At 38.2% G+C, this 117,528-nt stretch overlaps 2 protein-coding genes and 2 non-coding genes across 4 annotated transcripts; all 4 read left to right on the plus strand.

Annotated features, from left to right (window-relative positions):
* The first annotated feature begins 36,319 nt into the window (after nucleotides 1-36,319).
* Nucleotides 36,320-44,376, plus strand: LOC139728262 (cystine/glutamate transporter-like). Its single transcript, XM_071639221.1, has 11 exons — nucleotides 36,320-36,451; nucleotides 37,018-37,339; nucleotides 37,884-38,009; nucleotides 38,718-38,817; nucleotides 39,233-39,277; nucleotides 39,703-39,826; nucleotides 40,141-40,244; nucleotides 40,797-40,893; nucleotides 41,967-42,116; nucleotides 43,467-43,644; nucleotides 44,312-44,376. Exons 1-11 carry the CDS (start codon nucleotides 36,320-36,322, stop codon nucleotides 44,374-44,376), a joined length of 1,443 nt encoding a protein of 480 aa, XP_071495322.1.
* A 5,981-nt stretch (nucleotides 44,377-50,357) lies between these two features.
* Nucleotides 50,358-95,571, plus strand: LOC139728222 (probable phospholipid-transporting ATPase IIB). The gene is made up of 23 exons (XM_071639186.1): nucleotides 50,358-50,449; nucleotides 51,246-51,398; nucleotides 62,060-62,210; nucleotides 67,314-67,427; nucleotides 69,491-69,658; nucleotides 74,509-74,560; nucleotides 75,856-75,950; nucleotides 77,736-77,892; nucleotides 79,222-79,388; nucleotides 80,446-80,516; nucleotides 81,993-82,158; nucleotides 82,961-83,254; nucleotides 83,783-83,944; nucleotides 85,021-85,113; nucleotides 86,553-86,636; nucleotides 87,354-87,524; nucleotides 88,215-88,403; nucleotides 88,969-89,113; nucleotides 89,770-89,834; nucleotides 91,246-91,466; nucleotides 93,308-93,416; nucleotides 94,388-94,649; nucleotides 95,221-95,571. The coding sequence occupies exons 1-23, from the start codon at nucleotides 50,358-50,360 to the stop codon at nucleotides 95,355-95,357; spliced, it is 3,318 nt and encodes a 1,105-aa protein (XP_071495287.1). The 3' UTR covers nucleotides 95,358-95,571.
* A 12,272-nt stretch (nucleotides 95,572-107,843) lies between these two features.
* Nucleotides 107,844-107,915, plus strand: Trnaa-ugc (transfer RNA alanine (anticodon UGC)). The gene has a single exon. It is a non-coding gene; the product is annotated as a tRNA-Ala (tRNA).
* A 2,819-nt stretch (nucleotides 107,916-110,734) lies between these two features.
* On the plus strand, nucleotides 110,735-110,806 carry Trnaa-ugc (transfer RNA alanine (anticodon UGC)). The gene has a single exon. It is a non-coding gene; the product is annotated as a tRNA-Ala (tRNA).
* The last annotated feature ends 6,722 nt before the right edge of the window (nucleotides 110,807-117,528 follow it).

The following is a 117,528-nucleotide window of genomic DNA, read 5'->3' on the forward strand; positions in this document are numbered from 1 at the left end:
CTTTGTCTTTCACTTTTATTCCACCCAGCATTGTTGATGTTGCTGCTGCTGCTAATTTTGTTGTGCTTGTTCTTGTTCTTATGCTTGTTCTCATTGTTCTTCTTCTTGTTGATGGTGTTATTGTTTAAGTTCCATAATGATTACCCTTGTATTCTGATACGCGATTTGGCAAAGACTAAAATTAATGGTTTCTTCAATATCAATCGAATCCAGTGGACTGAAATAAAATCTAAAGGTGCTCTTGATTTGCTGCAAATATTGACAATTCTTCAATACGTTTGAATAGAGAGAGAAAAAAAAGCAAACCTGACATTCATGTCGAATTTGTTTGACACGAGGACTAAAACAAAATCAATAAATCCAGACATTGTACGATAACTTTCATCGTAGCAGTTTACGTCAAAGCACACCTGTTCTCCGAACTTTTTCCCTATTTTAGCGAATCTTTTTTTTTTTCTTCTTCTTTTAAATCAGTCATGCGTCACCATCGAATCTCAAATCGTATGACCTCTCTACTGGCAGCCTTTCCAGTTGGCCCCCTGTCGGCGACAATCCATGCAGTAGCGAGCCAATTTATTCACCCAAAACTCTGCGTTTATATAGTTCTATCACTCCACTGAAGCAGATACATCGCATCGCCGTGCCGGAGCAAAAGTTAATAATCGGCACCGCATGGGGTCGCTCTTCGTGCTCGAACACATTATTTTTCTTGTATCGCACATTACGAGCAAACAAAACCACTCTGAGCATTTACTAGTAGTTTCACCCACACGCTCCAAAACGTGGGAATGAAAGCAACCGTTTCTATTCCTTCCTGCATTCAATGCGGCAATATATTGCTATATACAGTACATTGTTGTTCACAGAATTGATATCATCATGATTATTTTCATCTGTCATGAAAAAACAAAGTGGACAAAACGTATGTTTTAGATATCATACACAATGTATTACTACTATACCGACATTCTGGTCAACTAAAGACAACACTCTATTATAGTTAGGTATGTAAAAGCTTCCTGCGAATTATGCCTTTCGTTATCCTGCCTCCTGATAATGTTTCACATAAATATGCCTGATAGATATACATCGCCTCCGAACAATATTATGAATTTATAGTGAAGGTTTTGATGTTTGTGTCATGTTTGTGTGTGTAATTTTGATGTATAGGCATTTTAAATTTGTATTCATTCACACATTATTGATTTAACTGGCTTTAAGCAGGGAGGTGTCTCACCTCCCTGCTTTAGAGGTATTAGCCCACATTTGTAAACCTGCAGCAATTGGTCTCATAGTTAGCATGGAGTTTGGGTATGATTGCAGTAACACCTGTGCAAAATTTCGTTCCAATTAGTCCATTACTTTCATAAAAATAAATGAAAATGCACCGTATGCATGCGTATAACGCTCGCTAGCTCCGATTCACGTATATACGTACTACATGCATGCGATACATGTGTAAGTTACATGTACGTAGCTAGCCCGCGCTCGTAATTCGATTTTGGGTCGGGTTGACCCGGTTTGAAAATTGATTTTAAAACGACGATTTTCTCTCTTTTATCGAATGGTATAGACAAAGAGCAACAGGTGAGGTATGTTACTGTTATAACTTGTACTTGAAGTCATATTGGACCTGTTTTATGCAGTTTTGATTTTCGTGGGTTTGCAAATGTGGGCTAATACCTTTAAGTGCTTGTAAGTAAATGATACAACAAAAGGCTTTGACCAATGGAAGAACCACTTAGAAAATAGATGAAATGAACGAACGATTGAATGACATAATTTGTTAAAACTTTCATGAAAGCATGTCGCAGAGGAAAAGAAAAGAAAAGAAAAGACTCATCTAAACTCTCGATATCAAAGTATATCATACAGAAGATTCTCAATAGCCATTCTACATTTAAATTAGGGTGGTGCTGTGGCATAGTGGATAAGACTCCCGACTCCCGGTCGGAGAACCCGAATTCGAATCCCGCCCATGCAGTGCTTACGTCCTTGGACAAGATGTTTTACCCACCATGTCCCTCTCGACCCAGGTGTACAAATGGGTACCTTTAGGGTAATAATAATGGCAGGGCCCTCTGGTAGAGCGGTGGCACTAGGCTTCCCTTGGTGAAGAAGACCTTATTATTATTATTGTTATTATTATCATCATTATTATTGTTATTATTATTATCATTAGTATTATCATTATTATTATTATTATTATTATTATTATTATTATTATTATTATCATTATTATTATCATTGTTATTGTTGTTATTATTTTCATCATTGTTATCATCACCATTATTATTATTATTATATAAAATTACACTGATAACAGAAAATCAATCAATGAACCGCTAAAGAGTACAACACAGCGTCAGAACGTCGTTTCTATTCTAGTCAAACGGCAGTCTTGTGGACGCCTGTACTATGTTATGTTAGAGCATTTTGCCAGGCATGGCCAGGGAACGTAAGCTTTCTCAAAAGCTTTCAATCACAATGTCAGCTGTACTTTATTTCGGCATCTGCTCACTCATTAAATAGAATTTCCACTCCATTTTCAAGCTGACCGTAATAGACTAAGAGGGAAAGACGCCAGCAGAAGATTGAACGTTCTAAAGCCAGGTTTATAGGTAGAGGAACTACTAAGTAACTAAATTTGGAAACCTAATAGGTTTTCATAGAACAGTGTTTTCCGTCAAAATCACAATAGCAAGACTTGAAGCGTTGACGATGTCACTGCCTCACGTAAGACTCAACTGAATTAATTTAGAAAGAGAGGGGGACATTTATAATTAACATCAAACCACTGTGTATGGAGTTATGAAGACTAAGCAATAGTGACCTCTTCTTGTTAAATGGGAGCTGTATTTACTAAGTTATTGCACAACATATTATCTTTAAACAAAGTTAAACATGGGCAGAGTTGTGGAGCGATTTTTTCATGATCGCCTCATCTTATTTGCATAATCATGTGGTTGACATCACTCTCAAGCTAACATGAAAACTCGTGACTTTTGCGAAACTCGCAGTAAATTGTTTGTTTGATTTATACTCGTTTTGAACAAAGTCAAGGTGACCGCGGAGTGCAATTCCACTTTAAAGGATGACATCAAAAGTATAGGAAACGGCTACTTGTACCTATCTAGGTAAGACTTAGATAGCTACTCGGACAGACAGATAGACAGACGGACGGACAGACGGATAAATATATATTTAGAGAGAGAGAGAGAGAGAGAGAGAGAGAGAAAGAAGGAGAGATGAATAGATAGATACATGTAGATGAATAGATAGATAGATGAATAGATAGATAGATAGATAGACAGATAGATAGATAGATAGATAATTCAATTCAAGGTTTATTTCATTTTTTCGACAAAAACATATACATTTCACTTTCTTTGGTAACAGAGGATTAGGAAAACAAAATATTGTGCTGAAGTAGTCGAAATGAAGTATAACAATACGCAAAATGCAAAAAAAAAATGGAGGAATCTACTAAAAAGGCAGAGCTTGTAATGTGGGTCCTATCTATCTGTCTATCTATCTGTTTATCTATCTATCTATCTATCTATCTATATATCTATCTATAAATAAATTGAATTGAACTGACCTAGATAGATAGATAGATAGATAGATAGATAGATATATAGATATATAGATAGATAGATAGATACGATTTGAGATAAGATACATAGACAAAATGATAGGTATATAAATAGATAGAGAGATAGATAGAATAGAAAGACATAGAAGGCAGAGCGATGGACATATATATAAATTGAAAGAGATAGATAGATAAACTGAATGAGAGAGATAGAGGGAGAGGGAGGGAGACCCTGAATTGAGCACTCGGATGTAAGCATGACGTACGTCATTGAATTGCTCGTTGATCGAGAATATGAGAATGGTGGAATCCATGAGTAACGGATGTTCCCAGGACCTAGTATACACAACTACATCAGTAATCACATCGGTGATCATGTATGGCTATGGTGATAAGTAGAGGGCACTCTTTCATAAAGCTGTTCGTAAAATTACGCATGACTTTACGAACGACTGGAATATGAAGTGCAATATGTTTGCCTATATTTTTTTTCTTACGTTTTAACAAAGTACGACTGTGTATGTCAATCACACACATTTGAGGCAAAAATACTCTTTCAACTAAAAACGTGTGTTAACATGTTAGAATAACCACTATTATCTGTAAATTTTAACTTTAGCTACCTATTGGAAATTAACAATGATTAGGAAACCCACTTGGCTTGCCATATCTAAGTCGTTCTAATGTCGTGCGTAACTTTACGAACAGCTTTATGAAACAGGGCCCCTGTAAACATGCATTTTGTAGAAATCGTATACCGTGTTTGATTGAGAGTACTGACAAACCTGGTCATCTATTTCAGTAATTTATGACGATATCTCCTGATTCAGACATGAGTCAGATTTTTATTATAGTATTATCAATGTTTAGGATCGAATTTGAATGTGTATTAGTGGAACTTTGTATAGGGTGCATGCAAATGTAATGGGCCGTCATAACATCACATTCATGGTTCCCATCATAGTGGGCCCGTGATTTTTCCGCCATCTCTTCTGTTTTTTAATGTTGTTGGTTGTTGTTTTATTTTGTTTTGTTTTGTTTTGTTTTTTTTTTCGTTTGCACTTTCCCTTTTTGTATCATGAGTACGTCACATTCCTTATGATGGTGTCAATAGTCCGTCTCTGTATCTGGGAAATAAATGACACATGATAATATTTAAATAATGACACTAATGAAAGCATAATAAGTTTTAAAAAATGAATGACAATTTTGATGAAATGTGGTAACAGGAATGATGATGCTGATAATTCTTCTTTAAAGAAAAGGAAGCGACAACCTCGAACAACCTTGAATTGCTAGGAATATAAGTTATGATATAATACTTTGGAAATTAGAGTTTGAACGACTTCAGAATCTGTGAGAGACTTGCGTCTACTCCGATAGGATCCTGCATATTGCGAGCGCATGTGCCTATCGGACGGACGATAGCAGCCGCAAGTGGTGCAGTGCGCGTGCCGCGCAATGAACGATACTTATCAGATATCGATGGAGTAATAGTATCGATCATGCCAGTCGAGCTTACCAAAAAACAGTTCGTGTAGCCTGTCGCTGCTGGACACTGCTTTCAGCGATAAAGCCTTAACGCTGATTTCAGTTCAAGCAGTGCTTAATTGGAGTCCTTCCAATGTAGTGTCTTGACCCGAGAGAAAGAAACTAAACTCTTTCAAGCACGACTCATGCTGAGAAAGACGACAACAGACTACGCGCTTCCGGATGCATGCTGTACGAATAAGTGTCAAAATACTGTATGAACAGGACCTGTGAACCACAAATACTTGCTCATATTGGTTATCATGTTCTCTTCCCCATGGCACTAATTTCGATACACATGTTTTAACTCGGATGGCAAGGAATTGTTGAGCATGATCGCACTGACATGATTGTGTCGTTTGTTTGGTTCATGGTATACTTCCTCGCATCTCGCTCCACCGAGGCGTTTGAAGGCATAAAGTTCTACGAACATAATTCCGGTAAGTCAGCGCTCTATATGTAATAATTATACTTATGATATTGTTGCCGTTATCGATCTTTACCTCAGAAGTCAGAATGCTACTATATATTTTTCTTTTTCTACAATTTCCCATCTTTCTTCTTTGTACTCATTATTTTGTATTTCTGGATTTTATCAATCATAACAAAATATTCTCTTTTCATAAGTCGCACGGCATATTTCGACATCACAAAAACAGACAGTCTTGACAATAGTCAGTGACAGGCGTGATAGGAGAATACAAGACGTCTGATCCAATTTTTGGACTACTCAGCATACAATAACGTGCATTTAAATCGATAAAATTTAGAATCCTATACCACGAAAAACGAGGGGGCAAAGAAAAATATCCTTTAGTGCAAAACCTAAAAGCCCCGAACCCAAAACAGAACATACCAAAACACACGCAAAACACACGCAACAATTTGATTTTAAAAAGAATGAGCAAAGGTATTATCAAACTAGCTCATTGATGCACTCTCCGCTACTTTCTCAGATGTACATAAGTATGCTCCGAGCTCTGTGCTGAAGGTGCCTAGTCTCCTGTCTCTCTATCGGGCCGGGGAGTGGGGGGGGGGGGGGGGGGGGGGGGGTTGGGGTGCGTGCTCAGCGCTGCAGTCTGATTTTTAAAGCAGAACAGTCAGTCCATCAGTATAGAGGGTTATAATAAACGCCATGACAAGAGGGATAATTTCAAAGGGATGTAAGACAACGATGAGGAAGAAAAGACCGACGAAGTATAACATTTGCACAAAATGTTGCCTTTGGCGTCATAAATTTTTGTACTTACAGCTTAAAATGAAATGTTTACCTAATAATATTATGATATATATATATATATATATATATATATATATATATATATATATGTCTTGGAATTTTCCACGTGTTGGACTTCGAATGTTATAATTATAAAAAGAATGAGTCTCAAATACGCCATCTGTAGATCCAACAAGAAGGTTTTTATTATAAAAACCTTCTCGTTGGATCTACAGATGGCGTATTTGAGACTCATTCTTCTTATATACATCACAAAATCTCCTTATCCTTATCTCCTTATCACAGAGGGATAATGTCACATATAGACGGTATTATCAAATATGACCCTAACTATAATGTATATCAAAGACGTTCATTCACTTCCAAAAATCTAACAATATTGATTTTTCACGTATTCTCTCTCTCTCTCTCTCTCTCAAAAAAGCATTTGATCCAGGACAGGAAAAAAGCTACATTTGTACATACATCATACTCATAAATTTTAATTCTGTACCTATCACATCAAAACACTTCAAAACAACAATAATTTTTATATTATCCTACCCTGTCTTAACGGGGTGATTTTTCATCCTCAGCTGCTTTTATACATATACAGAAATTGCTTTCAATATGCCCTCCCCTCCCTCCCCCCCCCCCCATGTATGATGTGGCACATGCCATGTACGTTTCCACATTCAAGACACTTTGCAACCCATATCAATCCATTACAGAGTTTACCCAGGTCATTGCATTTTATACACTTCAAAAGAGTAATTTGTTTATGTGTACACTTCCAGCTGGAAAAACGCATGGCATTTGAAATGTTTCCACATTCATCATGATTACTACTTCATACCGCGCCATCCCGTCACAGGAGACAATAATATGCAGTGTCAACCCATTACAAAATTTGCCCAGCTCACTGCATTCATAACACTCCAAAAGAGCAATGTGTTTCTGTGCGTGCTCACGTCCATCTGGTAAACGCAGAGCAAGTGTTTCCACATTCATAATACTGTTTCATACTATACTCATTCCCATCATAGAAGACACTCGGATTCATCACTTTTGATTAACAGCAATTAAACAAAACAAAACAAAATGACGGAAAGGAACAATTTATTATACACTTGTCATGCACTTGTTGCATTCTTCCCTCAGATATTATGATTAGATGCCTAAAGGCATATCGCAGAGATGAAGACGATGGAAGGTGTAAATGGGGTGGGGGGGGGGGGTGGGGGGGGGATTCATATACAAAATGTTGCATCTGAGGAGTTTGCAACGTTATTTCGGGAAGTTTTTCGACGTGGTCTAAAGACTCAGTTATAAAACCTACCTCAAAAACGTGCCACCCCCGGAGGTCAAAACGCTCTCCGTAAAATTATCTGGTATGTGTTTGTTGTTTGCTATTTTCTTCTCTGTTGTCATGTTTGTACATGTGTATAAAATTATGGATCTGTGCCCTAAACAATTTACCACTATTATCGTTATTATTATTATTATCATTATTATCATTATTATTATCATTATTATTTTTATTATTATTATTATTATTATCATTATTATCATAATTATTATCATTATATCATTCTCATTATCGTCATTATTATATTCCTTACGACAAAAGTCGTTATCATGAATAAAACATCGGGTAAGCTATAAGGTACATGACAAGAGCGCGTTTCTTTTTCAAGAGATCATGCTCTCCCAAGACTGGTCACCGCGTTGGTCATAAATAGTACAACACATAATCATGGGAACACACTTTTCCACTTCTGCCGTGCGGCCTTCGTGCCTGTGCCGTTTGAAGTTTACGAATATTTTGAAATTTTGATTATCTCTCTAAAGGCTCGGTCACAAATGCCTTTACGAACTGCTACGAACGCCGTACGAACGATTTTTAGACAATTTCGTAAGATCTTCTCAAGAAGGCCGTACGAAACCAGCGTTCGTAGACCGTTCGTAGACCGTTCGTAAGTACGTAGCTTGGTCGATGGTCTTGTCCAAGATTTTTTTTTTTAAACTTCGTACGAAACCCTGTCTTCGCAAGGCGGATGTACGAACGTCGTGCGAACATCGTAAGAACTACGCAAGATTTTGCAGGGTCGAGAGACAATTCTAGAAGCCTTAAATTCTTACGATGATTGTATAGAACGCCTTAAGTCGTTCATAGAGGGCTTTTACGTCTTTCGTAAGAATGCCTTACGAGCGGAAATTCGTACGGCGTTCTTACGAACAACTCTTCGAGTTTGTAAGGCGTTCGTAAGGGACTCGTAAGGCGTAGGTACACAATATTGTGCAACTGTTGAGTTTTAGGGGTATAAAGCCAAACATGCGAAGTTCAAATCCTCACTTTGTTCTAGGTGTTCGACCAGAAAGCATTTCTGTGAAATATGGGACCAAAAGGGAAGGCAATCAAAGGGAGAAGGGGGAAGGGGAAGGAGAGAAAGGAGGGAGATGAGGAGGAAGGAGCGAGAGGAGGAGAGTTGGAGCAACAACTTCCTCCTCCTCTACTTGGCACTACTGCCATCTTGAAGTATAAAACTTTCAACTGTTACAGAATTTTCGACAGGACACGGCAGGTTTTTTATAACAATCCGACAAAATATACCCCCCCCCAAAAAAAAAAAAAAATCGTAAATCTCCCTACGAATGACTTGAGAGTGCCGTGAGTTGCACGTACGACCATCTTACCACAAAAAGAAATCGTAAGATAGACGTAAATCTGACGAAAGAATAACTCAAGGCATTCTTACGAAAATCGTACGAATTCTAGGGCCATAAATCATTTCGCTTCTCTAGAAGGTCCTTATTTGTTCTTCCGAATTAAACAGCGTTGGTACGAAATTCGTAAGAAGGCCGTATAAGAATCTGTGCCCCATCTACGAATCTCTCGAGTGGTAGAATAAGCGATTACATTGGATAGGGATCACGTTATTGTCTGCCCAGGGCCTCTTCCACCTCCCTGGTCTGCCCACCTAAACGATCAGAAATATTGGGCATGCACATGCATGGCACTTCTTTTCAATGCGATTAGAGCAGCATGAACTATACAATGTAGCTCCAAGGGCACAGGTGTATTTTATGTGACCAGCAATTGGTGTGATTTCAGACATTTTGGCTACGAGGATTTGTCACTGGAAGCGAGCGAAGAATCGGGTAAGTCCTATTTTCCACTACGGAAATTTAGGCACATTTTGGTGAAACTGATGTATTTTTTTCCGTGTTTAACGAAACCATACCATTTAAATTAATGATATTCTTGATTCTTGATTAATTCGGCGCTTATACATGCATCGATATAGGGCGATATAGTTCAACCAATTGCAATAAAAACTGAACCGTTTTCAGAAATTAAAAAAAGAAAACGAATTACCGACAGAAGCATGTATGGTTTCAGTGATTGTGCAAATGGGCATTTGTTACCATTGTGACACATGACGCATTATCGTTCTCAGGACTTCAGGCCACTATATATGCAATGCCATTTGCATGTCATGCGTATAACGTACCAGTAGAAGTGGTGGAGTTAGATTTGGAACCATTCAATTTAATGATATCATGTAACAAAATACACTTTTCGCGAGTTGATATTATGGTTGTGTATCAACATTTGCGCAAGATCCCTGCGCCTTATCATATAGCTAATGATTAATGATGCAATACCACGAGCATGCTGTTGGGAAGGGGGGGGAGGTTGGTGGCTGGACTCACCCCTCCCTTCTCCTGCTCTCACCCGTATGACGTCATTATCGACGCAGTATTACTAGAAGCGATACGTATCGTCATGGAGCTACACGCTTGTAGCTCCATGGTATAGTCAATAGGGACGGTAAGAGCGTACTGTAACTTTCATTTGCTTTATACTGATAGCGTTGTTTAACAGTATCAAAATCACAGCATAAAACCATGAGACTGTATTATTTCGACAGGTGAAACCAAGGAAAGCCCGTTCCGGCCGAAACATTTTGCTGCTGATGGAGAAGGCATTTTATACTTAGCATTCAGTTGTTTTATACACTTAGCATTAATGCGGAAAATAGCAGACGGAGCATCCATAGAGCTTTGCAAGTTTTGTCTCATTCTCATCGATAGTTATTCATACTGATGTTTGTAAGTAATTGGAGGTGATATTCAGTTAGGATCAACAGCAGCAGTAGTAGCAACTACAACAACAACAACAGGAGGCAGATATTATACTTGTACCCATCATACACTTGTCCTTTAATCAGGTCGATTATATCCGTATGAGCTGACAAGCTTAACATCCAGACTATAGGAGCCCACTATTAAAGGGGCATTCCAAACGATTTTCATAATTTCACGACATAAATCAACAGTACATAAATCAAAAGCTCCATGTATAGATCAATGTGGTATTAATATGGTCCTTGAGCAGAGAAATCAATACTCTGGATATGAAAAACCCAAACAAATTACATCGAACAAAGATGATGACCTAGAGCCTCACATATTTCACAAAATGTATAGAAGTGTGCTTAACAAGTTCACCTGTGTAGAATTTATGCATGCATTCTGTTTTTGTTCTGCTTCTTTGAGCCCCTACTCATGCATGCATTCTTAAAGTGAGGTTGCCATGTCACAAACCTTGTTCATTGTAATTTGTGACAAATTTTGAAAACACTCCTATATATTTCCTCATCCCAATCACTATGAATTTTGAAACTCTGCACCCATTTACCAATTTATTGTTGTTTATAATATGTAAAAGTCTCAAAATCATTCGGAGGTCTCCTTTGATAGTATCGAGGTAAAAGCCCTTGATGGCGATTCGTTGCTATTCGTCTTCTTTTTTTTTCAAAGTAATCTGCCTCCTTCAGATTCTGAAGATTACTGCAGATCAGCCGGATTTCTTTTGAGTGTTTGACCACTTCACGGGGATCTCGGATCATCCTATTGACACTCTTTGAGACGGAAGTAAAGTGGGTCTCTATCATACGTGCATAGGAATTAATAGGTCTCCTGCACATGGGACCGACGACTTAACCCTATAAAGCCCAAGGGGGGGGGGGGCACAATGTGCCCCCCCTCCCAGATTTTCATTTGCCACTCCTTCGCCCTTTATCCGATTTCAACCAAATTTGGTGACTTTTCCTAAAATCTTATTGCGAACATTTTGATATATAATTTAGCTATATTTGATGTTGCTGGTTGCCATGGCAACCATAAATTGACAACCATGTCACTCAGATTTTGCATCTTTTTTCTGTTCCCATTTTATTTAACAGCATTACAATGGATGAAATGGGTGTTTCTTGGCTGAAATTTGTTGAAGGAGCAAAATTTGAAGTAATTATGGTCCTGGAAAGTTTTTCTTATTATTTCTTTTGTTTTTATGTGACAAAAGTATAAAACAATAGATATAATAGAGATAATTGAAAACGACAATATTTTCTGAAGATTGCCCTTCTACTTTGTGTAATTTTGATTCCCTAACCCAAATTATGCCTCTAATATCATTAATGTATCATATTATCAATTTGCAATCTTGAAATTCCACTACTATGCAAATATAAAATAAAAATACTGTACATGTACCCATCCCAAACATTTCATCTCAGGTCTCATAATGTATTATCATGTTGACATGAATAGTGCCCCCTTGAGAAATTTCAACCATAACAAAAAATAAGATTCCACTTGCTTATCATTTGTGACAAATATGAAAATGATTGGTCTATAATAAGACATAATGGGGATAAAGAAATTATACAGAAAAATCATGTTTTAGCATATTTCCTATGTATTTCTTTATATTTTGGAAAATAGCGCCCTCCATGGGTGACCTTGAGAAAATTCAAATCTAGGGTTGTGTAGAGTATGAGTTACTCTACCCATGTGCCAAATATGACGATGATACATCAAATAATAAAAAAGTTATTTAGGGGGGGGGGCACAATGTGCCCCCCCAACCCCCCTTGGGCCTTCGAGGGGTCAAAATAGCTTGGGCTTAATAGGGTTAAAGTCTCCTTCGGAAGACACAGCAACAGGATATCGAAAAGAGCCTTATACCAAAGAATGTATTACAATTACCGGGCTGGGTCTCTCCTATGTGCATGGAAGCCCACGATCTTATCCGCCCACATGGTCAGCTGCGATTGCTCCTCCTCCATAATAATGACATTTTACAGGTGTAAACGACCTTTGTTGTACATGCTCTGTCTCCCTCTGACGAGCCTAGATAATCAAGTTCGCGACAAAATTAAGATGCTCGGCGTCCATGGTTTCATTGTGTGCCACCTCAAGCATGACAAAAATGCTCAGTCCACAGTCACTCTCTATAGTCACACCATGGAGGTAGTACCTCCATGGTCACACAAGGCCATGACTGGAAAATGTGTCCTCTCCCTGCATGGCATTAAATGGCTATTGAACCATGGTATAGTCAGGGAGGCGAAAAGAAAACCTCCCTGGGGTTGTTTCATAAAGCTGTTCTTAAAGTTATGAATGACTTCAGAACGACTGGTGATTAGTTCTTGGGCGGAATTATTGAAATTCTGATGAATATCATATAGCACATCAGAACGTGTTCCAGTCGTTCCTACTTAAGTCGTTCGTAACTTTAAACAGCTTTATGAAACAACCCCTGGTGTAGTATAGGACTATGTATTAGAATCAGTGCACGGAACTGATCGATTGACAGCCGTTATTTTCCTTGAACCTCGAACCTTGAAGTAGTAATCCCTTTCAGCAGTTCCTTGAAACTATCCCGGGATGGTAGAAGTGTCGTGCGTCAGTGAGAGGTGACATGGTGAACAGGATGATTTTAAATGTCACTAATGTACAATAAAAGTGACGGTGCATAGTGCTAGTAAAAAAAAATGCATCTTTTCTTAGAGCATGTGTGACCCAACAGGAGGCTGCATCACTCGGATGACTGGAAGAGCAGCCTCTCTGAATGTTAATGGGTTGGTAATTGTGACCACAGGTCCTGGCAGATGGTTCCAGGTTCTAACAGCTCGGGGAAAAAAGGAAAATTTAAACACATCTATGGTCGCGGTTGGGATTATGTACTTGAGCTTATGGTCATGCCTTCCTATGTAGGTAGCTGGGAAAATCACATGTGGTAAACGTAGAAGTTGACAGTAGTGTATCTTATGAAAGAGGGTGCACTGTGCAAGGAGGCGTCGTGTGTGGAGACTATCCCAACCAAGAGCCGAGACCAGCGTTGAGGAAGATGTTGAATACCTGTAGTCTCCATGTACAAACCGAGCAGCAGTTTTCTGCACCTGCTCAAGAGAGTTTACCATTGTAGCTGTGTGTGGGTTCCAGGCCTCTGATGCATATTCTAGTTGGGGCCGTGTGTCTTGCATTTTGGAAAATTACACTTGTCAGCAGCTGGCAAGGAATCCCAGACAGTGAAGGCAGAGCCTTCCAAGCGGGATCGGAGGATTTTGGCCAGATCAATCTGACTACTGCCTGGCCATGCTTCTGCTGCTACTTCTAATCTCCTACACCACAGGGAGAAATCTTCTCTCCCATCGCCGCTGAAAGGAGGAGGGAGATCAATGCGGATGAGGGGTTGGGAGGTGGAAGGAGACGTAGATGTGGTAGGAGTGGGTTGTTCAGTAGCCATTGTTAGAAGTTAAAAGGTTTAACCAAGTCAAGAATGAGAAAGAAATATCGAGTACTATGTAAACCTACTTAACTTATTACACAGGAGAGAGAGAGAGAGAGAGAGAGAAGAGAGAAGAAAAAGAAAGATATAGAGAACAAAAATGTGAAGATGTTAATAAATCACCCTATGCAAACATAAAAAGAAAAAAAAATCAGCAAACAAACTTATGCTCGAAGAATATCCATTGTTAATTACACAACTGGATATGTCCGAGTACATCACTCTAATCCATGTAATGAAGTCGTCTTTAAAACCAAAGGTTTTTAAGCAAGCTATTAAAAAATTCCACTCAATATTGTCAAATGCTTTTTCAAAGTCTATTGACACAGCTAAACCTTTGAATGGTTTCATTTGACAATACTGAATCACATCTTTCAATAGTCGAATATTTTCTCCAATATAACGATTTTTTAAAAAGCCTGTCTGATCAAAATCTATTAAAAAAGGCAGGACTTTCTTAAGTCTATTTGCAAGAACTTTTGCTAGAATTTTATAGTCATTGTTCAGAAGTGTGATAGGTCTCCAGTTTTTCAAATGGAGCTTATCTTTACCCTTTTTTGGCAGTAAAGTGATGACACCCCGCTTCATCAGTGTAGACAGCTCTCCATCTATAAAACAAGTGTTAAAAACTTGACATAGTATATCTTTTATGTCTTGCCAAAATACCTTGTAGAAATCTATAGGAAGGCCATCACAACCCGGAGTTTTTTCACTTGGAATTGATTTAACAGCCTCGAAACACTCTTTTTCAAATACCATGCCTTCACAGAGGTTTGCCTGTTCTTCTTTTAACATAGGCATTGAAATATTATCAAAAACTTCTTTAATGTCCCTTTCTTCAACTTTACATGATGTATATAAATTTTCATAAAAATCCTTTTCCATAGTCAAAATTTCGGATGGGTCACAAACGATCTCGTCATTCTTTTGAAGTTTTTGAATATGTTTTTTGTTGTAATTTCTCTTCTCCAAATTAAAAAAATATTTTGTATTTTTTTCACCATCACTGACCCAAGAAGCCCGGGTTCTAATCATTGATCCCCTAACAAATTCTTCTTGAATTTTAGTTAATTCTGCTTTCTTGTTCAATAACAACTTTTCTAGATCATGATCATCAGGATTTTGATCAAAATCGTTTTGAAGTTTTTCTATTGATTTTGCTAATAGTTGGAAGTTATGTTTTAAATCTCGTCTAATCTTTGAAGATAATTCAATACACTTTTGTTTTACTTTAAATTTAACAAACTCCCATAAGTTACAAACACTCATATGAGAGTGCAACTTAATTGTAGATATTATAACTTTTCTTATTTGTTCCCGATTGTATTCTTGTGACAAAAGAGATGTATTCATCTTCCAGAACCCTGGTCCTCTTTTAGGGACCTTCTTAATAACTATTAAGGAAATAGCTGAATGGTCACTCCTGTGCCCATAATGTATATTACAATCCTCAACATAGTTACAGATATTTTTAGAAACCAAGAAATAGTCTAACCTGCTACGTGAGAGTTTGGAGCGCCAAGTAAATTGTAGCTTACTGGGGTTTCTTTCACGCCAAACATCCACAAGATCAAAATCATCTTTTAAGGTTTCTAATGCATCATAACAACGAGGGTGATATCGAACATGAACTGGATACCGATCTAAAACAGGGTTTTGAACAGTGTTCAAATCACCACCTATGAACAAAGGTTCTTCACAATACTCAGTTAATACATCATGTAAATTTTGAAAAACATCCACCTTATCTTTGTTTGGGCCATATAAATTTACAACTGTAAACTTTGTAGTTTCACCATAAGACAAATTAAGCAAAAGTAACCTTCCTTCTTTATCTCTGTGTACTTCCAAAACATCTAAACCACAGTTGGCTCTTAATAAAATACAGACACCTGCACTGTCCGACTGACCGTGACAAAAATATATTTTATTACCCCATTCACTTGACCACACTGCTTCACAGTTCTCTGTACTGTGTGTCTCTTGTAGTAAGAATAAATCATATTTTTGCCTTCTAAGCCAACTAAATAAACATCTTCGTTTCACATCATTAGCTAAACCTCTGACATTGAGAGAGTATAACCTAACCTCTATATTTTCACTCATTGTTCAAATTTGTCATCAATTTAGTTTTCATAGACCTGTACATGCAATCAATTTGCCATTTTATCTGAAGAAGCAAAACTACATACATACAAACTACAAAACTCTGTAGTAAATCCAATAGAGGGTGCTTATAATTAAAACAAAGCAAAGTCTTACTTTGAAACCTTTCATCTAGGCACTTATGACAATCCATTGTTTCTTCTCAAAATTCTCAAAAAAAATTCTGAAACTCAGGAAGACAAAATAATGCTCGCAAAATTAACTTTCCTCTGCCATTCAAAAAGGCCCTAATCAATGTCCAGTGTTGAAACACGTTCATTTGTACGAATATCATGCTTTTCCCGCATCAACTATACTCTGTCTATAGATCGCGAATAGTCTTGAGTGGTCCTACTGCTCCCTTCCCTCCTTCCTTATACTTGATGACACGGGGGACAGACCAAGGAATAAATGCAAAATGGCCATCATCGCGCAATTGCTTCACTTTTTTCATCAGCTGTTGGTGTTTCTCGCGCGTCGATTTGTGTACGTCGTCCGATACGAAAATACGGTTCCCACCGAATTCTGCACCACGTTTGATAATAGCAGTCTTCAGCACCAATTCACGGTCTCCATAACGCAAAAAGCGAACGTGGATGGGGCGCGGTCTTTTGTTTCCCCTGGGTTCATCTGGTCGTACCGTCATCCTCATCGGAGTGCGATGGGCACGATCCATCTCCATAGAGTGCGGGATACCAAGAGCGTCGCGCACAAAGGCATGTACCACTGCCTTACAATCTGAGGCATCCTCCTCCGCACCTTCAGGCACATTGTGTAGGACTACATTGTTCCTTTTGTTTCTATTGACTAAATCTACGATCTGTGTCTCAAGCTTGACAATGGTGGACTTGTCTGCTTTAGATTCAATTTTACATTTCAGTTCCTCCAAATCAAGTTCAAAATGACTCAAACCATGATCCATCTCTGACACATGGTGTTCAATTTCAGCCACCTTAGATTCCACTTGTTCTATTCTATCACACAGTTTGTCAAGTTTTGAAGAAACTGATTCAAGAAGTGGCATTTTTGACCAAATGTCCGCAAGCATCGAACTTTCACTGGGCATGTGTAGCATGCGGCCGGAGGGCGCAGGTGCGGTGCCCACCGGCAGCACCGCAGCTTCAGTGGAGGGCGCGGGCGTAGAGCCCACTGGCTTTGCTGTGCGAGGATGCTGTGCAGCCATTTCACAGTCAGTCACACGTGCTTTGACTAGAACAGCGATGTACATGTACGATAGAAAAAGTACTTACTTATTTGCTTTTGAGTCCAATGTCACTTGTTCCATCGAAGTCAATATGACGAGGGATTTACACAGTCCATTCAGTCATCTCCAAAATAATCTCCGGGAAAAGCAAAAGTGTCAAAATAGGCCATTAAATCGGGAGAAAATTATCCAGACAACATGCCTTGGTGAAAGTATATAGCGCCCTCTTCAAGCAATTTTAATTTGCAAAAAGGTGTCAGACAAGGTTGCCCTTTATCACCCTATTTGTTTTTAGTTGGAGTTGAAATCCTAGGTATCATGTTAAGGCAAAGTAAGAACATTACTGGCATTAAAATTGATGGAGTCGAACTCAGAGTTAGTCAATACGCTGATGATACGATTGTATATTTATCTGCTAATGAAGTGAACTTAAGAAACACATTTCAATTACTGTCTGCTTTTCAAAAAATATCTGGGATGAAAGTTAATATTGAAAAAAGCAACATCGCTTGTCTTGGTCCGTGGAGTGGCACTTTGTGTTCAGATATCCAGATGAACTGGGTAACAGAGTATTTATTTTACTTGGGAATATATATACCTTTAAGAGGAAGTGTAGACTGTTCTAACCAGAATTTCCAAATAAAGTTGAAAGAAACGGAAAGCACACTGAACATTTGGAGACACCGTAACTTGACACTGTTAGGAAAAATTACTATAATTAAGTCACTGGTGATGCCTAAGTTTGTGTATTTATTCAGTAACATACAAGATCCTCCAAAACGTTTTTTTGATGAGTTACAGAGACTCCTGTTCAACTTTGTTTGGAACCAAAAAACTGACCGTATTAAACGTATTATTATGTATGATGATTACAAAAATGGAGGCTTGAAAATGCCACATGCAGAAAGTTTTTGTCAGGCATTAAAAGTATCTTGGGTAAAGAGATTTCTCGAGGAAGAAACTCAAACAGGAACCAAAAAATGGAAATTGTTCTCTAAATTCTTTCTGGAGAAATGTGGAGGAAAGAGTGTTTTTAGAGGAAACTTTAGTGCACACGATTGTAACCATTTATCTATAAATCTCTTTTGGATTGATGTATTAAAGGCTTGGGCCCATTACAGATACTACAACCCTGCTAGATATAAAGATATACTTTGGCAATCGATTTGGAATAACTCATTTATTAAGGTAGCAGGCAAAACTGTATTTTACAAAAGGTGGTCCAATGCAAGTATATTTTACGTTAGAGATTTGATACGAGAAAATGGTTTTTTTAAGTCTTTTGAAGAATTGCAGGCTGAATTTAATCTTCCTATTTCAAACTATTTAGATTATTTTGCAATTTTATCAGCTATACCTGCTGAGTGGAAAAGAGTTTTGAAACAAGAACATGTAAATGTTGATGAGCAGCCTGAAGTTTTTGATGACAGGTTGGAAGCATTTGTATGCCATAAATCACCTGTTAAATTTTGTTACTCACAGTTGTTAAAAAAGATCTGTCCAACCGAGTATTCCCGTGTTTTGTTAAAATGGGAAACAGATTTGCAACAACCTCTTGAGAGTTTGATTATATGGAGAAAGCGTTTCAATATTTCATTCTTTGCCACATTAGATACAAAAATTAGAACCTTTCAATTTAAGTTTTTGCACCGTATAATTGCAACAAACAAATTTTTATTTAAAATTGGTATAAAATCATCCCCAAATTGTAATTTATGCAACACTGAAGAGCAAACATTGCTCCATCTGTTTTTTTACTGTGACTATGTACGAACCTTTTGGCAAAACGTTACGAAGTGGCTAGAAAGAACTGCAATACTTTCTTCACCTCTAACCTGTATTGATATCTGTTTTGGTATTGACACCCAGAAGACTCTGGTAAACACCATTATTTTATATGCAAAACATTTTATTTTCCGAAACAAATGTCAAGACAAGACCTTAAGTTTTGATCAGTTTAAGAATGAGATAATTTATCTAGAAAAGGTTGAAAGAGCTATAGCTTATAGAAAAGGAAAATTAACATTTCATAGAACCAAATGGTGTTTGTTACTTGCAGTCTAAGCAATTGGGCTCAGTTACATTCCTAAATTCTAATTACAGTCAATTACACTTTTAACTCAGATTTTCAAACCTCTGCACTTGTCATGATCAATATGATTATAGACTCTGTTTGGACTGGCTTGTTCGGCCTGTAGACAAGTGGGGATGGAAAGTTTTGCAGGGATGATTAAATCATCCCTGAAACATGACTGAGAATATGTTGGGGTTGTGGCTGAGCCCAACAAGCTGAGTGGACTCGGTTCTTTGTTTTTGGTATAAATGAGGGAGTTTTTAGCCTCCCCCTTGCATTGTATTACAATTTGTTTTTTACCATTGCAAAAAAGAAAACATTATACGGTACTTATATATGCAGCAATGTCAAAATTCTGTATCTGTTAATCTGTGAAGAAGCAAAATAAAGACGGAAAAAGAAAAAAAAAACAAACTTATGCTCAATCAAGCATAAACTGACAAAGAAAACTAGCAATACATCATGAACCGTAATCAATGTAAGAAAAACAAGTAATGTCATCAACAAACAAACGCACGTCACACAATTACAATTGAATACGTATATAAACATGCGCATAAAATGAAAGCAAAAAAAAAAAATGTTAAAACAACGGAGTATAATCAAGCTACGTACCAACACTCAGAACATCAAAAACAAATCTCATAAAAAGAAGACAGGATTAAGACAAAAGAAAAAAACTATTTGCAAGAGAGTCTGTCTGAATTAAGTAATTAATGTTCAGTGAAAAAGAAAAAATGATATGAATAACAAGAACTCATCCAGATCCCTCGTAGATGACCGATAGCTCTGTACAGTCCATGTATGACGTCACTGGTTGATGACGACTGAACAGCCAGGTACAGCACAGGTAGACTCCCGGTAACATTAAACAGCATTCACAGCACAAGTCAGCGATGAAAATAGATCCAGAATGAAGAACAGCTCAGCACTGTAAAACAGCAAAGGTTGGTTCTCCAGCAGTGGTGAACAGCTTTATCAACACACGAAACAATCCAGCAGGCGATGATGCCGCAATGACGACAGGATACAATCCGCTAAGGAGCGCAATATCACGTTGCTTGAAGTATCAATCCACTGCTCCAAAATCCAGGAAAGTGATGAGGAATAGGTAATTCTGCAGAAGTCTGTTCACCGTGTGAAAATGCAATCTCACAGTGCAAAAATATATTGTGTCAGCAGGAGCCCTATACTACACAAAGGCTCGAATTCAGTTCCGCAGAAGAGATAGGTCGCTGTCGCAAGATGATCCACTCGAAGGAAACAAATGATATAAAATAGTCCAGAAACAGCAAAATCCAGAGCGGTATAATGTGAAGATGGGCTCGTCATATCCACACACCGCTGCCACCAGAATGTAACACCTTTTGTTATGTAGCGTTGATGTTATTCTTCGATGGCGTATTGGCGGTGTTACATTGGTAACGTTTCTCGACAGTACACAGAAGAGACCACGATGACAGTTTATATACCTCTACAATCCGGGTTCTTTATTTAGTCAAAGGAATAATATTCCAGGCGAGGATACAAGATTCAATATTTGGTATAATAGGTGCTCCCTATCCGACGGCCATATATCGCCCCTGAAGAGGGATGGCAAGGGAGACCAACGCTTTATGTGTCTCTACCCGAAGAGGGTGAAAGAGAGAACTCCTGACCAAAAAGCACGTGGTCACTTTTATATTACATGTATACAAGAAGGAGGGGCTTAATCTATGATATTCAAATATTCAAAACAGAGGGATTCAGATTATAATAAAACAAAGGAGTAGGTTAATAATGACCACTGTCAATCCATGGGTCACTGACACCAGTGACTCACATTTTACATGATGGGGATGATGGAAGAGAGACTTAGCACTGGTAGACAGTGGGGAGACAGGTTATCCAGAAATGTTTATGGGAGAGGTTAGGCTCCTAGGGAGGAAGGGTGTGTGGACTGACCACAGGATGTGATGACCAGTCGGGTTGGACAAAATTCTGAGAATACAATGAAGGAGTTTTCCCTCATGTCTGTAGTGGTTGAAGCTTGGGTTTGCAGCAACAACAAGGTGTGGTAGGAGATAATGTCCGTCCGGAGAAACACTCCGGGGGACCTTATTTCCGGGTTCGAATTTAGGAAATAGTATCCTAGGACCAAATATCCGTTTCACAAGGACCTAATCGCCGCTGAGGGGGGATCGAATCGCCGGGTTTATACGAAGAAGCCTATTCGGGGGACCAAATCGTCGCTGAGGGGGTCGAATGGGCGGGTTTATACGCAAATTCGGGGGGACCAAATCGCCGCCGAAAATAGACTGGATCGGTGGGTTTAGAAGAACAAGCCTACTACATAGTATTCGGTAACATCAAAGTGCAAGGGAAAAAAATCAGCAGGTCAGAAGGATGATTGCCGCTGAGGGGTTGTTGTTTGATTTGTTTAGTAGATTCAAGTTGATCGAAGAAATACTTACTGCTCCATAGTAGTCCCGTCATAGCGGGGTTATTGACAAATGTGATTCATAGCAGTTCTTTGGACTTAATGTTGGGAATTGGGCTCTTTTGTCATAGAGTTAGGTACGCTGAATCATAACAAACAAACCCATAAACAAGTATAATTCTCAGTGCAAGACCAATAATTGGCATTAAAAAATGGCTATCAAATCATCACCTTTTCTCCATTCTTGCAATCTATCAGCTTTTCATAAAGTTTCGACAGACATGACAAGATAATAACATCCACTAACAAGAAGGTGACCAGGGGCCGCAGAAAAGAAGTTGATATACTATTCAGTCCTTTGTCGTATTATCTCACAATATAGGCCTGTTATATATTGTCTTATATTCTACAATGTTACATTTACCTCATTCTCTGTTGCCTGAGAAATTGAAATGTACATCACTATGTTTCTGTCGAAAGACGAAATAAACTTTGAAATGAATTGAATCCATAATATTTAGTAACATGCAAATTATGGGCAAAATATGCAAAGTAGGAACTGCCATGTAGGGACCTACATATAAGGACAGTATGTACATGTATATCATAATTGCCCGTGTATGTTTTCACTATTTTTATTCATTTATTTTTTGCACTTCATCGTCTAGGGAACAAACTGCTTATATGGTGTCTTCATGCATAGTCATAAGAAGATCGGGTATATAGTAGAGTGGTTAAACCCTCAAAATCATGAGAATTGTGCAAAATTTGACTAAAGTATGAAACTTTCACCAGTGTTAGTACATACCAAAAGATTCATTTTAAGATCAGGAGGTTAGTCTGATTTGACCTCTGATGACCTCCAGAGGTCAATGAACTTTGAATATCAGAATATTGATGTTTGGAGGCATTTGTGAATGATAGGCTTAGATCTTGGTTACGCTGCACTAAATATGCATTTGTACTACAAATCTTCTGATTCCACAGGGTATTGACAGGTTTCTACCTTTGACCTCTGATGACCTTTAGAGATCAATGACCTCAAAATACCATATTATTGATCTGTGATGTTATTAGTTAATGATAAACATGGTTAAGATGTGCAAAACAAGCATATCTGTTTTGCAATGAAACTGTCTTCATATTCCAAAGAGCAAAGACAGGTTTCTAACTCTGACCTCTGGTGACCTTTTAGAGGTCAATGACCTCAAAATATCATAATATTGATCTGTAGTGTCATTAGTTAATGATAAACATGGTTAAGATGTGCAAAACAAGCATATCTGTTTTGCAATGAAACTGTCTTCATATTCCAAAGAGCAAAGACAGGTTTCTAACTCTGACCTCTGGTGACCTTTTAGAGGTCAATGACCTCAAAATATCATAATATTGATCTGTAGTGTCATTAGTTAATGATAAACATGGTTAAGATGTACAAAACAAGCATACCTGTTTAACAAGAAATTGTCTTCACATTCCAAAGAGCACAGATAGGGCTCTACCTTTGACCTCTGGTGACCTTTAGAGGATGTACAATTAAACAAACACAATTGTAGCCCAGATGGCTACTAGCACATGTTTATAATAAAGAATAAAATAGAATAGAATAGAATAGGATAGAGAGTAAAAGAAAACAAAACACTGCGGTCGTTTTCCTAGACACCCTGTGAGGTCAATATATGCTCAGTCTTTTCCCCTTCTTGGAGTTTACGAAACCGTTTATCTTCCTTCCAGCTATTTCCTTTCTTTTTTTTTTTCTTTTCTTTTTTTGGTCAAAACCACCTCTTCCAAGAAAAGTCTATGGTCATAGGAATTTATGAGTTTGATGTTGGCTACTTTCCGCGCTAGTGGTCAGCACTCTCCATCCCAAAGCCCCGCGCCAAATTACGGGGAATGACGTGATGACATGTTTTTGCCCTCTGATCCCCAAACATAAATGACCCTCTGAGCTGGAAGGTGGCCCTCCTGCCAGAATTTATCCCTCTATTTTAGCATTTATTGTTTAGTGGAGTGGGTCAAACAGGAACTCCATAGACAAATTCAGGGGTAATGACCCAGAACAACGATGACGTTGGTTGCCATAGCCTAAGGACACTAATATTAATTTGGTTATCATTTTGATATCCAAGAAACAATAAAGTCTTTACCAGTGGTTACAGAGAACAAGTGAATGAAGAAACTAAAAGAGAGTGGGCGAGTTAATCAGAAATTGAGATGAATCACAGAAAATTGAGTTTTCACAGAAACGAATAGGAGGAGCAAATTGAACATTTGACCAGTTAGGAATTAAAGGACAAGTTCACCTTCATAAACATAAGGATTGAGAGAATGTAGCAATATTAGTAGAACACATCATTGAAAGTTTGAGGAAAATCAGACAATCCGTTCAAAAGTTATGAATTTTTGAAGTTTTTGTGCAGCACCCGCTGGATGAGAAGACTACTGCAGTGTATGAATAACTTAGATGTCACATGCGTACAACAATATAAAGAAAATATAAAGAGAATTTCACAAAATTCCATCTTTTGAAAAAAGTACACATTCCCCTGACTCGTTACCGACAAATGTTATGGGTAATATTATTCCCCCTGCCTTTAGAAAGAGGCAAGTCAAGTGCACTTTTATTATACCAAAAAAGTGAAAATATGTTGAATTTTCTTTTACATTTTCTTTATACTGTTGTACGCATATGACTCACAAGCTGTAGTAGTCTCCTCATCCAGCGGTTCCAACACAAAAATTTAAAAAATTCATAACTTTTGCATCGATTGTGGAATTTTCCTCAAACTTTCACTGATGTGTTCTACTAATATTGTTGCATTTTCTCAATCCTTATGTTTATGAAGGTGAACTTGTCCTTTAATTTCTAGTGAACGCCACACCCCATTATAAGATTGAGCCAATGAAATGCTTTAGGGAAAGGAAGTTTGTTAGTAAATTAGTTATTAAAAAACATGTCTCAGCCGAGAAATAAGTTAGAGTGGCAAGCACAGTGGGAGCGGCTTCACACTAAGTCTATGTAGTGAAGCAAAGGCAGCAGAGTATTTTGGAATTTTGAGGAACTTTGAGAATAGTTGGAAACTACAGAGATAAAGTCAGGAGTTCCCCTTTCTTGGTACATCATGCCCCCCCCCCCCCTCCAAGTCAACCAACTAATCTTTAACGACGCTGAATGCACCATAGACCTACGCTATGAATGTGATGAGGATCTGACTGTCATGACTGAACCGGCGAGCAGCAGGACATTAGGAAAAACTATGAGTCACGATAAGACAAAACTTTGGTTAACGCCAATTTGGTGTGCAATTACAAACTCCAAACAGTCAACTGGTGTCATCGAAGATGTTGAAGCGCCCTGTCAGACTGATACAAAGTGGAGAGTGATGGTGACGAAGAGAATACTGACAGCGTGACGGCAGACCGCTCAACGGACGGCCCAGTCACACTGACGAGATCGACAATGACATGCAGACGAGGACCTCATTCGTCGACCGAGAGTAATCATTTAAGAGGAATGACTTTAATTTACGTTTGAAGACATTTCAAGAGATGTAGTAGTCTGATATGTTAAGGGACACATCATTCTACTGTTTGCAGGCCCCTATAATCACTCTGTCGAGTAAATTATATATGAACCAAATGGCTTCTATTGAACATGTATTGTGTTGAAAAGTTCATGGTAATTCTTTTCCAGGCAAAATGTTTATTCGTGAAAATTCCGATGTTAAAAGCATGCGATGGGAAATGTAAACAATATGTGTAAATGCTTCTGTGTTTCCTGCTAAACTTGTTTGTTAGTGGGGAAAAGAAAAGAAAAGAGAAGAGAAGTCTCGCTCTACCACGTCTACATACGACAACGCCTACGGATATCTTTGTTTCACATTGTTTGTGGGGAAAAGAAAAGAAAAGAGAAGTCTCGTTTCATGAGAGATGTTCAGATCCCGCTCGACACCACAACGCCTACGGATGTCTAGGCTGAAGGTGGGTTTGAATGTCTTATAGGGCAGATAGAGCACCAACAGTAAGTGCACGCTATCTTTTGAAGAGAAACAATACTTTGTTTCACACAAGATGAACAAGCAGAAAGACAACTGATAATCATCCGCTCATGTCAAATCAAGCAGAAGTTTTTCAAAACATTTCAAGAGGCATCTTGGTGAGTTACAGTCTGTTAAACATGCCAATATACTGTGAAAAACAAATTGAAGGCCACCTGCAATAGGCCACCTGCAATACAGCCTCGCATTTTTCGACATCACAAAAACTTTGATCAACACGTTCCATATATACTCGTGATGGAGAGGGAAAATAATAAACAACAACATTGCAAGATTAATGCATTTCTTCCAAGACAACAGACAGGAACTGATTCTACGTAAAATACATTAACATGTATTTTGATTTTTTCCATGCATTTTTCCCATATCATTACACACAATCATTATACACGTATACTTGATATGGTGTTCAGCTCACTGTGTGCAGACTGAGCACGACCCGATAATTCAGAACCTCTGCCTGAGAAAGGATTGTAGCCTATCCCGCGAGTCAAAAAGAAGCTTTCTTATCATCTCGTGCATCCTGTACTCTATGTGCAATGCACTCATCATAGAGACAAGCTTGCCTTCACCCAAACTGTTTAGATATTGTCATTGGAAGATTCTGATGATCGCATACAGTGGTTGTGCACCTATAAGAACGCTGGTCTGACCTCAGGATGTCTATCCAGTTTAGTCGTGGAGGAGATTTGTGTGCCGATCCGTGCAATGTACGTAGGCTCAATCGCGCGCTTCACTGAAGACGCAGATGCTGCCCTGTCTTGAAAGAGATCGAGGGTATAGATCTAGATCAATTTCAGCAGGTTACACTAAATCATCACTTGCTGGCAGAGAGTCTTAACCGGATCATGCAGGTGGTATTACCCGCTGCCAGCGTACCCTGATTCACACATTGGATGCAAACCGGATGGCGGCCATTAGTGGAAACAACCAATATTTGGGCATGGGGGCACAACTCTTGGCCAGGCCCAAGTGTTAAGGAGTATCGAGCATAAAGAAGACAATTAGAGTAAATAGTAGTTCCACTCCTATTTGAAATTGAGGTTCCTAAACAGGTCATTGAAAAAATGCCCAAAATTGCCTGACGTAATGACCCAAACTTAATTGGATGACAATAGCAAGTTGCAAGACACAGGGTTGCTTCATGTGGAATGCATGTTATGCCTCACAGTATGTCGCTTTACAGATGGTCCATGACGTCACTGTATGCTTCAAGACCATGAGTCATTCACCGGAACCATACAGCCCACGAGCTTGACACTGACCAACACAGGCCCGCCAGCTCGAAACTAGGTAGCATTGCCCATGAGCTTGACACTTAGGCAAACCAGGCCCATAAGAGTCCGACACATCGGGGGGGGGGGGGGGGGGGGGGAGGGGGAGGTCCACAAAGACCTCAACTGAATGGATTAAGCTTTCTGATGTAATACATATATTAATCTCGTGGGCCTTGTTTTCCTCGAGTGTCGAGCTCGCGGACCGCACAGCTTGTGGGCCTATTATATTTGATGTCGAGCTCATTGACCTTGTTCATCTAGTGTTTAGGTCACGGGATGTATGACTCGTGGGCTGCGTAACTCATGGGCTGTACGACTCTGGTTGTTTGACTCGTGACGTACATCTGATGAGGTGGGCCTGTTGTTTTCTGGTTAGCATCTGTCACCCTTTCATCCAGTTCAAGGGACTTTGCCATATGCCTGTTCACAAACTATTAAGCATCAACCCAAAATATGGTACTCCTCTCCCCACCTTCCATGTTTAAGCGTACAAATTTTGTCCAGTGCAAATTGGATAATGTTGCACATAATTTCATGCAAGCTAGTCTGCATAAAGTGACTAACCCAAACATAAATATTATATTTGAGGTCACTGCCATCACTGAAGACACGTAAGCTTCATTTCTGAAGTAATTGACCGCTCACATTCCTGAGACTTGTTACTATGAACCAATGCTTTGTGGAATGTGGATACATACTTTGATTATAACGTCAAGGCGTGATTTGTACATTTAGGATTAAACCATTGAAGCCAAACATCAATATTTGCAATCCTACACAAATTTTTAGTGATATTCTAAAAGTCTGACCTCACACTGTCCTTAGAGGTCAAAGTTGGATATACACAGGCTGACCAATGTTCTGTGGAATGAGAAGACACTTCTTGTAGTATAAATGCTAATAGCATAATGCATGATTGCACACCAGGTATACAGTTAACCATTGAATATACATTAAATATCAATATTTTGATATTTTGAGGTCATTGACCTGTCACAGTCCTCAGAGGTCAAAGGCAGAGACGTGTAAATAATTTCCCTTGATCTGAGGAATAGGAAAACGATTCAGTTGTAACACAAATGAATTTTTAGGACATCGTTATGTTTATCATCAACAAATTGCACCAAATATCAAAATTCTGATAATTTGAGGTCATTGGAGGTCAAAGGTAGAAACCTGTCAAGGATCTATGGAACATGAAGACAATTCCACTGTAACAAAAATGAGTTTTTAGTACATCATTACCATATTTAACATTAATCAATGACGCAAAATATCAATTTTTATCAAATTTTGAGGTCATTGACCTCTGGAGGTCATCAGAGGTCAAAGGTAGAAACCTGTCAGGGTTCTATGGATCATGAAGACAATTCCACTGTAACAAAAATGAGTTTTTAGTACATCATTACCATATTTAACATTAATCAATGACGCAAAATATCAATTTTTATCAAATTTTGAAGTCATTGACCATTGGAGGTCATCAGAGGTCAATTCAGACTTACCTCCCGATCTTAAAATGAATCTTATAACATGTACTAACACTGGTGAAAATTTCATGGTTTAGTCAAATTTTGCACAATTTTTCGGCTTATCTGTTCTACTAATAAAAGTCAACGAAGTAGGAAATTAGTAACACTTAGTAAAGCATTTGTAAATATGTTTCATATAAATCATAATAGGTTTCACTTCTCAGCTTGAGATTGATGAGTTCCTAATTATATATACGGTATGACATCTTTAACCGCATGATCTGGACGAATCAAATCATGAACAAAAGATTACTCAATTCAATTCAATTCAATTCATTAATTTTCATTCTTCTTTTTCCAACAGAACATAACAAAATAAATCACTAATTACATCATGAACATAAACATTCGCCTCTGCAAGAGATAAAATGATACAGATAAACATATGAATGCATACTGATAAAAACGCAAAGTTAAGTTTTAGTTAAGAAAAAAAAAAGAATTGAGTGGTCCACTAAAAAGCAAGCTTATATACTGTTAACCACTCAAAAAAATCTTATGAATTACTTATTTACAAATACATATCACAAACATAATTTACGACAGGACGGAACAAAACAGGAGAAACACAAGACGACTTGACAGAATAGATGGAAAGAACGGAAGGAAAAAAAAGAGAGAATGCCTATACACGCTGAACAAGGGAAATGGAACAGGGAATTGGGGTCCTTCAGAGAGCTGGTGCTGTACGCAGCTGTGCAAGTATTATAGTGGCTTATTCATTACAAAATAATGAATTCAGTGACTGATTGATTGATGGATGTATAATGAACCCTGAGGTTGATGAGACCTAGCTAATAAAAACAGGATATTAGAGAGGATTTAACAGAAAGAATTTCAACTTGCACGGAATAATACAAAGATGAAGAATTTGTTATTTCACAGCTTAAGAAATTCCAAAATCTAGGACCGGTGTAAATAAATGTATCTGAGCCAATAAAGTTCTCAGGAGGCAACGGCGTAAATCCGTACTGAGGAGTGGGGGGGGGGGGGGGGGGGAGGGGGGATGATCCTTTCCTTTTTTTTTTTTTTTTGCTTGTGAGCCGACTTTCGGCGGAAAATCAGACCTTAAACTACGAAGACGGTGAGAACTTGTTGCACTATCATATGTTGTAAATGGTGCAATTTTATTCATATTTGCATGTTTCATCGACTTGAAACAATCCCACTTGTTTAAGGTAGCAGAATATTTTGATGTAGATTACAATGAACAATTTGCCTTTGACATATTGACATATTTCCCCCCCCCCCCCTCCTCGTCCTCCAGGATCGACGTCCCTGCATACGATTGGGCCTTTGCATTCTTAGAATGCAAATAAAAATGAAAAAAATTAATGAAAAATTCGGAAAGCTGTTAATCCCAAAAGTATACTGTAGTTTTTAATGGGAAACAAAGCGGGGAAAGGGTTGATTGAAAGAAGATATCCCCTCCCTTCCGTGGTGGATCTTTTGTGTGTTTGTTTTTGTTTTTGTTTTTGTTTTTTTGTAACTGAAGTGACAGAACTAGTGCACTCTTAAGATAAACATTTTGGAATCTGTCAATCTAAAAAGAAAAAAGGAAGAGGACCGAAAGGGGAGGGGGTGTCCCCCTCCCACGTGAGATTTTTTTTTTTTTCATTTTGAGAATTGAAATTCTGCAATGTGGTGCACACTTATTGGATAAGATATTTGGACAGTTTCGCTATCAAAAAACGCAAGACTTTTTTTTCTCATTTCGGGAATCATTGGGGATCAGAATGATATGTTTGCCCCTCCACCCTCCCCCATCCACGCCCCCCGTCCTCCTGGATCGACGTCCCTGCACAGAGGGTGCCTTTGCATTTTTAGAATTCAGATGAGAATATCTCGTAATCAAATCTATGAGGTAATCTGGGAAAACTTCAACCCCAGAAGAGTATACTGTTTTGTTTTGGTTTTTTTTTTTTTTTTTTGGGGGGGGGGGGGAACCTTCCATTAATTGAAAGTGTCTAGATATCTCCTCCCACCAACGGAACTTTTGCATTTTGTTAAACTGAAGTAACAGACCTGGCGCACGCTTTAGATGAAACATTTTAAAATCTGTAGATCTACAAAGTGTATTAAGTTGAAAGGACTGTACGGGGAGGGTATGGGAGGAGGTAGGCCTGTCCCCCTCTTACACGAGGGAGATTTTTTTTTTCCAGAATTTAAATTCAGCCATCTTTGGGTGAAATATTTACAGTTTTCTATCAAAAAAGTAAGAACATTTCCATATCTCGGGAGTTACGAGGAGGATAAAAATGATATGTTTGTCCCCATCCCAATACTTTTATGGGGGAACCATCCCCCCCCCCCCCCCCATCGACGCCTCTGCATATGAGGGAGCTTTTGTAAGTGAAAGATCTGCCGCACACTCTTTGATAAAATCAGTGGCGTACCGTGGGTCAAGACATGGGGGGGGGGGGACCTCGTGGAAAAGTAATTTTGGGGGTGTGTATGCTTGTGCGTGCGTGCGTGTGTATGTGTGTGTGCGCGTGTGTGCGTGCCCTGTCAGTCTGCAAACTTAATGGGGACTACACATAACGGAATGTGATACATTCCACAGCGCAGTCATTGAGCAACATTGTAAGTTTTCCTTACATGGATTATGGAATGACGGTGTGAAACGACAAATTACTGTCAGCAACAGCAGGAAAATTGCATAACGATTAAATGCGAGCGAGCGGAGTGAGCGAGCTTGAAAATTTTGGCATTTTACAGTCCAAAAACTGCCGTTTATAGCTACATTTTTTCGCTTTGGAAATTAAGGGGGGAGGGGCGCACCGGGCGCAACTGCTGACAATTACTGGCAGCAACATCAGGACAATGGCATAACGATTAAAATCAAATGAGAGCGAGCGAAGCGAGCGAGCTTGAAAATTTGGACATTTTTACAGTCCCAAAACTGCCGTTTGTAGCTATTCTTTTTCGGCTTGGAAATTAAGGGGGGGGGGCGCACCGGGCGCAACTGCAGGCAATTACTGGCAGTAACATCAGGAGAATGGCATAGCGATTAAATGCGAGCGAGCGGAGCGAGCGAGCTTGAAAATTTTGACATTTTACAGTCAAAAAACTGCCGATTGTAGCTATATTTTTTCGCTTTAGAAATTAAGAGGGGGAGGGGGCGCTCGGTGCGCACTATATCCCTCTTCAATTATGGTTAAAAGAAATCTTAGAAAAATATCTTATTTCTCAATTGATTACCCTTTCATGTCGATTTCAAAAGTAGTTTACTAACCCTTGAATTACCATTTTGGTGTCTTTTTTTACCAGCGGATTTGGGGGGGGGGCACGTGCCCCCAGTGGGACCCCACCCCACCCCCGTAGTTACGCCACTGGATAAAATATTAGGAAAAACGTCAATATCAAAAGTGTACAAAGTCTATCGAAAGGGATCCAGTAGCGGAGCTTTTGCATGTTTATGATTGCAATTCAACGATTTGGTGCATAGTTCTGGCGGTATTTGGACAATTTTCCATGAAGACAGTTCGAGATTTGTCCTCATGTCGGGAATTGCTTGGGGGACAAATGATTTGTCTGCCCCAACATTTCCGTAGGGATGGGGGAATGCCCCTTTGCCCCCCCCCCCCCCCGATAGATTCCATCCCTGTGTATGCCCATAGATGTATCCTGACTGAGTCATCAGAGTCATCATTGTTTCAGGAATGATTCAGGAAATGGAGGGGGGTTTAAATTATGGCAGTATAGTTTTGTTATTGCTTGTTTGTTTGTTTGTTTTCGTACATAATTTGCAGATGGTCCCGAGTTGCTCGCGTTATAGCATGTTTACATGTAGGCCTATACGCTATTTGACGTTATCAACGTCTGGACCATACCTTATGTCGATATTACTTTCTTCGCGAGCGAGCGAAGCGAGCGAGCGCTTGAGAAAATTATGTAGGCCTATACATTATCCTATAAACGTATTTAGAGAGAATACTGTTCAGCTCTGTTACCTGTGTGAAGGCGGGCGTACGAACGTCATGCAATATGCCAAAATTAATACAATCACATTTCTGCTTCCTCCATTTTCCCCTCAAATTTCAGGGGGGATGATTGTACAGGCCATACCCCTCTCCTCCATTTCAGGGGGGGGGGGGGATATATCCCCCCATCCCCCCCCCCCCCCCCCGGGATTTACGCCCATGTCAGGAGGGGTAAATGAAACTCATTAGATTGCCTAGTGGGATACTTATGAAAAATAAAACTGGTTCCGTGGGAACATTGAATTGAAAATATTGGGAAGTGCATTTGCGTTGTAATTAAACATAAAACTGTGACTGACCGAGATGAAAAAAAAGTACAAATCTTTGATTTTCAAAATCTTATATTTAGTAAATAATGGATCTGAATGAGAACGTGGCGGGACACAAATGATATACGAAGTGATTTTTTTTTTGTAACAGTAGTTTATCTAGTAAAGTTTGATGGGCACTACCCCATGCTAGGAGTCCGTAATTAAGATAAGGTAAAACTAGAGAAAATACAACGGCAACAAACAGGATAATGGAATATGAAACTTGAGTCTATTAATGATACCAATATTACTTGAAATTATTGTACTAATGTTAATAATATGCGGCCTCCACGAAAGTTTATCGTCCACCGTGATACGTGCAGAGTCATCAGAAATCATATCTGTGCGTAAAGCTTCTATGGAATTGCTAAAAAGCCAGTTTTCTGGAGATTAAGTGATAATTCATCATAGCTCTTATCCACTGAGTTACTTTTTCTTCAATTCGGAATTAACGATTCGTACGAGAGTACCTGGATTTTGGTGAGAAAAGAAAATATTTGAATCATCAGCAAAGAGTATAAATGAGAGTATGTCACATGATCTGCAAAAGTCATTAATGTAAATAACAAAAAGTGAAGGTCCTAACAAGCTACCCTGTGGGACGCCACATTTAATGAATCCTATAATAGACTTGAGTTGTTCTCGTTCAGAGTTACGTATTGTTTTCGATTTTGTAGGTAATTCCTGAACCACTCCAAGGCCTTCCCCCGTATTCCATAATGAGACAATTTGGAAAGTAAAATGTCATGAATAATTGTATCGAAGGCCTTGGAGAAGTTCAGGAAGATACCAATAAGATAAGAATGATTACCAATAGTATGCGCGGTGTGGTCAATAAACTTCAAATTGGCATGAACGGTGCTGTGTTTCTGACGAAACCCAAATTGAGAATTTGTAAAAACATTGGGAAATTAAGAAAATTCGTTGTTCTTGTAAATACTATGAACCTAAGACCCTAAGAATATGAACCTAACCAAGGAGGCGTCTCACCTCCCTGACTTAACTGTTATAGTGTCGATGAAGAAGTGATTATGTACAACATGCATCTTATTCATTTCTGCCCTTGATAAGTTGGCACCTGAGAAACGGCTCAAGGTTGCAATGTTATTTTTCCACATTTTTAGGACTTTAAAAAAAAAGATGGGGTGCATATTTCCCTGTTACATCTATTTGGAATTCAAGTGAGAAATCCGGTTCGCGGATACCAACTGGTCGGATAGAATGAGATTTGGCGGGTTCATTTATTAACATCATTCAGCTATTGAACTTCAGAACAATAGTCATTTCTGACAATTACACTCAACATGAATAGGCGTTTTCACATCAGCCCGATAAAAATCCAAGCTCGAGATATTTTTCGCAGAAAATAGTCAGCAAAATAGCGCGCTATTTCGAAACATCGGGCTGATGTGAAAACGCCTATTGAGTCTCGCCGGACAAAGCAATACTCAGTAGTTAATACTTGCAAAAGTTGGATTCCAAGCGATGGAATAATTATATTCAGGAGTAACAGGTGGTTATGAACGGACTCATTCCTTATGATATCCTCAGGGGAAAGAACCCATAAATCGAAAAGCAAAATATTAGTTTAAAATAAGTAGACCGGTTCTTTAATGTATTCAGATTCTATGCATGCTTTGTTCACAAAAGTTGCCCTCAACAAGTACAAAGCTTGCCCGTGGCTTTATCGCCCTGCCTAAACAACTCAATGAATTCCTCCCTATGCAACTTCATGGAATGGAACAGGTGAATGAAACGTTTCGTCACTATCCTATAGAGGAGAAACGTCCGTGTAAAGTAATACATATTATACATAATAGAAACGGTCTATATGGTGGGAGAGCCGTGTTTTTGCCGAAGGCTTCACGTCCATTTTTTATTCTCTGAACGATTGATTTGTTGCAAAACATACATCACAGTAAGTGTAATGAAATTTTCGTTTTGGCATTTTATGATGGATTTCTGTCTCTCTTTCTCTCTTTCATTGCATACATTTGAGTGTTCATAATAAGTGCAATTAGTATAGCATGGCATACCCAATGAATGGTCACACGTGCAAAGGTGCACAATTTCGTACGAGATGGAAGCTAAACAGAGTTTCTCATCTTTTAACAAATGCAAAATGATATTTTATTTCATGAATAAAATCAACTGCTTGTTTCTAAAAGATAATTCCGATGTTAACGGCTTCCATTACGGAACACACTTTGTCAAGACGTCATGCATGTGAACACAATCTACTGTCCCTTAAGATTGAAATACTTGTAGAAAAGCAGACACGGCAGACGTAGGTAATTCTGATAAATCCGCACTTTTTCCCGCGTATTACATATTGCATTGTCATCAAAAACAGGTATTTGGGAGTTGATTCCTGAGGCTGGCGGTATTATAGTAGTCCTGCTCGTATGTTTGCAGTATTGATGATGGTTAGATCAGAACAACACTAGCTTTGAATCCGCGGTTTAATGAACAGTGTTTTACTTTCTAGAATTCTATGCGTGCCTTTATGCATAAATCGTCTGAATGACAGCATCTGTATAGATGACTAAGTAAAATCATTTCATCGCCTTTTTCACAAGAGCCTTTGTTTATACAGAGCAGTCAAGAAACTGAATATCAGCACCAGAACTGAACACGGAATATTAAAACGTCACAGCGGCGCCTAACATTTCCGAATAGGCACGGGGATTGATGTAGGGAGGCCTATTTGCCGAGGGGCGCGTTTATGGAATGACGACCCAACAGAGATATCCCATGTTATTGCTCACTTAACAGTTATGTGTTTTTCCAGGTGTTGAGATGGTATAAGATATCAAAATGGTGGCACTTGCACTGATTCAGAATGGGACTAAACAGTTAACTTTTCAACTGGCAGACAAAGCAACCAGATGAGATGGTTCTTTTTTTCTTCTAAGAATTACTGTTGTTTTTCAGTTGAACGTATATTGTTTGCCTGTCTCACGAAAAATGGAAGAGAGAGAGAGAGACAGAGAGAGCAGGATGGGGACGGAGCCTAGAGTACATAGTATAATAATACAATGACGTACGGCTTGCGGGGACGGAGGGACAAATCTCTATGCCCTAATGTTACTGAAAGTGTACGGGTACATCGTAAGTTATTTCTGTGTGCGAAGTTCGTGACTACGAACCATCGTTTTGTCGTCATTATTGTAATTGTTTATCGAATTGTGAAATGTAATACTGCAACTCTGTAAAATTATTATTACATCTGATTTTGATTCCCATTCTCGGTCGATTATCACCGTTGCATTCAGGAAGGATCGATGAATGATGATGCTGGCGGACGAAAATGCATGCGATGTGGCCGAGATGAGTGGAGGTAGAGACGGCAGTGGGCCAAGTGGAGAGAAGGTGGTGTTGAAGCGATCCCTGGGTCTGACCAGCTGTATCGGTTTTGTGATCGGCATCGTTATCGGAACCGGGATTTTTATCTCGCCTAAGGTAGGCTTTTGTGAGTGCGACACTATCACCTGTCCCACACTTTTAGTGATTTCTATAAGCATTTTCAATGGAAATTGATTTTACCTTCAGGAAAAACTTGTGTGGAATAAAATTGGCGAAAGATACGTGAACGACCGCTTAATTAAACATGAACCAAATTTGGTTATGTTCGTACTTTCAAAGGTGCGTCAATCCGAAAAGGAAATAAGGTTAGTATTATGAAGGTTCATACTACAAAGCACACAATATCCGTATATTTAAATGTTGGTTAATCCGAATATTTTGTGGCGTTATTCCAAAGGCTTTTGATTGCGAAAATGATCTAATATACGTTATTCCGAAGCTCGTTGGCCCAATAATGAAATAGGGTTCGGTATTCCGAAGCTTCGTTATTTCTAAACACACAAATCCCATTAACCCTGATGCTCGTTAATCCAAATATGAAAAAGGGTTCGTTAATTTAAACAATAGTGGAGTTTCCCCTCACAACTTAATGCCATAACTGCGAAGGTCGCAGAGGAATGGAATCTTATGCAGTCATCTGTTATGTAATTACCAATGGACAGGGAGTGCTGCTTGGCGTCAACGGCTCTGTTGGATGGGCTCTCGTGATTTGGACGTTATGCGGACTGATATCCATAGCGGGCGCCCTGTGCTACGTCGAGCTCATCACATGCTACACGAAGTCCGGCGGCGAGTTCACCTTCCTACTCGACGCCTTCGGACCAGTCATGGCTTTCCTCCGAATGTGGACACTCATGTTCCTCATCGGTCCTTCGTCTAACGCTGTCCAGGCCTTGACCATCGCTAATTACGTCATAGTTCCGTTCTTCTCCTGCACCGAGGTGCCGCAGACTTCTGTCGTACTCATCGCTATGTGTGTGCTGCGTGAGTGTGCCAATTACTTTCTTCTTTATACCCATTCGTGTTATTTGTGTTATGTTGTCATGAATTAAGTTGTGTATTGTTTATATGAAAAAGAAAGAACAATAGAAAATTGACAAAACAACAATGATAACAACAACAACAACAACAACAACAACAACAACAACAACAACAACAACAATTGACAACATCCAGAGCTGGCGGAAGGGGGTTAGGGGTGGGGGGGGGGGGGGGACGCATTGTTATTTCGTCTTTATCACCTCAGTTCTCATGACAATGTATCATTACTACAAGGTTTTTCAATTATTTTATACACTTCTCAGTTTACTGTGTTTTGCTTAATGTAACCTTAAATTCTCTGTTACCAAGGAAAGTGAAATGTCTATGTTCTTTTCGAAAAATGAAACAAGATTTGAATAGAATAGAATAGAATTGAATTGAATTGAATTAGGACTTTTTATATTATCGTAAATCAGAGCAATGATCGATCTCTGAATGTTCGATCATGACGGAGATATCTATTCTTCTTGTCTAATTACCTTTCTAGTACTCATCTTCTTCATTAACTGCATGAGTGTTGTCTGGACGGCCCGACTCCAAGTCTTCTTCACCATAGCCAAAGTCCTCGGGCTCGTCATCCTCATCATCACCGGTCTCGTCTTCCTCTGCAGAGGTCAGGGGTCAAATCAATATCCATCATTTTTTTCTCTCTCTCTTTTGACTGATATTAAGACGATGGCGGACACGACGCTCCGTTGATCAAACACAATATTGTTTTCAAATTGTAGTATATCATCCCTGAGACACGTAGTTTTCCAGAGATGAAGGAGATAATAAAGGCAAGAGAATAATCAGAGCGATGAAGGCTGGGGTGTGAATGTTCTTCAGTTTGTATCAATTGATCTCCAAATGAATTTTGTAAGATCGCAACTGCTGATCTATAATTCAACAAACATGTCGGATGAAATAAGAAATGAACCATCGGGACTCGAACCTGTCATCTTCAGTTCTAATCCTCTGGTTCCTTTTTTCTTCAAAGTGAAGAAAATTCGCACCTCATGAAGGGGATTGTACTTTCAACAAGGCACACACATATCCAAATTGCCTTCTAGAGATGAAATAAATAAATAGTGAATGATAATAATGATGAATCAGACAACCGTACAATACTAAGTTTTTGAACAAGAGGTCGCATAGATATAACAAATCAAGTTTTTACTGAAGTTCAGTAATCATGCATTCATTTATAAAGTATTAATTGTATACACACATTCATTAAGGTTTTGTTCATCTGTTCTACGAATGATTAATTCATGTCACCCGATAGTATGATAGATTGTACTTTTTTTCTCTGTCTCTTTTGAAATATCGTAATATTTAGGATACACGGAGAATCTTGAGAACGCTTTTGCCAATGCCAACATAAACCCCCGGGGACTTCCCAGCGCCGTCTATTCGGGTATCTTCGCCTACTCGGGATGGTGAGTTCGGTGCATTATGTTCTAAAATTAGTTCTTGAACCATGATTTCTTGGTTAATCTTCTCTCAAAGACGTCCCCAACTTACCACTTGGTTAGGTAGGTACGTAAGTTTATGATGCATGCCTCGCGAAGGCGACTTGCGGAAATTTACTTTGGTGCCTTAGTTGGGACAAGACGGAATGGGCGACTTTAAAATTCGCTAAGGTATCTTGGTGAGGACGAGAAAGAGTTATCATTGTGTTGTTATTCTTGTCAAAATACTATCATTACTATAAGTATCATCATCATGTTTGCTAATTTTCATTAATATATCATCATCATTCTTATTGATTTTATTATCAATACTCCTGTTATGCCTGTGACGCAATCGATCCTGTATGCTCATCCTTTGCTTCTTCACATTTCCTGCTTACAGGGACTACATTTCTTCACTGACAGAAGAAGTAAAAACGCCTGAAAAGTAAGTCTGGTAGCCTAAGGTGATTAGCATTATTTTGTATCTTTTGTGTCAAAACAAGGCTAAAGTGACATTAATTGGACAACAATATGAAACAGAACGATCGCGCAAGATAACTCGATGTTCACCAAGCAGATAGTCACTGCACTTTACAGGTATAACACCTCCGAAACATGTCCATAATAATGTCTATGTGATATCACCTATACGAAGCATGGTTTCTACTCATGCCAAAAATAAAACGATCAAATAAACAAACAGGCCAACAATGACCAAAAATGAATACCATTGTAGAAGAATCCTCTTTTGGAATTGAGCCAGTACTCGACGTTGAAATGCTATAGCTATTGGGGTAAAATATTCCTTTGTCTGCGTGATGTGTTTGACAACTTGCTTTCGATTGAAACTTTTCCTCGTGTCTACCTCAGAACAGTGCCTCGCAGCGTGGTGATCTCGATGACGTCAGTAATCATCATCTACCTTCTCGCAAACATCGGTTACTTCTCCCTCCTCACACCTCAAGAAGTTCTCTCTTCAGACGCAGTGGGCGCGGTAAGAACATCGAGTGTTTGGCTCTTTCTCTTGCGGGTGTTCTCCTTCTCCTAACTCTCTGGGAATACTTCTGTTATTCTTGTTGCGAATGGAAAACGTGTGACGCCACGAAATCATTTCATATTAGACACTTTGCATAGTGTTCCGTAACCGATATTCCTGTTCTGTAAAAACGTGTGAATCTCCATCTTTAGTGTATTGTAAGGAACCTTCGTTGTTAAATTTTTTCCATTAATCCAATTTAATCAATTCGTGGAGTAAACTATACATCTTAAAGCTATGATACTTTTTTTTTACTCATGTTTGATATTCAGGATTTTGGAGAAAAGGCCTTGGGTAACTGGTCGTGGTTGATTTGGATGTTCGTGGCTCTCTCTGCCACCGGCAACCTAAACGGCGCCGTATTTGGCAGGACGAGGTAGGTCGTTTTTTCTGCAGCTGTAATTGTGCTTCCCTGCGTATTTCTCTCTTTTTTTTTGGCGCCTTTGTCTCTATTCCTTCTCCGAAATCACACTGTATTACAGAATCTGAATGATTTTCAATAGCTAATGAACAAATCAATTTCGAGTTAAGTAATCTGCACATGACTATAATTAGAAAACAAATACAGTCCGACCTCTTGATAATCAAGGTCGAATTGTAATTAAATTTGAAAGAAATGTAAACCCCCTAAACGTCTGCTTTGAATCTATGGTGTTTGAAGCTATCGGATATTCCGGGGAGCAGTTTTTTTCTTTTTTCATCAACAACCTTTTCACTCGCACCTGTTAACGTTTAACACACTTTGGTATTGTTCTGCCTTCATTTTACACGTTACGTTCAAACATGCACGCGGTGCGGAAGATCTATATCATTTGATGATCGTCAATTCCGTTAATATTTGCCTCAGTTAAGCTATAACAGTCGCTAAACGCAAAATCGATGGCTACGCGTTGACCCAGCTTTATCAACTATTCTCTCATACCATCAGGACTTTCTTCGTCGCAGCCCGAGAGGGCCTCCTACCAGAATTTTTGTCGATGATACACATCAAGCACCTCACCCCGATACCAGCTATCGCGATATCGGTAAGAATTCACGTCCACCCACGAACGTCTCATTGTAACTGGATCCTAGATAAAATTTTGTTTATTCCAGACAAGTTCATTTTGCACTCAAGAGGCACTTAACCATCGTTGAAATGGTATATATATATATATATATATATATACTATAGCAATTTTTTATGACTAAGAATTTAAAGAAATTGATCGGGAAAGGGGAGGGTAGAGCAAGAGAGAAAAGACAAAGGAAAAGAAAAGAGTGGGAATATTTTTCATTACTGCTACAGAGGGAAATGTCCATACTTTCTGTTTCATTGTGGTTAAAATAGCAGTATAGGATTGAATAACTCGACGATTTCGAGAGCTACACGAAATAAATACCAGCTAAGAGGATTTCGTCATTTTACTACATCATTCAGATTTATGATTGCAAAAGATTTGCGCCAGAAATTGTAATCAATATATATACTCCGGGTTATCAGCGTATTGTGTATGGTATTTCAGTGCAACGTGCTGTAATAGAATGCAGTTGTTTGTATTTCATTGTGCCCTATAATGAGAGTCTTACTTCAAGTTCAAGTTGATTTATTTCAGCTCCAACAAAATAATCAGGGATACAATACAATGAAATATTCGCGTATACAAATTATGGCACGAAATTATTAACAGATATACGAATAAGATAATGCTAATTATTATGGCAAACTCATTAACAAAACTGTTGGAAATGGAGGGGACTGCTAAAAAGCTGAGCTGGCAGTATGCAGTCCCCTCATTAAAAAAAAGGGGAAAAGTCAAATTGCACACACAAAAAAAGACAATGTGCCTGAAGATAGAAAAAAAGACAGAGTAGCACACACATACATGTACACACAATTACTCAGGAGTCTTACTCTGCTTTCTTTTCACTCGTAAATTACTTTTAGTTAAATTGGAGGACAGTGACTATTAAATTGTGATATTGATAACTAAAATACAATAAATGGAACTTTGTAATTTCTGTTTCACCAATATCTCTATTACGTCATCAGCCATAGAGTAAGGGGTACCGTGGTTACCATTTCTTTTTTTTTCTGCCGTGTTCTATCACCATGTAGCTCCCCTTCAGCATGCTGTTCGTGCTCGTTGGGGACGCTCTGGTCCTGATCAAATACCTCACCTTCATCGACTGGACCTTCACCGCCTTCGTCGTAGCCATCATCCCGTACTACAGGTGGAAGTACAAGGACATGAGAAGACCTTTCAGGGTAAATGTCTTACGCAACGAAGTCAAATTGCTGCAATTTGACATTACTAATTGTGTGGGGGTTTTTTACGTCCAGAATATTTCACCTCTGACATTTTTACCGCCAATATTTTTACCTGTCGCTGTCGTTTTTACACCTACAATACCCTTGACATTTTTTTCCTGCAAGCATTTTACCTCTCACAGTATCATCCTTGGCATTTTTACCTGAGACATTTTCACCTCTGACATTTTTCCCCGTTGAAGTTTTCCCCTGACGTATTCCCCCTTGACATTTCACCGCTGACATTTATGATGATGGTGATATGATGATGATGATGATGATGACGGCAACGTCAATGATCATAGCAATTATGATCAAACAACAAGACAGGTCAGGAAGAATGGTGTCGGAGAGAGATGTATATAAAGATATATATGATGCTGCACGGGAATACATTATATGATACGAATGATAATCTACAGTGTGTCTCAAAAAAAGTAAACCCAACTTCAACGGCAAATTTTCAGAAAACTATAAAATATTTACACATTATTTTTTAATGGTTAGATAGTCCAATAAGTCCTCTGTCCAATGATACCACGTAGGTTATGTAACTCTCATGCATGACTGAGCATGATTCAACTTAGTGAATGGGTGTGAAATCATCACTGTGGCAAGTTCCGTGATCAGCATACTTTCTCACATTGTACCAGATGGCTCTTTTTTGTTGGAGGCTGCCTGTCGGGGAACTGCACCCGAAAGCCTCTTGAAATTCCACGAAACTTCTTGTTTCCTGGTATCGAGTTACCAGGAATACTCTCTGCTCAATTGTCAACTGTACCATGTTTGGAAAGCATGTGAAGCGTGAATGTGTCAGGAACAACCTTTGCTGAAGTTGTTATGTAATCATAGGCCTAACATGTGACAAAAATTTAACTTCAAATTTGCCCTGAATGCATGACAATAGCAAGAAATAACTTGCCACAGTGATGATTTCACACCCATTCACTAAGTTGAATCATGCTCAGTCATGCATGCGAATTACATAACCTACGTGGTATCGTTGGATAGAGGACTTATTGGACTATCTAACCATGAAAAAATAGTGTGCAAATATTTTATAGTTTTCTGAAAATTTGCTGTTGAAGTTGGGTTTACTTTTTTCAGAGACACACTGTATAATGAATGACGATAATAGTTGATAAAGTGTAAGAGTAAAATACAGTAAGATGAAAAACTTCTCATCAGAGACATTGAGGTATGAGGATGTTTTCTTTTCTTGTAAATTCTCAACACACGTACACACCCACGTTCACCCCCATACAACCATACCATACCATACAACCCCCCCCCCCCACACACACACAGGTGCCCCTGGTCGTGGCCATCGTCTTCCTCGTCTTCACGGTATTCATCCTGGCGATGACCTGTTATTCCTCTCCACTTTACTCCTTCCTGGGGGTCATCGCCACCTTGGCCGGAGTTCCGGTTTACTTCGTGTGTGTCTGGTGGAAGAGCAAGCCCAAGTGGCTCTCCGATTTCATTTGTAAGCCTTTTAAACTGAATGATGCTTGAACCTAATATGCTTTAAAAGCAGATTCTCATTTTGTTTTCATTGCCGATTCTCATTTCGTAAACGAATTGTTAATACTTTATCATATCTGCAGTACGTGTAAAACGGGACTGTATAGGAAAAATGATCGATTTGAATTGATTAAATGATGGATATAGCCACCTATTAATCCCAAGAATTCTGTAAAAGTTAGTTTAAGAGTGATTTTGATAACATACAATATTATGGCATGGATTCTGTCGAAATAGATACAATTTATAAATGTCATGTAATTCATTTTTCAGATATTTTTGTCGTCATTCGTTTGTCTTGCTCCATGCGTTTGATCAAGGATTCATGCAGCTCGGAAAGGAAACAAACAAATAAGAAGTTATGTGGCAAGAAACGACAAAAATCACATAGTCTAATGAGAAAATATTACTGGTACTATGACGACAATAAATGCCTATCAGGCCTCACGTGTTTTCTTGGAGGAAAAAAAAATCCAATGTGGAGACCAACTTTATAGACATTTCCATTCTCGTCCCGTTTAGCGCTGAACTATTTAATACTTACGAAATTATAATATCACTTCGACTCCACATTTCATTGCACGATTTTGATTTTTGTTTTGTTTTGCTTTTTACTTTTGCTTCTACAGTGAGGACCAACCTGTTCTTCCAGAAGTTCTTCTTTGCCATTCATCAAGAACAAAAGACCTACTGATCAAACTCCACTGTTTTATAAGACACTGCTGGTGGATATTTTTAAAGAAAGCCTTAAAGATATTTTCTGGAAAAAAAAAATCAATGTCTTGCTTGGAGGTTCCCTGGTTGTATATAATTCTTTACGTATTGTATATATTGTGTTTGTCTGTTGTGATAGATTAATGGCAATGTAAATCCCATTCCGAGGAGAACTATCAAAGTACAGGGTGTTTGTTTATGAACAGAAAATTACACGCGCTGGTTAGTCAAATGGGAGCTGTGTCGGATCTTGCGCACAAATAATTGAGGTTTAGGTATATTATGTATAGATTTTTCTGTCCAATTTTGAACTGAGCGCATTACAAAGTATTAATAAATCATACGGTTTCGCCATCATAGGACAACCAAAAATGCTAAACGTCCATTGAAAATCGCCATCATTTATAGATTTTTTTTTTTTCATTGGCAAAACCGTCATTCATATTCGCAGTATTGCATTCAAGTTTAACACTGGAGAACTCGTGACTAAAGAACAGCATTCAATATTGCCCGAACATACACTCATGTTAATAACTATAGTGTATTCAATTTAGCATTTAGGATGGAATTGATACCCTTCTCCCCCGCCCCCCCCAAAAAAAAGAACAAAAAGGAAGTAGAGTCACTAGGTAAGGAATTTTCTAGAAATGTGAAAAAGCTACATAGAAATAATCATAAATACCAGTAACACAAACTGCCACGTGGTAAAATCTAGAGCGAAAGTTTGATAATCAAATCTATGGAGAATTAGGGGGCTTTATGAGCGAATTGGTTGCCCTATTATGTGCGAATTCGTATGCCGAGTATAGATGGGGACTGGTTGCCCTAAAACGAATCTGATGCCGATTGCTGATTTAAGTTGCACTATACGAATTGGAGTGACGATTGGCGATTTTGACAGCCCTATCCTCAGAACTGAATGACCGTTTTTTTTTATCATACACCATCTGATCGTGCAAACCTGAATGACCAATCTATATTTTTGCATTGAGTGCGAAATTGGACCGAAAAAAACCCCAGTGAAACTATAACAATTCATCGCGAAAAATATCCTTCATATAAAGTTAATATGCTTCAAGTACATGAAAATTGGAAGGTGTGCGCAAGCCCACAATATGAATAAATCAGTGTCAGTACACTGTACAAGATTTTGATAATGTTTCGTGCTTGCCTTGAGGGGATGTGATATCAAATCATCCTGGTTATGTCACAGTGTATAGTTATTCAAAGTGTTAATTTCTGTTCTCTTTTCTGCAAATGCGTGATCCCGATGATCATCGAACGTAAAATTATTATCTACACTGACCAAAATCAATAATGCTGAGACTGAATGCTTGTCAACAAAGGTGGCGGTAAATCAATTGAATATCAGCATGTTATATCTATAACTGTAGACGATGGTTATAATCCATGGTGATGGGTAAAGGGAAATTCGAGTTATTAACTATAAACCTTTAAAATTCCCCTAATTTCTTTGTGTTGGCCCTTGCCAGTCAAATCATATGTTTCTTTTTTTTTCTGGAACAATTTTGTGCACTGTTTTGTTCGAGACAACCGTTAATTTGAAGTTGTTTACAAGAAATAATTTTGTCTTATTCTTTTAAAAATTAGTCGAAATACTTGTAGCGACAATGAAAAGAAAATGTTTCTTTATAACAGAAATAACATTAATCTTGTGACTTTCATAGACAAAATGGCGAACCTAGAATGATACTCCGAAAGTTCACTCACTAGGTATAGTGCATTATCTATACGTATTGAGTATATTAGGTACGAATAAAAGTATATGTGTACCATTTGTGAAATTGTGACTTACGTATACATTTCATAATCATACTGATATGGTATAGTGCTTTTTCAACTCTGTATTGCTGTTTTTTTTCCCTTGGGATCAATATTATGGTGTACTGACAATGGGCTGAACAACATGTCAAACGCGTGATGATGAATTAATAAGCAATTGCAATTATTCATTAAAACGATATGGCATGAAACAATATTACGCATTCTCCTCACATATTCTTCGATAGTTCATTCTACAACCTAAATGAAATCTTCAATAGGAACTCAAATAAGACAGCATTATTCTCCTACAAAATACATAAAACAAAGCTCAACATCCGTAGAATGGTGTATGTTGTGTGTGTATTGATTTGGTAATACTGAGGTGTACATTTGTATGTGTGTCTGTACTATTGACCAGAACTGGAAATATAATTATAATGATATCATTCATCATTTTCTTTTTCACTTTTTTTTAATTGTTTTCGCGTATATTTTTCTTCACGATATACTCGGGCGTAATCTAAGGGGAGAAAGTTCGACATGCTGCCAGAAACCGTATATTACATGGTTTGAATATTCTGAATAAAAAGTAAGATAAGTCCGTTAAGCCAAGAGCCGTATATGAATATCTCAAAGGACATTATATAAAAAGAAAGGAGATGAAAACACATCTACAGCTATTAACAGAGTGAGAATATAGCACTTGTGTGTGCTGCAATCAGGAACCAATTCTTGATGGAGAGACTCTTGAACCAGAGAATTCTTGACATTACATGGGGTGCTTTGGACAACATTTTCCTTACCTGAATTGGGCATTAAGAAACCCGATTACTGATGCGTACGTCTCCCTTTCCGATTTAGAATAAGTCATATAACCACTGAATATGCATATTATGTAAGTGTATGTTATACAATATTGATTTGGTAAAACAAATTTGATTGCCTGCATGGTTTGATTTGCAAATTTTTCATTCCTGCGTACCCCTGGCTAGAATGTCAACGCCTTTATATATATATTAAATTTAATTTTTAATTTAAGCTGAATTATGTATTTATTTTGGAGCAAGCGCCATGAGCGCCTGACTTGGCGGATACCGGCGCTATACAAGACTTCATCATCATCATATATATGTATATATATAATCAAAATATGAAAGTTCTGCGTCGGTGTGTAGTAAATATAGATATCAAGTGTAAAAACAGTCGTATATAAACACCGCAGGAGCCAAAAAAAAAATGTTGGCTCCTGCGGTGTTTATACGACTGTTTTTACACTTTATATACATATATATATTATTATTATATATATAATAGATTAAACATATATATAATATTCCTATTTTTTTCATTGTATCTGACTCTGATAAGAACTGATGAATGAAGAAGAGCTCCGGATAACCAACACCAAGTATAAGTGCCTATACGCATAAACTGGTGATGTTATGTATTCCATATATATCTTTTATATATTTTTTTCTTTTTTTCAATAGAGGTGCCCCGGGCGTATGTTCAGAGGCAATAGGCAAGGAATATCTATATAATATTGACTGGCCCTGAGGGAGGTACCAGAAAATATTGCCCAAACTGAAAGCATATTGCCCGAGTCGAAGACGAGGGCAATATGTTTTCAGTGCGGGCAATATTTATCTGGTACCTCCCGAAAGAAAGGCCAGTCAATATCATAATTATTGCCTATCCCCCTAGGTAAATTAACAAAATATGTAAATACGGCTATACACTATATAATGATACAGATCAAGCCACATTTCACTACCTGTAGACCATCAACATGTTGAATAATTGCAAAATTATTCATCAATGTATATCATTCAACTCCAACTTCAAAGATACATGTAGTTGTAACAGGCAAACTTCAAACTTTTGAACGTTCTTACACTTTATTTTTACTTCTCTGTTTAAAGTTAGAGAGTTGTAAAACTGATGGTCACTGTGCAATTACTGATCACAAATGGACTAGTCATTGCCTAGTGCTGCTGTAAGTGGTTGACCTTGTATGAGTTGATTTATCAGCATTCTTCTGCGGTGCGTGTAACTGACACCCTGGACGTCCTGGAATGTTTTCTTTTCGTGGTCGATCGGAATGTTTACGTTTAAAGCAGGGAGGTGGGTAGAGAGATTCCACTCTTTCTCTTCCCACCTCCCCAAACAGGAAGATTGCACTGTTTGCTGTTACTGCTACGCAGCGACGTGGCGAAAAGCATATTGACTGCTGACCTTTAACCCTGCAAAATAACAACTCCTGACCTTTAACCCTGCAAAATAACAACCGGAATTGCCTCGCAAAACTCCCTCGTATAGGTAATAATTATATGATATTGACTGGCCCTGAGGGAGGTACCAGAAAATATTGCCCAAACTGAAAGCATATTGCCCGAGTCGAAGACGAGGGCAATATGTTTTCAGTGCGGGCAATATTTATCTGGTACCTCCCGAAAGAAAGGCCAGTCAATATCATAATTATTACCTATCCCCCTAGGTAAATTAAGAAAATATGTAAATACGGCTATACACTATATATGATACAGATCAAGCCACATTTGACTACCTGTAGATCATCAACATGTTGAATAATTGCAAAATTGTTCGAGTGATCCCTGACGTCACTCCAAAATGAGTGAAAATGAGCATTTTCACTCAAAATTCACTCCAATTTCACTCGAAATTCACTCTTTTTTGTATTCACTCTTCTTAGAGTGAAAATTTTCACTCGATTTTTTTTTAGAGAGTAGACAGTATTTTATCATCAATAACACAGAAACTTACGGACACAAACCTAAGTTGTCTGAGCTGATGGGGGAGAGAAAAAGAGTGTAGAGTGTGATAGAAGAACCCGAGTCTGGACTTGGCAATGTTGTGTGTAAGCATACCGTCCCCTCTGACAAGAGGCAAAACACTCTCTCCCCCAGATAGGTCATAAAATGGAGGTCCCGTGCATAATGAGAGAGTGACAACTCATGCACGTAAAAGATCCCGCTTCATTCATTCATCGCAAGAGCAGGGTGTTTAACCCGGTGAAGTGGTCCCACCTCACATCCAACTGGACCCCATGGAAGACCAGCCTAACGCAGATGAATATAGGCTATCCAGTCGTCTTCTTAAATGGAAAATGAACAAACAGACAAACAAACAAACAGACGAATAAAAGGAGAAGAGAGAGGGGAGATCGAGAGAGAAACATTTAAAAGAGAGGGAGAAGGAGAGATAAGTAATTATTGCAAAGCCAGCTCGACATCACACCACCGACTCTCTTCATTTTATCTGTCTCTGATTTGCACCTTATGATTGATGATGACAACCCGACTTTGCTGATTTTGAGTATAGAATGTTGTTATATTCGTATTCGCATTTTCTCCAGCTCGGGCAAGCGTGAGCTATTTTGCATGGTTGCGAAATTGCAACATTGCGCGGTGATGCAGACACGCCTGCCTTCGAGGAGTGTTAGCCGAGTCTTCACTTTGTCGAATAGTACACGTGATCAGTCTGATGTTGATGCTGTACTGGTAATAAGGTTCGTATTTCTAGAATTTATCATTCACTCTTATCTTTTATTGAAGTAAAAAAGAGCGTCTGGAGGGAAAAAATAATTCTAGTGTGCATTTTGTTAATTGTATTGTAGGCTAAACTATGTTTGTTGTTTCTAATTATCGCGAGGGAATATAGGCCTAATGATGTAGGCCAATTAGGCCATATGCAGACATTGATAATGTGGTGTCACAATCTCCAAGTTTTACAGCGCTGCATAGACCAATAATGCTGACTAACAATGTTTAACTCACGGAGAACGTAAGTGTAATGTTAACGCTTTAAATTCATATTTTATTTGTTGATTATCTTTAATTGCCCAGCGTAGTCCTTTCATTAGATTGAATTAATTCATCCTCTTCAGCCATTGATCTATTGCTGGATTTTACATCGCATGATGCTGCTGCTAGGTCAGGTAAAATCCTAGGCATATGACCATTCTGTCATAGATGTAGAATTGGAGTATTTTTATACGGATGCGTAATTTCGCGAAAATATTTCGCAAGAACTTTTCATCATGCGACGTAAACCGTTGGTTTGTGTACAACCACGTTATTTGCATAGCTCGAACCGTGCAGTCATGAATATAATTACCCATGATGCTGCTAGGATGGCCTTTCCGGAAGTCGTAGTATGGCGGATTACACTGCTACACGTATTGTCAATCCACGAAGAAATCTCACAGGGATATCAATCAGTCACGCTAAATATCACGAGCTAGAGAGGTATGTGCCCCACTTATAACATTTAAAATATCAAAGACATACTTTAATTGAGATTTTGATCGTATGGATGTGTAACATTTCGATATTAGTGGAAGGTGTGACGTGAATTCACGTGGAACGAGATTTTTTGCGGTGGATGTTTGTGTGCACCCATATTGTCGAAGAACCTACGCCGAAGATACGGGGAAGACGAAGACCAGCGTACCGCTATATTGTGTACGTGTTCTCGTTGACGCAAACCGTTGTGTCGCTGCACTCCCCACGCTCGTTCGCTTGTTTGTCGTTTAAATTTGTATTAAAGTGTACCTATGAGTCACTGTAAAGGATATCATGGGCATGATCTGTGGGACCTGGAGATTAGAAGCCATAAGTTTACGTCTGCTTACACTTGACTTGATAATTTTTCGTTGTGTGGACGCGGACGGTGTTCTTTCTGACAAATTCTGTGCATGGCGTCATGGTAACTGTTAGATTGCCAATATAATCTTTGAATTTGTTGTATGATTGAAGGTACCACCTATCGTCACCCTTAGGATCTGCAGCTTGTTTATTCCAAAAGTAAAGCACAAATTAATCTAAGTTTTGCCTCAAATATGTCATATAGATAGACAATCTACTGCAGTTTCAAATATCGTGACCGTCCAGGTGATTCTGAATCTCTGCCTGGTGAAATATGAATAACGGCAATCGAGCATTAGTGCGTTTGATTGAGAATTTGATTGAGAGAATGTTGTGAGTTCTATGGATAGACGTTAATAAAATTTATCATTGCATTTCATTTCACTTCTCACACCAGTGTTGGTTCCGACGAGGATTCGTTGGAGGATCTTCCGATGGTGATGGGTGAAGATGGTTTCGACAACGAACAGGAGTCCCTTACTCGACGAGGAACTCGAAGACAGGATCCCATTACTCGCTGCCTGTGCAATATCAGCAATTCTTGTGCAAGGTGAAATAATACACTTGTAGTTGTACAAGCATAAAAACATGTTTGTGTAGCTGGTATTGTCCATACACACACATTCATTCAAATTTCAAACATCTGCCAATGAAGGAGGAGGTTAACTGTTTTCATTGGCATTTATTTGTTTGGGTGTCTGTTTTGCAAAATAAATTTAAAAAGTTGTGAATGGATTAGAATGAAACTTGCAGATAAAGTTGATAATGACACAATGAACAGATGATTAGAGTTTGGAAGTGACCTGGGATTTTTTGTGGATTTTTTAATCTTTTTACAGATAGGGTCAGTGAATGTGGGAGTTCAACCTGCGTATATTTGAGGTTTGCTCGGGCGAAGTGCCACATAGCTGGAAACTGATGACATAAACAAAAGGCTTCTATTACATTGGAAAACCGCGCGATTTTCAGCATGCTTGTATAATGGGTGGAAATGATCTGCTTGGCGGAGGTCTGCGCTGTCTGAGTGCTTTTCTAGTTCATACTTGGCTTCATTCTTGCAATGCAGTGGGAATGTCATACTGACAACAAGTTACGATCATATTTGTTTTGTAATTACCGGTATGCAAGTCGGCTTATTTTGGAGTAGCCCTACATGCATGAATCAAAATTTTCGTGAAAATTTGATACATATTGCCAACATGTGGTAAAATTTGGTACAATTTGTAAAAAGCTGTAGACCTTGTGAAGAATTCAGATTCAAAAGCATATGAGCAAGATGAATTCATTTTGAGTAAAATCAAACACATACTTTTCAGAAGTTATGACACTTCGATGGTAAAGTCCTAAACTGGAGTTTGCTTTAACACAGAGAGTTGTATAGATTGAAAACTATTCAGAGTAACAGTGGGTTGAATCAGATCTAAGGAAAAATCTTAGAGATGGTGAGAGTGTCATGATGTGTAAATCTGTATCATTTATGTAGTTGTAACACAAATCAAAGAACTTGTTAGCTTTTTGTGAGCTGCTTATTTGCAACGGACAGAAAGACAGACCTCCCAACCCTCCTGAATTGAAGTACATGTACATGTAACATATCTCTCTCCCTTGTATGGTTTTTCTTTGATCATTTGTTTTTTGTTTATTTGTTTGTTGTTGTTTTCTCTTGGGGTATACTTTATTTCATTTTAAACATCATGAATGATCTGATCCATTAATTATCTCATAACCTCAGTTGTAGGTATGATCCTGTCAAAGAAATGTAATATTTCCTCCAATACAGTACAGTATAGCACTTCCTTCTGATGGCTTAAATACCGTCAGAAATAGTTTCATATCATAAAGCACACCATTTCACAAAAAGTTCTGCAATATGTTTTCCTGAAGAGTGTAGGAACCGGAGTGAGAGGAAGTTGTTTCATGCAGGATGTGGTGTTCTCGTTATCCCGTACCACAGCATACAATTTGTCTGATGAATGCAGTAAGTTATTGCCTCAGCCAAGGAAGGAGGAGGTTAACGGGATCGTATGGTTTTGGTTGAGACCTAACCTCGGGTTTCTAACATTCTGGGGTGAGATTATTTTCAATTCAATTCGTTTATTCATCTCATTTTCTTATAAAACAATACAACAGTATTGAGTTTACAATACAGAACAAAAAGATAATCCATCATTTTACATAACTGTGAAAATGAAAAAAAGAGAACTTGAATAAAGCCAAAAAGGCCTTGTAAAGTAAGTTCCCTTATGTACATGCACAAAATAATTGATTTTTAAGGTACAAAGTGTAGACATGGACAGAATACAAACAAATACAACAGAACATTACATAACAAAACAAAACAAAAACATAAGACAAATGATATGATAGATGACTATGTGTGATTTGCTAGAAGGTATATTTTCAAAAATTTCTTAAATGAGGACAGGCTATTATGAGAAACCTCTTATGACATATGATTCAAGAGCATGTAATTCCAAAAGGAATTCAATATTTATATGATGAAAATTGGTTTTGAAATGGCTGAGATACAGTACCCAAAACAGGGCAATTCAAATAAAATGTGGGACCCACCTTTTATTACGATCGCTTTGTTTTACTTTATTTATTGATGTCTCAGCCATTCTTAAACAGATTTTTGTCAAATGAACTTTGAATTCTTCTTAAAAAGGTACGCTCTGTATTATTTTACAAACGGTTTATCTCACAAAAAGTTCAAAGCCCAATTCTCACCTCTACCAATACTGTACTATCCCTTTAGGTGATCATCAGCTTTGGTTTGCTTATTTGCAGAGTAACTCAAAAAGTTGTGAGTGGATTTGAATGGAAATAGCAGGAAAAGTCGATAATGACACTAGGAACAGATGATTAAGTTTTGGTAGTGATCCAGGAATTTTTATGGATTTTTATGGATTTTTGGAATTTTGGCATATAAGGTCAATGAACTTGGGAGTTCTACATGTACATGTAGCTGCGTGTACTGGAGGTTTAAATACGCGCACTAAAGCACATGCTCCACTGATGATGTGAACAAAAGGCTTTTGTAATGGGAAATTGCCTGCGTGTTTTGTGGAAATTCACGAGTACCTGGCTAAATTGGCGGAGGTCTTTGCTCTCGGAGTGCTGTTCTAGTCATTTTAAAGGACAAGTTCACCTTCATTAACATAAGGATTGAGAGAATGTAGCAATATTAGTAGAACACATCATTGGAATAAAAAGTTTGAGGAAAATCGGACACTCCGTTCAAAAGTTATGAATTTTTGAAGTTTTTGTGCAGTCACCGCTGGATGAGAAGACTACTGCAGTGTATGATGTCACATGCGTACAACAATATAGGGAAGATATAAAGAGAATTTCACAAAATGTCATCTTTTGAAAAAAGTACACATTCCCTCGACTCGTCACTGACGTATAATTTGGGTAATATTATTCCCATTGCCTTTAGAAAGAGGCAAGTCAAGTGCTCTTTTATTATGCGAAAAAAGTGAAAATATGTTGAATTTTCTTTACATTTTCTTTATACTGTTGTACAGTGTACTCATATGACTTGTTGTTGTTGTTGTTGTTGTTTTGTGTTTAGTGGCGTTTTCCATTCTCTTTAGAATATTTACGCCAAACACTTATCTATAAATTTCTTTTCCTTTTATCATTTTTTTTTCCAAAAAAGAATATTGTAATGAGTATCCTTGGTCAGCTGTCCGTACGTCTATTTGCCTGCTTAAAATATCATATCTTCTGGCCAATCCGGCTCATTGTCTCGAGCAGACTTCTCAGCCGTTAAAACGGCCTAGGCCCCTCCGATATGCAGGCAGTAGAGTCCGATGCTTACCAGCACAGGAACCTCAATTGGTCCGATACAGAGCCAAACAAAACAAACAGGCAATATTAATAAATTACAAATATATATAATAATCACATATACATTCTTTAATAAAGTAAGCAATCTCTGGGCTGTGGTGCGCATGGAAAGCCTCTTCAGGGTACCTCGAGGCAGAGTTAGTGCAAATATGTACACTCATAACATAACTCATATGACATCACGAGCCTTGGTAGTCTCCTCATCCAGCGGTTCCAACACAAAAATTTTAAAAATTCATAACTTTTGCATCGATTGTCCAATTTTCCTCAAACTTTCACTGATGTGTTCTACTAATATTGCTGCATTGTCTCTCAATCCTTATGTTTATGAAGGTGAACTTGTCCTTTAATAGAATTTTTTTTTTAAAGAATAAACTACTATAATGCATGGCTTGATTTACGTACATACAAAATGTACATACAGCATGTACGTGCAGTTACGTATGATGTGTAACATGACAGAAATGTCATACTTCCTGTTACAAACTGTCCGTTTTTGTTTTGTCTTGGGTTTATTTGTTGTTTTAGGAGAAGTGCTCAGCAAACATATGTTAACCTACATTGATCATGATGAATGCTGGCATAAAATCCCTCACATTCAAACTACACTTTCCTAAGAACAATGAACTTAGGGAGGTTGGGAGGGGGCAGCACAGACAGTATCATAAAGGAATGGACATATCTTGAAACTGCAAGTATTTGCTGGTACACTTGGATCTTACGCAAGCCATGCAGCAAGGCATATAAAAGGTACTAGGTATCGTGAAAGTGGGTGATAGATCATGATAGGATATATGTTAGTACAATCCCCCAGTTTATGTGGCCTTGCTTGAAGGCATCAAATGGGACCGGTCTGTAATTAACCGGTTGAGGACGAGTCCCGAGTATACTTCAGCAAGTGTCTATGGGAAATGCATGTTGTAGCAAAATCAAACCGACTCAACAGGTTAAATAAGCATATCAGTATATTTACTTCCCATGTTTCTGTGCATTGTAGATATATATGCACTTTTATCTATAACAAAAGACACTGTGAAGTACAGTGATGTACAGTGTGTAATGGCTGAAGTTGGTACACAAATGCTGACTTATTACATTTATAGGCCGAGTAAAACAAGAAAGCAGTGTCTTGTCCTTGTGCGTCCGGATTTGGAGCTGCGTCAATCTTTTTACTATTATTTTTCAAAATGCTGATAAAAAAAATATGAATTTGCTACTCGCGTCCCTGTTCGCATTTTTTGGAGTTGCTACATCAACTTTTTTTTTTAATATTTACTACTCTCGGACGGCCAAAAAAAACCACCAGAAATTCACCTATTGATCGTGATTTCACGCACGCATGCATTTTAGAATCTCTGATTGTGCGTAGTCACTGTCGCATCACAACCACTATGTAGAACCAGCCGAGAATCCTCCTAGCTACATTGTATAAACACGTTTCAAAACGATTTTGTGTTTACCAACTCTACAGAAACACATTTCTGGCTCAAATGCGTTTGCAAGCGCACTTTTTTTTTGGTCATTTCCAAAACATGTTTTTAACCTCATAATCCAAACAGCTTTGTGTTTATTAATGCCAAAACTCCTGAAAGTTGTTTGGAAACCCTAATATGTGCCAGAAGTGAGTTAATAAACACACCCCTCTAGGGGTGTATGTGTACGTATCATACCACAACCGACTAGGCCTTGTTGGTTGTGGTATATGATACGTACAATGCAGTCATTGTTATGATACGTACAATTTGTACACGCATACGGCAATGCTGTAGTGTCATTATGAAATGTGTAGAAAGCATCAACATTCATGGTAAATCTTCAACTTTTACCTGACTTTGGATTCCCAGATAGAGTTATGAAATGCTATGGGCTAGTTTAATGCATGTTTGAAAATGACTGTACGAGGCGATGCAAGACTTGCGAGCACCTTGCACTCTGCAGCAGCTTTAGATAAAAAATACTGTAGTAAGAAATCAAATAGTAATGGCCTCCTGCATCACCTTTTTCCAAACATTCAGACAAGAAGCTACTTCCTTTTTTTACTTGGCCTTGCATACATCTGAATATCAATGGCTTATAATATACGGTCAGTTTTACAGTAAAGGGTGTAACTTTGATGTGGCAAGGGTCAAAAATTAAAGTTGTGTTTCCATTTTTATCTTTGCCTTTATTTCATATAGGAATGTCTATATTTTCAATATTTTGTCATTCCAGAGCTTAATTCTTAGGCTAAATATGAAAAATGAAGTGACTATTATGGAATTTTAGATAAATTTAGGTAAAAACAACAAGAATGTTTTGGTCACCCACAGCAACCAAATGAAGATAAATGGTGGATGTAATGCAACTTTTCATTTGCTGTGAACATATATTTGAAATATCAAAACACTTTTCCCCCAACAGATATTCGCTCTTGCAATTATTTGGATGTGAACTTCAAATTCCAAGGTAAAAGTGGTACCTGACAAACTATTTTTAAGTTAAAAGAATGTTCTAGGAGCAAGAGCCACTCTAAACATAGCCCTAAATTATCTCTTGGTAACAAACATTTATCAACCCAAATCCCAAAGAAATTTGATTATTTTTGACAAAGTTGAAATTTTCAGACTTGTGAGTTTCGGAGGCTTCAGTTAACAAACTAGTGTGTTTCGGAGGCTTCAAAACTGCTAACACAAAGTTCTAGTCCTGTATTCACTTAAAATAATAAAACTACTGTAAGCAACTATCACTACATGCTAGAATAACAACAGGGCATCAATAAAATGTGAATAACAGTATACAGATGTACATTTTATGGCAGTGCATAATGTTTACCCTTCATACAAATTGTACTTATTATTATAAGGAAATTGGCTTCCACAAAAGTGAATAACAAACTGTGTACACTTTGAGCAATGCTCAGTTCGAATTTATGACATTACATGAGGCAATATGATTCTAAAGGAAACTGCAACAGTAGCAATAAAAGTACACTGATTAGGAACATCTTTTTTCTTTTCTTTTTTTTGCGGCTTAAAGTTAGCAGGAACGCATGTTTCGGAGGCTTCATCATGACTGTTAACATGCAAAAATGGTCCATTTTTAGGTGATACGATTGTATGAAGTACATTAATGCAGCTGATTGTTTCCAAATAACTAACAATGTTGTAACATGTAAAATAGTATTTATTTGTATGCAGAAAAAAGACTTTCCAACATATATGTTAAGAGACAAAGAAAACTATTTTAAATCTTTATGCTCAGTTGTATACATACACTGTATTTGCATATCCATGACTTTGGCAATGCAGAACATGATTAGGCTACACACATGTACAGCTGTATGCATTTGTCAAACTTTTCATCATAATGCAGTAAGAATTACTTTCAATGAGTTAGAACTGTAGCTATAGACTTGATGCAAAGATTATGTTTGCTTGCTTTATAAGTGCAGTTTGTGGGATGTATATTGACATAAACCACCCATCATAATTGTTTTACATACATACATTATGTAAAATCAATTTCAACTGTTGATGAGAAAGGGATAGAAAATAGACTATGTGATGGCATGACGGTTAGATTACAACATAGCATTGTAAAATAAAGAAAGGGGAAAAAAGGCTTATAAACATTCTTTTGCATATGGACCATGCTTGATATCCCCTACTATAGCTATCAAATGCAGTGATCATGGTCATACATGTAGAACAGCAATCTTAAACACCGATCAGCCATTCCATGTAAGGGTCATCATCAAACTGTCATCATCAAAATGGAGTTGGAATTATAATCAATATATTGGTGATATTATCATGGAGCTCACTAGAAATTGAAATGGTCAAGATCCCATTCATCTTTTTGAATCGCCTCTTGAAAAGATAAATGTACATACCCTACCCATGACTGTGTATGAATTTGAATAAAAAAAAATGTTGACCAAATGTATAGTTCCCTATAATGATAGTTAGAATTTTACTTTCTTTTTCTGTGGTATACAAGTCACCCCTGTTTCATATCATTTTATTTTTATTTTTTTAAAATTCTTCAAAGGCTTCTTTTTTTTATAGTTATTTTGTAAAATTCCAGTTTGTGTGACTCCTGTGACAGCTAGGAGGCCTGTTTTTGAAAGTACGCATTGAGAAATTGCTAACAGAACTTTTACTGTTTCTAAAAATGACAACCTTTTTAGCAAAAAATTAAAAAGCAGCAAATGTGTTTAAATATCTAAGTTTGTTAGAAACCCACAAGTTTGTTTTAAATAGTATATAAACCCACAGACTACAGTTTTAACCCTTTGAATTTCAAAATAGTTAGGGGCTTGTAACTTTTTCCAGAAAAGCCAGGACTAAACAGATTATAAAGATTTCAATCATTTCAGTATTGTTCTTCATGAACATAACTTCTCCAGTCACCCACCCATGTAAACTACATGTACCCCATGGCAACAGGCTATTTAAGTAGAGGTCTATATGTCATTTATAAACAATCCTATCCCAACCATTACTGTCCATTTACTGCACTGAGAACTACATCCGCAAACATGTCATAGAGTCTCACACATGTATGCAAAGAGATGTTTCGTAACACAAGTTACATTTTGTTTAATCAAAAATAGTCAAGAGGTCACTGCCAGCATGATAAAGTATGGAAAATAGGGTATAGTATCAAGATTGTGTTGCACCTAGCATGCATCAGATCTGACATACAGATTGACATGAAAACCTGTCTGAATGAAGTAATCAAATGTCAAAATTCCAAAACAGTACCCTGTGATCCAAGTCACACCACAGAAATGATAATCTGCAAGATGTTAGCTATTTTCAAATCCAATCACAAATTTATTGATTAATTACTTTCCTCCAAATAAGTATTGGAAATGAAAGTCAAAGAACTTGTTAAGAAATGGAAAGCTGAAAAAGTCAAGCATGTATGGCAAAAGCAAATGCCATGTGAGTAACAATGGAATGGATTTGTCAATGGGTTATAAATGAACATGTAAAAGATTGTGTTTCGAAACTATTACACTCAGATGATAGTGAGTCGAAAGTGTAAAAATCCAAAAAGTATTTTCCACCATTTGGTCTTGATCATGCATAAAAGATACAACCTTAAATTCAAAAGTAATATATTTCTTAGTTACGTGTATGCTTCCCTCTTGAATAACCATCTATTAAAGTCCTTGAATCTTCAGGACAGGAATAGTGTTCAGTTCTTTTAAAAAAAGTGTATTTAACACTTAATAACCAAGTAATTGTTTGGTCTTCATTAACAAAGTCTAACCAGTCACAAGAGTGATACAAATATGGTCACAACACTTCAACTTCTCTCAAGAGTAAAAATGAGTTATCCAACTTAAGAACATTGATGTATCCACAACTACTTGCTTTGTTGCACTACTGTTGCATGATGTGGGCATGCATGCAAGCTGGAAGTCACTTTCATTACTCACAATATCTAGCCTGTTTCATTGTTTCAAAAGGAAACCCACAAAATAAATGCTTTTCATACATTTAAACAACTATCTACACCTTGCTTGAGGAATCATTAAGTCTCATTCAGTCCAAACGGTTATTTGATAGACTTAGAATTACAAAATTGTAATCAAAACATTCCATTTACATGCTGTTAACATAAAATGAAGCCTCCGAAAAATCTGGAAAATTAATTTGGTATGCTGTATGTTTTTTATGAAAATCATGTATGTTATGTAGAAAGTGATGGGTAAATTGTGTCTTTTTTGGTTGATATACACTGTTTAAACATATTTGTGGGGCAACATCCTCATCTGCTAATATCTTGTTGCTGAGTGAAAAGGTGAGTTATGTGTGACACACTGCACTGTGTAAGAAAAATAGGTAAATCGTATAGTAAATCTATATTGGTGAGTAAACAAAGCAGCCAGAAAACTGAATGTGATTAAATATCTTTAGATATGTCATAAGCGATCATTATGTGGGTGAACAATAAATCTAATTTGATTTTGTCCAGAGAAAATCACAAAAATGCAGTGTTAACATCCTTTTGAAGCCTCCGAAACCACTTTTTCTCTATTAAGTGAATTAGCTCAAAAAATTATTGCAGTATCATAATGTTTTTATTATTTTTGTTGTCAGTCCATGTCTGTTGATGATTTCATAGCATAATTTGGGGCAAACACTCAAAGAATTTATCAGAAATGTCAAATTAGATGTTTTTGCTGTTTCGGAGGCTTCAATGCGTCTCGGAGGCTTCACATGTTAACGGAAAATTTGTATTGTCTCCTATTTTCAGAGAGTTTGGCGGATCTTAACTATTTTTGGTCTATTAGGTTAGGGCCCCATATCCTACATTTTGACATCTAGATTAGGTTGCTCCCCTTATCTATATTCATATTATTTGACCAAACACTTTGTTTCGGAGGCTTCAAAACTGCTAACGGAAATTTCACTTGATGGAATAAAATTATCACAAAATTTCAAATAGCCGTAGAATCAAGTAAACTTTGATGTAAGTCTAAAGTTTAGCTGCACCTTACTATTTTCAGCATAAAAGAAAGTAACCAAAACACATCCACTGATCATTATTGTCCACCAAAGGTTGTAAACAATTGTTAACGGAAAATGAAGCCTCCGAAACCTCAAATTTGAAGTCATAGTATTCTAAAATAAAGGGCCAGATACAAACCAAACTTATTTGGTCATTTCAATTGACCATACAACTATGCTTTTAACATAAAAAAATTAGATCTCTGCAGTTGCTGTAGAAAATTATTAACATTTCAAAAATGTTATATAAATTTCAATGCAACAAAATAGTCATTTTTAGGGTACATATGTGACTGTCAAAACAAAACGCATCAATACCTGGACCTGATTATGCTACCCAAGGTGGCTACTCATAAGGTGACTCACATGGGAAAAAATCTTTGAGATCTATAAATCTATGTGTTCAGGGTGGGCCAAAAGGCTAAAAATTGAAAGTTACACCCTTTACTGTAAAACTGACCATACTTCAATGAGAGGTGAGGTTTTTTTTGCTGCAGTTTGAATTTTTATGTTGTTATTACATGTATATAATCTTTTGATGAATGACCCTACAAATTTGTACATGTTTATAGTGACGATCATTTTCTATTTCAATTTTATTCCAGGTAAGATATTTTGGTCATCACGAGTGGATGCATAAATAGATGTCCATTGCAGAAGGTCAATATCATCAAAGAATAAATTGTGATTGCACCCTCTAACAAAAAATATTCACATACAAGATAGAGTATATTATTATACTGTATGTACATGTACAGTGCATTTTATACATTCTATCTATATATGCGTGGTTTTCAGTATCAGTGCAATACCTAAATTATGTGGATATTTGTTATTTTGTATATCTTCCCAGTTGTTACGACACACTGAAGAGGAGATGCAAGCCAGAGAAAGAGCTGTATCCCCGCACAGTCTGGCTGGGCAAGCCAGGTCCCCGCCAGGAGAAATATCCACCAAACAAGATCTGCAACCAAAAATACAACATCTTCACATTCCTACCACTTGTAAGTTGGTCACTCTAACAATGCTGTCTAATTTACATTGTGTTGTTGGTGGTGTTTTTTTTTTGTTTTTTTTTTGGGGGGGGTGGTGTTTACAGTGTCATGCTATGTAGTGTATTTGTATCACATTTTTCATTATTTATTCATTGTTTTAAATCTATGTAATTTTTACTTATTGTATACATATCCAGTTTTAGCTACTGATTGATGGTTTATGAGTCTCAATATCAACTTCAATCCAATTGACGGTGTGGTTTAAAAACATTGGGAAAGTAACTATCTGCCCCATGGAGGTTGATACAGGTTCTTCTGACATCATGATATCTTGTGTACCATTGATGCTGCTTCTACAGCTACTGCAGAAAATAATCAATTACATGTTACAGAGATCTTATACTTTTTTCAAGGGCCAAGATTATATTCTTTTTTAATCAATGTTAGTAGTGTGTCTTACATTTTTAGGTAGATTATATTCCATTTATAAAATAGAGGCATTGAATTTCTAAATTCTTTTATGTAAGAATGTTTTGAATGTGGGTTGATTAATTATTCTGGCCCCACCTGAAGTAATTCTTGCTCAGATTATAAAATACAAACACCTGCATTCCAATCCAATATAATCGGGTCTAAGGGTGCATTCGAGCGCTCTAAAGCAAACCAAAGCGAGCTGAACCAAAGCGTACCATACCGAATTGTGCCAGTTTTGGAGCGTTCGAGCGCTCTGTTGAGAAAGCATACCTCACGAGTTATTTTTAGAAAAGGTCACGCATTTTTGTAGCAAGAATGTCATCCATCTGGCGCTTGAACTACAGCTGTCCCCAACAAAGAGAATTATGTTTTTGCATTGTGATATATATGCATGATACGCGCATGCTTTACAGCGAACTTTTGGTACGCTTTTGGTACGCTTTTGGAGACATCGGGAAGTGGTCCACTTTTGGCTCGGTACAGTACGGTACGGTACACTTTAGGAGTGTTCAAGCGCTCCTCTGGCGCGGGTACAGTACGGTACAGTTCGCTTTAGGAGAGTGCTTGAACGCACCCATTCTCTGTATCCTGTAGTTGTGAGCTACAGGGACTTCGCAAAACTCTTGTTTCTGTAGTGCATGCAAATGTCTGTACGTTTTGCTCACAACGGATTGCCTTAACAACCGCAAAGCCTACCAGAGGCTTAATCTACAGTGTATCTTGAAGCAACTGATGAATGCTATGTGAAATCCTGTCTCAGATACTTCATTGGAGGGAGCAGGTGAATAAAATGGTTTGTTACACTGGGCTGTAGGGAGAAAACATTTCAGAAACTGTACAGTAGGATGGGAGACTGATAGCAGAGGAAGTAACAAGACATGGATTCAGAAACGGATGGATTCAGAAACGGCAGAGTTCAATGCATTAGATAACTTAACAGACCACACCACCATCCCCCCCCCCCCCCCCCTTGATACTCACCATCCCATTCTGGTCCCTCCCCTGTTTTTCCCGTGGGGTCGTCTGGGATGCGGAGATCATCCAGGATGCTCTGCTGGTCTCCCATGACCGAACTCATCATCATCATCATCTTGGCTTCTGATTTGGATAGGGTTGTGCCCATCGATCTGGAAGCGCACTGGGGGATTGGGAGTGAGGTAGTCTTTTATTAAAGCCTGCGGCTTGTGAATCTGCTTGTCATGCTTAAAGGGGGTAAACACAAGATTGGTGATTATCTTATGTCAAGTACCTTTAGTATATCTCTTTGTAAGATATCAATGGTAACATGACATGTAATTTGTGAAATGCATTTAGGCTTGTCCCTCTTCATGCTTTTCATTTGCAGATTATAACATAGATTATAGATTTTTTGGGGAAAAAAAGCTCAATGATGTTTTAAAGTTACTGTAAAACGACAAATGTTTGCGTGCATTTTAATTTTGCTGGAGCAGAGTTTCGCAAACTTAAAATGCACACTAAAGATCTTGTCTACACTATATGCATTGAATATTAGGCAACTCGCAAAAATTTCATGTTGTGAATAAGGCCTTTGGCTCCCATTCGCGAAAATTTCATGCCGCGAAAATATTGTATTGTACAGTAGACTTATCAAAGAAAATGCAGTGTACATTAGGTACAAGACGATTGATAAGCCTTGAAAAGTATGCACACTAACAACATACAAGTACATGTACAGATAACTCAGAATATCTACATTTCAAATGTAATGCTTGAGAAAATTATGGATAGATTGACAAAGAGGTGACCCTTTTTTTTTTACAGTGACAAAGAAGTGACCTTTTTTTCAGCTAGGGAAATATGACATCATTCATCATGCCTGATTCAATATATCTATTGAGGTTAGATTTATGCAGCACTTGTTGTTGGAATGGGACAGTCATCTTTCTCCGTACAGTACACTGTTTGAATTGGCCTGTCCACCACTGCTTTCAGTATGCACAGAGCTACTATATCTGAGCTCCATGTTACATGTTTATTTTTAGCACTTGAGTAGCAGGTGCCTTTTATGTGCCTAGTTGTTGGGTGTAGCAGGATAGTGAGCTAGGCGCAGAAGATTGAATTTCATGAGAAATGCATGCAATTAGTCCAATTACTTTCCTACTGATGTAGGTGTAATTGGATCCTGTGGGTTCATGAGAGGAATGAGGTCTAATGTGACTGTGTGTGTAGACTCTATGGCAAAAGCCTGTTATTCCAACATGTGTAGTGAAAGATATACAATGTAGTATTGACATAATATGTCACTACATTACAATATAATGAAAAAAAAAAGATACCACCTCCATATTTGGAGCAATGGAAATGACATTTTCAATCATCTGTGCCAGAATTTCTTCAGAATCATAGAATGCTGTCACTCAAAGGGAATTATATTAGACAGTGTATCCAAAATGAAACAGTAAACTACAAGAATTAAACCAGTATTTCAACAGATTTACACTTGTATGTGGAGTGTGCACCCCCCCCCCCCTTTCAGAAATCAGTTGCAATGTTGGAAATCAAATATACTCTGTTGATCAAGACTTGAAGTCCCATGTTTGTCCATCAACACTGAGAACTTTGGTGTCAATGTGCCTTCAACTGCATGCAGACTACAGTGTATCATGTATCACTGCACCAGTAGTAATGCATTATTAGCAATATTGACCAATGTGGGTCACTGGTATTACTGAATCTGTGAACTGGACATTCGCAACTGTGCTAGAATCTTAAGTCAATATATGTGGCTCTAGTGTTTGTTGATCTGTGAACATAGGATAGAATTGTTGAAACGATTGGTCAGCTCCGTCAATAGCTAACCCTTTATATCAGGAGCTGATGGTCTGGTTGACTATTTAAGGTTCACATTTGTGTTGCACCTCCCGAACAGCCGAAAACGTCTAGGATTACAAGTTTTGGTCTGAGCTATTAATCGAGAGAGCACTTGTTTGCAGTGCTCAGTGCATAAATATTTGCATTTTATAATGTACCCTGTCAACCGCCCTAGCCAGCATAAGTTAGAGGAGGCTCGAGGTTTGAGTCCAAACAGCAAACCCTGTGTAAACTGTGTGTGAGGGTTTGGTTATTTATCCATACTGATGTTGTTGGCAAAGCGTGCATATGGTGTTTTCAAATTGTACGAAGTGCCCTATACACACAGACACAATACACCTCAGCTTGTGCAATGCCAAGGGGATCGCAGAGTTCTTGTCAACAATCTGGTTGGTTTACATAATTTGTCCAAAGTGATTGTGGTCCTGCATTCCTGCCTATTAGTATATTAGTGTCACTGAGGATAAGTCAGGTGTATTAAACTGGGTCATGGTCCCAGTATGAACTCTGCAATGGTTGAAAACCCCACAAAACTCTTTCAATTAGTTTGCACCATAATAGATGAAAGAAGCCTAAAGCCTTTAAAGCTATGCAATACATAGATGAGTTAACAGCATTTACTCCCCATGATAAAGGTGCCTACAGTGTAGATGGTAAAGTGATAAAGTATGTGCTCTTTTGTGTTTTTATATACTTACATAAAGTACTATAAATTCACTCAGCTCAGTTTTCTGAGCAAAGCTCTTTTTTTATACAATGTATGATGTTTGGCAGCTCTGGTTTCCATATTTCCTCTAAAACGCACAGAGATTATTACAAAGGGGTATGATGTAATCTAGAAGTGGTCATATAAGCTTTCATTGTGAGAAAGAAAAGGCATGCTGTCATTTTTTCTTCTTCTTGTAGATACAGATTTAATTCCTAAGTTACTGACTAGGCTGCAGAGATTTTAATAATTTGAGTACTTTCATCTTGTTGTGCATTTAGCCCCAGACAACAATGAAAAGGTGGTATTGTCTTATTATGGAAAGTGTGGACTCAACTTGCATGCAAATGAGTAGACAGCAGTTTTGTGACCTAAATAAACAGGATGAATAGGGGAAAAGATGCATTAAAAAAAGAAGATTTTGTTATGAGTTATTAGGCCCAGCTGTGTCAGTGCAGCAGATGTTTTGATTCACATGATTCATTGATGTACACCTGCTTACAAATGTTTGTTTTTGGGTTTTTTTTTTTTTTTAGTAGTCCACGCAGACTATAGCATATTAGAGAATATATATATATGGTATCCTACATTGGGAGTAAGAGTGCAACGAGCAGCATTTAGCACCTCAATTTGTTATCCACATGTTTAAAGTTCAGACATACAATGTATTCCCCCTTTTAGTCTATTTCAATGTCAGGATATAAAAGCATACATGATTTGCTTTCTATGCACATCAATCTACTTGGGCTAATTTTTTTAATTTCTTTCCCTTATGTCCTTTTTTTGTGTGTGTAGGTATAACTGAAGGACATGTAGTAAGTGTATGATATTGGTAATTTCTGTTTGATATTTCAGTTTACATACTCTAACAGAACCCAATCAATCAATAATGCACAAGACTTACATAAGAGAAACACAATATAGCCATAGCTAGGGAGCTTTACCTTTTTATAGAAAAAGACTACCCATAATATTTCAGCATACAGGTACATGCAATGTATGTTCTTTTGTTGTATGTGTCAAAATGAATGAAAATGATGTGATTTGAGTGCAGTGTGTGGTTTGATAATCATGTCATCATTGTTGTACCTCTCCTCTAGGTTTTATACTACCAGTTCAAGCTGTTCCTCAACCTCTACTTCCTTCTGATGGCTCTCTCCCAGTTCATTCCAGCGCTCAGAATAGGCTATCTCTACACCTACTGGGCTCCTCTCGTGAGTAACCTTTGACCTTTGACACCTTACATGATATATACTTCCTGTTCTCATACAACTGACATATATATACACAGTTGTAGTTTCCCTTGATTCCTGGAAAGAGGTTTGAATGTTAATTTCTGCAGTCACATTTCACATTTCTCTGAAATGCTATTACACTGAGGATCCGATCAGCAGAATTCATAGAAACATTTTGAAAGAATCTGTAGTCATATGCCAACATCTTGTTTTGTTTAAATATCATTTTTATGGTTTATGTATATTTTTATCTCTGCCTTGTGTACATCTGTATGTAAGTCACTCAGTATGACCCTCTACTCCACATTATCTGCCACTAGATCGATGGCGCATGTAAATGCTTTACTTTTTATAATGCGAGTGGAAGGATGATATCCCTTTGTTAGACTGAAGTTTGACGTTTACAGAATCTGCGGAATATCGTCAATGCTGTTTAATATGCAGCACAACTTTGGTAGGCTATTTTGAGTAGGATCTTCTGCCAAAATTCACACTCTAATTATTGGTTCTCCTGTCTCAGTCGAAAACCTTGAAAACCGTCAAGTTTTTACTAAGACCCTCCCCCACCTTCCAGCTCTTCAAAGATTTCCATTAACAATGTGACTGTTTGAATGAAATATTGGTCCCCTCTAATAATTTTTTTTCCCATAAATCCTCAGAGGTAAGTAATGTTGGGATGACCATTACTCTTTTGACACAGTGGCGTACACAAATAACTTGGCATGGACTGAATGCATGCCTTTTGTACAGTATGTCACTCTGCTCAATGAATTTACACAGTAGGACATAATGATTTTGATGTGCATGAAAGCATTTGATGTCATTGATTAATCAAGTCTCCCAATCCTTCTTCGGACCCTCAAAGAGAGAAGAAAAGACAAGTTAGTATGACCTCAAGATGGATACCATTAGATGTGAGGAAGAATAAAGGTGCTGAATTATCAAAGTCTTGCTCGGGAATTATTTATGCTCTTTGAGCACTCAGACAGAGTGGTAAGGGGCATTATAAATACCCCTGTCAGGGAATAATTTTCGGACTCAAATTTGATAGCAATTTCAGCCGATGAACAATAATTCAAATGGTATCATGTGCACTTCTGTGGAAGAAAACTGCTACATAAAAGTTAGTTTGTGTAGCAGTTGTGTAAAAATGCGTAGCAAATTGCGATGCGATACCAGGAAAATTATTCCCTGCCTGTTATCATTTCGTCATTATCATCAAATTTGTATTTATATCCCAACCAAACCTAGTTTGATTGAGTTTCTATAGGAATCAGTGTGTGGTCAGTCGGATGGGCGGACAGGCTGTCAGTCTGTTACAAATGTTACAGATCAAATTATTTCTCCAGTTTTCATACAATTTGAAAAAAGTTTGGTACATGTGTTGAGCTCAATGCAAAGTTGTGCAGCACACAGTTTTCAACAGTAGCAGAATGGGCTTTGCCATGGTAATGGCACATTTATCAAATCAGGTAAAATGCTTGCAAACCAAATTGCTGTTCCATTCTGTCAGTGGTTCACTAGATAATTGGTTCACATGAAAAACTTGACGTAAAGTTGTACAAGACACACTTTTGAAGTGTACCACAGGACTGTACTTGAAAGTATGTTGCCATGATAACAGTACATTATGACCCGAAATCAGAAAAAGCCTTGCAAATTGGAATTCTTCAGGGGCTCTTTTTTTTCCGATTTAGAAGACATTTGGCCTACATGGTGACTGTGATATTAGTTGTGTGAAACAAATTTTAAGAGTAGTGGAAGTGTGTTGCCATGGTAACAGTGCACCATGGCTTCCAAATCAGGAAAAAGCCTTTGCACTTTAAAATTTCATCTCCAGTTGTTTGTAAGCGGTTGAAGACAAACTTGATACACGTAGTGATTGCATGTGATCAAAAGACATATTTTCGGCTGTTTCTGCATCTGTGTGTATTTGTGGAAAGCCATCATCATACAAAATTTAATTGTACTTCACACGCGTCATCATTATGGGAAATTACACTGTATCATCAAGCTGCATTTCACCCGCCCTCTATTGGCAGGCTTTCGTTATATTTGTGACAATGTGTCGCGAGGCGCTGGATGACTTCAGGCGGTACAGGAGAGATCGGGAGGTCAACATGCAGCAATACTACAAGCTGACCAGGACTGGACTGGTCAAGGTGCCCAGCTCAGAGATCCAAGTATCTGATCTCATTCTGGTTGAGAAGGTGAGTTTTAAACCTTCCAAACCCTCCTATCTTGTGTCATACCATTGCAAGGGCAGGTGAGAATGGGAATTAATACAAATAGGGAACAAAATATGTGACAAACACAAACAATATAGAAGAAAACAAACTTAATGTATGCAAAATTAGAAAGATGTAATTGGAGTTTACAGTACCTTTAAGTACACCAATATTGTGAGTTTCCCCAATATCCAGTGTCAATATATTCCAAAGTAATGGAGAGAGTGCTGCGTGAGCGAATGAGCGATTATTTGGTTTGAACTTTTGATACAACATATATTATGAAATGGAGTCAGATGAGCATAGTTATTAATAGTGTATATTGCTGAATGAAAGACACATTATAGTCAGGGCAGTGCCATGGACACAATGAACCATTAGCAAGAGTATTTGGAATAGAATTTATAATTCTATTGTCAACCAATGTAATGATTGAAGCACAAGGGTAACATGATTTTTTTTCTAGTGTAGTGCCGTGTGAGGAACAAGGATAGAGTTAATGGAACTTTGTCTAAAGAACCTCAAAGATTTTATTTTATTTTATTTTTTGTGATGCAAGTATACATAGTCACTTGGTTGTGGCTTTATCAGTGGGTAATCATACATTGTATGCTACTTGTTTTGTCCAAAAAAAAAATAAAAAATAAAGATACAATTTGAATACAGGTGAATTACTTTGGAAAGCATCCCAATAGTTTACATGAAGAGTATGTACTGTATATGCTATATATTATGTGAGTATAATATAGTTTGCGAATTAGAACCAGCCATAGAATCATGCGAGTGGTGGAAATCACAGTCAACAACTGCAGTGATAGAATTTGAAATGGATATGTATAATCCTTTTTATGAGAAAAGTTAGGGATTTCCCACCCTGGTGACAGTTGTACAGCTCATTTGTATTATTGCGAGTCACAAAGTCCATGTGATATACAGTAAATGCAAGAATATCATTTGGTCTAATGGAGAGAAACTTAATAGGAATGTATATCCTTCGTGCTTTTTAGATGGTTACAAATCAGTTCTTGGTGGGTGGCGAATATCAATTAACTTCCTCAAAATATGCATGAAGAATCATGTCTGTATGTCAGAGATAGTGAGTGCAGTAGAAATGAAAGCACCCTAGATAACTGTGCACAAAAGTTGACTTGCTCTAGTTTCGCGTTGTTTTAATCGTCACAATGCCCAATGCATTTCAAATGGCAATCCTTCATGTGGTTTGTTGTGTGCAGAGTTGTGTGTATGTGTGTCAGTGTGTGGATAAATGATTGTGTAGTGTACCAGCACATTTACAAGATATCACCTGAGATTAAGTCGTGCAGTTTCTGTACGGATGATCATGATTATTCTCTCAGCAAGAGACAAATTACATTTGACATAGATTTGCTATGAACTAAAAATAAGATATGATAGAGAAACATGCCCAAAATCCTCTTTTTACTTTAACACTTTTGGTAACTAATGCAGGTTTGTCTTGGAGATGTAGAGCTGTACAATCTGTTTTTCTTCTTTCATAAAAAAAACAAACAAACATAGGCACTCACTTTTCTGTATAGATAACTGTAAATAATGAAGGTTTTATCCAGACATTGAGATTCAAATGTCTCTGTAGTCATACAGTATATGTGCTATTTCTTATTGAATTTTATTGTTATCAGGGTAGCTGTTTACATCTTGCACATGGTATTTCTTTCTGTCTGCAGTCTACCCTTCTACTTTCATGTAATTGTCACATTTTATTGTATCAGTTTGTTGGTTTCTCATTTTAAACTGTGTTGTTCAGTTTTGTTTTTGTTTTTTAAATTATGGAGTGAGATGAATTTGAAGTTAATGACAATAAAATTCTCTTTGCCATGGATTTATTATCATATACACCTAAAAATAGATATTTTGTTGGTGTATGGAAACGGTTAACACTCAGGTATTCAGTAACTACCTGTTTTTAACCCATTGAGGACAGACTGATTTTGCTTCAACATGCATTTCCCATAGACATGTGTCTGAGTATACTCGGGACTCGTCCTCAACGGGTTAAGTGTTGTGTCCATCACCAGTGAAACTACAATGTAATATAGAAGCATGCCTGCTGTCACCTCACCAATGCCATTTGTCACACTTACATACAATATACAATTCACGCTTAAACCCACCTTTTGCTACAAAATATGCAATTACATCGTAGCAGTCAGAGCTGCCTGTATACTGCTGTCCGCTGGGGCGTGCATTCTTTGTCGGCAAGGCTGACCAAGCGTGCGCTCACCATCTGTTCGCTCAGCTCGAAATATGTTAATCTCCACATCGGGCTTTGGTAGCTTTTCATAAATAGAACGTGCCAAATTTATTGCCCTCTTTTTTGTTTTCCTATGCTGAATCTTCATGCCGTACACTTCTCCCACTGAAGAAACATTATACACTATATGTACTTATGAACTCAAATTTTACCTCACTAGAGTTTTCTCTTCCATGGATGGATTTATCCAATTGACTGTTGTTGGGTTTTTTTTTTATGCCTCCGCCACAAAGTGTCGCCGGAGGCATTATGTTTTCGGGTTGTCCGTCCGTCCGTCCGTCCTTCCGTCCGTAATGTTATTTTGTGGACAGCGTATCTAAAAAACTGTTAGAGGTATCCTAATGAAACTTGGCATGTATATGTATGAGTGGGCGAAGTTGTGCCTATCAACTTTTGGGCGCACATGATCAAGGTCAAAGGTCAAAAGGTCAAGGTCAAATGCTCAAAATTTCACTATTTCCCCTATATCAATGCAATGCCTGGAGGTATTTTTTTGAAACTTGGTGTATTCATGACCTACCGAATAAAGATTCTCCAGAGAGAGCTTTGGGTCATGAGGTCAAAGGTCAAGTGAAAATGTTAAAATTTCACATTTTTCTCCATATCTCACAAATATTTCAAGGTATCTTCATGGAATTTAGTATTTATGCATGTACTGACTGGCAGTGATCATGTAGGGAATTAAGGGGTGAAAGGTCAAAGGTCAGGGGGTGAAAGGTCAAGGTCAAGGTCAACTCATCAAAATGTCATTATTACTCTCTTATCTATGCAATGCCTGCAGGATTTTTCTTGAAACTTAGTGCATGCATATTACCCAATACAGATTCTCTTGGAAGTTTCTCGCCTAAAGGTCAAATGTCAGAATGTCAAATGTCAAGTGAAAGTGCTAAATCTCACTTCTTCTTTAAACTCATAAGAGGGTCAAAAGTTGGGTACAAAAATCCTCAAATCCCCAAATACCTGCACTCTTAGGCAGTATAGCCATTCATCCAAATAAACCTTGTTCAAGGATAGTGAACACTCAATGCATTTGTGACAAACCTGTCATTTTAATATTTTGCCAGTTATGTGAAGCTGTTATCACACTTTGTCAAGACATTGTGCTATAGACCTATTCGGAGAACCATGCATTATGGCGGAGGCATACCAGTCGCCATAGCGACATTTCTAGTTGGTTTTTTTTTTTTGTCATTCTGTGGTAGTACAATATGTATCTAACTCTTCCCATTGAGTACATTTCAACCATTGTTACAACTCATACCTGTAAGGCATATTATCAAATCTTACTTCACTCATGTGATATAAATTTCCTGCCTCCACAATGATCAGAATTTCCTCCCCTTTTTTCAAGAAAAAAATTATGATCAGCTCAAAAGGATTTATATCCATAGACAGGTATTCAGCAAGATTTTACTGGTACAGTCCTTCTGTGTTCTGCAAACTTACTGCAGCGTCAGCCATTACTAATTCACCCGTGAATGGCAGTGAATTTAACAGCACAATCGTGCCAAATGGGTTCCATATGTTTGATGTCCGACTGATACCAGCATATTAAAGACTTACTGAAAACAAATGGTGCGTTCATTGGAAGCTCTCAAATAGAAGACATGCTGAAACATCAACAACGAGAAAAGCACTCAGAAAGCGCAGATCTCTACCAAGCAGCTAAACTAGCAGCATTTTATGCACACCTAGATATATGCTAAAAATGATCCTATACCCCAGTGATATATCTAGTATCTCTACCTTAGCTTCTTGCTGCGCCTACATGTAGAGCACACATTTGAGGTGCACCTATGTGCACCTCAAATACACACAGCTTGAAATACTTCATTTGTTGCCCCTTATGATTGAAGAATCTTTGAAAAATTGAAAAAAAAATCCTGGATCCAGATGGGGTTTCAGATCACCATCAAAATGTATTAGTCTGTTCTCTGTGTCAGCATCAACTTTCCTTGAAAATTTCCTCCAAATCTGTTCATAACTTCTTGAGTTGTTTTGCAAACAGACAAACAAGCTAACAAACAAGCGAACAGACAAACAAACAAACAAACCAATGGCAACAAAACCATAACCTCCGTGGTGGACATACCAACAACAATATACAAAATGTAATAATGAAACAGTTTTTTTTTTTAAACAAACTTAATTGATAACTTTGGCAGTGCAATTTAGAGTCCTTAGATAGGAATGCAAATGGTACACAAACTAACTTAAAAGTGACAGCACATTTCAGTGTATATGATGTCTTCAGCTGTTTATTAGTATGCATGTGACAAAACTATGCTAATTACAAAGTAACAGTGCATTCACATTCACTCATATTATTTTGGAAGGGGATAAAACATGCACTCATTCTTTTAGTAGTGTCCCATGATAATTATACAGAATTGATAATGTCCTTAATGTGTATACTGTATATGTCTAAGGATTGTGAATGTATGTGTGTGTGTGTGTTCAATATGTTTATGTATGTTAATCTATCAGATGTGCACATGTGATGTGTAATACTTGTTTTATTCTTTGCAACCACAAATTCCAGAATCAAAGAGTGCCTGCAGATATGGTGTTATTGCGGACGACAGAGAAAAATGGTAAGTGGTAACCATCAATTTCACGTTTCGGTTAGCAGCCAGTCTAGCATGCTATGAAAAAGTCAATAGGGGCATTGACTTGAGGCAGACATGTGTATCATGCTTCTGAAGATGTTGGCAGAACACATAGTTGTTTTTTTTTTTAATATATAACATGGAAAGGCATATATCGTCATTTCTCTCACACATGAAGTGATGTGTGAGTGAGGGGTTGTTGTTTTGACTTTTCTTTTGTTTCGTTAGAGCAGGAGGTCGAAAGGCCAGACATAACAGAGTAGATTTACTTTGAGGGCTTTTCAAAGATCGAGTAAAGTTTCAGCAAGATTCCATATCCATCTGATATTGTGTTACACAGTGTGCTGTCTAAAATTATTACTTTCTTCTTTCTGTTTTGTGGAGAGTATACTTTATACTTTGCAATAAATAGAATAAAAATTTGAATGATCTTAAATCATAACCACCACACAAGCAGCAAGCATTTTTCCAAAACAGCTGTCTCATCAAGCGTGCACAAAATTCGTTGGCGGGAAGGAGATGAGAGAGATAAGCCAACAAATTTGTATATTTGAAATGCACTCCACTTTCCTATTTTTACACAAGAACTGATGCTGAAGATAGCCATGTTATTCTAGTGGGGCAACAGTAGGACTGTTTTTACAGACATTGAGAGATTGCATCTTGCATTCTTGTGTGATACAAGTACACTCCACAATACAGGTATCTTTGTAACTGGTGTATCATACATGTAAATAAGCCTGGAATGAGTAAGTGCATTATTTGAAATCAGTGCATAAGATGTGTGATTGTGTGTAATTCAGTGGGTACTGTGAAAACAAATTTTTGCATGAGTAATTTTTTGTGCTTGGCCGGTCAAGATGAATTTCACGTGTTTGTAATTCCACAGAATCAAAACATGATATACATAGCAAGAAAATTTTTGTGTGCTTTCATTATTGCACTAGTTTCTTGTCGGGCGAATTGCACAAAATTTCCACTTTTGCATTAATTCTATTTCTCGTTTACATATCAGATTTAGCATTCGTGTGTTGCATTTGACAGTGCTATGACTTACAAAGAAAAAAAAATGTGTCTGAATATGATGATATGGAGATAACACTACTTTGTCTGAATATGTCTTGTTTCTTTTTTGTGTGTTTTGTTTCGTTTGTTTGTTTTGTTTGTTTGTTTTGTTTTGCTTTGTTTTGTTTGTTTTTGTTGTTGTTGTTAATAACTTATCATTTGGTAGTTCGTATCCTCTTCAAATGTTTGCTTGTGTCCCCCGTTGTCTGCCCTAGGTTCCTGTTTTATACGAACCGACCAGCTGGATGGAGAAACAGACTGGAAGCTAAGACTAGCGGTGCAGAGCTGCCAGAGATTAGCAAAAGATGAAGTAAATGGCTCTGGTGACTCTTCAACAAAAATTCCCAGGGGATGTAGCTAGGACTCGAAGTGGAGTGCCCCTGCATGTTTATATCTACTTTAAAGGAACTTGATTTAACTGTATTGAAAAAGAGTTGAAGTGCTGCTGCATGTTTATATCTACTTAAAGGAACTTGTTTACTGTATGGGGAAAAAAAAAGTGAAATTAGAGAAACAGCAGTGTCACTGGAATCTAACATTTATAAAGTAATATCATAGAAGTATCACCTGTTTCCACCAAAGAGGAATATTGGTCACAGTGACAAATGTAAATTAGTCAGTTATTTAAGGCAATGTTTAGATTACTGTTGTCTATAAAGGGGATGCGTGAATATGCATTAGCTGAAGCAGCTACTTTGTTTTGTATGCAAGCACAAATAAGGATGTAATAAAAAGTTAACCCTAAAAAGACTGGGGGGGGGCCTAAAAGGCCCCCCCTCGACATTTCGCGCGATTACTCAGCAACACGCAATGCTCTCGCCGCGATGCTCTATGACTTTTTTCTTTCGAGTTTCCCGCACATTTTGACACCAAATTTGTGACGCCCAGGGGTACGGTTCTGAAGTTACATAACTTTTTGTACATGCTCGTGAGACCGAAAATGGCTCAAAAATGTGATTTTGTGTACAAAGTCAATACAAATTGAGTTTTATCACATGGTTCATATAAATATGCTTATTTTTACTCTCAATGGCTAAAATCAATTTGTTTTAGTAGTATTATGCTTCAAAAAGGGTCTGCCACAAATTTTGCTGAAAAAATCAACAAAAACAAAAGGTCAAAAAAACAGAGAAATACATAAGAAATTCTTAAAACAATAAAATAAATGAGAAATTGATTTTGATACCGAATTTTTTTTCAAGTACATTTGCTAAGAATGCTACAAAGAATATCTAGACCAAAAATGAGCACATTTGGAGCTTTATTTACTGATTTACATAAAAAAGTCTGATTTCTCGCATAGATCAGCATAATTAATCAAAATAAAATAAAAGAAGACTATTTTGGAAAATTTGAATATACGATCTTGTAGATTACATCGCACACTACCATTGTGCAAATTTCTGCGGCGATCGCGCGATCCACGGCCGAGATCTTAAGGGGGGGCCCTTTAGGCCCCCCCCCCCCCCCGGTCTTTCGAGCAACCAAAATAGCCCAGTCTTTTTAGGGTTAAGAGGCTGAGCAGTTTTGGGGCTTGAACTGGCAGATAAGTTGTCGTTGGTGTCTTCAATTGCGTCAGTCTAGTTTTTTGATAGTTCGTTGTGCCCGGTGCTAGGACATCACCAGTAAAAACTTCCACAGATGCAATCACCTCACAACCCTCTGTTTCAAAGTCTGACAATATTCAATCATTCTAGCATAATGAAAGAGTGCTTGAATTACCCCTTTCAGAAAATAGGGGAATAATATTACTCTGAATATATGTCAGTAGAAAGATTAGGGAATGTGTGCTTTTCATAAGTGATTAGAATATGTGGAATTCCCTTTGTATTTTTCATTCTATTGCTGTCCTATAGTGACGTCATGAACTAATGGAGGCTTTTATCCCGTGATGGCGACACTGAAACTTTGAATATGTTTAACTTTTCAACTGAATGTCCATTTTTTCTCAAACATCACTGATGTGTTCTACTAGTATTGCTGCATTAATTCAATCCACATACTGTATATTTGGATCTCATTCTTCACTTATGATGGCTGTTTAGTCTTAACGTAGAGGGACTCTGAATTTCTTGTATTGTTTTATATTTCTTAGGATCTCATTGAGCTGAATGGCAATGTGTATGCTGAAAAGCCTCAGAAGGACATACACAGCTTTGTGGGGACCTTCACCCTCATAGAAGAGACTGGGTCTACGCAAGATGCCCTCAACATTGAGAACACACTTTGGGCTAACACTGTGGTGGCATCAGGTGAGTCTGGTGTTATTCCTGGTGTACACATCCTACACCAAGGAGGACTTTTCCAGAACACATTACACCATTGTATACTTTGCCTTACTTTACTTGTGCATGAAAAGGAGGTGAGACTAGTGTTATTCATGGAGTATCTCACACCATCATGTGATTGTGTGAAAAGGAAGTGAGTCTGGTGTTTGAGTAGGGATCTACACCTTAGAACAAGGGGATGTAGGTGTTCAAATATACTCAGATGTACTCTACACCATTGATAAGAACACTGTGCATTAAACAAGGGGATATAGTGTTCAGGTACACTGTACACCACAGTGTATCAACCTACGTTGTATTAACCTCATCACTTGACATGATGCAGTGCATCAACACTTTTTACAGTGGAATGTGCAGGGTCTTGACATACACATACTTTACTCCAGAAATATGCCATTTATGGGGGATTACTTTATTTACCACTTTGGTTCGTACTTGACATGGTTCTTTTCAGTTGGAATGCTATGTGAGTGTAGCTATATGAAAGAATATTGAGAAACAAAGTCATTTCTCCCTTTTAGTAGTTCCTCAAAGTTTGACACATGACGTGGACACTGTATGGTACCTACATGCAGATAGAAGTATAATGATGATAATTATAGTGAACACTTCTATAGTGCAATGGTCTATCGAAATCGTGCTCAGGGTGCGTCAATGCTTTAGAGAGAAGAAGAAAAGTATGTGGAGAGTAGAGTTTGGAAAACAAACACATTAATTTCTTTCCCACAAAGTGATACTGTCCTCTTCTATTCAGTCTGCAATGCCAAGGTTGCCACAACATGCCTTTGAATTATATGTTTAGCTATATGCTCATGTGCAATGCTACGTCTCTTCTTTGCAAAGTTAAAGGGATCGTATAGTATTGGTGGAGATGAGGACTGAGCTTTGAACTTTTTGCAAGATACGAAGAAACCACTTATGGATTAGTATGGAGCATACCATTCTAAGAGAAAGTCCAAGGTTATTTGATGAAAATAGCTGAGATATCCCAAAACAAAGTGAAAAAAAAGTGATCCTGATAAAAGGTGATGTCCCACCTTTAACAAATGTTAAATTCCTCTTGGAATTATGTGCACTTTCATATTTCATAAGAGGTTTCTGATTATCTCATAAAAAAAAAAAAAGATTAGAAACCTGATGCCTGGCCTCACACAAAACTATACCATTCCTTTAATGCAACCTGAATCATGATCCTTGTTTGCCATTGTGCTTTCTTTAAACTTCTTTTACAGTTTGAAATAAAAAGAGGGTGATAATCACATAACCTCTCTCTGACCTCTGCTCACCCAACAGGGCAGGCACTCGGTGTGGTCATCTACACGGGGTCGGAGACCAGGGCCGTCATGAACACGTCCAGCCCAACGATCAAGTACGGCCTGACCGACCTGGAGGTCAACAACCAGACCAAAGTGCTGTTCCTCCTCACCCTGGCGCTAGCCGTCACCATGATTGCACTGAAGGTGGGTCATTCTCTCTCTCCCCTCCTCTCTCTCTCTCTCTCTTTCTATCAATCTCTCTTTCTTTTAAAGGCATAATTTACCATTTGTAGATGAAACAAAAATCCAGCATTAGTGGTTTAAAATAGTTCCAAGATGTGAGTTAGGGATAGAAACAACCACTGTAAAAATTTGAACCTGTATAATCGATGTTAAGTAATACACAAAATGTGAACAATAGTTATAATAAAAATGTTTTCAGACTAAACTGTCTACAGTTATGGTTTACTGAGAAAAATACTGATATCTCCCTATATTCTAGGCTTTATTGCAGAAATTTTATATGGTAGGATGTTTTGTGGTGCAACTGACCTACACATATGCATCAAATGTGATAACTTGAACATTTTTAAAATCACTGCTCCCGTTGGTAAACAGGACCTTTAATCGCTCGTTCTCTGTCTTTCAACCTTGCATAGGTCTTGGAATACTTTGGTAGTCATTGCAGTGAGAGCAGTTCTCAATTTGTCGTGTTTTGAGTTTTCAAATATTTAGGATGTCAGGGTAAATATCAAAACCCAGTGAAGTGAAAGCACTGGAGCTCGTTCAAATTCAAATGTTTGAACATGAGCACCTGTATTTACCTAAGTGGCTCATTTGTTGTCATCCAGAATGATCCTGGTGAAAAGTGTGGATAGTCTAGACAAAAAAAAAAAGGGCGAAACCTTCTAAAGATTACAAAAGTTCATGTTATCCATGAACCCACATTGCAGAGTTACATATGATTGCAGAGGGTGTTACACTCCATGGACCTTGTAAAGAAAGATATTCCCTATATCTAACTAATCATATCCTATATGCATTTACTCTTTAAACAATATACATATCCATGTGAGTGGTAAGAATACCGATGATACTATGGTTGTTTATGAGTTTAAAATGGTGCATCACAAATTTTACATTCATATTTCTGCCAAGCCATAATGAAGTTCTCGCATCACGAATAGATTTTCATGAAGGGGGGAAAAAAGAAGGAAAAATTAGGATGCTATTTCCAGTGTATGTTTCCTCTCATTTTCAGGGCTTTGGCGGGCCGTGGTTCAGATACTTCCTGAGATATGTTCTTCTCTTTTCATCTATTATACCTCTGAGGTGAGTGATTAAAGCACTTCTAGACTGCCTGATGATATTAACACTGATCTACTCATAGGTTTTGGATGTACTCATCAGAGAATAAAATGAATTGCAAACAATCATATTAGAACAGCAAATAAATACAAATAAAAGAATGAATAATAGTTTGAGAATATAGTGAATTTCAAACAAGCATATTAGAACAGCAAATGAATAAAGATCTGAAAAAAAAATTAATGATAGTTTGATAACATCATTTGTAACTGTTCTAGAGTGTCAGTATTTAATTTGATATGGCATTTTATGGACTGTGCTTAATCATCCTAGGTAATTTATCATAAGTAACTGTTTTTAATTTGATTAATATTTGATTTTATATGACACTCTTTGGACTGTTCTCAGTTATACTTGTAGTCCTTCAACACTGATCACACAGTCTTGTTTATACCAGTCATCTGCATTTTCCTTAAAATTGATCTGAAATTTGTATAGAGGTACAGATGTTCTCTCCTCCCACATGAGATGTTGTGGAACCTCACATAGACCAAAACAGAGTGATGGAGATTCTCTATTTCGAGATCAAAAAGAAAAGATTGTGAGGATTTTATGTACAAAACAAGGAAGAGGTTACATGCCAGTGACATCTCAATCAATTTTCTCTTCAGTGGAACATTCTCAGATGAGCAAATAATCCCATTCAGGAGCTGTTTCTATCTATTAAACAAAGATTAATCCCCACATCAATTTCCCTAAATTCATTGCCAGTCCCTAGCCCCATTTATAGAGGGACTACTGCAAACTAGATTTGTGCATAGAGGGGGAAAAATGCAAATGCTAAACACACACCAAAAAAAATGCAAACACTTGTCTCTACTCCAGATTCTTCTGTAAATCACATTATAGATAATGATAGAATAAAGTGGATATAATTGTTAACATATGATTGATGTGGTAAGCATTGAATGAAAAGAGAATAATTTGTCATGGAAAAGTCAAAGGTATAATGTGATTCACTACTTATCCATGTATGTCAATCAACTGAAGTAGTAGTAGTAGTAGTAGTAGTAGTAGTTAGTAGTAGTTAGTAGTAGTTAGTAGTAGTTAGTAGTAGTAGTAGTAGTAGTAGTAGTAGTAGTAGTAGTAGTAGTAGTAGTAGTAGTAGTAGTAGTTAGTAGTAGTTGTTAGTAGTAGATAGTAGTAGTAGTAGTAGTAGTAGTAGTAGTAGTAGTAGTAGTAGTAGTAGTAGTAGAAGTAGTAGTAGTGGTAGTAGTAGTAGTAGTAGTAGTAATGGTAGTAGTACAAATGTAAGTTTACAGGTTTTTTATATTCATTGCACTGTATGAAGAGTATTTAAAATCAACCAGCTGCAATTTAACATGTTCATTGTGAATATTAAATGTAGTTAAAGTATTTACCCAGCCTTTCCCCAGTATACTGTCCTGAATATGCACATGTGGATGACTTTTTTTTTTTTCTTTTTTTTTTACTCTACAGTTTGAGAGTCAATCTTGACATGGGCAAGATCGTCTACTCGTTCCTCATCATGCGAGACTCGGCAATCCCGGGCACCGTGGTCAGAACGACGACCATTCCAGAGGAGCTGGGGAGAATCACGTATCTCCTGTCCGACAAGACGGGGACGCTGACGCAGAACGAGATGGTGCGAATGAGAGAATTTTGCTCATTCTTGCTTTCACTTTACGTCCTATGCTGTTATTTGTGTTTGCCTGTGTGTACACTGCAGTATTTAGGTATACAGGCATAGGCAGTTTTGCTGTGTTTTGTATCAATCAGCAGTTGTTGCACATTATTTTTCCCGTTCAAAACTTTGGCAGTTTTGCATTATGTGGATATTTGTCTTTACAAACCCTTAATTGGTACCTCCTTCAACTTCATGATGAATGTGGTGGCCCAGGGCAAACTACATACATCTGTTAGTTTTTTTTTGTTGACTATGACAGTGATAGTTTTCTTTATCGACAGCCAACATATGACAGTGAACTTTCCAGCACCATAACAATAGTGTAATGCATCCTGGTATATACAATTATCAGCAAGTGCATGTGGGGTAAACAAAAGGTTTAGTACAAAGATTACAAGTCTTCAAATAAAAGGGAGGAAAGTGTGTTTTGTCTAAGGGGACGTGGAATGTTTCGTAAGGTGGGGGGGGGGGGCCTACAGGCTGAGGGGGGCACTGCGGGTCAGTGGTACCCCCCCCCCCCCCCCCCCAACACACACACACACATTAGATTGGAAGAGTCTAAGGACGGTACCTTCAGAAAGTATGAGTGCTGTGATTTCTTCCAATTTTTTTTTCTGATTTTTTTTTCCCAGACTAAAAGTGGAGGGGGGAGGCTACACCCCCCCCCCCCCGACCTATGGGTTCCGCAGCCTCCGCATCATTATGAATAAATATATTTGTGGATGAAGTGTCAATTTATGACTTACCTCCTTGCACCCAGGTGTTCAAGAAGCTGCACCTTGGCACAGTCGCCTTCAGCAATGACAGCTTGGACGAAGTCAAAACGCACCTCCTGTCCGCCTACTCCCAGACCCCCGGCAGCGGGGGCGGGGCCACGCCGGCCCGCAAGTCGGCCGTGAGGCGCACGGTGGTCACCCGGGTGCTGGAGTCGGTCAAGGCGCTGGCCCTCTGCCACAACGTGACCCCCGTCCAGGAACAGGAGGCGGATGGCCTGGTCATTAACGACACACGGGAGGAGGACAAGATTGTATACCAGGCTTCCAGTCCAGATGAGGTACGGTACTTAAAGGGAAAATTTTGCCTTGTGTGTTTCCAACTGTTTCAAAGATCAGATGGATAATTCCAACTAATGCCTTGTTTGATGTGCATGGTACATGGTCTCCTGCCAGAATGAGACTGCTGTATCTGTGCATGCATCATTGCCAAAGATATCTTTGCTTTTAAGGGGAGATGACTACAAAATATTTCCACTTTTGACCCATTGAGGACAGTCTGATTTTGCTGCAACACACATTTCCCATAGACACTTGCCCAAATACACTCGGGACTCATGCTCAACTGGTTAAAACATAATTTGAATGACAAAAACGTGGATGTGACACTGAAACCGGAGAAAACTCTTACAAGTGCATTGGTACTGAAGCATGGCATGTAGAGGTACCATGAATTGAATGCTAATGGTAATTCATAAAAATTTCATATAGCGAAAAAGGTCGCTGCCTTCAACTCACAAAAGTTATCATGCCGCAAAGATTTCTGGTTTTACAGTACTTGACATCAACTCTGCCATTTTGGTGTCCAGGTCGCCCTGGTGACGTGGACGGAGACGGTCGACCTGACCCTCGTCAAGCGCAACCTCAACTCCATGGTGCTGCGTACCCCAACAGGGCAGCTGGACGACTACTCCATCCTTCAGATCTTCCCCTTTACGTCAGAGACCAAGCGCATGGGGATTATTGTCAGGGTGAGTTCTACTCAACCCTGAAGAACTCTAGCTTCTTTCAGATTTAAGCCATACCCTCATTTTTTTCCCCCCTATAATATTTATTCACTTGCATTCAGATAAAACCAAATCAGCAATTCAGTTTGGTATTACTGTAGAACATAACAAAAATAGTTCCTTCAGTAGCATTTCTTCTCTTGGATGTACATGTACAAATCAACAAAGGTAACAATAATTGAGACACACATTTCAGTTTTCATTGTAACAAATTGAATGAAAATAGTACAGCAAATTACCACTACCACCCCCAAGAATAGAAAGATTTAAGTATATTTTATCTAAATTATCATTCCATGACCATTCTCTTTGTCTGATTTACCCTTTCCATTGAACATGGTGTTGAATTGAATTATAAATTTCATGTGGGCAGGGACTGACATGCCATTAACATCCTTATTGTGATAAAAGATCCCACCTATACCTCTGGATTCACAGCATCAAGTGTGGCCTGACATTTCACATTGAGCATATCAAATAGTGTAAAAACAAAACAAAACAAAAACAGAAATGTTCATTTCCTCAAACCTGATTATGCAGAGTACCAGTTATTGGAAAATATCAGATCTGGACAATAATCCTTTGGTTATCTTGTTCATCTTATGACTTTTGATCTAGAATTTCATTATTTCAAATTTTGGCATGAATCACATATATGTTGCAGTAAGCAGAAAATGTTGCTGATGATGATGACTATTGGTTGTATGAGTATACAGTCTACATCAGTTTGGTAGAGATTTAAACCCAATTTTGTGCAGGTTGGGGAATATTGACCTAAAGGTAGCTGATGAGGGAGAAATCCAGTAAACCTTCAGGTTGAATGAAACAGAGGAAATTATTTTTTCCGATGTAGAATCATCCACCGTGTATAACAACTTTGCCACGACACATTGGCATTCAAGATTGTCCACTGAAAATTTCCAGAGAATGCATCGTTCATCACAGAATGGCAAGAGAGTGGCCTGGTAGGTAAATCTTGTGTAAGTCAAGACAGGATTATTGCTCAGTTCGATAATTTTTCTTTCATTCAAATCTCACAGGAGGAGAAGACGGGTCAAATAATCTTCTACATGAAGGGCGCCGACACGGTCATGAATTCCATCGTCCAATATAATGACTGGCTTGAGGAGGAGGTACGTTTTACCCAAGTCTCATCATGTATGTTTATTAAAGGCATTATTCACCATTTGCAGATGAAACGAAAACCCAGCTTTAGTGCTTCAAAATAGTTCTAATATGTGAGTCAGGAACAGAAACAACCAATGTAAAAATGTGAATCAGTATTATTAATGTTAAGTATTGCTAAATGTACAAAATGTGAACAATAGCTAAAAATAAAGGGTTTCTAGACTAAACCATCTACCGTTATGGTTTACTGAGAAAAATTGTGATATCTCCTTATATTTTAGGCTTTATTGCAACATTTTTGTATCATAGGATGTTTTGTGATACAACTGACTCACACATATGCATCAAATGTGATATCTCAAACATTTTTTAAATCACTGCTCCCAGTGGTAAACAATTCCTTTAACCTTATTCTGTAAAAAATATTTGATGCATGGCACCAATCTTTTCAGCGGATAAGGCCCTTGATTTTAATTTCATTAGCAGTCAACATTTTCTCCGTGTCATCTGTTTGAATGGAGAGATGGTTGAAAGATATTGGGTCACAGCATGTTAGCAGAGACTCCAACCCCAAGTACCTTCTGATCTGGAGATTCTCCCGCCAGAAACCCCAAGCAAACAGGAGACTCCAAGTTGATGTGTGCGAAGCGCGAAGTTCCTAGGTTCTAGATGTTCTCTGGTGCTATCTAAGGCTAAGTTTTTCAACATACGATAGCAATAAGTAAGAAATCCTTTCCACCGGGAGACACAGAGCCAGGGCGGGAGAAATCAAATCTTCAGCAGGAGAACGGGAGATTCTGCAAAAATGGGCTTTCGGCGTGAGATCTCCCGTCGACAACGGGAGAGTTGGAGTCTCTGTGTTAGATATTTTGAAATGGTAAAGTTTAGAGAATTGCAGCACACATGGAACTGAGAATTGCTTTTCAGATATTCTTCACTGCAAGATTTGCAGGATTTCTGTGTCTTTGCTCTGAGAACGTCACAGTGAAACTTGAAAAACAGGGAACATTGAAAGACTTCCAGAGTGAAAAATGTAGACACTTAACCTATCTGATAAAAAGTCTGATATAAAATTGTTTGGGTGATTTTATTGAATTTTTTAGGAAACCATGTATCGATGCAGTTATAAGTTTTGATAATTCTCCCTGGTTTCTTTGAAACGTATGGTAGAAAAGATATTCTACGATGGTATGTGTTTATTTTCAGAAGAAGAAAAGATATTTAGGCAATAAGCTGTTGAAAACTGCATAGTATCCAATAATATTGAGCTAGTGGAGTAAGGAGTCAATAGAGGCCTGAGCTTTTGATCCTAGCAGAATCTTCGTCAGAGGTCACTTTGCCTCTGACAAAGATTCTGCTAGGATTGAAAACTCGCTTCCTCTTGCTCCAGGAAGGAAAGAAGGTTACATTTTAGTGAGAATTTTATGCATCCTCTTGTCTTCAGAGTGGCAATATGGCGAGAGAAGGCCTGAGAACACTGGTTGTTGGCAAGCGGACACTGACCGAGGAACAGTACACAGACTTTGAGGTTGGTCCTTCGTTGATTTCCTCTTTTCAAAATCCCCAGTGCAATTTGATCTTAGTTAATCAAGATTTGAAAGGAAGCCGTCAAATGTTATTTCTCATTATTTATTGACAATACTTTACTGCAATTGCCAGGTTTGCATTTGACTATACAATTCTTTTGTAAACTACACTTCTTCTTTTTCAGCTGATCCTTGCTATTATGAAGAAGAAATGTATGGCAAGAATATCGATACTTCAGTTTTTCTACCCAACCATAATCTTGATTTCACTTTGTGTTATACCCTACACATATGATATGCATTATATGCATTGGCATGTCACACATACATGTACTACAGTATCAACTCACCGTTATTGTGTAGTTTTTGCTCAAATCCAGCTGCTGCGTTTTCCCAATTGTTGAAATGATTGTCACTGAAGGGAAAACGTAAAAGCAGAATCTTTACAATTTAGCAGAATTCCTGTGAGAAATGCTTTCAAATCATAAACTAGAATGTGGTCTAGAATTAGTAATACAACTGGCTGTCTAAACATACTTGTATGTGTTTCCTATTCATGGGAGTTCACACATTATTTCAATATGCCTTCATCAAGAAAAGCATCGGAATCAATTTCAGCCCAGAAGATTCATCGTCAGTGATGCATTTAAATGTTGTTCACATGAGAAAAATGTGGAATTACCCCTCGCATCGTTTATCAACCACCCTGCTCCCTATAGAACCGATACACACAGGCAAAGCTGAGCATAGTGGACCGGCCAGTCAAGGTGGCAGCTGTGGTGGAGAGCATCGAGAGGGACCTGGAGCTCCTCTGTCTGACGGGGGTGGAGGACAAACTCCAGCAGGACGTCAGACCAACCCTGGAGATGCTCAGGAATGCAGGCATCAAGGTACATCAGCTCTGGGATTACTACCGGTAGAATGATCAGATGATGACACCACTGTGATTATGGGATGATGATGACAGGAGTGGTGATGGGGTGATGACGATGATGATGATGATGATGATGATGATGATTATGGTGGTGGTGGTGGTGAAGACGATGATGGTGGTGGTTGTTATGGTGATTGTGGTGGTGATGGCGGTAAATGGTGTTGGTTGTGATAATGATGTTAGTAATGGTGTTGGTGATGATGATGATGGTGGAAATGGTAGCAGTGGTGATGATGGTGTGAATGATGATGGTGGTTGTAATGGTGATAGTGATGATGGTGATGATAATTATGGTGATGGTGGTGGTGATGATGATAATAATAGTGGTGTTGACAATGGTGATGAAAATTATTCTAATACGAAAATTATTCTAAGTGTCTTTTACAAAACTGTTCATTGCTTAGATATTTTGGGTGTAAAACTGATGAGCTTGTATGATATTATGAGCTTTATGTAATTGAACATTATCTCAGCTGGATAAATATTATGATTTCCTTGTCTGTTGAAGAATTTCATGAGAGTGAGGTTGAGATGCTGTTCTTAAGAAGAAAAAAAAAACCAATAACAAAGCCTATCAATTTTTGGAACCATGTCAACAAATTTGATCCTCAATTTGATACGCTGTTGAAAATCTTCCTGTTGAAAGATTTGGATGTTGACGGGTGACAAGCTGGAGACGGCCTGCTGCATCGCCAAGAGCTCCAAGCTGGTGTCCACCCGGCAGGACATCTTCGTCTTCAAGAAGGTCAGCAACCGGTCGGAGGCCCACTCGGAGCTGAACTCGTTCCGGAGAAAGAGTGACTGTGCCCTGGTCATCATGGGGGAATCCCTGGAGGTGGGTGCAGTCTGATGGAGGATCACTGTGGTCTAGTGGACCAGGCTCTGGACTCTAGAACTTGAGACCCTGGGTTTGAATCCTGTCCGGTGCATGTGTCCATGGTCAAGATGTTCTGTTCGCTATGTCCCTTTTCATCCGGTGTGTAATGAATGGGCACCTGCTTGGATAATGATAGAGGCAGGGTCCCTTGAAAAAAATGGACCTTACATTGAATGAGCTACCCATGGCAAATAGGACCATACACATGATGATAATAATGATGGTGATGATTACGATGACGAGTATTAACATCAGTGGTATAGACTTCATTGTTATTACTAGCATCATAAGAGACCTGATCTGAAAGAAAAAGTAGAGCATTACATGAGAATTATAGTAGATCAAGAGATGACTTTGTCTAAAGTTTGCTGGTACCAACATTGACTGTGACTAGAAATAGGCAGGATTGGGGTCATCAAAGATGGGCTGTGATTATAACTGCCTAAATGTATATGCCAAGAGTCAAGTGCATGCTGCAATTTTTGTCCATTTCCCCCAAAAATTTCTCTGCTCTTCTCGACAGGTTTGCCTGAAGTTTTACGAGCATGAATTCATGGAGCTCGCTTGCCAGTGCCCGGCGGTGGTCGTGTGCCGGTGCTCGCCGACCCAGAAGGCAGACATTGTCAACCTCCTCAAGACTCACACCGGCAAGCGGACCTGCGCCATCGGTAAGACCAGATCTAGCTTGAAAATTTGACCTTCTTTCTCCTCCCAAACACCACCTCCCCCCACACCCACCATCCACATTTCCATGAGAGTTTTAGATATAAAGCAGATCATATTTATTTGTTTTTATTAAAGCTATCTGAAAGGTTATATTAAACAAGAGCAGACATCTAGAAACTGTCTTCAAAGTGTATGCAATATCATAATTCCTTTCCAATATGGTGCTTTTTCTGTCCCCCCCCCCCCTTTTTTTTTTTTTTTTTGTGGTGGATATTTGGATACACTTGTTATGCATTAGCACTTATGCTACAGATATCCACATGTGCCTTGTGTATCATTTTGTTACCTCCAACCAAATACTTTCTTGGCCTGCTCTGTTGAAAATGTGTGATATTTTCATAGCAAGACAAGTGAACAGTGGAAAAGACTATAATACCATTGCTAAAATGAGTCAAACTGCAAGGATGGATATATTCCAGTAAAAAAAAAAAAGTCAAGTCTTTGTGACTTGCATATGAGGACCTGTTTATGAGGAGAAAAAAAAAACATTGAAAATGATCTGCGACAGTAAGTTGACCATATTGATTGTAAGACACTCTCAAGTGTATAAAGTGTAATTTGCTTTCATTGTTCTCTTTGTCTTTTTTCTGTTACCAAGGTGACGGAGGCAACGATGTCAGCATGATTCAGGCTGCCAATGCAGGAGTTGGTATCACTGGAAAGGTGAGCTTTGTAGTCTCAGCTGCTATGCCTTAGTTGTGGCTCATGTTAACCTTAGTGACATTAACCCTCTGCATGCTACATTAATTACCTGACTTCAGGTGTATGTGTCATGTGTGTATATTTGACTCAATGGCTCAAAAAGGGTTAATGACATGGTATGATTCAAATTCATGGAGTCGAGATGTTTTCATTGCAACTGATTGACGAATTGCCCTACATCGACATGAAACATCTCGACGCAAGAATTTCATGAATTTGAATAATTACGCAGTACCCGCTGCATGCTATAAGGATTAGAACCAACACTTGCTGTCGGGCGGAAAGCTCGGTGGTCTAGTGGAGATGACGCCTGTCTAGAGATCAGGAGGTCGTAGGTTTGAATCCTGCTCAAGTATGTACGCTTATGATTTCTTTATCATGGCTACTACTAAAACACTGATCAATTCAGTACTTATTTACGTCAATGTAGGGCAATTTGTCAATCAGTTGCAATATGGTATGACCTTTGCTTTCTTGGGCTGAAAGTGGGGAGAATGATGATATATTCTTTGGAGATTTTCCCAGTAGTAGAATGTTTTATAGTGTTGGCAGGTTTCACAGTACCCCATGCATTCTTTCGTGAATGTGAGTATGGTCAGAACATGCTTATAGAAAGGCCAGACTGTGTACTTCACTGACTGTGCACATTCCAGAAAATGTCTGTACTATTTCAGGGTTAAAGGTTCAGTTGAAAATCTTTCTTTGTGCAAATTGCAAGTGATTGAGAAAGCACTGTTGTGCAATTTGGTTTTCATGTTTTTCACAAAGTCTGATAGGTCAGTCGTAGGAAGTGAAACTACAGAATGAAATTCGACTACAGTCAAACCTGTCTACAGCAGCCACCTGCTTATAGCGGCCAATGAAAAATCCCCCGCATAAACTTGCTGTATTATAGACCCTTTCTATAGTGGTCACCTGCCTAACGCGGCCAGCAGCCACTCATTTTGTATCCCAAGGTGAGTATCTCCCTGTGCATCATTCATTTATCTTCACATCTACCTATCCAATAATTAGCTCATCCTTTTTCCTCCCTCTATGTCAGCAAGGAAGGGAAGCAGATCGCCCTTTGCAGCAGACTTCTCTATCTATCCATCCCTCCATCTAACCATCTATCTTTCCACACATCATTCATCCATCCATCCATTTATCCATTCATCCATTTGTCCATCCACTAATCTGTTCATCCTTTTTCATCCTTCCTCGATCAGGAAGGGAAACAGACTTCCCATTGCAGCAGACTTCTCCACCTATCCATTGCACCATCCATCCATCCTTCCATCTTTTTATCCATACATCTTTCTATCCATCCATCTTTCCATCCATCTATCCCTCCTCTAATCTGCTCATCCTTTTTTCATCCCTCCCCCATTAGGAAGGGAAGCAGGCCTCCCTAGCGGCAGACTTCTCCCTCACCCAGTTCCGCTACCTTGGTAGACTGCTGATGGTGCACGGGAGGAATAACTACAAGCGCTCCGCTTCCCTCAGCCACTTCGTCATGCACCGAGGCCTCATCATATCCACCATGCAAGCCGTCTTCTCCTCTCTCTTCTACTTCTCGTCTGTCGCCCTCTATCAGGGCGTGCTCTCTGTCGGGTAAGTGTTCTTATACCTTGTTCCGTTCTTTATTTCTTTCTTGCTTTCTTTCGTCTTTCTTTTTTTTTTTTTTATCCCTCTTACTGTATGAGGTATGCTCTTCCCCTTATCATCTTGTTAACCTGTACAGTATGTCCCCCAAAAAAATTACTATCAGATTTTTGCATTAATAACTTTCAAAATGATTAAACAATATGAATGCTATTTCAGGGAATGAAACTATAACTTCTTACCTACATTTTGCAAAAGACCCCATTCAATTTGGTTAAATGGTCACAGAGAAATGTGGATCATTGTAAAGCATGTCATGGGTCCATTTCTTCCAAGTTCAGCACTTGAATGCTCTTGGAACTGTGAACACAATGGACATAACTTGGAGGGAAGGGATTCCTGACATGCTCTACAAAGATCCTCATTTCTCTTTGACCACTGAAGCAAATCGGATGGGTTTTCTGTAGGGTGTGGGTAATAAGTTATAGTTTCATACCCTGAAATTGTATTTGGATTGATTCATTATTTGTAAAGTTATCGTTGCGGAGGGTCCCATAGTTTTTTTGGGTTTTTTTTTTGGGGGGAAGGGGGGACATATGGTATTGTTGTGTCCTCCATTCTTTTTATTTCATTTTTGTTTCTAAGTATTCTATGATATCTCAACTTTACTCTTCTATCCCCTTTGCTGGGATGTGCTCCTTGTAGAGTAAGTTTTTTTCCTTCTTTTTCGTGTTATGTGTCATTGCAGTATGTGGAGTCTGTTTGTCTACGTCTTGTCCCCCAAGGCTTGCTGTCTGTTGGATATAGTTTGTTTTCTTTCTTTCTTTCAATATCAAATCTCACCATTTAACTTCCTGTCTGTTGCAGATCACGCTGTCTTCAGAGTGGGTAGAGTAGTTATGACTAAAATCAGAATTTTTCATGCAAGTTTTTTAATTTTTGGTGAGATGTATCGTGCATGTTTTTAATTTCGTTGTCACGACATGGCATTTAAAGACATTATTTACCATTTGCAAAACATAAACATAAAACAAAAACCCAGCTTTAGCACTTCAAAACAGTAAAATGTGAGTTAGTGATAGAGACAAACGAAATGTAAAGATGTTAATCAGTATTATTAATGTTAAGTATTTTTAAATGTACATAACGTGCAGTAGTTCTATAACTAAACAAATTGTTTCTAGAATAAACTCTCTGCAGTTATGGTTTATTGAGAAAAATATTGATATCTCCTTATATTGTAGAATTTATTGCAAAATTTTTTGTATGGTAGGATGTTTTGTGATACAACTGACCTACACATATGCATCAAATTTGATATATGAAAATGTTTTAAATCACTGCTCCCAGTGGTACAACAGCTTTGGCAGCAAATACTACAGTTAAAGGTAACTGGTCTGCACTACAACAGCAAAGTCATTCACAATACAGGACTAGTAAAAATGAAAGAAAACTACAAATAGCAGTTATACTCCTACAATCTACCTATCTTGAGGTCAAAGATACAATGCTATATTGCTATTACAAGCAAAAAATTCACACGCTTTTATTTTGGTCCTAGTTTAATGTCAACGGATAAAATACTAAAACTTTCTTTGCCCAATTTGGCATCATGAAGAGACCCCTACCTTTGAATTCTGCCATATTCTCTGGATTCATGAGGTATTTCCCAGCTGTCAGTAGGTGAAGAAATTTTATATCACATTATGACAATTGAAGACTGCTATTTCTACAAGAGGAGATATTATTCTAAGGTTTCTTTGGGTGAGTTCTGTAGACTCAGATGCTGGTATCATTGTAAGACCTAAACCTAATTTTGAGGTCGCCATGTGGATTTACTCCATGCACAGTTACGTGACGGCATACACCATGTTTCCCGTATTTCTGCTCGTCCTGGACCAAGATGTTCCACCGGAAACGGCGATGCGGTATCCTGAGCTCTACAAAGACTTACAAAAGGTGGGTCCGGTTTCTCGTTTCCCAGACAGATCCAAACTCTGCCCCAAGGGGTGCTTGAGTATTTTCGGGAGAGGCTGTGTATGGGCAACCAGATTAGATTTGTTAAGAGAGGTTATTATGCACCCTTCTTTGCATTTCGATGCAAAAAATATGGCATTGTAACGCAGACACTATGTACGTGCTTTGCACCTCGCAAACACTTTGATGGAAGGCAATTAGGGAGGAAAAGATGTCGGATTTATTGGCTGTATCTCTTATATACTGTATTTCAGCATAACAAACTTTCACTTACTGTATATCGTCACTGAGGTGACAAGACCTTGTATCTGCAATTTTGGTGAAAATGACTTTTTTGGATTAATGGTCAAATAATGGGTTAAGTGATGTCCTGTCTAAATCCCAACTGTCTTACTCCAAAAATGAAGCCACCATGGCATGTCAAAGGAAAGGCTATCCCATTCACCACAGTGCTTTGGCCGCCATGTTTTTTGGCTCTCCTGAACATTTGACATTTTGTAGATACGAGGTCTTGTCGCCCCAGCGACGATATGCTGTATGTGTTGCAGGGTTTTTATTGCACAAATTATAAAGCATGCGTAAATATTAATTCTGATCCCGACATGAATGTGATGTGTACGTGTTCGTTTCTCTATCCATTGCTGTACTCCATGACTGCAAATTATAACCACTCTCAAGAAGTGTTGGGAGGTCCCAATTAGCAAAAAATCAGACTGGCTAAATGTATGCTGTCTACAGTACCTCTGAACGGCGCAAAGTTCTGGAGATATTAAGATAACCCACTTTGGGGACTGCTCTTGCATTCATCCAGAGATGAGAAAATAGTACTTACCTTTCTGGCTGAATAAAAAAGACACTAATCTTTTCCTCTTTCACTACTCATTGTGATGTAATAATGAAATGCATGGCTGGATATTTTATGCCTAAATTCTTGTCGTCCCTCCCTCTGGCAGGGCCGAGAGTTGTCGTACAAGATGTTCTTCATCTGGATCCTGATCAGCGTGTATCAGGGCGGCATCATCATGTATGGCGCCCTCTGGCTGTTCGAGGGCGAGTTCCTGCACATCATCTCCATCACCTTCACGGCGCTCATCATCACCGAGCTGCTCATGGTGGCACTGACCATCCGGACGTGGCACTGGACGATGGTCATCTCGGAGATCCTCAGCATCATCGTCTACATCGCCTCCATGTTTATCTTCACATCCTACTTTGGTTCGTGGAAGCATGCTATAGCTTGTCTCTGCAGAGGGACGAAACTCTTTTTTTTTTTCATTTAAAAGGGAATTCCAGACCAGTTAAAAGTTAGACTGAAAAGAAAGAGTCAAAGTTTATAAGCCCATTTGTGAAAATTTGATCAAACTCGCTTTAAAAGTAAGGAAGTTACAAAATTGTATAGATTTGCTAATCGTTGCATGACAATTCTCTCACAGTTGATATGCATATGCAAATTAGTGAGCAGATGATGTCATTACCTCACAAATTTTTGGTGATCGTATAAAAAAAAAAAAATGTCAAAAATACAATTCTTCTGCTATGAAAGTTTAAACATACATGTAGTGCTATTCCTGGCTGGATAACTTCAGAATAGTGATCTCTTAGATGTAAGAGGATTTGATACTGGGGCATGATTGGATTTATGCCAAAAAAAATATATATATATATGAAATTTTAAGATATTTAGTACTAACTACATCATCAGCTCATTATCTGAATATTCACATTGCCTGTTCAAGAACTGAGTAATGAAAATTCTGATGTTGTCATGTACAATTTCATCCTCCAGATCGTGACTTCATCACGACGTGGGCGTTTTGGTGGAAGGTCATCGTCATCACGCTGGTCAGCAACGTGCCTCTCTACATCCTCAAGTTCTTGAGACGTCGATTCAGCCCCCCGAGCTACTCCAAGCTCTCGGAGTAGAGCTCGACCCTTGGCCCTGCGCGTCTCTCTCCTTCTCTACAGCTCAAATATGTGCAAAGTGAAACACTTCTCTTGTAAAATAAGCAAAAGTTTAATCATATGTTTGAAGATTTTAAAATTGAAATGTCTGTGGGGACGAAACACATTCACTGTGCCCTGGAGACTTGGATTTGCTTGCTTGAAGTGGATTTGACCATTGGGCAAAGTTTGAGAATGCTCCAAATTCTTTTAATAATTGATAATTCAATCTATTTTTTTTTTAAATTATTGTTATTTAACAGTACCAAGCTTTGGAGCATTGTAGAGTGAAACACCTGTTATATAGGAGGAGCAAGAATCATCTCTCTACTTTTGGCAGGCAATCATGTCAGTTTGAAAAGTCAGAAAAATGCGTTGCATCCCCACAAATGATGTTTCTTGTTGCTTTCTTTTGTTTTCGTTATACAGTATGCATTTTATTTTCTGAGAATTAAAAATTTGCATTTCACACTGGAAGCATGTTCAGCTTGAAGGTACACGCATAGTTTGCTGGTAACGCCACATTTTGGCCCCGCCATATTAAACTTCAGCAAACTGAGAATGAGCCGATTTCTCTGCAGAGTCTGAGAGGCAGGAACTCTCTCATCTGCTTCTGTCAATCCCAACGATGCGACTCTGGGATTAGTTGGATAAACATGTGGGTGGGTGAAGTAGGCATCATTCTCGCCTTGCCACGTGAACGGAATTAGCTAATAGCGTGCAAGTAGCATAGTCAAAGATGGGTCTTGTATTGGCAGCGTATCAAGTGATCTTAAAGCTACTATCACAGGTTGACTCTGTGTGTGAAACTATCTCAATACTGTTGACTTCTTGCCTGATATTCTTCGACAATTCCTGCATCAGATCAAACCAAATTTTGCAAATTGGGTGGGAGAGTCTCGTAGAATATGCATTTCTTACAATTCCACTCATTTCATTGCAATCTGACCCCTTGAAGCGTCACTTTCGCGTGATACATGGCGATCCTGTCATTAGTCGTCAAATGGTGCTTGGAAGTACCTGACGGGAACGAGGAGTTAGCGTCAAAAGTGAGTAAGGGCAGGGACATTTGTTCATTTGCCCTTTGTCATTTACCACCGCAGAGTTTTGTCATAATTTATAGGAGTTGTCCATGCAAAAATTCTTGACACACACACACACACACATACAAACTGGCCTTGGTTTGCGCGTGTGCCAGTCTGTTGAGAGTCACTTGCCCTTTCTCGGCCTCAACATTCAAGTTCCACAAGGATGCATGCAAAGCCGTGACTCTTCTCTAACCACGGCATCCTAAAAATAGCCGCTTGCTAATTCTGTTGCACCTCACTGTCGATTGTCAGCCGGCCACACGATCCATTTTGGCAGCCGAATGTGTGCATTGGAAAAAAATGTGTCGGAATGACATTGCGTGAATAGTGTGTCACCTTTCGAGTCAAGTCTCGTGCTCGGGTAGTCACCTGTTCGTGACAGCAGCTTCTGTTGCAGTGACCCTGAAGTATGGAGTGAAGGTGTGGATCACATCCATTCAGTGCAGTGGAGTTTTCATAGAATGCACACCATAATAGAGAGGCAAAATGTATATATATATATATATATATATATATATATATATATATATATATATATATATACATACATATAAACTATCTTACAGGGCGGGTAGAGAGAATCCTGCGATCTTATTGGTCGAAAGCCATGTGTCAATCTTTTTTTACTGGCAGCACACTTATCACTGGCGATAGATGCAGCAAACGTGTTGTCACACGTGTTTGTACTAAAGAAGGCGCATGTAGCTAGAGATGGCTTGCTGTTCACAGTGACAAGAAGTAGGCCGGGTTCATGTGCTTGGCAAGCGTTGGTGTACGTGACAAGAGATGGCTAGCTATGCATCGTTACCATGCATCAGTAAAAACTGATGCATGGTTTCATCTATAGCAAGCCAAAAAGAGAGACTTGCAAATTGTTAGAAATACGATAAAACAATAGATTTCAGGCAAAATTTGTCACCGTTCTATAAAACAAATAATGTAAATGTCTTTCCGTGCATCAAGAGGAATTGTGTGCGTGCATGCAGTAACTATGGAATTTCGCCTAAACCTGCTGTGCCTTGTGGGGTAAGCATTCCATAGTTACCGTATGCACACAATTCCTACTGACGCACTCAGACCCGTGCATCATTTGTGGAGTGATGTTTGTTCAGTAATGTATTTTCCAGGATGGGTTGTGCAGTAATACATACATATGGCACTGCCATTATTTTGTCATAAGCCCTCTTGCAATAGCCATTAACCCATTGAAAACTAGTCCAGAGTATGCTCGGGCAGATGTCTATGGGAAATGTGTGTTATATCGTTATCAGCTCATCCTCGGTGGCTTAATAAAGAAAAGTGATGAATTGCTTTCCAACAGCAGGACTCTTCGTGCCCCAGCTGTCCGCATTTCAGACAGAAGTCAAAACTGAGGTGAAAAGATTCACCTGAGCATTGAGAATATCTCAGATTTCGACTATAGGTTTTCAAATGTTCATTCTATCAAGATACAGGATTTTATTTGTTGTGTTATCAACTAATTGTTTATCAGTAATTCATTTGTTTTAATTTACGTCTTCCTGGACCTACATGTATAGGCCCTTGTAGTTATTTGAAAGCAACAAATTAATGATTGAAAAAAAAACAAACAAACAAAGCAAAAGCTTGCCAAAATCCATATTCACATTATGCATGGGGCTTGGCTGTTTTGTTTTCTTTTGTTTTCTTTTGGGGTTTATCTTTTTATTTGTTAATTTGCCTACAAAGTTTGTTAAGCTTTGATTTCATGCTGTATTTGCCAATCTGTAGCAGAGGATTGAGTTTGGCATTGATTCAAATCTAGCACAATTAATGGGAGGTATTCTTGCAATATCCAGCTGGGCCTCTTATCACATGCCATGTTCCTTACTGTCGTTACGTGGCAAATTGCACGCATGTTTGTGCTATAAATGTTTTCCAATAAGTACCTATGTCTTCTTTTGCCAACGAAATGTCATCTTGCTGTATTGTTTGCCTGTGTAGAGGAAAGATGAGACCGAGTGGTAGTCGAAAACGTCTTCTGCTAAACGTTTCAGGTCAATAGTACAACTTACTTGCTGTATTGTTATGTATGATATGTTGTACTGAATAGTTTATGTTACCAGTGAAATGTAGCACCGTCGGTACTGGGCTTTCACCGAGTCTGGCATACCACATCACCAATATGGTTGCCATGGTGATGTCATTTTGAATATTCATGATGCATAGCGTCTTCTTGAAGACACGGTTTGTCCACTGTTGTCTGCACTACTGTTTGTTTGTTTGTGTTTGTGTTATTTCCAGGAATTCCTGTTGAGCTCAGAAGATGTAAGCGGATGGTATTCAGAAATATGTGTTGCAATGGTTGATAGTGTCAGTGTAGATATTTATTCTATTTGAATGCACTTTATTGGATATACACCTATATTTGAGGGATTCTATTTTATCTAGTTTGTTGTATAATGTATGTCTACGTCAACGAGTGTTTTATGATAAAGCTGTTCCGAGTTTGCAATTTGTCAGGCACGCATACAGTTACTGGTGATTTGCTGCACAAAAAGCTGCATTTCTGAACTGTTCGTGAGTTTGAAGCAAGGTAGATTCTGCTCCATAATAGCTCCATATCTTGTGCATTAAAAGTTACAGGCATAATGGCAAGGATATTGAGGCATTGCTGCATAGTTACTGGGTACTGGATAACATGACACATTTGAACTTCAGTCAATCAATATTCATTTCAACATTAAAGGCAACTAAATGGGGTTGATTTATGTCAAAAAAAAGATAAGTAAAAAATAGGCAAAATTATGTTGCTATAAAAACTGTTCTCAAGGTAACTTGTCTCTCAAAGCTCGGGTCCGTTTTGTACAAAGACTTTGACAGTGATTGGAAGTTGCAGCAACTGCAGTTGTCACAATAAAAAACTAAAGTACCTACATCGAGTTGGTTGGTTTGAGGTTCGCTGCACAAGCAACTGCAATTATTGCAGCTTGCGGTTACTGCAAACCTCTGCATGAATTGGGCCCCTGGACCAGGGAAAATAATTACATAACAGTCTGAGTAATCTGTGGCAATAGGCAATTTGATTTATTCTTCCCTCCGGGATTGAAGCTGTGTGGAAGGCATCGGTAGAACCATTTTCCTGTGACGATGACATCACCCTCTAGCTTACAGATTGAAAAAGAAAAAGCAAGTGATACTCGTCAGAACAAACATTGTACGTACCTTGTTGGTAATTGATTCCCTTGACGTAAGCGTCAATAAACAGGTTTCTTTTAGCCACCATGTCTTTCTGACTGTAACAAAAATAGAATTGTTTTATTTCTTTTACCATGCAATATGCACAATCTTTTCATCAACTATTTAAGACTTCACTGTCGAAGGGTACGCAAATGACTTTAATAGCATGGACTCAGTTTCTGTTCAACCGTGTAAAGCAGTTTGTCCCAGTAGTTGTCTGTCATACAGATTGTCCATAGTCTTGTCATATTTGTGTTAGGCTTGAGTCTATTTCATTTAAGATAAACCCTTGAACACAAGATGCAGTCCAAATCTGAGGGAAAAAAGAGAGAGAGATATGATCTCGCATATTTCACGTGATATAGATTTGGCACACTGTGTGTCCAACTGCAGGAGGAGCGTGTTGTATTCCATACCCCGGAAGCCAGGTGGCAATTGCATCATCCCAGTTGATGGGATAATATGGTATGCTGTTTGTGAATCGCTAATAATGTATTTATTCATTTCTCTCTCTCTCTCTTTCTTGCTCTCTCTCTCTCTCTCTCTCTTTGTCCTTCCCTGCAGCCAGACAAGGGCATGGAAACAAATGATTGATACACTTTGTGGAGGCGTAAATAAAGTCGATCAGAGAGATACTCATACTTTGTCAGAAATCCTCAGGAGTATTGTCTGAGTTTAGCCTTTGCCTTCTGTGCGTGGTGATTTTATCATTAATGCATTCTGATAACTGTGATGTAGTGTCACACAAGGACCTTTAAAACAGAAGACCATTAATCAAAGACTGATGCCCTCCTTGAAAGGTCTTTGACGAGGTTTTTGAGATCCCTGGGGATTAGTCGCGAGTTCTACTTTCACTGTCGTTTCATATTTCTTTATTTTGATACTATGAGGGGGGATACATTCAGTTACGAGACTGTATACCTTCAAAGGATATAGTTTAACTGAAAAGTTTAAAGGGACCTATGCAGTGCAAATGCATGTTTGCTTGATATGATTAGAATTGATTTGATTGGATGTCTACATTCCTTTTTCACACAAGAATATAACAAAATGTTGACTTGTGTCGACTTATAATACGCTGACTTCCATCTCTCCATGTCTTCTATGTTTAAAAACATGCAAGTTATGCTCAGTGTAGGCGAAGGTGCACTCCAGTGTCTTTTGTTAATTACAAGCTGTACGTTAGTACTTTAGCAGTAATTGATAGATAATCTCATCGACAGAATCTTGGTTTAGAAGTGTGTGTGTTGTGTGTGCGTGTCTGTGTGTGTGTGTGTGTGTGTGTGTGTGTGTGTGTGTGTGTGCGCGTGCGTGTGTTTTGTGAGTGGGTGTATCCAAGTAATCATAAGAATGATAGAAAATATAAAATATATATTGCACATTTAGATACAAGTGTATATTCTTTTGGCCTCATAAGTGATGATCAGGGTATCATAAGTAACACAAGTCAATACCGGTATGCTTCTGCATTGCATAGGTCTTTAAAGTGGCACCACACACACACACACACACACACACACACACACACACACAACAAAAAGACAAAAACAGGCATGTGTATTGTATTGGATATATCTTCACTGCCAATAAAACTATATTTCCGTGATTTGGTTGCTGGCAGTCTGATTCGGGGTGAATTTGGAATTCTCCATCACCAGAGCTGGCCAAGTCTTCTTGATTCTTCTGCAGCAGGCTCTCTGAAAACTCCAAGAATATCTTTGTGTCCTTGCGAGGGAATATGAATGACATCCTCCCTGATACCAGATTAATCTTCTTTTTGCCTTGAGCGATGCATGCAACACAAACACTATATCCATTAGCTCTTTGGAATCCCCCCCCCCCCCCCCATGGTAACGTGTGAACATTGGCAGCCTGAATATGGTAGCCTTGCATTTAAATGAACTACATATTAAAGGAACTATGTAATGTAAATGCATGTTAACTTGTTTTGATTCATGATGCCCTCAACATCACTTATGTAGCTAAATGAATATCTAAATACACGTGTACATGTCATATATTTTATAATGAGACAATGACTGTACACGTACTTCTACTATTTTCTTCAGATTCCTTAGCCGCATGTTTCCATGTTATATGATTAACAAAAGACACTGCAAGGAAACATGTAAGTTATGCTCGGTCAAGGGGAAGGTGCATTCCAATGTCATTTGTTAATCACTTCGGTTACCTTAGCAATGATTGACAAATGACGTCACTAGCCGAATCTTGAGATGGAAGGTCGTTTGTGGGCGTTATCAAAGTAATCTGAAGATAAATAGTAGAAATACTATAAAATATATAGCACCTACATTGTATTTAGATATCCTTTTGGCCTCATAAGTGAGTAGCAGAATATCCCGCGAGGATATCATAAATCAATACAAGTCAACATGTATTTTCATCTCATAGTTCCTTTAACTCATGGTAGAAAAGACACGCCCCCGTGCAGCATACAGGAAGACACCCTCCGCACGTAATCGAAGATGTGGTCGACAGTTCCAAGAAAGTATACTGTTTGTCACAAAGAAAAAAATATATATTATTTTGTACTTCCTTATCGGCGTCGCCCATAATGGTTCCAGTGGAGATGCCTCAGTATACAGTGTTCTTTGTAGGAACAGCGAGATAATTATGTCCATTAATTCGTCATTATCAATGGCATCTAGGCAGAATGACTCAGTAAGGACGCAGCTTCGTTAAAGATCGGAATCTATGAGTGGTTTCCTTTATGTCCCTGATTCGTCGATGGAAAAATACACAATACACCCACCAAAGGGAGGGGGAGATGGATGAGGGCTTAAAGAGGGGAGGAAGGGCGTAGGGTGGAGGCGGTGGAGGGATGCAAGATATCGGGCAAGGTGTTCATTTTGGTGACGCTACTGCATGGTATAAACGAACTTCTCTGAAACTTTGTCAGTTATATGTTCATTGATTAATTTCAACGGAAGAATAATGATTGTCAGCATATACATGTATACGTGAAAGCACAGATAACAGAGATTCCAACATTAAGAAAAGAATAGTCATAAATACGAGGTACAAACTTGTCGCCGAGAAGAGACAGCACAGAGAGAAAAGAGAACAGCCTTATAGAAGAAGAGGAACTCTCAGAAGGTTGAGTGGAATTTTTCTTCTTGTTTCCACTGATTGATGGGGGAGATAGTGTGAATGGTGGACACCTACATGTTTCCGTAATATGGTGTGAAGCATTGCGCACGGGGAAGAAAAGATGCATTCCCAGAGAATATTGTGAACAAACAACCTAGTAATATTTAAAGAAGAAATAGGAGTGTAATAAAAATCATTGGGAATTAAAAGTAGCGTCATTTGGGGTTGGTTGACTTCGCCTTTGAAAAACGCGAGACGGCGCAAAGTTCAAGGCGCGTGTGGCGACACAGATCGTCAATTTGTGAGGCGGGTCGGGTCTGCCATGCGATGTATGGTGATGGAGCTTCAATCTCTCACCAGGGAGACTACAGGGAGCTAGAGCTAGACAGAGGGTTCCCTACCCGCTTTATACGGGGCATTCTCCGCAGAGAAAACAAACTGTGACATCGCTGAAGACAGTGCAAATAACCAAAGCCGCGCGATACGGGCACTATCGGTGCTGTTGAAAGCTGGAGAAAGATACGCCGACAATCACAGTAGGTGATGGTGTTGTCTGGAGGTGTGCACCGACTCCACCTCTGTCTGGCGGGAGTACTCCAAGATGTCTTACACTGCTCAGTGACTAGGGCAAACGACCGTCGTTTCCATAGCAACATGGGGGATGTTGGCCGAGCATCTGTTATCGTCATCACAGGCTATTGCTCTGTGCCGTCTGTGCCATCGATGGCATTCCGCGAATTCAAGACAGAGCGGGAAACTCCATCATATCTGCCCTAGAAGATCCGTGTCCGAGATGCGAGTTCAGCTGGGATCTTGCGTGGCAACGCTTCCAAAAATTGATGACGATGATGATGATGATGATGATGATGATGATAATAATAATAATAATAATGATAATAATAATAATAATAATAATAATAATAATAATAATAATAATAATAATAATAATAATAACAGCAATAATAATAATAATTATAAAAATAATAATAATTATAATGATAATAACAGTAATAATAATGATAAAAATAACAACAATAATAATAAAATTGTTTCAAAAAAATCACATGTACCAAAGATAAATGATTTTTAAGAGATACTGCACATTATCGTCGTAGTGTTGTATTTGTTATCCCTTTTTTTTTTTTTGCAGTTGACGTAAATACATCGACCGTCACTTTTTAAACCTTCAAAGTGATGCATATTCTCCGTCTGTTGCCTACCTCGATGATGCGTGTATTTTGTGAACGTGTGGCTTTGCTCACTTTTGACGTAAACCGCAAATTCATGAAACATGCACAAACAAAACATAAACTCACAGGCGTGTGCTGCAACTGCGGAAGAATTGCCACATCCTGTACAACAATTTTTTTAAGGTTGCACGAGAAAACATGTAATGAGCACACGTAGGGCAGCCCAATATAGTTTCAGAAGTCGCCAGTTACAGCACGAGAACATGTAGACATTCGTGTATCTGGGTGCGTGATATGCACGGAGGATGATTGTAATTCAAGGTCCCCACCTTCGCATGCACTATCTTCGAGGTCATCAAACATTGTTAAAGGGAAACTTGGCTATGTTGTATGAAGAGTTCTGTCGTCCTATTTAAAGACCCTCTCAACTGAAACTCAAATATGCATTAGGATCGAGTGAATTCAGCAATATAGTAGAAGAACACATTTTCGAAGCTTGAGGAAAATCAGACAAGAAAAAGTTAAGAATGTCGAAAGTTTTGATGCCGCCATTGCTGGATGAAACGACTACTACAGTTCGTGACGTCACGCATTGACATGAATATAGCCTAAAAGAAAATATAAAGAGGAGTCCACAAAATCGTGTATTTAAAGGGGGTGGCTAGTAACTGATCAGTGGGAGTCAGTGGGAATGCTGGAGGATGATTGTTCCAATCCTTGTGGGATTCATTTAAGAGTACATTATATATCTATTGTTGTGTGAAAATTGTTTGCTTCAGAACGGTCTCATATTCAAGTAATGTGCAGTTTAATGTTTCTAGGTTAGCATGCCTGTACAGTGACGGGGCATTAAACTGCACATTACTTGAATATGAGACCGTTCTTTCAAAGGCAGACGGCCAAAAGCAGAGAAGCGTCTCGCTAGGTGGGGCTTGTCGTTTGGGCTGGTGGCTTAAGACTGAACTTCGTGTGACGATCATATTGTGTTCGCTAATATTATGTGATTATGACTGCCCTTTGCTAAAAATCATTATTGATCAATAATTTCATCTTCAATCTGATTACAGATTGGAGAGATGATTATGATTTATTGTGATAATAAATTAGATTTCAAAACAAGCCGATAGCAGAGCTGTGATGCGATGAGATCATCACCACAAAATTGGACTGATGGTACATCAGCTTCCTTCAAAAGAAAAAAGAAAAATGAGTCACCGTCTTCAACTTTTATCCAAAGTGTATGCAGCCTTTATTCATCTGTTTGTGTTATTTTTGTGTGTGTGTTTGTGTGTGTGTGTGTGTGCGTGTGTGTGTGTGCGCGTGTGTGTGTGTGTGTATGTGCGTGTTTGTATGTGTGCGTTTAATTAATCTAAGCCACATTGAATGCGGAGTGGATTCCATCATTAATCCCTTGGGCCTTATGTGCGCCGCCCACTCGCGGAAGAGAATGTTGCTCTCGTGGACTCGGGGATTGCTGTTGTCCTCTTTGCAAAACCAGTTTGACGATCTCGATGGGAAATGGACTAAAAATCTCATCTACATCCAATTTGAAAGGGCCCGAGGTCTTAAAAATATATGATTTAAAAAAAAACCCATAATGATGTGAGTCGGCAGTTTCAACAACCGAACCGGGGGCGTCGCAATATTTCCTGACACAGGTCATCTCTATGTCAACGAAGAACACTACTCAGTATTGTGACAATGTTACTAATGAAAAGTGTACCTATACAGGAGTGTGCGGCGAGAGGGCTAGAGTCAGCAATGTAGGACATGGTTTAAAAGTCGCACTCACGTCAGAATGGGGAGTGGGTAAGAGATGAAAGAAAATATTGAGAATCATTTTGAGGGCATAGACTGTGTTGATTGGGTACCAAGAAGACGTCACTGTGTCCGTCATGCAGGATCGAAGATAAACTTAGCTCAATGACATGGACGAAAACTGATGCCATTAAAAACACTCCTGGCCCTTATGGATTGTAATCATTGTAGTCCCTGGCCTACTGGAACCAGCATGGCCATGAGCTGATAAGTTCTATACACCATCTGTCGTGTTCCGTTTCCCTCGCAAAGGTATATCTAAGGGTTTCATCCGCAAAATGTCTACGGTTTTGTTTTGTTTTGTTTTGTTTTGTTTTTCAGCAGCTTTCATTAGGTCATTCCCCCGCCCCCCCCCCCCCCCCGCCCCTCCCGGTGATTTGCTCTCAAAAAAAATCGAGTGAAAATTTTCACTTTTGAAGGAGTGAATACAAAAAAGAGTGAATTTAGAGTAAAATTGGAGTGAATTTTGAGTGAAAAATAATTAATGTTCATTTTCACTCGTTTTAGAGTGACCTCAGGGATCACTCCAAAATCTTCGAATATTTTTTTGTATTCACTCCTTCAAGAGTGAATATTTTCACTCGATTTTTTTTAGAGAGTGTCATGTCCACACAATGGTGTAGTGGGCCGTACAAACAAGTATGTACTTATTTATAGTAATCAAACGAATTATACGAGATGTTGAGAAAATAACAGCAAACTATGTGGGCAGGGGCTGTATCCTGTTTAAAACATTTCCATCATATTTTGTGCACATAATGAACTGTATGTGTTTTCCAGCCAGTAAAATGGAACTCTGAAACACTGTTCAGAAATAATTTCAATGTCGATTCCTTGAAAGCTCAGAGGAAAGAGAATAACGGCGTTATGCAATCAAAGGTAGGTTAAGTGAAATAACCTTGTATATTTGATAAATAAATCATTGATCTATGCTATCTTTCTATCTACCTTATAATAGAAAGTTAGATGCATAGATAGACAGACAGACCAGATAGATAGCTCGATAGATAGATATATAGATAGATAGATAGATAGATAGATAGATAGACAGATAGATAGATAGATAGCTCGATAGATAGACAGATAGATAGATAGATAGATAGATAGATAGATAGATAGATAGATAGATGCAGGTTTAATGGATGGATATATAAATAGATAGATAGATGGATGGATATATATATATAGATAGATAGATAGATAGACATATTGACATGTAAAGAGATACGAAAAATGATTTGATTGACGTATTGACAAAAAGTAATTGATTGATCAATTAATAAGTCCAAAAAAAAAAAGAACAATGAACGGACAATGTGATAGATACATGCAAAGACTGCTCGTATGACTAACTTTCCAAAACTTTGAATCAACACACTTGAGGTTTCCAGACAACTTCCTCAGGTAAAACTGTTATTTCCCCCGTATTCAATCTTGTTTTGTCTCGGGTGCTCCTTTATTTCTTTTACCACGTGTGCATCGCTGTCTCTTTCCGCTTTTAAACATTGAACATGGTGTTCAAATAACCATACGCGTCATTGCACCCCTTCCGACTTTATTTTGGTTTTGTTAAACCCTTCGGAGGTTAAAAATGAATAGATGTCCTTCTGAACATTTCAACTTTGCATTTTGTTGATATATCGGTTCAAATTGTCAAGGTCTTTGTGATGTCAAGGATTAAGAGGCACTTGGGTTGTCTTCCATACATTGCTGTGATATAATGATATGCAGGCTCCTATTTAATAATACTACGTACAATGTACATACTTTTCTCAACACGAACAAAAATTTCCTCATCAGGCGTTTTCACATCAGCCCGATGTTTCGAAATAGCGCGCTATTTTCTGACTTGGGAAATTAAAGAATATCTCGAGCTTGAATTTTTATGGGGCTGATGTGAAAACGCCTATTGTTCTCAAATATATTTGTGTATGTTGGATGATACATTTATTTATTAATGTATACTGCACAATACGAATGAAGTGTTCACAGTGCACCCCTCCCCCCCCCCCCCCCCCCCCGTCTAATATGAAATGAAACGCATCTCCGACATGTAGCATCAAGGGGGTATAGCTCAGTGGTAGAGCGCTCGCTTTGCATGCGAGAGGCCTCGGGTTCGATCCCCGATACCTCCACAGGGTTCTTTTGTAATATTTTTCCCCCTTCCTAATCACATGGTGTTAAAATAACATTGTCATTGCACCCCTTCCGACTTTATTTTGGTTTTGGTAAAGCCCTTCGGAGGTTGAATATAAAGTCCTGATGAACATTTAAACTTTGCGTTTTGTTGATACATCGGTTCACTAAATACTCAAGGTCTTTGTAATGTCAGTAAAAGGTACTTTAGTTGTCTTTCATTCATTGCTGTACTTTTCTCAACACGAACAGAAATTTCTTTATTGCTCTGAAATATATTTGTGTAGTTGGATGATATGCATATATGTATATAATTATACTTATATATATATATATATATATATATATATATATATATATATATATATATACATATATATATATATATATATATATATATATATATATATAAACTCGATGTAATGACCGACAAATATCTGAAAAAATGATTAGGTGTTCCCGCTCGTGGTGCTAACATCGCCATTGTTCACTTACCCCATGGTCTCAACATCCCCAGCCTATCTGACATCTACCGCCAGTCTCAATCTCTAGCTTTCACCAGATCGAGAGTCAAAGCTGATAGTGTCGTTAACCAAGCGATTGACTCCGCCATTGAAAGAGAGTCAAATTGGGCACGTAAACAGTCCACTGTTGTGAATTGTAACGTAACTCATGGTAAAGTGGAAAATTTAGTTGCAGACAAGCTCATGGAACGCAGTAAAGAAAATGGTTAAGCAGGTAATAGAGGAGGATACAGTGAAATACTGGACTGATCGAGTAGCGCCACTCTTAGTGCAGGGGAAATTCACATCATTACTGTTACTGGAAAATGAGAATCTAACATGGAAATCGATCACGTATAACCTCCCCAAAAGAGTTCTCAGTTTCATTATCAATGCGTGTATAGATTCTCTGCCCTCCTACACAAACTTGCACACCTGGGGTAAACGCCTCAGTGATAAATGTGTCTTCTGCCTGGGCACCACTGGCACTTTGCATCATATACTTTCAAACTGCCCAGTTTTTCTAGATAGATACGAGTGGCGTCATAACAACCTGCTGAGGTATATATATAAAACATTTCTTGAAAATCTGTCCAACGGGACGATTTACACTGACTTAGAGGGGCACTCAATCGCCGGGGGCACCATACCTCCCCATATTCTCACTACAAGTTTGCGCCCAGATTTAGTTATCCTTAAGGAAGAACAAGATATCACGATTGTTGAACTAACTGTTCCCTTTGAAATGAACCTCAAGGATGCACATCAAAGAAAAGTAGAAAAGTATAATTCAATTGTGCGGGACATCCAGGATAAGGGCTACTCAGTGTCATTCCACGCGATAGAAGTCGGGGAAAGGGGCCTAATAGACCGGGGGAACAAAAGCCGTTTAAAGCGAATTCTGAGAACAACAGGTTCAAAGATTCGTCCAAACGAATTTTTCCAGACACTCTCTAAACTCGCCATACTCTCCTCTTTTTCAATATTTTATGCCAGGAAAGAGAGAGCTTGGGGGGAGGTACGGCACCTAGATCCATGACTTAATAGTTATGCAATATTCACACCCACTATGAAGCCGACGTGGAAGTACAGGAATATGTTTGCCGGTCTGTAAGACACATGTTTGTAATCATGTGTTATGTATGTGATACAATTGTAGAATATTGTTTGAGGTATGTTATAATTATTGATATAGATATTTATTGTTTGTATAATATACAGGTGCAGATATTTACGGTTTATATGTGGTATTGGCTGTAGATTCTTTTTTTCCCGGGAGGGGGGGGGGGGGGGGGGGGGGGGGAGGAGGAGGGTAGCCGCAGGTATGAGATGGGGATAGCGGGTGAAAGTTTATTCTGCCGCTGCGGCTGGTTTGGATTTCGCATTTTTTTTATGTTTTGTTTTTTGTTGGGAAAGGAAAGGAATTTGAGGTTAAATGATATGTTTGGAAAGTTGAGATGAGATTAGTATTGATGCACTGTAATATTATGGGTGAATGGGTAATTGAAAAAAAAATGTAGAAATGTTTGTTTATAGTTTTTGGTTTTAGGTTGAAAAAGATTTATAGTTGTAAATAAGATGGGTTCTGATAATTATAATATGTGGTAGGGGGTATGGGGCACAGAGCCAAATAAAGATTAACGTTGGTGAAGATTTGATGAGATGATGATGACAATAAGGTTTATGTGGGTTTTTTTTTTGTATATATGTATGTGTGTGTATATGTATGTATATGCATATATATAGGCCTATATGTGTATTTGTATAATTTATTATATTATGTTTTAATGCGGATTATTGTATTAATACTGCGGATGATAACTACATCACTGCTGTTATTGTAACACAGAAATAGTATTATGTATTGATTGTTTGTATTGATTGATCACCGGTAATATCTGATATTCTATGTGTGATATGGGTTGCAATAATGTAAACTCTAATATTGTTGTTTTGTATCCCCATGTACGTGTCTAAACCTGCCATTCGTTTTGAATGAAACGGTGGACCTGGTTCTTTTGTATATTTTTTATTCTCACACTTACTTGAACTTGAATGAAGTCATGATTAAACAAAAAACATATATATATATATATACATATATATATATATATATATATATATATATATATATATATATATATTATGTGTGTTTGTGTGTGTGTGTGTGTGTGTAGTCATTTATTGGTTTATCTATACTGCACAATGCGCATGAAGTGTTCACAGTGCACAGAGCACAATCTCACCGCCCCCCCCCCCCCCCCCCCCCCTTTCGTCTAATATGGAATTAAATGCATCTCCCACGCACAGCATCAGGGGGTATAGCTCAGTGGTAGAGCGCTCGCTTTGCATGCGAGAGGCCTCGGGTTCGATCCCCGATACCTCCACAGGGTTCTTTTTGTCTTATTTTTTCCCCATTTCTAATTACATGGTGTCATATTTTGAGGATGTCTAGACTCATTTAACTCCGCAAGGAAATTGTACTTTTGTACTTTCAAGGAAAACCGGTTAATATGACATTTGAGATATCAGATAGGCTTATATACAACAAACTTTTGTTCTCTGTTTTACATAGCTACTGGCGCAAGAAAATTCCCCATGCATAACAGATTTCCAAGTCCCAAATACAGTGTATATTTCTTTTCGTCTCCCGAGTTTCCTCGACCACATGTCAATCTGTGGCCAATCCTCACCAAGAAAAGAATAGTACGTTCTCATTATGGGGAGATGCTACTTTTTTAAAATTATCATTCTGTAGTTGATAAGTCTTTGATACATCGGAAGGGTAGAAGTTAAATGGATTTCACATTAAGAGTATAAGAAAGTTATATAATTTCGAGGTTTCACGTGCTATCAGGAAGTAATAGCAAGTCCCGGTCACACTGGAAAATCTTTGAAAACAAAAACTTCTCGAACTTTATAAACTTCGCGAAATTTTGCCAGTGTGATCACGGCTCGTGATGAAGGCCCCAACCACAATATGTAAAATCACTCGGATGAGGTGGTCACACCATCACCCACCCCACGTTGGTTTGCATATTGATACAAAGCGTTATAAAAGTGAATTCTGGTCTATAATTTAGCTCCTTTATTCGACTCCTTTCTCTCTCTCTTCCCCCCCCCCCAAAAAAAAAAAGAAAAATTATAAATGAAATAAAAATAAGTACCGTAAATAAGTAAATGAATCCTCATGGTTCGATATTATTGCTCCCAACTTTGCAACAATTTAAAGAAAAATTCCAGTTATGTTCTCCTTTATTCTATGCAAAAGCTTTTTCTCCTTTTTTTTTTTTTTAGGATTTGTCTGCCAGTCAGTGGAAGATGTGTGTGATGACGTCGTCGCCACAAATAATTTGAATGTTTCGGTCAAGACTAATGTTTCTGTTTTTTGAGCCAAATCATGTGAAACGCTAGATTTGAAATTTAAAAAAAAAAAATCATGTTTGTGTCCGGAACTAATTAAAACCAATATGTCACTAGAGTAACTGCGTCAGTAAGCGGCCGTGCAGCCGTTCGCGGCAGGTACAACATACACGGTAATATACAGCTAAACACAGCATTGCACTGTTACATGCACACTACACATATACTAACACACTAGCAATCAACAAAAACCAACCGATAAAATGGGCACGATCTCTGACGAAAGTGAAATTTTCTCACCTAAATGACAACATATCGCATCCAAAATGAAATTTTCGGTACTTCTTAACATAACAGTTAAGAAGCAATGGTCCAAGAAACTTGATTTTTTTGTCGTTTTCTCGATGTTCATGGATTTTGAAAACATATCCTCACGTAAAATAGAATTTTCGCGAGCCAATGTGGGCCGCCATTTTTTTCGGAAAGTGGATGTTACCATCGAAAAAAAAATGAGAAAAACACGAGAAAGACATCAACAACACCGCCAGAATTGCGATCTTGTTTGCGGCCAATGCATGTGCGCACGCTATTTTCACGTGCTTTCGCAATGGGAATTGGCGTTTACGCAATGTTCGCGAGACATTGTGAAGGCGTTCAGCTAAAGATCGCGGATTACGCGCGTATTGCATAGGGATTGTATACATCGTGCCGCAAGCAGAAATACTACGTCGCATATCGCCCTTATCGGCGAAAATTGTGCCGGGTTTTGCCCTGGTAAATCATGAAAACTGCGTTGGTCAATGGTAAATTTCTTTCATGAAAACAATTGCGTTAATGAATAATCTTGTCTATGATATATGAAATGGTTGAAAATAATTTGCCTGATTTGTTTACAAGTTGGAAAAACCCTTAACAATGCTTAAACTGCCGCAAACGGGATATTTTACTCTAAATCTGTTCGACTGGAATAAACGATGTGAGAATCACGAGGAGTACACAGATTCGTACCTCGTCCGAGTCACTTCTTCAGGTCTGACTGGCTGGTAAGCATTCACCGGGATGGGTGGATGAGTAATGTGTGCTCCCTGCAATGTTCTGACTTCGAGTAACTTTCTTGATCACCCACTTTCTGTCGGTTAAAGGTTGTGTCGAAATCCACCTCCCCCCCCCCCCCTTGATTTTCATAAGTAAATCCATGCAGTCGAACAAATATAATTACGTGTTGATATGATAATACCTGGATGAATCAAATTAATACGATACATCGAAATTTATGATATTTTACTTATCATGCTGACTTTTATGAATTAAGATCAATATCAATATGTGGAAGAATCACTTATACACATCTATCCAGCGGTGTCATAATAGGCCTACAATGTATTATGTATTCCTATAGCCACATGTGCTGGACCCAACTTATACTCCCGTTACAACTTACACGGAATCCCCGAGACTGGAGATTTTATTTCGTTTTATCAAAATTTGGTTGTATTAAGATTTCGTTGATAATCAAACCAAATCACATAGCACAGTGATGACAACTATGAATCTTTAATGTTTGCATTGGGAATTCAATATCCATGTGCAGTGTGTATATAGGTGTGTATATCTGTAATGTCAGATGAACTAAATTTGTATCATCATGGTGGGCCTTTAGCGCAGTTTCTGCTCATGTAATCGTTTATTATAATGTGTACATTTATCTCATTGTATTGTGTTATTGTCATCACTTATCCTGTTCACATTTGACATTTTCCATCTAAAATCCACATTCAAAACAACATATCCAGCCCTTGCCAGTGTCAACAGACATAACATAATTATTGAATACACAGGTGACACCATCAAAATAATATTCACAAGAAAGTGCGCACAGTTTGTTTCGTAATGAGTTGCATCTCATAAATTATCATTGGCTTTATTGTTCCACTGTCACAACTGATAAATATTGTATATAGCGGATGGCATGTGAAAGAACTGAAGCTCTTTGCGGACGCATTACTATTTCCGTTTGCAGCTAAATAGCAATACATAAGATTCGATTAGGAGAGCACCATATCCAATAAACAAAACAAAACAAAAATGACATATAAAAACTTGAACATTTTTTCACATTAAAGTGATCAGACACATCAAAAAGGAACATTACAAAATCACATTAGTGATTATTACGCTTTTCTCACACGAACAGCAAAATGGACATAATTTTATATCATAATATGTACACTCACATGCAATGGTAAAAACGGCGACGTAGAATGTTATAATATACGGCTTGGCTTGGGATGGGGGTAGATTATTGGTTGAGATGAGGATTCAGCTTTTAACTTTTGGCGAGATACTGGCTGAGATATCCAAAAACAAATTCAAACAAAGTGGTCTTAGCAAAAGGTGAGTCCCACCTTTTATAAAAAAAACAAAAAAAAAAAACAAAAAAAAAAAACTCTTTGATTCTGAATATCTCAGCTATTTCAAAACCAATTTTGTTCAAATAAAATTTAAATGGCTTCTGAAATTTATACTCTTTCATACTTCATAATAGGTTTTTTTTCATTATCTCACACACAAAGTTGGAAACCTGCAGCCCCATCTCAATCCAAACTATACATGTAGGCTATTATTGTCATCTCTTTAGCATTACCGAATTGCATAGCACCAGAACGCATGGAAGAAAAGCAAACACTCAATATGAGCTGCTGTAATGGACAGTTTGGGAAGATGTCTATCTAATTCAAGTACATGTATTTGCCATGGAAGCTGAAATTTCATCACTTACAAAGGAGAAACACTGGTTGCAATACCACTCACTGTGGAAGTGCTTTGCAGAAGCACTAATTTTCACTTTCTTTTTGTCCTCCTATATATTTACGTGGAGTAAATACAGGTATCTTAATTATAATACAGATGATGATGACTTAAAATATTGCAATGTAGGTAATGGCGCGATACCACGCTATGTTACTAAATTATTTTACAAACACCGTTTTGTTTGTCTAAAATTGATTTACGTAGAGCAAAATATCATACTCGCATCGCATGTCATATTTCTATCATAATCGCCTCAATAAATCATGTTGATAAACCATTTTATATGATTTAAACTGATTAAAATAATCTAAACAAAACGAATCGAATGGATGGATTTCGTTCAGGTGGTTGATTACCCCCCCCCCCCCCCCTCCACAGGACAAAGCAAGCGCTGTTTTATAAATTCCTGTGATTATACAACACAGTAAATATCGCCGTTTTTAATTATCGGAAGCATACTCGACAAAAACCTATATTAAAAAGTGTACTTGACACCATATTTGCACCGCACGAAAACGGAAATAAATCTCAAGTATTGGATATTCGTGGAAGTAGCCTTGTTCATTTCTTAATAAAGTTATTTCTTTTTTTTTTCTCTCTCTCTATAACCAAAGATATACGGTGTTGCATACAAATCACAATAAGCACTTTGCAGGCTATCAATCACGTCGTATACCACACTATATTCAGACAATAAGGCACACATTGTGGATGTACACTTCCACTGTTCCACAGTGGAACATTATAAAGCATTGTAGCTGTACGACTTTTGCCTTCATAGACACTTTTACTACAGTCAACAAAGTGGACTGCGGTTCACTGTGAGTGTTATACAGATTTGTCATTTTTTTTTTTTTTACTGATTGGAAAGACATGAAATAGTGTCGAATAATTCTGACCTTCAAGCGTACGTCTAATAATATCATGAGAAAATACACATCCCATGATATGACACGAGATGAAGCTAATTCGGTATCTCCGTCAGGGGGCGTGCTATTATACATTGCATTGTTGTAAACCATGATGCATACTGACAAACACAAAGGGGAACAGCTGGATGTCTTGATGTTGAAAAAATCGTATTTAGCACGGTATAGCTTCCATGGGAATAGCATGCCCTCTAAAAGCACACATTTGTGAAGTTAGTATGTGTATAACTGGAATCAAAGCGCTGAAGTGCAAGGGCAAATACATTAAAGGAGAGGTATTAAGCCAAGTAGATGCCTCCTTTTACGTCATCGTTTGGGTCGAGGTATAGACTTTTCCACTCACAGTCCTATGAATCAAAATAGTATGTGCAACACGTCTGCACGCAACACGAACAGAGTCTCACGCAGCCAAAGGCCGTATATCTTCAGCATGCAAAGTGTTACATTCATCGAAATGTTGTTGTAGTGTTGTTGTTGTTGGTTTTTTTTTTACGTCACATGAGACTCGCGGGGGTGAAACAGGAAGGAAAATGATTAAAAACAGCATACGGCAACCACCTGACAGTAAAAACGCCTAATAAAGAGACTCGGTGTGGCTAACAAACTGAAATGGAGTTTGTTCGTTTGTTTGTTTGTTTGTCTGTTTGTTCATTTTTCCATCTGAGAAGATGGCTGGATAGCCCATATTCAGCTACACTAAGCTGGTCTTCCATGGGGTTCAGATGGAGTAAGTGTTCTGACACATACAAATAAACCTGTAACTACATGTTACACTTGTATAAGAAGGATGAAAGACCTGGACATCATTACATTCAAATACATGACGCAGAATATCATCTTGATCTAACATAATTATCAACATCATATTAACATTAGCAAGGACGTGATATAAGTGATCCAGAATCAGATGGTCTCTGGAAATATTGGCGTGGTTGCGGTTTGATTGTCTCACTTAAATAACATTATTACATAAACATAAATACATTAACATAACTTCTTTTGTAGCTCTGAAAAGAGCTTATAGGTGTGCACAAACACCAAGATGAAACATTATTCTTAGACGTCCAGAAATGCATTAAATGTAATCACTGTCGAGTGGAAGAAATAAAAATGTTTGGTCCAATTTCACTGCGCCATTCCTTCTCCTAGTTACGATTGCAGACGGGTTATCGGTATGTAAGCCTGAAAAATTTAATATCTGCTGTAAAACTGGACCTAGAATCACGGATATGATTTGACCGTGACAAAAGAGATAGGCCTACATGAATGCCCGCCCGTCTAACCTTCAGAATTACCTAGGCACAAAATGTTGGCCCTTTACACCTACTTCCGGTTTTATCGGCCATTACATTATTGAATTCTATGATAGTCTCAGTTTAGTGAAACGCTTTTGCGAACATTTATGCAGCCGTTGGTGTTGGAGATGACAATCAGTGACGTAATCCGGTGAAGGGTTGTTGTGTCACAATATACTACATTGGAGGATGTACACGCCTTATCACTGGAGGAAACAGGTCGACGCCTTGGAGAGTATAGGCCATAATTGGAAGAAAAAGGGCGGTCCATGAAGTACTTTTCAACACAAGAGCAGTATGAGCCGATTTTAGCGCAGCGACTCTGATTCTTAACGTTACCATGGCAACAATATTCATGGAGACTGGAAGAGCAAGAAAAATCTAGTTTCCTCTATTTGAAGGTATAATCTCCCGAAGTTACCGGTCACAAAACACCAGCATTTTTTAGCACGACGATCTGACGGTTCTCCGGTGGTTCGTTTGGCAAACTGAATAGATAGGCACAGGGTTACGGGAATTCTGACATTGTATAAAAATAAAAATAAAATACTGTTTAACAAATTCAGAGCATGGAAACCTCAAATTGATCATTACACTATAATCTTATACATTTATAAACCACTATAATAACGTAATTGCACCATGCATTTTTCAACGAAATCCCAACCAAGCATTTTTCACAGACTCATCCCAATGATATTTGCTAACCAG

Source organism: Diadema antillarum, unplaced genomic scaffold (assembly GCF_040938485.1).
Source record: "Diadema antillarum isolate AM-2024a unplaced genomic scaffold, OU_Dant_1.0 seq00000170_RagTag, whole genome shotgun sequence".
Lineage (NCBI taxonomy): Eukaryota > Metazoa > Echinodermata > Echinoidea > Diadematoida > Diadematidae > Diadema > Diadema antillarum.

Excerpts from the sequence above, each read along its gene's own strand:
- LOC139728222 (XM_071639186.1), top strand. The coding sequence starts at position 50,358 with ATGGCGGATTACACTGCTACACGTATTGTCAATCCACGAAGAAATCTC. Across the intron at positions 75,951-77,735 it reads AGAGATTAGCAAAAGATGAA|GATCTCATTGAGCTGAATGG; the intron begins GTAAATGGCTCT and ends TATATTTCTTAG. Across the intron at positions 88,404-88,968 it reads TCATGGGGGAATCCCTGGAG|GTTTGCCTGAAGTTTTACGA; the intron begins GTGGGTGCAGTC and ends TCTTCTCGACAG.
- LOC139728262 (XM_071639221.1), top strand. The coding sequence starts at position 36,320 with ATGAGTGGAGGTAGAGACGGCAGTGGGCCAAGTGGAGAGAAGGTGGTG. Across the intron at positions 39,278-39,702 it reads GAAGTAAAAACGCCTGAAAA|AACAGTGCCTCGCAGCGTGG; the intron begins GTAAGTCTGGTA and ends TGTCTACCTCAG. Across the intron at positions 40,894-41,966 it reads TACCAGCTATCGCGATATCG|CTCCCCTTCAGCATGCTGTT; the intron begins GTAAGAATTCAC and ends ATCACCATGTAG.